This window comes from Oncorhynchus mykiss, chromosome 7, assembly GCF_057628025.1.
Source record: "Oncorhynchus mykiss isolate SJ-2025 chromosome 7, ASM5762802v1, whole genome shotgun sequence".
NCBI lineage: Eukaryota > Metazoa > Chordata > Actinopteri > Salmoniformes > Salmonidae > Oncorhynchus > Oncorhynchus mykiss.
The window spans coordinates 69,762,658-69,906,836 of record NC_143028.1 but is presented as its reverse complement, the minus strand read 5'-3'; the positions used below and the strand labels follow the sequence as shown (position 1 = coordinate 69,906,836).

General features: G+C 42.1%; 2 protein-coding genes and 1 long non-coding RNA gene across 4 annotated transcripts; 2 read left to right on the top strand and 1 right to left on the bottom strand.

The window, feature by feature from the left end:
* Positions 1-27,182: 27,182 nt before the first annotated feature.
* Positions 27,183-33,437, top strand: LOC110528490 (keratin, type II cytoskeletal 8). Of its 2 annotated transcripts, none has more exons than XM_021610593.3 (9): positions 27,183-27,917; positions 30,059-30,267; positions 30,410-30,470; positions 30,551-30,646; positions 30,820-30,984; positions 31,141-31,266; positions 31,451-31,671; positions 31,790-31,839; positions 32,038-33,437. In XM_021610593.3, the coding sequence occupies exons 1-9, from the start codon at positions 27,498-27,500 to the stop codon at positions 32,199-32,201; spliced, it is 1,512 nt and encodes a 503-aa protein (XP_021466268.2). In that variant the 5' UTR covers positions 27,183-27,497; the 3' UTR covers positions 32,202-33,437. The 2 variants fall into 2 exon arrangements, with proteins under 2 accessions (XP_021466268.2, XP_021466267.2); XM_021610592.3 differs by having other exon boundaries at positions 31,790-31,845.
* A 1,676-nt stretch (positions 33,438-35,113) lies between these two features.
* LOC149982659 (uncharacterized) lies at positions 35,114-109,906 on the bottom strand. Its single transcript, XR_016497431.1, has 3 exons — positions 109,814-109,906; positions 103,959-104,061; positions 35,114-35,219 (listed from the first exon to the last, which is right to left on the bottom strand). It is a non-coding gene; the product is annotated as an uncharacterized LOC149982659 (long non-coding RNA).
* Positions 109,907-126,107: 16,201 nt separating this feature from the next.
* On the top strand, positions 126,108-127,029 carry LOC110527148 (uncharacterized). The gene has a single exon (XM_021608291.3). It carries the CDS (start codon positions 126,135-126,137, stop codon positions 126,945-126,947), a length of 813 nt encoding a protein of 270 aa, XP_021463966.1. The 5' UTR covers positions 126,108-126,134; the 3' UTR covers positions 126,948-127,029.
* The last annotated feature ends 17,150 nt before the right edge of the window (positions 127,030-144,179 follow it).

Genomic DNA, 144,179 nt, shown 5'->3' with positions numbered 1-144,179 from the left:
AAAAAGGCTTCTCAACAGTTTCTACCCCAGATAATTTTAACAGGTAATCAAATGGCTACCTGGACTATTTGCATTGTGTGCCAGCCCCTCTTTTTACACTGCTGCTACTCTCTGTTTATCATATATTATGCGTAGTCACTTTAACTATACATTCATGTACATACTACCTCAATTGGGCCGACCAACCAGTGCTCCCACACATTGGCAAACCGGGCTATCTGCATTCTGTCCCACCACCCACCACCCGCCCACCCCTCTTTTACGCTACTGCTACACTCTGTTCATCATCAATGCATAGTCACTTTAACCATATCTACCTGCACAGTCGTGGCCAAAGGTTTTGGAAATGACACAAATATACATTTTCACAAAGTCTGCTGCCTCAGTTTGTATGATGTCAATTTGCATATACTCCAGAATGTTATGAAGAGTGATCAGATGAATTCCAATAAATTGCAAAGTCCCTCTTTGCCATGTAAATGAACTGAATCCTCAAAAAACATTTCCATTACATTTCAACCCTGCCACAAAAGGACCAGCTGACACCATGTCAGTGATTCTCTCGTTAACACAGGTGTGAGTGTTGACGAGGACAAGGCTGGAGATCACGCTGTCATGCTGATTGAGTTTGAATAACAGACTGGAAGCTTCAAAAGGAGGGTGGTGATTGGAATCATTGTTCTTCCTCTGTCAACCATGGTTACCTGCAAGGAAACACGCGCCGTCATCATTGGTTTGCACAAAAAGGGCTTCACAGGCAAGGATATTGCTGCCAGTAAGATTGCACCTAAATCAACCATTTATCGGATCATCAAGAAATTCAAGGATAGCGTTTCAATGTTGTGAAGAAGGCTTCAGGGCGCCCAAGAAAGTCCAGCAAGTGCCAGGACCGTCTCCTAAAGTTGATTCAGCTGTGGTATTGGGCCACCAACAGTACAGAGCTTGCTTAGGAATGGCAGCAGGCAGGTGTGAGTGCATCTGCACGCACTGTGAGGCAAAGACTTTTGGAGGATGGCCTGGTGTCAAGAAGAGCAGCAAAGAAGCCACTTCTCTCCAGGAGAAACATCAGGGACAGACTGATATTCTGCAAAAGGTACAGGGATTGGACTGCTGAGGACTGGGGTATAGTCATTTTCTCTGATGAATCCCCTTTCCGATTGTTTGGGGCATCCGGAAAAAATATTGTCCAGAGAAGACAAGGTGAGCGCTACCATCAGTCCTGTGTCATGCCAACAGTAAAGCATCCTGAGACCATTCATGTGTGGGGTTACTTCTCAGCCAAGGGAGTGGACTCACTCACAATTTTGCCAAAGAAACACAGCCATGAAAAAAGAATGGTACCAACACATCCCCCGAGAGCAACTTCTCCCATTCATCCAGGAACAGTTTGGTGACGAACAATGCCTTTTCCAGCATGATGGAGCACCTTGCCATAAGGAAAAAGTGATGACTAAGTGGCTCGGGGAACAAAACATCGATATTTTGGGTCCAGACCTTAATCCCATTGAGAACTTGTGGTCAATCATCAAGAGGCGGGTGGACAAACAAAACCCCCAAAATTCTGAAAACTCCAAACATTGATTATGCAAGAATGGGCTGCCATCAGTGGCCCAGAAGTTAATTGACAGCATACCAGGGCGGATTCGCAGAGGTCTTGAAAAAGAAGGGTCAACACTGCAAATATTGACTCTTTCATCAACTTCATGTAATATTCAAAAAAAGCCTTTGACACTTATGAAATGCTTATAGTTATACTTCAGTATCCCATAGTAACATCAGACAAAAATATCTAAAGACACTGAGGCAGCAGACTTTGTGAAAATGTATATTTGTGTCATTCTCAATACTTTGGCCACGACTGTACATACTACCTCAATCAGCCTGACTAACCAGTGTCTGTATGTAGCCATCCCTACTTTTATAGCCTCGCTACTGTATATAGCCTGTCTTTTTACTGTTGTTTTTTTTCTTTACTTACCTATTGTTCACCTAATACATTTCTTGCACTGTTGGTTAGAGCCTGTAAGTAAGCATTTCACTGTAAGATCTACACCTGTTGTATTCGGCGCACGTACAAATACATTTTGATTTAGTGATGAGCTTAAAGGGCACTATGTTGTTGAACGCTGAGTTGTAGTCAATGAATAGCATTCTCACATGTTCCTTTTGTCCATGTGGGAAAGGGCAGTGTGGAGTGCAATAGAGATTGCATCGTCTGTGGATCTGTTTGGGCGGTATGCAAATTGGAGTGTGTCTAGGGTTTCTGGGATAATGGTGTTGATGTGAGCCATGACCAGCCTTTCAAAGCATTTCATGGTTACAGACCTGAGTGCTATGGGTCGGTAGTCATTTAGGCAGGGATGAAAATGTCAGTGAAGACACTTGCCAGTTGGTTAGCGCATGCTTGGAGGTCACGTCCTGGTAATCCGTCTGGCCCTGCGACCTTGTGAATGAATTACTCACATAGGCTACGGAGAGCATGATCACACAATCATTCGGAACAGCTGATGCTCTCATTCATGCTTCTGCGTTACTTGCCTCGAAGTGAGCATAGAAGTAATTTAGCTTGTCTGGTAGGCTCGTGTCACTGGGCAGCTCTCGGCTGTGCTTCCCTTTGTAGTCTGTAATAGTTTGCAAGCCATACCACATCCAACGAGCGTCAGAGCCGGTGTAGTACGATTCAATCTTAGTCCTGTATTGACGCTTTGCCTATTTGACTGTTCGTTGGAGGGAATAGTGTGATTTCTTATAAGCTTCCGGGTTAGAGACCTGCTCCTTGAAAGCGGCAGCTCTACCCTTTAGCTCAGTGTGGATGTTGCCCGTAATCCATGGCTTCTGGTTGGGTATGTACGTACAGGCACTGTGGGGACGATGTCATCGATGCACTTATTGATGAAGCCAAATCAAATCAAATCAAATCAAATTTTATTTGTCACATACACATGGTTAGCAGATGTTAATGCGAGTGTAGCGAAATGCTTGTGCTTCTAGTTCCGACAATGCAGTAATAACAAGTAATCTAACTAACAATTCCAAAACTACTGTCTTGTACACAGTGTAAGGGGATAAAGAATATGTACATAAGGATATATGAATGAGTGATGGTACAGAGCAGCATAGGCAAGATACAGTAGATGGTATCGAGTACAGTATGTACAAATGAGATGAGTATGTAAACAAAGTGGCATAGTTTAAAGTGGCTAGTGATACATGTATTACATAAGGATACAGTTGATGATATAGAGTACAGTATATACGTATGCATATGAGATGAATAATGTAGGGTAAGTAACATTATGTAAGGTAGCATTGTTTAAAGTGGCTAGTGATATATTTACATAATTTCCCATCAATTCCCATTATTAAAGTGGCTGGAGTTGAGTCAGTGTCAGTGTGTTGGCAGCAGCCACTCAGTGTTAGTGGTGGCTGTTTAACAGTCTGATGGCCTTGAGATAGAAGCTGTTTTTCAGTCTCTCGGTCCCAGCTTTGATGCACCTGTACTGACCTCGCCTTCTGGATGATAGCGGGGTGAACAGGCAGTGGCTCGGGTGGTTGATGTCCTTGATGATCTTTATGGCCTTCCTGTGACATCGGGTGGTGTAGGTGCCCTGGAGGGCAGGTAGTTTGCCCCCGGTGATGCGTTGTGCAGACCTCACTACCCTCTGGAGAGTCTTACGGTTGAGGGCGGTGCAGTTGCCATACCAGGCGGTGATACAGCCCGCCAGGATGCTCTCGATTGTGCATCTGTAGAAGTTTGTGAGTGCTTTTGGTGACAAGCCGAATTTCTTCAGCCTCCTGAGGTTGAAGAGGCACTGTTGTGCCTTCTTCACTACACTGTCTGTGTTGGTGGACCAATTCTAGTTTGTCTGTGATGTGTACGCCCAGGAACTTAAAACTTGCTACCCTCTCCACTACTGTTCCATCGATGTGGACAGGTGGCTGCTCCCTCTGCTGTTTCCTGAAGTCCATGATCATCTCCTTTGTTTTGTTGATGTTGAGTTAGAGGTTGTTTTCCTGACACCACACTGCCTTCACCTCCTCCCTGTAGGCTGTCTCGTTGTTGTTGGTGATCAAGCCCACTACTGTTGTGTCATCTGCAAACTTGATGATTTAGTTGGAGGCGTTTATGTCTACGCAGTTGTGGGTGAACAGGGAGTACAGAGGAGAGCTGAGCACACACCCTTGTGAGGCACCAGTGTTGAGGGTCAGCGAAGTGGAGATGTTGTTTCCTAACCACCATCTGGGGGAGGCCCGTCAGAAGGTTGAGGACCCAGTTGCACAGGGAGGAGCTGAGACCCAGGGCCTCCAGCTTGATGATCAGCTTGGAGGGTACTATTTTTTTTAAATATTTGTTTTATTTATTTATTTATTTAACCAGGTAGGTTAGTTGAGAACAAGTTCATATTTACAACTGCGACCTGGCCAAGATAAAGCATAGCAGTGTGAACAGACAGCAACACAGAGTTACACATGGAGTAAACAATTAACAAGTCAATAACACAGTATACTTTTTTTTATATAAAAAAATAGTCTATATACATTGTGTGCAAAAGGCATGAAGAGGTAGGCGAATAATTAAAATTTAGCAGATTAACACTGGAGTGATAAATGATCAGATGGTTATGTGCAGGTAGAGATACTGGTGTGCAAAAGAGCAGAAAAGTAAATAAATAAAAACAGTATGGGGATGAGGTAGGTAAATTGGGTGGGCTATTTACCAATGGACTATGTACAGCTGCAGCAATCGGTTAGCTGCTCAGATAGCAGATGTTTAAAGTTGGTGAGGGAGATAAAAGTCTCCAACTTCAACGACTTTTGCAATTCGTTCCAGACACAGGCAGCAGAGAACTGGAAGGAAAGGCGGCCAAATGAGGTGTTGGCTTTAGGGATGAACAGTGAGATACACCTGCTGGAGCGCGTGTTACGGGTGGGTGTTGCCATCGTGACCAGTGTACTGAGATCAGGCGGAGCTTTACCTAGCATGGACTTGTAGATGACCTGGAGCCAGTGGGTCTGACGACGAATATGTAGCGAGGGCCAGCCGACTAGAGCATACAGGTCGCAGTGGTATGTGGTATAAGGTGCTTTAGTAACAAAGCGGATGACACTGTGATATACTGCATCCAGTTTGCTGAGTAGAGTGTTGGAAGCCATTTTGTAGATGACATAGCCAAAGTCAAGGATCGGTAGGATAGTCAGTTTTACTAAGGTAAGTTTGGCGGCGTGAGTGAAGGATGCTTTGTGTGAAATAGAAAGCCGATTCTAGATTTAATTTTGGATTGGATATGTTTGAGAGTTTACAGTCTAGCCAGACACCTAGGTACTTATAGATGTCCACATATTCTAGGTCGGAAACATCCAGGGTGGTGAAGCTAGTCGGGTGTGCGGGTGCAGGCAGCGAACGGTTGAAAAGCATGCATTTGGTTTTACTAGCGTTTAAGAGCAGTTGGAGGCCGCGGAAGGAGTGTTGTATGGCATTGAAGCTCGTTTGGAGGTTAGATAGCACAGTGTCCAAGGAAGGGCCAGAAGTATACAGAATGGTGTCATCTGCGTAGAGGTGGATCAAGGGAATCGCCCGCAGCAAGAGCAACATCATTGATATATACAGAGAAAAGAGTCGGCCCGAGAATTGAACCCTGTGGCACCCCCATAGAGACTGCCAGAGGACCGTAGAACATGCCCTCCGATTTGACACACTGAACTCTGTCAGCAAAGTAGTTGGAGAACCAGGCAAGGCAGTCATTAAAAAACCGAGGGTACTGAGTCTGCCGATAAGAATATGGTGATTGACAGAATCGAAATCCTTGGCCAGGTCGAAGAAGACGGCTGCACAGTACTGTCTTTTATAGATGCCGGTTATGATATCGTTTAGTACCTTTAGCGTGGCTGAGGTGCACCCGTGACTGGCTCGGAAACCAGATTACACGGCGGAGAAGGTACGGTGGGATTTGAGATGGTCAGTGATCTGTTTGTTGACTTGGCTTTTGAAGACCTTAGATAGGCGGGGCAGGATGGATATAGGTCTGTAACAGTTTGGGTACAGGGTGTCTCCCCTTTTGAAGAGGGGGATGACCGCGGCAGCTTTCCAGTCCTTGGGGATCTCAGACGATATGAAAGAGAGGTTGAACAGGCTGGTAATAGGGGTTGCGACAATGGCGGCGGATAGTTTCAGAAATAGAGGGTCCAGATTGTCATGCCCAGCTGATTTGTACGGGTCCAGGTTTTGCAGCTGTTTCAGAACATCTGCTATCTGGATTTGGGTAAAGGAGAAGCTGGGGAGGCTTGGGAGAGTAGCTGCGGGGGGGTGGGGGGGGGGGGATGGAGCTGTTGGCCGAGGTTGGAGTAGCCAGGAGGAAGGCATGGCCAGCCGTTGAGAAATGCCTGTTGAAGTTTTCGATTATCATGGATTTATCAGTGGTGACTGTGTTACCTAGCCTCAATGCAGTGGACAGCTGGGAGGAGGTGCTCTTGTTCTCCATGGACTTTACAGTGTCCCAGAACTTTTTGCAGTTAGAGCTACAGGATGCAAATTTCTGCTTGGAAAAGCTGGCCTTTGCTTTCCTGACTGACTGTGTGAATTGGTTCCTGACTTCCCTGAACAGTTGTATATCGCGGGGACTATTCGATGCTAATGCAGTCCGCCACAGAATATTTTTGTGCTGGTCGAGGGCAGTCAGGTCTGGAGTAAACCAAGGGCTATATCTTTTCTTAGTTCTGCATTTTTTGAACGGAGTATGCTTATCTAAGATGGTGAGGAAGTTACTTTTAAAGAATGATCAGGCATCCTCAACTGACGGGATGAGGTCAATATCCTTCCAGGATACCCGTGGAAAGGGAAAGGCCTGCTCGCAGAAGTGTTTTAGGGAGCGTTTGACAGTGATTAGGGGTGGTCGTTTGACTGCGGACCCGTAGCGGATACAGACAATGAGGCAGTGATCGCTGAGATCCTGATTGAAGACAGGGGAGGTGTATTTGGAGGGCCAGTTGGTCAGGATAACATCTATGAGGGTGCCCTTGTTTACAGATGTAGGGTTGTACCTAGTGGGTTCCTTGATGATTTGTGTGAGATTGAGGCCATCTAGCTTAGATTGTAGGACTGCCGGGGTGTTAAGCATATCCCAGTTTAGGTCACCTAACAGAACAAACTCTGAAGCTAGATGTGGGGCGATCAATTCACAAATGGTGTCCAGGGCACAGCTGGGAGCTGAGGGGGGTCGGTAGCAGGCGGCAAGAGTGAGAGACTTATTTCTGGAGAGATTCATTTTTAAAATTAGAAGTTGTAACTGTTTGGGTATGGACCTGGAAAGTATGACATTACTTTGGAGGCTATCTCTGCAGTAGACTGCAACTCCTCCCCCTTTGGCAGTTCTATCTTGACGGAAAATGTTATAGTTGGGTATGGAAAACTCTGAATTTTTGGTGGCCTTCCTAAGCCAGGATTCAGACACAGCAAGGACATCAGGGTTGGCAGAGTGTGCTAAAGCAGTGAGTATGGTGTTGAATGCTGAGCTGTAGTCAATGAACAGCATTCTTACATACAGTATGTATTCCTTTTGTCCAGATGGGATAGGGCAGTGTGATGGCGATTGCGTCATCTGTGAACCTGTTGTGGCAGTATGCAAACTGAAGTGGGTCTAGGGTTGCCAGTAAGGTGGCCTTGACTTGCCTCTCAAAGCACTTCATGATGACAGAAGTGAGTGCTACGTGTAGGTAGAAATTTAGTTCAGTTATCTTTGCCTTTTTGGGTACAGGAACAATGGTAGCCATCTTTAAGCATATGGGGACAACAGACTGGGATAGGGAGCGATTAAATATGTAAACACACCAGCCAGCTGATCTGAGCATGCTCTGAGGATGCGGCTAGGGATGCCGTCTGGGCCAGCAGCCTTGCGAGGGTTAACATTTTTAAATGTTTTACTCACATCAGCCACGAGAAGGAGGGGGGGGGGGGGTGTAGTCTTTGTTTGCGAGCTGTGATGGTGGCACTGTATTATCCTCAAAGCGGGCAAAGAAGGTGTTTAGTTTGTCTGGAAGCGTGATGTCGGTATCCGTGACGTGACTGTTTTTGTTTTAGTAGTCCGTGATTTCCTGTAGACTCTGCCACATACATCTTGTGTCTGAGCCGTTGAATTGCGACTCCACCTTGTCCCTGTATCGGCATTCTACTTATTTGATTGCCTTGCGGAGGGAATAACTACACTGTTTATATTCAGCCATATTACCAGACCTCTTTCCATGGTTAAATGCGGTGGATCGCGCTTTCAGTTTTTCGCGAACTCCGCCATCTATCCACTGTTTCTGGTTAGGGTAGGTTTTAATAGTCACAGTGGGTACGACATCTCCAATGCACTTATTTATAAATGCACTCACCGAGTCAGCTTATAGATCAATGTCATTCTCAGAGGCTGACCAGAACATATTCCATTCCACGTGATTAAAACAATCTTGGAGCGTGGCTTCCGATTGATCAGACCCGCATTGAATGGTTCTCGTCACTGGTACATCCTGTTTGTGTTTCTGTCTTTAAGCCGGGACGAGCAAGATGGCACCGTGGTTGGATTTGCCGAAGGGAGTGCAGGGGAGGGCTTTGTATGCATCGCGGAAGTTAGAGTGGCAGTGGTCGAGAGTATTAGCCCTACATGTCGTGCAATCAATATGCTGATAAAATGTAGGTAACATTGATCTCAAATTTTCTTTGTTAAAATCCCCAGCTACAATAAATGCACCCTCCGGGTATATAGTTTCCAGTTCACATAGAATCCAGTGAAGTTCCTTGAGGGCCGTCTTGGTGTTCCCTTGAGCTGTGACTATAACTGACGAGAATTCTCTTGGTAGGTAGAATGGCCTGCATTTGATTGTAAGGAATTCTAGGTCGGGTGAGCAGACGGACTTGAATTACTGTGTGTTGTTATGATCACACCATGAGTTGTTAATCATAAAGCATACACCCCCGCCCTTCCTCTTCCCAGAGAGGTGTTTATCTCTGTCTGCGCGATGTATGGAGAAGCCCGGTGGCTGGATCGATTCCGACAACATAGCCCAAGAGAGCTATGTTTCCGTGAAACAGAGAATGTTACAATCTCTGACGTCTCTCTGGAAGGCAACCCTTGCTCGAATTTCATCTAGCTTGTTGTCAAGAGACTGGACATTGGCGAGTAGTATACTCAGGAATGGTGAGCGATGTGCCTGTTTATGAAGCCTGACCAGAACACCGCTCTGTCTGCCCCTTCTGCGTCACCGTTGTTTTCGGTCAGCTGCTGGGATCCAATCCATTGTCCTGGGTGGTGGTCCGAAGAGAGGATCTGCTTCGGGAAAGTCGTATTCCTGGTCATAATGTTGGTAAGTTACCGTTGCTCTTATATTAAATAGTTCTTCCCGGCTATAATAAGACTTAGGATTTCCTGGAGTAGCAATGTAAGAAATAATACATAAAAAACAAAATATTGCATAGTTTCCTAAGAATGCAAAGTGAGGTGACCATCTCTGTTGGCGCCATTCTAGTGAGAGGTCTAATGCTTTAATATTTAATCATTTCTGCCCTCCAAATTCATATTCATTATTGAAATAGGCCCTTTTAATTATGTCTGGCTTGCCATTCCAAATAAAATATAATATTTTTTGTTCATATAGTTTTTTGTTTTTTGGCACGTTAGGACTAAGATCCCCTTGAAGTCAACCCTGGTTGGGCTGGCCTTGGTGGGTTAGGTCGAGTTGCATTTCCACTACCTCCCCATATGAGAAATTATGCCATGTTGCTAGGTAGCCAATATGGAACTGTGCAGCTGGCTTCCCTAATATTGCTAGCTAGCTATAAGAATTGAATTCACTCATTGTAAAACCCTCATTCACCCTCAAGAATTGAATTCACCCTCATTGTGCTGTAACTAATGTTACCTCATACAGTGCCAGCCAGATTCAGAGCCATGAAGGTTAGTGTTGTCGCTAGCATAACAGGCCAGCTAGCTAGCTTAATTCCTACATTTCTTGCCATGGTATTGGCTATTAGCTAGCTAGCTAACCAAGCAAACCAGATTCCAGGTTAGATAGGATGTAGCTAACTAGATTTCAAATCTAACTGGCCAGCTAAAATTCCTGCTAGCTTGCTAGCTTGTTCAACTCTGATTTGCTAACTAACGTTAGGTGGATAGCATTCGAGGGCTAACTGTTCTCATAAAATTTGATTGTGTAGTGCACAAACGTATGAAAGGATCTGGCTATGGTGGTAATTTGTGTCATGTCTGACTACTGCAGTACTGCTTGTCCTAAATGTTGTGTCATCATCCAGCAGAGATCATCCAGCATCCTCCAGCGGTGGTTGCATAGTAACGGCATCACCAGGGCGAATTCTAATTGAGTTTCTCTTGACCCAGCTCCAATTTGAGAATTTCATTAGAGCGAGCTCAAATGTAGCCCCAATTTTAAGTGACAACAGGGCTTTAGTTGACACTCACCCATCATTGCCCTGCCATTCCCAACCAATCAGAGTGCTTGGAAATGTGGATCTGGACACTGCACCCGCCCACTCAGGTCAGAGTGTTATCGCTTTCCGAAAAGAGAAGATGCATGTTTTTCGGAGGACGATTTCACTAATGGATTATTTATTAACCCTAAGGTGATATAATAACTGTGAACTATTTATTGATTTAAGCTAAGGTGATAAAATTACAACAAACTGATTACTGACGAAACATAAGGTGATAAAATTTCAACAAACAAATTACTGATGATGTCACGAGTTCCGCCGAAGTCGGTCACTCTCCTTGTTCGGGCGGCGTTCGGCGGTCGAAGTCACCGACTTTCTAGCCATCGCTGATCCTCTTTTCATTTTCCTTTGGTTTTGTCTTGTCTTGTATCACACCTGGTTCCAATCCCATCAATTACATGTTGTGTATTTAACCCTCTGTTCCCCCTCATGTCCTTGTCGGTGATTGTTTGTTTGTAAGCTATGTGCCAGTTATGTTCTGGTGTGCGACGGGTTTTGTACCCACTTGTATTATTTTGGATATTTTTGTTTTCTGAGTTTTTGAGCACTTATTAAACTGCTCCGTTTATACCAAGTTCGATCTCCTGCGCCTGACTTCCCTGCCACCAGCACGCACCCCCCTTACAGATGAACAATAAATTGATAGAATATACTGTAGATGATCATTGCTGCACATAACCATCTGGTTTGACTCAAGAGTCAAAGACAATGAAGATTTCCTGAAATGCTTTAAAGAAGATTATGGAGAACAAAAGTTAGTCACGTTTTTTGTCACACACACACACACACACACACACTCATGATTCATGCACCATCCACACACACACACACACACACACTCATGATTCATGCACCATCCACACACACACACACACTCATGATTCATGCACCATCCACACACGTATACATCAAGGACCACACACATGCTCGCACACGATGCACGCACACGCACGCATGCACACAGACACAGACTATTACTCCTGCAGATTATTTTAATACAGTATAAAAAACTGGTCCTTTGCACAACACTTGAATTCCATTATTTGATTCCTTGGAAGGCTAAGCCCATCTCTGCCCATCCCATTGCAAGAAGGTTTTGTCACTCCTCTCCATACTTACGATTGATGTCAGGCCTAAAAAAAAATAACGTTTCCATTGTAGATATAATTTGATACATAAATTAATGATATTACCAGTCCTTTGGCTAAAACGTCTTACCAGGTTGCTGTCTGCAGGAATGGGGGCCAGCCTTGTTAACAGTAGATGGCCCCCGTTTCAGCCACAGCCATTCATACTGCAACACAATAGCAAAATGCTCCACAGTAGTCCTGATGGCCTATTCTTACATTAAAATCTCAGTAAATATCTGACAACATATTTCACAACAAAATAACAGCCATTGTGCAATTACTAATTGATTAACTTGCATTGACAAGAACAACCTCTCCCTTGACGTAAGCAAGACAAAGGAGATTATCGTGCACTACAGGAAGGAGGACCGAACACGCCCCATTCACATCGAGGGGGCTGTAGTGGAGCGGGTCAAGAGTTTCAAGTTCCTTGGTGTCCATATCACCAACAAACTATCATGGTCCAAACACACCAAGAAAGTTGTGAAGAGGGCACGACAATTCCTTTTCCCCCTCAGGAGACTGAAATGATTTGACATGGGTCCTCAGATTCTCAAAAAGCTGCACCATTGAGAGCATTCTGACAGGTTGCATCATCGCCTGGTATGGCAACAGAGGGTTGCCATACATCACTGGGGCCAAGCTTCCTGCCATCCAGGACCTATATACTAGGCAGTCTCAGAGGAAGGCCCAAAAAATTGTCAAAGACTCCAGTCATCCAAGTCATAGACTATTCTCTCTGCTATCGCACGGCAAGCACTACCAGAGCGCCAAGTCTAGGTCCAAAAGGCTCCTCAACAGCTTCTTCCACCCAAGCCATAAGCCTGCTGAACAATTAATCAAATGGCCACCCAGACTATTTGCATTGACACCCCCTCCCTTTGTTTTTACACTGCTGCTACTCGCTGTTTATTATCCATGTATAGTCACTTTACCCCTACCTACAAATGACCTCGACAGACCTGTAACCCCGCACATTGACTAAGTCCGGGTACCACCTGTATATAGCTTCATTATTGTTATTTTATTGTGTTACTTTTTTCTTTATTTTTCACTTTAGTTGATTTAGTAAATATTTTCTTAACTCTATTTTCTTAGAACCGCATAGTTAGTCAAGGGCTTGTAAGTAAGCATTTCACGGTAAGGTTTACTACACCTGTTGTATTCTGGCGCATGTGAAAAATAAAAATGGATTTGATTTCCACTATTATATAGTAGGTTTTTATAAGGAAGATATATAGTTATATAGTAACTGATCAAATGTGGTTTCACTTAGAATAATAACTTTAGCCTGAAACTAAATCAAGAGACTATATTTTCTTTGTAGCTCTCTTGGGGTCCTCAAACCTCCCAACCAGGTCCTGGATCATTTCCTGAGGACATATTTAAAAAACACAGATCTTAAAAAAACATATTTTTAGCTTTGCTGTTCCTTAGGGTGCTTTTAGTTGTTTGGTTTGTGCCATTCTTTTATTTTGTCTCTTATGTTTGTATCTAGCAAATATTTCAGCTTTACTTGTTTTTTATTTGTGTTTTTCCCCCCCAGTACAACACATTGTGTTGCATTCCATGTCTGAAATATGCTGTATAAATAAAGATTGATTTGATGTTGGGAATCTTTTAATCCCACTGGTGAGGCAACCCAATCTCCAAATAAAACCTCAACACGTGGCGTAACTGCAGCACCAGAATTACGCCATGGCTTGACGGTTTTATTACGCCATGTGGTGCCGTATTTTAGCTGTCAGATAGTTACGCTATGTCTTGACGTTTTTAATTACACCATATGGTGCAATATCTTAGCTGTCAGTCAAACAAAAAAGTTTAGTCATTAATTCAGAATGTTTAGAGTTAAGGTTAGGGATAGGGTTAAACTTAAGTTTAGGCATTAATTCCCGAGTGGTTCAGGTTAGGGTTCAGGTTAGGAATGACTAACTTAAGAGGTGATTAACTTAAGTTTAGTCACCCCTTAAGGATCGTAACCTTTTTTTTAAAATTTTTGCCTAAAATGAGACCCAAATCTAACTGCCTGTAGCTCAGGACCTGAAGCAAGGATATTCATATTCTTGCTCCCATTTGAAAATAAATTCTTTGAAGATTGCGGAAATGTGAAATTAACGTAGGAGAATATAACACATTAGATATGGTAAAAGATTATTCAAAGAAAAAAATGTGTTTTCCAATTTTAGTTTTTTTCCATCATCTTTGAAATGCAAGAGAAAGGCCATTATATGACTTAGGACTCTGGGCACAATTTCTATTCTGGCAGTGTCTGTGCAAAGTTTTAGACTGATCCAATGAACCATTACATTGCTGTTCAAAATGTTGTATCAAATCTGCCCAAATGTGCCTAATTGGTTTATTGATACATTTTCAAGTACACAATCACATTAGCGCACGTTAGGGGGGGGGGGGGGGCACCGATCTTGTAGCGATCTATGTCCTTCATAAATATTCTACCCTTCTTGTAAATCTAAACCATTGTTTTTTTTTCTCTATCAATATATTTGAGTTTAGTCATATTTGCTGTAATATTAGTAAACTATATTTACCTGAGGGTTGATTTCAGGCTGGCACGGTTGGGATCTACTCAGTGGGCTCTGGTGGTATTAAGAAAATGTTCACACCCTTGACTTTTTCAACATTTTGTTGTGTTAAAGCCTGAATTTAAAATGTAGATTTTATTTTCTCACTGTCTTACACACACTTTCATACACACAGTGGATTTCAAACACAGATTCAACCACGAAGACCAGGGAGGTTTTCCAATGCCTCTCAAAGATGGGCAACGATTGGTGCACCGAACAGACACCTGGATATCCCTTTGAGCATGTTGAAGTTATTAATTACACTTTGGATGATGTATCAATACACTCAGTCACTACAAAGATCAACAGCATTGGAGTTACTCTACAATACTAGCCTAACTGACATAGTGAAAAGAAGGAAACCTGTACAGAATACAAATATTTCAAAACAAGCATCCTGTTTGCAACAAGGCACTAAAGTAATACTGCAAACATTTTGGCAAAGCAATTAACATTTTGTCCTGAATACAAAGTGTTATGTTTGGAGAAATCCAATACAACACATTACTGAGTATCACCCTCCATATTTTCAAGAATTGTGGTGTCTGCATCATGTCATGGGTATGCTTGTAATCATTAAGGACTGGGGAGTTTTTCAAGATAAAAACTAAACGGAATGGAGTTAAGTACAGGCAAAATCCTAGAGGAAAACCTGGTTTAGTCTGCTTTCCACCAGACACTGTGTCACGTCTACTCCTGCTCCCCCTCTCGCCGTTGCTGTTTACTAACCATCGGTCCTGACAACCCATCATGACACACACACCTGGCAACCCTCATTACGCACTCCTGCACCTCATCATGAGGCACACTTGGACTTCATCACTACCCTGGTTACTTCCCCTTTATCTAGCACTCCCTAGCATCACTCATCGGGCAGTATTGGTTCAGTTTTCATGTCCAGATGCTTTGCTTGGCCAAATTTACACTGCAGTTGCTTACCAAGAAAACAATTAATGTTCCTGAGTGGCTGAGTTACAGTTCGGACTTAAATCTACTTGAAAATCTATGGCGAGACCTGAAAATGGTTGTCAAGCAGTGATCAACAACTAATTTGGCAGAGCTTGATGAATTTTGAAAAGAATAATGGGCAAATGTTGCACAATCCAGGTGCGGAAAGCTCTTGGAGACTTACCCAGAAATACTCCAAGCTGTAATCACTGCCAACGGTGCGTCTACAAAGTATTGACTCAGGGGTGTGAATATTTATGTATTTAAGATATTTCTGTATATCAATAAATATTTTTCAATTTGTCATTATGGGGTATTGTGTGTAGAAGGGTGGAAAAAAACTATGTAATCAATTTTGAATTCAGGCTGTTACATGACAAAATGTGCAATATGGTTTACTATACTTTCTGAATCCCACTAAGTAGTGTCCAGGATTTGGTGGAGTCAGTTGCCTTTTTACTGTGTCTGAAGGCCAGCTCCAGATGATGGGCCATGCAGTGGATTGTGATGATGTAAGGTAGTCTTTACTCTTAGCTTGGCCCCAACACTAACAAACGCCACAGGCTTGGTGTGCCAGTCAGCTAGCTCATAAAAAATATATTTATGGATCATATTGATCTGAGAATGATTAAAATCACAACATTATTCAGAGTGTGTTAATAAATAATACCTTTGATGCCCCACTTTTGATGGCACTTGTGGGTAGCATCTGCCTTCTCCACAGGTACTCCAGTATTGCACAATGACTTCCCTTTTTTTGCATATTGAGCATACAAGATCTTCTCTATGACAGCGCTGTCAGTGGACACAGCAGACTAACAAAATTGTGTGATCTGAAGTTCTCCCTCATCTTCTGTCTTTCAACCTTCACTACGTAGCCAACACCTCGACTGCTTCCTGTTGGTGTGTTTTCCCAATCTTAATGCCAATCATCCTGTCCAGGCTGAGAAATGAACACCATTAGTTGGCTAAGCAAATTATAATGAAAGACTTACTTTAGAGGGAATAATATTTCAAGAATCATTAATCTATATTTGACATTACTTTTAGATGGAATAATATTATTTAAATAATCAATCATAATTTAATAGAGATACTACTTGCATGCCCATCGATTCAAAGTCCTGGAAGGGTCTTGCTGCCTTTGCGAGGACATGAACATCCCTGAACAAAATGCAAATGTTTGTTGCCTGGTAAGGCATCATCTCTGTCATCAGCTGTTCACTTACTGATGTGGCTGGGGTGGTTTTGGCCTTCTGGATGACAAGTTGACTTGTGGTAAATGGACTTTTCCTGAAACTGCTTTCAATCTAATAATTATTCCTACCTAGATCAAACAGAACCTTTTTTTCTAGCATTTGATTGACAGGCAGAGCAACAAATAGTTTCCCAAACAATGCAGAGCCAGTCTTTCCTTTCCTCCATACTGTGGATATAGTTACTTTTGTACCTGTTTCCTCCAACATATTCACAAGGTTCTTTGCTGTTCTGTCTGTAAACATTTGTTGGAAAAATTACTTGTGTCATGCAAAAAAAACAAGTTAATGACTCCAACCTAAGTGTATGTGAACTTCCAACTTCAACTGTATCTACATAAATCACATGCTATACATCTTATGGGAACACCAGCCTGCTACACCTGCAAGGACAATTAGACATTGACAGACGCACAGTCATACCTATGCAGGTGTAAAAACGCACGTCCAGAAGGCACACTAACTACGTACCTTGCCTGACTTCACAGGTAAATTCAAAACGTTTTTGGTCATGTACACAAGTTTGCAGATGTTATCGCAGGTGCAGAGAAATGCTAGTGTTTCCATCTCCAACAGTGCAGTAAAACCTAGCAATGCAAAACAGACAAAATGTTTAAAAAGGTTTTCTGTCAAAAGAGAGGAGGACCAAAATACAGCATGGTTATCTTAATACATCTTTAATAAAGATAAACAATACTAACCACACCATGAAAACCAAACCAGCCCTATCTGATAGGAACAATCACCCACAAAACACTCAAAGAATATGGCTGCCTAAATATGGTTCCCAATCAGAGACAACGATAAACACCTGCCTCTGATTGAGAACCACTCCAGGCAACCATAGACTTTTCTAGACAACTATACTACACCACAATCCCATAACCTAAAAAAAAACCTAGACAAAACACACCACATGAATAACCCATGTCACACCCTGGCCCGACCAAAATAATAAAGAAAACACAAAATACTAAGACCAGGGCGTGACACGAGCAATGTCAGAGTCCAGAATGTAAATGTATAAATGCTGTGTATAGATAGTATGGACAGTATTTTAATAGAAAAGGTGTGTACGGCAGTAGTTATAGTTTTGTCTTGTGTGTGTTTTGTCTTGTCCCGTGTAAATATCGTTTTTCCTTGTTTTTTCCCCGTATATATTTTAATATTAATATCACTTTCCATTTACGGACTGAATATACTCTCCTGCAACCCGCCTCACCCAATGTGGTACGGATCTGCTATTTTTTTATACTTAAGAATCGGAACCCCCATCAAAAGCTAGCCAGCTAACTGGCTACAAGCTAGTAGTCAGTTAGCCATTGCTAGGCCTATCTGCTAGGCCCATCTCCCGGCTAGGCGTAGAGGCCCATCAGCCACTCCTTGGGCTACAATACCTGGACCCCCGGCAACCCATCACGACTGGAGGACCGACGTAATTCCGCCAGAGAGGGTTTTTCAACTGATTCCTCCGTCACTACGTCCCCTGTATGCCCACCCGCTAGCCTGCTAGCCGCGGCTCCAGATTTCTACCGCAAGCGCTAAACCTTTTTCTCTCTCTCCTGGATCATCGCAGCTAGCTAGCTGCTCTCCGAGTGGCCACTCCTGGCTAACATCTCTGTCCCGAAGTAAGAACCAATTAGCTTGGAGCTAGCCTTGCCTTGTCCATTGCTGTTTTGGTTAGTAATTATTGCCTTATTTCACTGTAGAGACTCTAGCCCTACTCAATACACCTTAGTTAACACTTTAGTTCCACCTCCCACACATGCGGTGACATCACCTGGTTTAAATGATATCTAGAGACAATATCTCTTTCATCGTCACTCTATGCAAAGATTTACCCCCACTGTATTCACATTCTAACATACCTTTGTCTGTACATTATGACTTGAATCGATTCAGAAATCTGCTCCTTTTACCCTCTGTTCTGAACGTACTAGACGACCAGTTCTTTTAGCCTTTAGCCATACCCTTATCCTACTCCTCTGTTCCCCTGCTGATGTGGAGGTTAATCTAGGCCCTGCAGTGCCCAGCTCCACTCCCATTCCCCAGGCACTCTTATTTGTTGACTTTTGTGACCGTAAAAGCCTTGGTTTCATGCATGTTAACATTGGAAGCCTCCTCCCTATGTTTGTTTTATTCACTGCCAACCCAGATGTCCTAGCCGTGTCTGAATCCTGGCTTAGGAAGACCACCAAAAACCCTGACATTTCCATCCCTAACTATAATATTTTCTGACAAGATAGAACTGCCAAAGGGGGCGGAGTTGCAATCTACTACAGAGTTCTGTCTTACTATCCAGGTCTGTGCCCAAACAATTTGAGCTTCCGCTTTTAAAAATCCTCCTCTCCAGAAACAAGTCTCTAACCGTGGCTGCTTGCTCTAGGCCACCTTCAGCCCCTAGATGTGCCTTGGACACCATATGCGAATTGATTGCCCCCCATCTATCTTCAGAGCTTGTGCTGTTAGGTGACCTAAACTGGGACGTGCTTAACACTCCGGCCATCCCACAATCTAAGCTTGATGCTCTCAATCTCCCAAAAATGATCAATGAACCCACCAGGTACAACCCCAAATCCGTAAACACGGGCACCCTCATAGATATCATCCTAACCATCCTGCCCTCCAAATAGACCTCTGCTGTCTTCAACCAGGATCTCAGTGAACAGTGCCTCATTCTCTGCGTCCTTAACGGGTCTGCTGTCATGCGACCACCCCTCATCACTGTCAAACGCTTCCCAAAACACTTCAGCGAGCAGGCCTTTCTAATCGACCTGGCCCGGGTATTCTGGAATGATATTGACCTCATTCTGTGAGTAGAGGATGCCTGGTTATTCTTTAAAAGTGCTTTCCTCACCATCTTAAATAAGCATGGCCTCATTCAACAAATTTAGAACCAGGAACAGATAAGGCCCTTGGTTCACTCCAGACCTGACTGCCCTTGACCAGCACAAAAACATCCTGTGGCGTACTGCATTAGCATCGAATAGCCCCCGCGATATGCAACTTTTCAGGGAAGTCAGGAACCAATATACACAGGCAGATAGGATAGTAAAGGCTAGGTTTTTCAAACAGAAATTTGCATCTAATAGCACTAATTGCAAAAAGTTCTGGGACACTGTAAAGTCCATGGAGAATAAGAGTACCTCCTCCCAGCTGCCCACTGCACTGAGGCTAGGAAACACTGTCACCAGCGATAAATCCACGATAATTGAGAATTTCAATAAAAGTTTTCTACGGCTGGCCATGCTTTCCTCCTGTCTACCCCGACCCCGGTCAACAGCCCTGCACCCCTCACTGCAACTTGCCCAAGCCTCCCCATTTATCCATCACCCAAATCCAGATAGCTGATGTTCTAAAAGAGCGGCAAAATCTGGACCCCTACAAATCAGCAGGGCTAGACAATCTGGACCCTCTCTTAAAATTATCCGCCAAAATGATTGCAACCCCTATTACTAGCTTGTTCAACCTCTCTCTCATATCATCTGAGATCCCCAAAGATTGGAAAGCTGCTGCGGTCATCCCCAACTTCAAAGGGGGACCTATATCTATCGTACCCTGCCTTTCTAAGGTCTTTGAAAGCCAAGTTAACAAACAGATCACCGACCATTTCGAATCCCACTGTACCTTCTCCGCTATGCAATCTGGTTTCCGAGCTGGTTATGGGTACACCTCAGCCATGCTCAAGGTCCTAAACGACATCATAACCGCCATCGATAAGAGACAATACTGTGCAGCTGTATTCATCGACCTGGCCAACGCGTTCGACTCTGTCAATCACCACATTCTTATTGGCAGACTCAACAGCCTTTGTTTCTCAAATGACCGCCTCGTCTGGTTCACCAACTACTTCTCTGACAGAGTTCAGTGTGTCAAATCGGAGGGCCTGTTGTCCGGACCTCTGGGAGTCTCTATGGGGGTGACACACGGTTCAATCCTCGGGACAAGTATTTTCTCTGTATACATCAATGATGTCGCTCTTGCTGCTGGTGATTCTCTGATCCACTTCTACGCAGACGACACCATTCTGCATACTTCTGGCCCTTCTTTGGACACTGTGTTAACTAGCTAGGTAAAGCCCCGCCTTATCTCAGCTCACGGGTCACCATAGCAGCACCCACCCACAGAACGAGCTCCAGCAGGTATATTTCAAAGGTCACTCCTAAAGCCAATTCCTTCTTCGGCCGCCTTTCCTTCCAATTCTCTGCTGCCAATGACTGGAACGAACTGCAAAAATCACTGAAGCTGGAGACTCATATCTCCCTAACTAGCTTTAAGCACTAGCTGTCAGAGCAGCTCACAGATCACTGCACCTGTACATAGCCAATCTGTAAATAGTCCATCCAACTACCTCATCACCATATTGTTATTTATTTTGCTCCTTTGCACCCCAGTACTGCTACCTGCACACTAATTTTCTGCACATCTATCACCCCAGTGTTTAATTTGCCATACTGTAATAATTTTGCCTCTATGGCCTATTTATTGCCTCACCCCCTCTTATCCTACCTAATTTGCACACACTGTACATAGACCTTCTCTACTGTATTATTGACTGTATGTTTGTTTATTCCATGTGTAACTCTGTGTTGTTTGTGTCGCACTGCTTTGCTTTATCTTGGCCAGGTCGCAGTTGGCATCGTTCTCAGTGTCGCATTAGGGACGAGACACAATAATAACATCGTGATAAGATGTATGAGCACACAAAGCCATTTGCCCTTTATTCCCATCACAAAGGTGCTATGGCATTAGCGGGCACTAGAGTTCACGCACACGCATGCATCCACACACAAACACACACACGCATGCATCCACAAGCATGCATCCACACACACATGCATGCACAAACACGCACGCAATTGCCAGAAGCTTTTTCAAGTTTCCACCTTCTTACATATTGCACGCTTCTACTCTGGATAGCCATGTATTGGAGTGTAGTTCAACAGCATTCCCTCGGGCCTGCTATTGCTTGTGAAACACTCAACACTGTGAAGTGCAAGAGTGTGTACCTCTACATGTGGTGCCAGTATGACTTTCACAGTGAAACCAGTTCACGAACCCCCCCCCCCCCCCCCCCCCAGAAACACACCCACAAACACAGGGGGAAAGCCAAAGTAAGCACAAAGGGGTGTGTTTGAACGTACAAGTGTTCAAACGGTCTTTGTTGGCCTTTAATGCCCATCCTCAATGAATGGTGTGATTTGTTTTCATTCAGATCAAGTGTGTTGGGTGTTAGTTGACTTTATTGTACTATATTGTTGGTTAGGTTGAGCTTTGCAGGCTGAGGGCTCCACTGTACTCCTTACTCCATTGTAATTGTAAACTGTGACATTTGTGAAATGTCCTGATATGAGAAATCACTTTTGCTTAACAGTGAAGGAGTGCTAAAGGCAGTTGTTGTGGCCTTTTTTCTGTAAACCAGAGGACTCAAAATGTATCAACCTTGTCTTCTGAGTATGCTGCTGATTTTCACCATCTTTCCAAGTGCTAATGGGTTAGGAACTTGGACTTGTTTCTGCACAGGGCAAGAGTAAATGAGAAATTTTGGGCCTCTAACTAAGTGTTGGTTAATCTTGGTCCTGGGGACCCACAAGGTGTGTTGCAGCGATGTACAGATGTAAGCAATGTTTCCTCAAATGTTTTTTGACACTGAGCAAATTTCAGATATGCTGAGTGCAAACTTGAACATTGTGAAAAATCTGTGTTTTAACAGTGGCCAAGTAGGCTGCTGTGGATATTTGACCATAATGTAGGCCAATCAGAGTGGCCTACCATCAAAATTATTCCCCATACCATTATTACAGAATAACAGACAAAGTATGCTACCCTCTGCCTATTGGCTACTTAGCTTATTCGAGCATCTCTCAAAATACAATTCCGCCCCTTTAAGACATAAAAAAAAGTTATTTACTTGACTAGCATTTCAAATATGTATTGAAATGAACACATTTTGTTCTCTCGTAGAAAGCCATCACTTCCCTATTGCTGACTACAAATTATCTACATGGCAATGGTCTATTTGCATATAGGCCTACTGCAGCTCTGATTGGTTATGATGCACCAGTCTGTGTAGTGTATGGGCTGAGTCATGCTTGTCAGTGCAATGGAATCCTACTCTGATGCGTTCTGCCTACAACAAAATCTCTTGCATAGTTCCTTTTGTTTCGGTATGTTACATTGAACGTGGCTAATATTGCATTGACTAGTTCACAAATGCCATAGTAAAGGGAAACGTTGATAGTGTAAAGAAGGAAAACTGTAGAATAGTGGTCACCACTGAGTCAAAATGCAATCCGAGATCTACCACTGAGATTTTTTTTTACATTACTTAAAAAACATAAGGCGATGCAACATTAACCAATTAAAAACAGCACTTTAGCAATGAGGTTTATGCAGTAAGCTATAGGCCCAATATATTATCACTGCATATTGGCTTTGCTTGAATTGCCCGGCCAATGCATTGTTGTACAATTCTATTTCAAAATTTGAGGTAGGCTATATGATCACACTGGTAATAGATCCGTTGTTGTATTACTTTTGAGGCACAGCTAAGTGAGCATACATTTAAATAATTTGCTTTTTATTTTACTGGGCTGATGGTGCTTGCATCTGATGGTCAGTCTCTGCGGAGTGAGAGAGCAGCAGACTGCGGGTCCGCCTCTCAACATCCCTCTGCTCTCCCTTTCCTCCACTGACCAAAAAGGGACACCATCTTCCAGCTGAATATAGGTCAAATTAACATCCTACATCTGTACTAACTTATCACCTACTCATAAATCCCTTAATTAGTTGAGTCAGGTGTACTGGGTTGGAGAAAAAAGCTGCATACCCTGGGACTCTCCAGGACTAGGATTCAAGACCACAGCCTGTGATAGATTATCATTGTTGGATGCAGACAACGGTAATTGTAAAAAATTAAGCATAAATTGCAGTGAGAATAAAAAACTGCTAGCTACAGCATACTGGGTAACTTCCCCTGGCTCTTGGAATGAATGAGCAGTTTGACTAGTTGTGCACACTCAGGTTTTGTCTCCAAGCCAATTCCACTTAAGTGAAACACTTAAAAAATACATTTATCGCTTCATGCCTAAAGCAAACTATTAACAACTCCCAAGTATAATGTATGAAGTGTTCTACTCTAGGCAATACAGTCAAAATCCTAAATACTATGGTACTTTCAAAAGTACTTATATGTCAGACTTTTAAAACAAGACTGTCAACTTCTGATATACAGTACCAGTTAAAAGTTTGGACACACCAACTCATTCCAGGGTTTGTCTTAATTTTTTTAATGTTTTACAATGTAGAATAATAGTGAAGACATCAAAACTATGAAATAACTAATATGGAATCATGTAGTAACCAAAAAAGTGTTAAACAAATCAACATTTATTTTAGATTTTAGATTCTTCAAAGTAGCCACCTTGACAGCTTTGCACACACTCTTCACCTGGAATGCTTTCACCTGGAATGCTGAGCACTTGTTGGCTGCTTTTACTCCATCACTCTCCTTTGTTACATAACCCTTACATAGCCTGGAGGTGTGTTGGGTCATTGTCCTGTTGAAAAACAAATTATAGTCCCACTAAGCGCAAACCAGATGGGATGGCGTATTGCTGTGGTAGCCATACTGGTTAAGTGTGCCTTGAATTCTAAATAAATCACACAGTGTCACAAGCAAATCACCCCCACACCATCACACCTCCTCCTCCATGCTTCACAGTGTAAACCACACATGTGGAGATCATCCGTTCACCTACTCCGAGTCTAACAAAGACACGGCAGTTGGAATTAAAAATCTAAAATTTGGACTCATCAGACCATAGAACAGATTTTCACCAGTCTAATGTCCATTGCTCGTCTTTCTTGGCCCAAGCAAGTCTACTTATTATTGGTGTCCTTTAGTAGTGGTTTATTTGCAGCAATTCGACCACGAAGGCCTGATTCACGCAGTCTCCCATGAACAGTTGATGTTGAGATGTCTGTTACTTGAACTCTATGAAACCATTTATTTGGGCTGCAATCTGAAGTGCAGTTAACGCTAATGAACTTATCCTTTGCAGCAGAGGTAACTCTGGGTCTTCCTTTCCTGTGGCGGTCCTCATGAGAGACAGTTTCATCATAGCACTTGATGTTTTTTGCGACTGACTGGAAGAAACTTTCAAAGTTCTTGACATTTTCCGTATTGACTGACCTTCATGTCTTAAAGTAATGGACTGTTTCTCTTTGCTTATTTGAGCTGATCTTGCCATATTGGACTTGGTATTTTACCAAATAGGGCCATCTTCTGTATACCACCCATACCTTGTCACAACACAACTGATTGGTTCAAACGCATTAATTCCACAAATTCACTTTTAACAAGGCACACCTGTTAATTGAAATGCATTCCAGGTGACTACCTAATGAAGCTGGTTGAGAGAATGCAGTGTGCAAAGCTGTCATCAAGGGAAAGAGTGGCTACTTTGAAGAATCTCAAATATAAAATACATTTTCATTTGTTCAATACTTTTTTTGGTTACTACATGACTCCATATGTCTTATTTCATAGTTTTGATGTCTTCAATGTAGGAAATAGTAAAAAAATAAAGAAAAACCCTTGAATGAGTAGGTGTGTCCAAACTTTTGACTGGTACATGGTGTTGAAATCAATAATGAGGTTGTTTTCAGGGTGGAGATTTATTTGCCTATTTTGTCTTAAAGTACTAAAGCAACAGGGATTGAATTAGGGGTAGTTTTACAATGTACTATCTTAATATAGGAAGCAGCATACACATAGAACAGCTTTCTATTCCAAATAATGATGAAAGAGCAACCAATTATTCAGAAAGTAAAATATGCCCAACCAATGTGATAGGATGGCAGCATTTGGTCCTTAAAGATGCTCCCAATTTCATTGCATGCAGCTAGATACTTTTTTGTTTCGATCATTGAAGCCAAGGGTCTTGATTGTCAATGATTATTGTTGATTATTTATTAGTGTGGTATCTCTTGTTCTGTTATTGCATTAAATTGCAAAAGTTGCCACGATTACCTGATGCGGAAATATACGGAAATCCAATATTCCAATAACTCGAGACAGCTATGACACAGCAGTCGATACACGTCAAAACGTTATTACTAAAACATGCTGCTTTCGTCATGGTAACAGCAGGCCAAATCCACTTCATTTTTGTAATGTAATGCTACAACATCCCATTGATACACATTACTAACCCTTCTGATGGGATAATGGACTGCACACCCACTTTTAACCTGTGGTATTTTAACCTAGGGTATTGACATTTGAATCTGCTCAGGATGGTATTACGGCACCATAACTGTTATGCACTGAAGCTAAACACCAACATTCAGAAAAGGTCAGGAAATGCTTGGGGTGACTGACTGTCAGAGAAACAGACAGGCAGAGACTTATGTATCACTCCATGCATGCTCTGTGTGTCAACAGCTGGGCCATGAAGTTTGTACATACCAGGGAGGGGTAAGGGCAGCATTGAGTTACACATTTTGCTTGTTAGATACACCAACATGCATGCCTTCAGTACTGCACATGAACACCAGCTCAGCTCAAAAAAAGCTATTCAGTAGGATTGCCGAGCTAGGATCAAACCCCAGCCCGTCCCCCGTCCCTTTAATGTCAATGTGATTCACTATCAACTAATTTTAATATGAAACACACACTGACTACATGTCCCAGACTAGATTACGCATACTTTTCTGTTTGTGTGTGTGCTAGGCTTACTGTTATTGTTTCGATTATTAGAATTAGATATTAGCACAGCTGGAGCCGGGTTGTTTACATGTCACCCTTATGACAAAAAAGGTGCACATTCTATTACAGATTTAATTTGATTGTATGATATACCTAATATGTGTTTTGGCTTGGGTGTCCCATTGTTTAGGTATTTTCAATTGCGGCATAAAATATCAAATTAAAGAGAACGTAGATTTGGAAGGCCAAGCCCATCTCTGCCTTGGCCTACCCAAACTCATACCCTCTCCCCTGTGTGTGTCACTGGGCTAGAAAGTCCCAGTCACCAGAGCACAGCTCTGACTGGCTGTAGTCACAGGACCGCCACACAGAAACAGCAAACCACACCCAGTCAGATGTTTTTGCGTGACTTGATCTTTCGTTCTTTCTTTTGTTCTTTCTTTTGTTCTTTCTTTCTTTCTTTCTTTCTTTCTTTCTACTGAAATGTCAATACTATAGGTTAAAAGGGCATCAACTCAAATGTCTATGCAATTCTAAACAAGGTGTTGTGAACTGAAGTTGGTCAAATCAGTCAGAGTAAATGAGTATACTACTGCCAAAAATAGTAATATACATTGTTCATTTATGTGTAAGACTGTACTCTAGGATTTGGAACTTGACCACCCTGTAGACATGTATACACTTTATTATTTGCATATGCCCTAAGAAAATCATTTTGTTCAAGCCTCTCTAACTCCCCCTGTTGCACCTGTGTGTGTGTATTGTGTCTATACAATAGGTTTGCCTTTTCTGATAAGCCATGCTTTTTTTAAAGTTCTGTAAACACATAAAGATGTCTCCCACACATAGTGACACTACAATAAAGTATCTCCAAGTTTGTACTGCATTGTACTTCATTCACTTTCTCGTAGCTCTGTGACAGAAAGCTAGACTCCTTCTTGAAGAGACCTCTTGTAAAAGGCAATTGATCCCAACTCCTCGTCTACTCTCTTCTCATCTCTCCAATCTCCCGCACAACTCTCTCTCTCCCCTTTGAACAGAAGCAGGGTGTGTCAGGGCTTACATCCACTCAATCCTTCCCTACCAGTCTGACAGGATGTGCCACTCCTGCCAGCCACAGCCTCAGGGAATCAAGGGAGAAGGAGGAGGAGTGGGCAGTGAGACGGAAAGAGAGTGAAGGTAAAAGTGGGTCACCCTGTTTCAGGTGAATGCTCCTCCCCTTGACTCTAGAGCAGGATAAAACCAGCGAGGTGTCAGCCAGATCGTCACTTGAGGAACTTGACTCTCCTTTTTGAAGCCTCCTTGTCCTTATTCCATTGCTCTCTCTTTTGAGAATTCAGGCTTGTAAAGCAGAGTCAACACTACCCTAAAGTTGCAACCATGAGCTTCAGGACAAGCTACAGAAGCGGCGGCAGCAGCATGGGCGGCGGCATGGGGGGCAGCACCACCATTCGCAAGAGTTTCACCAGCCAGTCCTTGGCTGCTCCCGGATCCACCCGGATGAGCAGCGGGTCTGTCCGCCATTCTGGCGCCGGGTTCGGTGGTGGCATGGGTATGGGTGGAGGCAGCGGCTTCAGCAGCAGCAGCAGCGCAGGTGGCTACGGTGGTGGTCTCGGCGCTGGCTATGGTGGTGGTATGGGTGGCGGATTCCATGGCGCCACCATCACAGCTGTCACAAGCAACCAGAGCCTGCTGGCACCACTGAACCTGGCGATCGACCCCAACATCCAGGTTGTCCGCACCCATGAGAAGGAGCAGATCAAGACCCTCAACAACCGCTTTGCCTCCTTCATCGATAAGGTCAGTTCCTTTCTGTTAACCTGTGCATCTTCACCTTGCCTGTACTTCAAATGCTAAGCATTCACATCAATATCAACTGCACACAATTTTACTGTCTATACTGAAGTGCACAAAATAAGTGCCTGTACACTGTTCTTTTGACTTCATCATGCACTGAAATGAAACATTCTGAACCCTGTGTTCAGAATGCTATCATGGTGCTTCTCCCTTCCAGCTATACTATCTGCAGGCTTCCATGTCAGACTGTTGTCATGTAACCAAATAGATAATTGACATTGACCACCACCATGAAATACTTTAAGTTTGTATTGACGTGCAATGATCACAATCAATAGAGTAAACCAGAAAGATGACAAATACAAGTTAGCGTTGGCTTTCACCTCACATATTAGCTTGCTAATATAACAGCATAGCATTTATTGGCTGTATAGAGCTGAGTAAAGCTGCTCTCCAAATGCAGGCATGTTTATGTTTCTGCTGACAGCCCTTATGTCACATATGTCATATCTCCCACAATTTACACTCTGACATAAGAAATAGATAGTAAGACAAGGGAGCTGTAAATCTTATCTCTACTGCTGAATCTGTCAATTAATGATGACCTTTGGGATTAGAAAATGGTATATACTGTGCAGAGGCTGTTTCTGATTATGCCCATTTGTGTTGGGCTTTCACAAAAGTTGTAAAAGGACCCCACCCAGGAGTAAACAATAATACAATAAAGATAGCCTGAAGCCTTGTCAGGTCCTGTGACTTTAACGGCCTCTTTGGCTGCTATCTAAACAAGGGTGGAGACCCATCTCTCCCTCTGACTCAACCATCGCATGCCTGCAGGGTGTGGTTGTGTGGACAGAGTGCCCACATAGTCCAAACTCTTTGGTTTTTTTAAAAGTCTGGAATGAATGCGTGGCCTTCAGAGTGAAACAGAGCAAAAGAGATGACTCATAGCTATGAGAGATAGGTAAAACACCCACAGTGAGTTAGGGTTAATCCCACATACACACAGTGAGCCACTCCTTGTCAGGGAAAGTTTAGATATGCTTTGGCATGCCAATAAACACTCTCTCACTGGCCCTGTTTTGTTTTGAGGGTGAACAATGAGAGCTACACATCTCAGGGCAGATTATCGATGGGATTAAGATTAATTTGACCTCCCAGGATGTTGGCTTCTCAGACTCTGTGTTTACCCCTAGATTACCATATGTCATCATCACTTATATCAACAAAGTCTTGGACAGGTTGTGGCTGTTCAAACACAAACCTGTGATGCTATCTATGCAGGTACAGATGTGGATTTTACTGCAAGTCTGCTACAAGGTTGACCCAGGAGAAGTTATGTTTTTGCCACACCCTTGGAGCACCATTCTTTCCACTTCCTTTTAAAACATCTACAGAAGTCTACCCAGGAGAAAGACTGACAATTAAATCGTAATGTAGAGTCTATGAAGCCTTATTCATGGATCCATCCATCACACTTTATCATTCATTAATGACCACATTCATCCATTTATTCACTCACTCACTGACCAAATCAAATCAAATCAAATGTATTTATATAGCCCTTCGTACATCAGTTGATATCTCAAAGTGCTGTACATAAACCCAGCCTAAAACCCCAAACAGCCAGCAATGCAGGTGGCTAGGAAAAACTCCCTAGAAAGGCCGAAACGTAGAGAGGAACCAGGCTATGTGGGGTGGCCAGTCCTCTTCTGGCTGTGCCGGGTGGAGATTATAACAGTACATGGCCAAGATGTTCAAATGTTCATAAATGACCAGCATGGTCCAATAATAATCACAGGCAGAACAGTTGAAACTGGAGCAGCAGCACGGCCAGGTGGACTGGGGACAGCAAGGAGTCATCATGTCAGGTAGTCCTGAGGCATGGTCCTAGGGCCTACTGACCATTTCCCTTTTGTCCATGCAGGTTCATGCACATTCATTCATTCATCCACCCATTCATTAATTTGTTTGCTCGTGCTTTTCTTCCTCTTTTCCTTCCTTCCTTCCTTCCTTCCTTCCTTCCTTCCTTCCTTCCTTCCTTCCTTCCTTCCTTCCTTCCTTCCTTCCTTCCTTCCTTCCTTCCTTCCTTCCTTCCTAAGTTTCAGTCAATGGCACTGACCATTTCCCTTTTGTCCCTGCAGGTGCGTTTCTTGGAGCAGCAGAACAAGATGCTGGAGACCAAGTGGAGCCTCCTGCAGGACCAGACCACCACACGCTCCAACATCGACGCCATGTTCGAGGCCTACATCTCCAACCTGCGCAGACAGCTGGACGGCCTGGGCAATGAGAAGATGAAGCTGGAGGGGGAGCTGAAGAACATGCAGGGTCTGGTTGAAGACTTCAAGAACAAGTAAGTTGTCTATATGTCGGATGTGCATGAAAAGTAGACAACTGGCCATATTAGTATAAGCAATAGTTTGTTTAACCTTAGTGTAACTAGCAACCAGACCGATGACTTTGCATGATATATTTCCCTTCGTTTTTTTCACCAGGTATGAAGATGAAATCAACAAGCGCGCCTCAGTAGAGAACGAGTTTGTCCTGCTGAAGAAGGTATGTGAGATAACATATCTCTCCATAACTCATGTCACAGTTATTACATCATCCATTAACTCCTCTCTCTCCTTCTCCAGGATGTTGACGGTGCTTACATGAACAAGGTGGAGCTGGAGGCCAAGGTTGACGCTCTACAGGATGAGATCAACTTCCTCAGGGCCGTCTACGAGGCGGTACGAACCATTAATGAACTTTTCACATTTACCATACAACACATACTGTAGATCTTCAATATCAGAATCTTGGAGAGCTTCAACACTACATCATGATAGCATGAGTGTTAGTCAGTGAATTACATACCGGATGAAATCTAAAGGTTTCTCTTCATCCTCTCTTGGTTCTTCAGGAGCTGCGTGAGCTGCAGGGCCAGATCAAGGACACCTCTGTGGTGGTAGAGATGGACAACAGCCGTAACCTGGACATGGACTCCATTGTCGCTGAAGTGCGCGCCCAGTACGAGGACATCGCCAACCGCAGCAGAGCTGAGGCCGAGACCTGGTACAAGCAGAAGGTAAGCCAAGACCAGCTTTCAATTGCAAGATCAAAATATATTAACATAGTTTACCAGAACACGTTCATGCAAAATAAGCAACATTGCTGTGAGCACTTCATCAATCTTCACCACCCTCCTTTTCATTCTCTTATATTTCCTCCCATATTTTCTCAGTATGAAGAGATGCAGAGCTCTGCTGGACAGTATGGTGAAGACCTCCGCTCAACCAAGACTGAGATCGCTGAGCTGAACCGCATGATCGCTCGTCTCCAGAACGAGATTGAGTCCGTCAAGGGTCAGGTGAGGGTGCAATCTCATTTCAGAACCTCCTTTGAGAGGATTGACCATAAATGCCTGATGTCCAAGCAAGATGGTTCATAGCACTAGCGTATTACCATTAGCCACAATTATATACATGTATTTTGAATGAGAGGCTTGCTAACAGCAAAGGCTAATGCTAATGCGAAATGTTCTCTTACCACAGCGGGCCAACCTTGAGGCTCAGATCGCTGAGGCAGAGGAACGCGGTGAGCTGGCAGTGAAGGACGCCAAGCTCCGAATCAGGGACTTGGAGGATGCTCTCCAGAGAGCCAAGCAGGACATGGCCCGCCAGGTGCGCGAGTACCAGGAGCTGATGAATGTCAAGCTGGCCCTGGACATTGAGATTGCCACTTACAGGAAGCTGCTGGAGGGAGAGGAGAGCAGGTGAGTGAAAGCGGAAGCTGGATAGTTGAGATGTTAACCTCTTAGCTTAGCATGTTAGCAATGTTACTTAGCAACTTTCTATCCAAAGTTCGCTAACATTGCACTTATCTGTTCACAGAATATCCTCGGGTGGTGCATCTGCAACAATCCATGTGCAGCAGAGCTCTGGTGGCAGTAATACCATTTTTGATATAATTTCTCATTGTGTCACCATATAAGACATAGGCATGCTCTTCACACTTCAGCTTTAGAACCTTTTCTGTTATTCTGACTAACACACACCAAGTTTGACATGCATCATTGACACCAGAATATCCTCTAGCTTTACAGCAGATTAAACTGATCCCACTGTCTCTCTGTACCCAGACTACTCCAGCGCAGGCTCAGGTGGATTCGGCTATGGTGGCGGCAGCAGCAGCTACGGCGGCGGCAGCAGCAGCTATGGTGGCGGCAGCAGCAGCTACGGCAGCGGCGGTGGTGCCACAATCACCAAGTCCATGACATCCACCAGCTCCAGCAGGCGTTTCTAGAGACAGTCAACTCTCCACCCAAACCAGACCCATACCAATCCACGGTGCTACGCAGTAATCTTAGACCTACACAGCTGATTTACAGTCGGATTGATGACCTGTATTTACGTTTATTTTTCAATCCCTCCCAAGACAAAAAAAAGAAGAATGGGCAAGTTGAATTACACTGCCTTGGTAGATTCACTGGAAAACAATGAAAGTATCACTGTTATTTCAGGAACAATACCTGTTCTCCCCTGTATTATTCACCATAATTCACAGGTAACCAATAATGTACAAGTGCCAGTTCCTCACAAGGCCAACATTTCTATATTTCTGCACTGATGTTTAAGGAATATAAATGGAAAAAGAAAAAGAAAATGTGTGAAAACGTAAACCAACCTTAAAGAAAGCTAGCTAAGGATCTACTCTGTACCTTTGTCAGCTTGTAGCTTGCATCTACATGTATCAGTGGTTGTAGGACATATTGCTCTAGCTTCATACTCATAGATGGCAGTGTCATGGTCATAATCAATTAACTTTGGGCACTTGCTGATTTGGCAGCTGAATGGAGAAAACCATTGACACTATGTGGTGCTATGAACAAGTGATGCCTTCATATTCCTTTTAGGTGATTTATGTATGCTATGAAAGTGATGATGTGTCACATTATGCTGCTGAGGGGAGAACAGCTCATAATAATGGCTGGAATGGAGTGAATTTAATGCTATCACATGGAAACTATGTGTTTGAGTTCTATACCATTACATTACTATGAGTCCGTCCTTCCCAGTTAAGGTGCCACCAACCTCCTGTGGTGTTGTCATAACAAAAATAGGCCTTTTTTGCTAACACATGACATGTCTCTTTCATAGTGTACTGAAGTAGAAGGAACAGTAGTCAATCTTCAGTCACATAACTCAAAAGGATATACTTGTTTGTCAGAGGTTTACATTTTAGAGAAGTTTCCTGTTAATAGTTTTTTCTTTGCTTGGTTTTGCTTTTATTACCATTAGAAGGAAATAATGTTGTGACCAGATTCTACATAATTTGTGACAATTGACTTAACACCAAAAATAACTAAATTAATTAATTTGAGATCTTAAATCACTGTCTCTAGTGTGTGAAATGTTTGCCTTTTTTCTGAATTTTGTGTACTTCACATGCCTCTCTGGCACCATCTAGCTGTGCCTTCTTTGATCAAACTTCAATGTTGAGCATTCTGGAATTTCAGATAATTAAACTCCATTAAACTGATATTACTTTTTATTTATATTATTAAGAGTCGATCGACACACCCATGCGTCAATCTTAGTAACAACAATTTCCCCCAATTTTTATCTTGTCTCAATGCTGCAACTCCCCAACGGGCTCGGGAGAGGCAAAGGTCAAGTCATTCGTAGTCCGAAACATGAACCGCTAAACCGCGCTTCTTAACACCCGTCTGCTTAACCCGGAAGCCAGCCGCACCAATGTGTCGGAGGAAACACCGTTCACCCGGCGACCGAGATCAGCCTGCAGGCACCCGGCCCGCCATCACTAGAGCGCGATGAAGTAAAGCCCCCCCTGCAAAACAATCCCCTAACTCGGACGACACTTAGCCAATTGTGCACCCGCCCTATGTGACTCCTGATCACAGCCCGGGATCAAACCCGGGTCTGTAGTGATGCCTATAGCACTGCGATGCAGTACCTTAGACCACTGCGCCTCTCGGGGGGCCAAGAGATATGTTTTTGCATGGGCTGCGTCCTAATCCACCGCATCCGCCTATGTCGGCCTTCCGAATCTGCAATGGAAGGTGGCCTAGCTACAGAAGTGTTTGTCAGACCATGAGACATCCTGAAAATTGTTCTTCTCATGATAAATGTGTTATTCAATGCCTTTCTATGGGCTGTAGTAGTAAAGGTCAAATTCAATATTCACTGCTCAAAAAAATAAAAGGGAACACTAAAATAACACATCCTAGATCTGAATTAATGAAATATTCTTATTAAATACTTTTTTCTTTACATAGTTGAATGTGCTGACAACAAAATCACACAAAAATGATCAATTGAAATCAAATTTATCAACCCGTGGAGGTCTGGATTTGGAGTCACACTCAAAATTAAAGTGGAAAACCACACTACAGGCTGATCCAACTTTGATGTAATGTCCTTAAAACAAGTCAAAATGAGGCTCAGTAGTGTGTGTGGCCTCCACGTGCCTGTATGACCTCCCTACAATACTTTGTCATGCTCCTGAGGAGGTGGCGGATGGTCTCCTGAGGGATCTCCTCCCAGATCTGGACTAAAGCATCCGCCAACTCCTGGACAGTCTGTGGTGGATGGAGCGAGACATTATGTCCCAGATGTGCTCAATTGGATTCAGGTCTGGGGAACGGGCGGGCCAGTCCATAGCATCAATGCCTTCCTCTTGCAGGAACTGCTGACACATTCCAGCCACATGAGGTCTAGCATTGTCTTGCATTAGGAGGAACCCAGGGCCAACCGCACCAGCATATGGTCTCACAAGGGGTCTGAGGATTTCATCTCAGTACCTAATGGCAGTCAGGCTACCTCTGGCGAGCACATGGAGGGCTGTGCGGCCCCCCAAAGAAATGCCACCCCACACCATGACTGACCCGACGCCAAACCGGTCATGCTGGAGGATGTTGCAGGCAGCAAAACGTTCTCCACGGTGTCTCCAGACTGTCACGTCTGTCACATGTGCTCAGTGTGAACCTGCTTTCATCTGTGAAGAGCACAGGGCGCCAGTGGTGAATTTGCCAATCTTGGTGTTCTCTGGCAAATGAAAAACGTCCTGCACGGTGTTGGGTTGTAAGCACAACCTCCACCTGTGGACGTAGGGCCCTCATACCATCCTCATGGAGTCTGTTTCTGACCGTTTGAGCAGACACATGCACATTTGTGGGCAAACTGAGGTCACCCGTTTAGAAGTCAAAGCATTTGGTGTCTCCCGCTTCTGGACACGATATGGCAGCTCCAGTTGAGGTTGTGAGGAGAGCCGCGATGAGGCCAACATTCGGTTTGTACCATTCTGTTGAAAGGGGGAGATAAAAAAGGGTTACTGTGAAATCTGAGCATTGGGTATGTAGTGTAAGATAATTCAGGCAGTCATTACTCAAGTGGATTACACTGTATGGAAGTGGGGTAAGTTGAGCCCAAAGGGGTAAATTGAGACACCCTTGTTTCTAGGAAACCATACACAAAATTAATCATTTGATATTTAGGAAGAGGTCATCATTTCATGGAGACTGTGAAGGACAAAACCACATGACAAAAAGTGGTAAGCAAGTTCGGCACATGAAGGGATGTTCACCAAGTCAGTTAATTTATTGTATTAGAGGTTGCCTAGTTAAATAAAGGTAAAATAAAAGAAATGTAAAGGAACAACCCCGCCACCCCAAAAAGAACTGTAAAGGAACAACCCCGCCACCCAAAAAGAACTGCTCATAAAATGCAACTAACTGGATTTATGTCAACTCTGTTAGACACCATAAAAGGCATTTCATTTTTACAATTGTTGTTCATTATAAACTGGGTGGTTTGAGTCCTGAATTCTGATTGGCTGAAAGCCATGGTATATCAGACCGGGTAGTTTGGATACTGGATACTGATGGGCTAAAACAGCAATTAGCCGTGTGTATGTGAGACCGTATACCATGACTATGACATTTAGCCTTTTCACCTTTATATCGTTGTGCCTTTCACCTCGATAAAATGGCTTCATCAACAATAGTTAGACATGCCAAAATAAGCCTTTAGATTAACTTGAGAGAAACCGAAACTAAAAGGACATTGTGAGCTAACAAGCTAACACAGTGGGCACTTACCTGCTACACTGACTGTTGTGCAGAAAAAGGGTGCATTGTGAGTTTGGAAACACAACATAAACGGAGCTGAACATAATTCTACAGGACTTGTATGGTTCAGTGAGAATCAGGAATGCCAAAGAATATAGGATTGTTTAGCAGCTACGCTGGTTTGAACTGACATATAACAACCCCTTTCTCATTTGGCATAGTATACAGAATGACACCAAATTCACAACGTACAACCAATGTGTCTGTCGACGTAAGGTACATGTCAGGTACACAAAAGAGCCAATGAGAGTGAACACCCACCGCAAAAATGCTGAAAAAGATCTGCAAAATAGCTGGCACGTCACAGATTTACACAAACCACTGTCTTCGAAACACCATGATCCAGAAACTGTTGGGTGACAGAGATACGAAAAATAGTGTCTGTTAGAAGACACAGATTTGAAACCTCTCCAAATCTGGAAGTGGTGGAGTGTGATATACGGCCAATATACCATGGCTAAGGGCTGTGTCCAGGCACTCCGTGTTGCATCGTGCATAAGAACAGGCGTGGTATATTGACCATGTACCACATCTCCTCGGCCTTATTGCTTAATTGTACAATGGATGGTTTGGGATTCCCATTGTTAGAGCCTATCCTGCCCATGATATATGAGACAACATACACACACATTCATTAACAGTGCCTTTGTTTATGTCATTACCTAGCAACACACTGTTGCTACTACTACTACTACTACTACTACTACAAATACTACTACTACGACACAGTCTCCTCTGAACAGTTGATGTTGAGATGTGTCTGTTACTTGAACTCTGAAGCATTTATTTGGGCTGCAATTTATGAGGCTGGTAACTCTAAAGAACTTATCCTCTGCAGAAGAGGTAACTGTGTCTTCCATTCCTGTGGTGGTCCTCATGAGAGCCAGTTTCATCATAGCACTTGATGGTTTTTGCGACTGCACTTGGAGAAACTTTAAAAGTTATTGTAATGTTCTGTATTGACTGACCTTCAGGTGGAAAAGTAATGATGGACTGTTGTTTCTCTTTGCTTATTTGAGCTGTTCTTGCCATAATATGGACGTGGTCTTTTACCAAATAGGACTACCTCCCCTACCTTGTCACAGCACAACTAATTGGCTGAAATGCAATGAGGAAAATGTACTTTTAAGAAGGCACACCTGTTAATTGCAATGCATTCCAGGTGACTATCTCATGAAGATGGTTGAGAGAATGCCAAGAGTGTGCAAAGCTGTCATCAAGGTAAAGGGTGGTTATTTGGAGAATCTCAAATATAACATATGTTTTGATTTGTTTAACACTTTTTTGGTTACTACATGATTCCATATGTGTCATTTCATAGTTTGGATGTCTTCACTATTGTTCTACAATGTAGAAAATATAAAAAAATAAAGAAAAACCATTGAATGAATAGGTAATCTTAAACGTATGACCGGTAGTGTACATAAGGTCATTTTTCAGATTGGGATTATTTGAGCCAGACAAGGGCATTTCTGACAAATTAATAATATGGAAAGTATTTAGAAAATTCACCCCCAAAATATTTTCCTTTTAGAAGATGCCCCTGCATGTACATTTTAAGATAAAATAATGCAACAAAATAAAAACAGTTTCCTTACTTTGTCTCAACTTTCAATAATCTTTCAATAATATCTTAGCAAATTTCCTGCTATTCTACACATTTTGCAGTTTGAAAGCAAATGTTCTGTAATTCAAAAATGTATTTCATGGCTTATGATGTGTTCATATGCTATCTGAGGGGCCCGACCTCCAGGGGTGTGTAGGTGTGCTACGCCAGTGCAGACGGCGCTATTATTCCTTATGTCGTTTTTCAACTACTGCTTTAGACTGCCTACTATTTGGTATTACAATCTTAATAGTTATGCTGCCATATCGTAGCCAATGTTTGCAATGATGATGAGAAAAAACAATAAAATGGCCTCCCGAGTGGCACAGCGGTCTAAGGAACTGCATCGCAGTGCTTGAGGCTTCACTACAGATCCGGGTTCGATCCCTGGCTGTGTCGCAGCCAGTCGCGACCGGGAGACCAATGAGGCAAAGCACAATTGGCCCAGCATCGTCCAGGTTAGGGGAAGGTTTGGCCGGCCGGGATGTCCTTGTCCCATCGCACTCTAGTGACTCATGTGGCGGGTCGGGCACATGCACGCTGACACAGTTTCCTCCGACATATTGGTGCGGCTGGCTTCTGGGTTAAGCAAGCAATGTGTCATGAAGCAGTGCGGCTTGGCAGGGTCATGTTTCGACATTCGCCTCTCCAGAGGTGAATGGCTCTTGACCTTCGCCTCTCCCGAGTCCGTACGGGTGTTGCAGAAATGGGAAAAGACCGTTACTACCAATTGGATATCACGAAATTGGGGAGAAAAAAAGGGTAAAAAGTACTCAAGAGTAGGCCTGGCTCACAGTCTGCATTCCAATGAATCCCAATGTTGTTTGATGGGGTTGAGGTCAAGGCTCTGTGCAGGCCAGTCAAGTTCTTCCACACGATCTCGATAAACCATTTCTGTATGGACCTTACTTTGGGCACGGGGGCACTGAAACAGGAAATGCCCTTCCCAAACTGTTTCCACAAAGTTGGAAGCAGATAATGTAATTTCATCCTGTAACATTAAGATTTCCCTTCACTGGAACTAAGGGGCTTAGCCCAAACCATGAAAAACACCCCTAGACCATTATTCCTCTTCCACCAAACATTACAGTTCGCACTATGCATTCAGGCAGGTAGCGTTCTCTTGGCATCTGCCAAATCCAGAGACCAATGGCGGCGAACTTTATATCACTCCAGCCGACACTTGGCATTGCACATGGTGAACTTAGGCTTGTGTGTGGCTGCTCGGCCATTGAAACCCATTTCATGAAACTCCCGACAAACTGTTCTTGTGCTGACGTTACTTCCAGAGGCAGTTTGGAACAAGGTAGAAAATGTTGCAAACGAGAACAGACTGTTTTTACACGATTCGTGCTTCAGCACTCGTCGGTCCCGATCTGTCAGCTTGTGTGGCCTTCTACTTCGTGGCTTAGCCGTTGTTGCTCCTAGATGTTTCCACTTCACAATAACAGCACTTGCAGTTGACCGGGGAAGCTCTAGCAGGGCATCCTATGACGGTGCCTCGTTGAAAGTCCCTGAGCTCTTCAGTAAGGCCATTCTACTGCCAATGTTTGTCTATGGAGATTGCATGGCTATGTGCTCGATTTTACACACCTGTCAGTATTGGGTGTGGCTGAAATAGCCATATCCACTAAATCGAAGGGGTGTCCACTGTAACATCCACAGTTGCTTAGTTTGCTTATGTTTATAATAACCTCTCTGGTACAAGGTGGGACAACAGCCAGTGAAATTGCAGGGCGCCAAATTCAAACCAACAGAAATCCCATAATTAAAATTCCTCAAACATACAAGTATTATACACCATTTTAAAGATAAACGTCTTGTAAATCCAACCACAGTGTCCGATTTCAAATAGGCTTCACGGCGAAAGCACATCAAACGATTATGTTAGGTCAGCGCCTAGTCACAGAAAAAAATTATCCAGCCAAGGAGAGGGCTCACAAAAGTCAGAAATAGCGATTACATTCATCACTTTCCTTTGATGATCTTCATCAGATGGCACTTACAGGACTTCATGTTACACAATAAATGTGAGTTTTGTTCGATAAAATTTATCTTTATGTCCAAAAACCTAATTTGAAATTGGTGTGTTATGTTCAGAAATGCATTGTCTCAAACAAACATCCGGTGAAAGTGTTGAGAGCCACATCAAATAACAGAAATACTCATCATAAACATTGATAAAAGCTACAAGTGTTAAACATACGAATGAAGATAAATTTCTCCTTAATGCAATCGCTGTGTCAGATTTCAAAAAGGCTTTACGGCGAAAGCACACTTTGCGATTATGTTAGGTCAGCGCCTAGCCACAGAAACCCATACAGCCATTTTCCAACCAAGGAGATTGCTCACAAAAGTCAGAAGTAGCATTAAAATTAATCACTCACCTTTGATGATCTTCATCTGGTGGCACTCCCAGGTCTCCATGTTAGACAATAAATGTTTGTTTTGTTCGATAATATCCCTCTTTATGACTAAAAACCTCCTTTTTGTTTGCGCGTTTTGTCCAGTAATCCAAATGCAGAAGGCACTAAGTCCAGACGAAAAGTTTTTAAAAAGTACGATAAAAGTTCGTAGAAACATGCCAAACGATGTTTAAAATCAATCCTCCGGTTGCTTTTGTTATAAATAATCGATCATATTTAAACCGGACAAAAGCTTCGTCAATAGAAAAGGAGAAACAAGAAAGGCGCGTTCCCGATCAGGTGCATGGCTGATGTCTGGAAATTTCCACTGTCCACTGATTGAAGGTGCTGTATCTCCCTCATTTTTCAGAATAAAAGCCTGAAACAATGCCCAAAGACTGGCCACACGTAGAAGAAAACATAGAGCTTGTGAACTGGGTCTAGGTTTGTATGGTGGATAGGCTTTCAATGGAAAAACAGCCTTTCAAAATAATAGTACTTCCTGGTTGGATTTTCCTCTAGTTTTTGCCTGCCATGTCCGTTCTGTTATACTCACAGACATTATTTTAACAGTTTTGGAAACTTTAGAGTGTTTTCTATCCAAATCCACTAATTATATGCACATCCTAGCTTATGGGCCTGAGTAGCAGGCAGGTTAATTTGGACGCTTTTCATCCGGAGGTGAAAATACTGCCCCCTGCCCAAGACAGGATAACTGAGGTTGGGCGTTTGTATACTTTAACTCAACTTTACTCAGAAGTATGCTGGCGCCAGAGAGGATCACTGCCGTTTTATTGGCTCTGAACCAACCACGCTATTTTGTTAGTTTTTTCGCATTGTTAGTTACTTATTTTGTACATAATATTGCTGCTACCATCTCTTATGACCGAAAAGAGCTTCTGGACATCAGGACAGCGATTACTCACCTTGAATTGGATGAAGAATTTTTCTTTTTTAATGAGTCGGACAAGAGAGATTCATTCGCCATTCGCAGGAGAAAGAGACAGAGATTTTGCGGAAGGAGATTGGGGTGTCAGACGACGAGTGGCTAATCTGCCTTTGCCACACGTACTGTTAGCCAACGTACAATCATTGGAAAATAAAATAAGAACTAAAAGCACGTATATACAACCAACGGGACATTAAAAACTCTAATATCACTGAGTCGTGGCTGAACGACGACATTAATAACATACAGCAGGCGGGATATATACGCTATCGACAGGATAGAACAGCAGCCTCTGATAAGACAATGGGTGTCGGTCTATATTTATTTGCAAACAACAGCTGGTGCATGATATCTAAGGAATCTCTAGGTTTTGCTTGCCTGAGGTAGAGTATCTCATGATAAGCTGTAGACCACACTATCTACCTAGAGAGTTTTCATCTGTATTCTTCGTAGTTGTCTACATACCACCAAAGACCGATGCTGGCACTAAGACCACACTCAATGAGCTGTATATCACCATAAACCAAGAGGAATACGTTAATCCAGAGGCGGCGATCCAAGTGGCTGGGGACCTTAATGCAGGGAAACAAATCAGTTTTGCCTAATTTCTATCAGCATGTTAAATGTGCAACCAGAGGGACAAAAAGTCTAGACCACCTTTATTCCAAACACAGAGACGCACGCGTACAAAGCTCTCCCTTGACCTCCATTTGGAAAATCGGACCATAATTCTATCCTCCTGATTCCTGCTTACAAGCAAAAATGAAAGCAGGATAGCACCAGAGACTCGGTCAATAAGAAAGTGGTCAGATGAAGCAGATGCTAAACTACAGGACTGTTATGCTAGCACAGACTGGAATATGTTCCGGGATTCTTTCGATGGCAGTGAGGACTACACAACAGCAGTCACTGGCTTCATCAATAAGTGCATCGATGACATCGTCTCCACTGTGACTGTACGTACATACCCCAACCAGAAGCCATGGACTGCAGGCAACATCCGCACTGAGCTAAAGGGTAGAGCTGCCGCTTTCAAGGAGCGGGACTCTAACCTGGAAGCTTATAAGAAATCCCGCTATGCCCTCAGACGAACCATCAAACAGGCAAAGCATCAATACAGGACTAAGATCGAATCTTACTACACCGGCATCGACACTAGTTGGATGTGGAAGGGCTTGCAAACTATTACAGATTACAAAGGGAAGCACAGCCGAGAGCTGCCCAGTGACACAAGCCTACCAGACGAGCTAAATAACTTTTATGCTCGCTTTGAGGAAAGTAACACTGAAGCATGTATGAGAGCATCAGCTGTTCCGGATGACTGTGTGATCTCGCTCTCCGCAGCCAATGTGAGTAAGACCTTTAAACAGGTCAACATTCACAAGGCCGCAGTGCCTGACTGATTACCAGGACGTGTACTTGGAGCATGCACTGACCAACTGGAAAGTGTCTTCACTGACATTTTCAACCTCTCTGTTATACCAAGATGTTTCAAGCAGACCACCATAGTCCCTGTGCCTAAGAACACTAAAGTAACTTGCCTAAATGACTACTGACCCGTAGCACTCACATCTGTAGCCATGAAGTGCTTTGAAAGGCTGGTCATGGCTCACATCAACACCATTATCCCAGAAATACAAGACCCACTTCAATTTGCATACCGCCCCAACAGATCCACAGATGATGCAATCCCTATTTCACTCCACACTGCCATTTCCCACCTGGACATAACGAACACCCATGTGAGAATGCTATTCATTGACTACAGCTCAGTGTTCAACACCATAGTGCCCTAAATGCTCGTCACTAAGCTAAGGACCCTGGGACTAAACACCTCCCTCTGCAACTGGATCCTGGACTTCTTGATGGGCTGCCCCCAGGTGGTAAGGGTAGGTAACAACACATACACCACACTGATCCTCAACACGGGGGCCCCTCAGGGGTGCGTGCTCAGTCCCATCCTGTACTCCCTGTTCACTCATGACTGCATGGCCATGCACGACTCCAACACCATCATAACATTTGCAGATGACACAACAGTGGTAGGCCTGCTCACCAACAACGACGAGACAGCGTATACGGGAGGAGGTCAGAGACATCGCCGTGTGGTGCCAGGACAACAACCTCTCCCTCAACGTGATCAAGACAAAGCAGATGATTGTGAACTTCAGGAAAGGAGGACCGAGCAAGCCCTCATTCTCATCGACGGAGCTGTAGTGGAGGTTAAATAAAAGAAGCTGATTTGGTTAACACTTTTTGTTTACTACATAATTCCATGTGTTATTTCATAGTTTTGATGTCTTTGGTTTGAAGTTGAATAAAACAAAAAACATCAGAAAAATGTACTAAATGATAACTTACTACACAAAGAAATCCTAAAATGGTCTTTACTTACTTTGGAATTGAATTGGTGTGGTGAGTTGCAGGTGCCTGTAATATAAAAATCACTGATTCACCCCGTTTGAATAGAGAAAATTACTATTTTGTGTCACAGTGTACCCTAATGAGCAAAAAAAAGAAAGAAAAGATAGAAAACCAGAGAATTATCTGAGGAGGCCAGACACAAGATTGTAGCCAAACATGGACAATCTTAAGGATACAAGTCCATCTCCAGAGACCTTGATGTTCCTCTTTCCACCGTACTTAATGTCATCAAAAAGTTTAAGGCCTTGCCACTAGCCAATCTCTCTGGACATGGCTTTAAGAGAAAACTTGATGGAAGATTGCAGCGAAGGATTCTTCGACTGGTGGAGAAAGCACCTCAATCAATTGCCACAAAAATTCCATCTGACCTCAGACATAGGATATGACAGTTTCAGCTCGCACCATCCATCGCCAACTCAATGAAAGAGGGTTATATGATAGGAGACAGTCAAACATTGAGTCAAACATGGAGGTTCAGTGACCTTTTGGGCCTGCCTTGCGGCCTCTGGCACTGGGTGCCTTGAATGTGTGCATGGCATCATGAAATCAGGAGAATACTAAGGCATTTTGGAGCGCAATTTTGGACCCAGTATCAGAAACCTGCATCTCCGTCGAAGGTAATGGGTCTTCCAGCAGGACAATGACCCCAAACACACTTCAAAAAGCACACAGGAATGGTTCAAGACAAAATGCTGGACAGTTCTGAAGTTGCCAGCAATGAATTCAGATCTAAATCCCATTGAAAACTTGTGGAGACATTTGAAAACAGAGGTTGGGAGAAGGCACCCTTCAACTCCGGGAGAACTGGAGCAGTTTGCACAAGAGGAAGGGGCCAAACTGCCAGTACGGAGGTGCAGGAAGCTCATTGATGGCTATAGGAAGCACTTGATTGCAGATTTTTTGACCAAAGTCTGTGCTACCAAATAGTCTAGTGTCAATAATTCTGTCAAAGCCATTTCTGTTAATTTCTTGATTTAAATGAATATATTAAGTTCTGAATCAAAAACAATGGTTCTACAACATTAACAGTGAAATAAAGACTTGTGAAGACCAAATACTTTCAGTCAATTTCAACTTGTTTTTTGGGAAAATTGTGAGTTACTTGAAAAAAGTGCAAGGGTACCAATATGTTAGTCCACAACTGTATATAAAGGGCGTCATTGTCAACATCCTGAAGTATCCGTTTAAGATTCAAGATCACATCAAGTTTGCAGTGCAGAAAAAAATCACCCAATAGGAAACATTGCCTGATTAACTCATGTACTGTAGCTAAATGCATATACACAGTGTACAGTCAGCAGCTTTAATATCATAGTAATGATATGTAAGGCAATATAGTTGTATTAAATGTTTAAAATATTTTTTTGTGATGTGAGCGAACGAAAAACAAATAAAAAGGTAAAACCTTTTGTTTAAAACTACAGCAACCTCAGTTCAACACCTAGCGATGTAATAAAGAGATTTTAGCCTTTTGTGGTGGCTAAAAGAAGCAGTTCAGCCATGATCCGAGAGAATGTTGTGTATCTCTTTACTGGAAGCTGGAGGATTTTGATTGATTTTTTAAAGGCTCTATTTTCGATGGGTGCTAAAGTGGTGCAAGTGTCAACAATTTAGCTGTCTATCACATCAGCTCGCTTGCGCTGCGATGGGACGCGTGCCAATATTTTACTGTAGGTGCGTCCTTAAAAACTAGATCATAAGTGACAATTACAATCAGAGCAAATAGGAAGATGTAAGACTCACCAAAAACAGGTCTTAGCGTTAACGCTGTTGGTAATGGCAAGGATTTTGACAGCAGAAGCGCAGCCTATCCAGCCATGATGCACGGTGATGGAAGATTGCAGCTAGGATTGTTCGACTGGTGGAGAAAGCACCTCGATCAACTGCCACACAGTTTCCAGCTGACTTCAGACATAGGATTTATTTCTGATACGGTCGCAAAGCTAACTAAAAAGCAGCATTCCCCAAGAGAGGATGGCTTTCACTCCAGCAGTGATATATTCATGAACTTCTCTGAGGAAAAGATCATGATCATTAGAAAGCAAATTATGGACTCCTCTTTAAATCTGAGTATTCCTCCAAAGCTCAGTTGTCCTGAGTCTACACAACTCTGCCAGGACCTAGGATCAAGGCAGACACTCAAGTGTTTTAGTAGTATATCTCTTGACACAATGATGAAAATAATCATGGCCTCTAAACCTTCAAACTGCATACTGGACCCTATTCCAACTGAACTACTGAAAGAGCTGATTCCTGTGCTTGGCCCTCCTATGTTGAACATAATAAATGTCTCTCTATCCACCGAATGTGAACCAAACTCACTAAAAGTGGCAGTAATAAAGAACTCTCTTGAAAAAGCCAAACCTTGACCCAGAAAATATAAAAAACTATCGGCCTATATCGAATCTTCCATTCCTCTTCAAAATGTTTAGAAAAAGCTGTTGCACTGCAACTCACTGCTTTCCTGAAGACAAACTATGTATACGAAACGCTTCAGTCTGGTTTTAGACCCCATCATAGCACTGCGACTGCACTTGTAGAGGGGTTAAATTACCTTTTAATGGCGTCAGACCGAGGCTCTGCATCTGTCCTCGTGCTCCTAGACCTTAGTGCTGCTTTTGATACCGTCGATCACCACATTCTTTTGGAGAGATTGGAAACCCAAATTGGTCTACTGGTCTACACGGACAAGTTCTGGCCTGGTTTAGATCTTATCTGTCGGAAAGGTATCCGTTTGTCTCTGTGGATGGTTTGTCCTCTGACTATATATTTTACCTCTTGGTGATGTCATTCGGAAACATAATGTTAACTTTCACTGCTTTGCGGATGACACACAACTGTACATTTCGATGAAACATGGTGAAACCCCAAAATTGCCCTCGCTGGAAGCCTGTGTTCCATGCATAAGGAAGTGGATGGCTGCAAATGTTCTACTTTTAAACTCGGACAAAACAGAGATGCTTGTTCTAGGTCCCAAGAAACAAAGTGATATTCTGTTGAGTCTGACAATTAATCTTGATGGTTGTATAGTCGTCTCGAATAAAACTGTGAAGCACCTCGACGTTACTCTGGACCCTGATCTTTCTTTTGACGAACATACTGTATCAATGACTGTTTCAAGGACATTTCTTCCATCTATGTAACATTGCAAAAATCAGAAACTTTCTGTCCAAAAAATGATAAAGAAAAAGTAATCCATGCTTTTGTCACTTCTAGGTTAGACTACAGCAATGCTCTACTTTCCTTCTACCCGGATAAAGCACTAAATAAACTTGTTAGTGCTAAACACAGCTGCTAGAATCTTGACTAGAACCCCAAAATTTGATCATATTACTCCAGTGCTAGCCTCTCTACACTGGCTTCCTGTTAAGGCAAGGGCTGATTTCAAGGTTTTACTGCTAACCTAAGCATTACATAGGCTTGATCCTACCTATCTTTCCGATTTCTGTCCTGCCGTACATACCTACACGTACGCTACGGTCACAAGACACAGGCCTCCTAACTGTCCCTAGAATTTCTAATTAAACAGCTGGAGGCAGGGCTTTCTCTTATAGAGCTCAATTTTTATGGAATGGTCTGCCTACCCATGTGAGAGACGCAGACTCAGTCTCAACCCTTAAGTCTTTATTGAAGATTCATCTCTTCAGTTGGTCCTATGATATAGTGTAGCCTGGTCCAGGAGTGTGAAGGTGAAAGGAAAGGCACTGGAGCAACAAACCGCCCTTGCTGTCTCTGCCTGGCAGGTTCCCCTCTCTCCACTGGGATTCTCTGCCTCTAACCCTATTACAGGGGCTGAGTCACTGGCTTACTGGTGCTCTTCCATGCCGTCCCTAGGAGGGGTGCATCATTTGAGTGGGTTGAGTCACTGACGTGATCTTCCTGTCTGGTTTGGCGCACCCCCCTTGGGTTGTGCCGTGGCGGCGATCTTTGTGGGCTATACTCGGCCTTGTCTCAGGATGGTAAGTTGCTGGTTGAAGATATCCGTCTAGTGGTGTGGGGGCTGTGCTTTGGCAAAGTGGGTGGGGTTATATCCTGCCTGTTTGGCCCTGCCCAGGGGTATCGTCGGATGGGGCCACAGTGTTTCCTGAGCCCTCCTGTCTCAGCCTCCAGTATTTATGCTGCAGTAGTTTGTGTGTCTGGGGTCTAGGGTCAGTCTGTTATATCTGGAGTATTTCTCTTGTCTTATCTGGTGTCCTCTGTGAATTTCATTTCTATCTCTCTCTCTCTCTCTCTCTCTCTCTCTCTCTCTCTCTCTCTCTCTCAGGACCTGAGGCATGATCCTAGGGCTCAGGTCCTGGGAGAGAGAGAGAGAGAGAGAGAGAGAGAGGCTACCTGGCCTGATGACTCCTTGCTGTCCCCAGTCCACCTGGCCGTGCTGCTGCTCCAGTTTCAACTGTTCTGCCTGCGGCTATGGAACCCTGACCTGTTCACCGGACGTGCTACCTGTCCCAGACCTGCTGTTTTCAACTCTCTAGAGACAGCAGGAGTGGTAGAGATCCCCTGAATGATCGGCTATGAAAAGCCAATTGACATTTACTCCTGAGGTGCTGACCTGTTGCACCCTCGACAACCACTGTGATTATTATTATTTGACCCTGCTGATCATCTATGAACATTTGAACATCTTGGCCATGTTCTGTTTTAATATCCACCCGGCACAGCCAGAAGAGGACTGGCCACCCCTCATAGCCTGGTTCCTCTCTAGGTTTCTTCCTAGGTTTTGGCCTTTCTAGGGAGTTTTTGACATATTTACTGTTGACATATTTAAAATAAATCTTAACACACACCTTTTTAGCTTTGCTTTTCCTTAGGGTGGTTTTTTTAGTCTTTCCGTTTTATTGTTATTCTTTTGTTTTTTTATCCTCATGTTTGTTGTGTAGTAAATATAATTTTCTTGTTTTTTTATTTACAGTGCTGTCAAAAAGTATTTGCCCCCTTCCTGATCTCTTATTTTTTGCACATTTGTCACACTTAAATGTTTCAGAACAACCAAATTTTAATATTACACAAAGATAACCCAAGTAAACACAAAATGTAGTTTAAGTGATTTTTTTTTTATTAAAGGAAAAAAGCTATCCGAACCTTCATGGCCCTATGAGAGAGAGAAGTGCTTTATGTGCACCCTAAACCTAATAACTGGTTGTGCCACCCTCAGCAGAAACAACTGCAATCAAGCGTTTGCGATAACTGGCATTGAGTCTTTCACATCGCTGTGGAGGAATTTTGACCCACTCTTCTTTGCAGAATAGTTTTAAATCATCCACATTGGAGGGTTTTTGAGCTTGACTTGTTTGGAAAAGTTTATTAGTAGCATTTGGGAATAATTTTGTATGCATTTGATGGAGGGAAACTGGATGGATTATTGACTGAAGTGCGCCAGGACATTATCGAACAAAAGGACCATTTGTGATGTAACTGGGACCTTTTGGAGTGCCAACAGAAGAAGATCGTCAAAGGTAAGGTTTTTTTTATATCGCTATTTCTGACTTTCGTGTCGCACCTGCTTCGTTGAAATATGTTTTTTAAGTTTTGGTAAGCGGAGCGCTGTCCTCAGATAATCACATGGTTTGCTTTGCCGTAAAGCCTTTTTGAAATCTGACACGGCGGCTGGATTAACGACAAGTTAAGCTTTATTTTGATGTGTTACACTTGTGATTTTATGAAAGTTAAATATTTGTAGTAATTTCATTTGAATTTGGCGCTCTGCAAATTCACCGGGTGTTGTCGAGGTGTCCCGCTAGCCTTTCCCAAACTGGTTTTAACAAACGCTTGATTTGATTGAATGTTATTTTCCTATCTTGTTTAATTTCATTTGAAACAATGCACAGCCTCCCTTCCACTTTTTTTTGTCCTGCGCAAATGTTACGTTTCACACTGTCTAACATTTACTGGGCACAATATATCACAATGGTATAAATGGCATACCAAATGAACATATTTTGTATTCATTACATCGTCATATCTTATTTCAGTACGGAGTTGTATACTGTTAAATAGAGAGTGTGCACTTTTGACAATTTGCCCCATCTTCGGGGAAATTGTCACACTACGTCGCAAAAGTTGTCACATTGGATTATCAACAAATAAGAACACAACTAATTCATTTCAAATTCAAACCCAAATTCAACTTCATTAAAGAACTCAAAATAAAAACTAGCATGCCTAGAGAATCTGGCAAATCATGCCTTCAGTCAAAACAATAATGCTGGCAAGGCACACATTAATTAAGTGGCACGACCACTTTACTTTGTATAAGGTCACAAGGCGAGACCCAAATGCAGACACAGGAGGCAGATGGTTGATCTCCGATATTTATTATAACAAAAGTGTAGGCAAAAGGCAGGTCGGGGACAGGCAAGAGTTCATAAACCAGGTCAGACTCCAAACAGTACCAGGCGATAGGCAGGCTCAAGGTCAGGACAGGCAGGGATTTAGTGATCAGGTCTGAGTCCAAACAGTACAAGGGGATAGGGAGGCTCGAGATCAGAACAGGAAGAGAGGTCAGGCAAGCGGGTTCGGCGTCAGGATAGGCAAGGGTCAAATCCAGGAGGGTTAGGACAAAATAGGAGCTAGGAAAAATGTTGGTTCACTTGACAAAACAAGACGAACTGGCACAGAGAGACAGGAAACCCAGGGATAAATACCCCAGGGATAATAAGCGAAACCTGGAGGGGGGTGGAGACAAGCACAAGGACAGGTGAAACATTTTGCTACACTCGCTTTAACATCTGCTAACCATGTGTATGTGACAAATAAAATTAGATTTGATTTGAACAGGTCAGGCCGTGACACTTCGAACTTTGAAATCAAACATCCTCTGGCATGCACATAGATCCATGGTAATTGTTGGAATAGGAATGGAATTTAATGCTGCAGATAACTTGCTTAAATGTTTGAAGTCTTAACAAAACAGATGTGGTTTTTAAACACACTAATGCACAAATGAGCCGTTTTGTAACAGCCTATACGACGTACATCCGTATCTGACTAATCAGACTCATCTTCAGAGTCACAGTTCTGGCACACATAAATTGCCTGGCCTGCGGTGCAAGCATCATGGGCCCTTTTGTTGCATCTCACACACTTTACCCAAGTCTCCTTTGGAAGGCTGTTTGAAAATGGCTCCACACAGATGAGGCAGAAGCACTCCTCTTCATCTGATGATGACCCTTCTATGAATTTTCTTTCTTTGCAGATCCAGATTTAGACTCCCCCCTTTGCTTCCCTTTCTTCAGAAACAGCCTTTTGCTAGATTGTGCCTTTTCCATTTCTTGTGCCTTCTTCACTGGTGTGTCAGTTAGCATTGCGGTTTTGCACCGTTTTCTTCCTTTGCAAGCTGGTTTTCGGGGGCCAGCTATTGGATATGGTCGGATGTCCTCTGGAGTTGGTAGTCCACTTTCAGCAATGGCATTGCTGTGCAAGGGTGAGCTGGTGCTAGCATAAGAACTGGGCAGGTCTGTGTCTGAGCTCGTTCGAGGCAGGGTAGGTTGGTGCTGGGGCCTGGCAGGGCTGAAATTGTGCTGGGGCCTGGCAGGGCTGGAATAGTGCTGGGGCCTGGCAGGTTGGTGCTGGGGCCTGGCAGGTTGGTGCTGGGGCCTGTGCAGGGCTGAAATGTTGCTGGGGCCTGGCAGGTTGGTGCTGGGGCCTGGCAGGGCTGGAATGTTGCTGGGGCCTGGCAAGTTGGTGCTGGGGCCTGGCAGGTTGGTGCTGGGGCCTGGCAGGTTGGTGCTGGGGCCTGGAAGGTTGGTGCTGGGGCCTGGCAGGTTGGTGATGGGGCCTGGCAGGTTGGTGCTGGGGCCTGGCAGGGCTGAAATGTTGCTGGGACCTGGCAGGTTGGTGCTGGGGCCTGGCAGGGCTGGAATGTTGCTGGGGCCTGGCAGGTTGGTGCTGGGGCCTGGCAGGGCTGAAATGTTGCTGGGGCCTGGCAGGATAGGGTTGGTGCTGGGACCTGGTAGGGTTGGGTTCTGAATGGGGAGATCTGTAACGTAGGATGGTGCAAACTTTCCAGAAATACATCCATGTTGTAAGGTTGTACCCCAGCCACCCTAAAGCCAGCCTGAATGTTCAAGTGGGTTGCAGCCAGAGGATAGGCGATTGACACAATCCCAGGAATGTCATGAATTGACATTGTCTTCCCGGGATTGTTCCTCATCCAGGCATCACACGTGGTGTTGATGCGCCTCTTTAGCGGCCTGTAGACAGATCTGTCTAAGGGTTGAAGCCGATGAGAGCAATGGGGTGGGAAAGACAGCATAATTATGCCATTTTCTTTGGCATATTTGACAGATGAGATTGGACAGATGAGATTCTGGGTTTTGTCCAAAAGGAGTAAACAGGGCTTCTCCTTTGAGCACTTCGTATGCTCGACGAAATGTTTCAGGAAGTCAACAAAGTGCACATCTTTCATCCACCCAGAGAGATTTGCCCCTCTTTGCTGCCAGGTGGCCCGTTGATCAGGAAATTATTGCGGAAGTTGACATAGGGGAATATAAAATATTGAAGTATACTATTCCCTGTGGCTGAGACAGCACAGGCCAGTGTGACGAGGGTTCCCCTTTCAGTGGTGGTCAGTGACCCTACTTGTTTGAATCCATGTCTGCCCACCACTTTGTCAGGTTTATGTACAGTGGTCACCCCAGTTTCATCGACATTCCATATGTCTCCTGGTCCAAATTGATATCTCTGTAGCACTTCTGCTACATTGTCAAAGAAAGCATTAAAATTTTCTCTGTTGAAGTTACTTGCCCTGGCAAGGCTAGTTGTCTCTGGTTTTCTCAGCAACAGCGTTGGGTTCCGCTTTAAGAAGCTTGTAAACCACTCCAAGCTGGCCTTTTCTCTTTCTTGCCACATTGGCACAAATGTCATCTGGTGTGCCACAGCAAACAGGTAGGCAAGTCTTCTGACCTCACTTGGCTACAGACAAAAATAAATGTCAGCTGACCTAGTGATACACTGAACAAGCTGCATCTCCAAATCAGGTGCAAAAACCTGCCGTGGCTTTGTATAGCCAACCACTGTTGTTGGCATGGCTGTTTGAATTTTAGCTTCTTCTCTGGTAACCTTTTGACAATACCGAGTCAGAGTACCAATCCTTCGCTGTACTCCTGATTGATTTGTTCTGCAACTTCACCTGCCTCACTGCCTTTAACATTATGCCAGGTGGTGTGCTGCCATTCTCTGTCTTTCTTTTATCATTTCTATCCATCTTCCTTCCTCCCTTCCCTTCTTTCCTTCAAAACACATTTCCTCATTGCAATTACATATTCATTACAGGCTTATTACACCCATCTCCCTGTCTACTATCATTGTTGCCACATTGTAATTCACAACATCACACTAAATTCATGACATGAAGTAGTCTGTGGATATACTGTCTCATACATTAGGCATGTATGAGACACACACACACACACACACACACACACACACACACACACACACACACACACACACACACACACACACACACACACACACACACGCCAGAGCCTGTCTTGTGTAGTCCAGGGATATGTCTGCTGCTCTGAACTATATGTATATATAATAATCTATTTACACTAACATTTAATACTATTATCAGAGCTGATTACACAATATCACAATTTTTTTGAGCATGTGCTATATGTCTATGTATACTGGGGCAAGTTGTCACGTGAAGACTTGCCCCAAGGTCATTGAGACAACTTGTGTGCCATGTGTGCTAATGTTGGCTAAATCTCAAGGTTAGCTCAACATAGGACTGCAGTTACAGTATCAAAAGACACTGTATTGTCTCCTCTCTAACTAAAATTATCATTTTGAACATTCATACCTAACAAAGTTTTATTGCATAAAATGTAAAGTGACAATTTTTTACTTTTGAAGAAAAATAAGAAACTTATGCTCACCTCAGATTAGAGTGACCTTGACCACATGTGACTATGTGACCATAGAACATGTAGTCCAACAAAGTAGCTATTTGATTTTTGAGATAGCGCCTCTAGTGTTGGTGGTATGAACTGTTTGACAACTTACCCATGTGACAATTTACCTCGCTCTCCCAAAACCAAGAAGGGTTTGGCACTTGAGACCGCTTTAAAATAAATCACCACCAAAGTTTTATTAAAATAATATTTTTATCTGTACACTGTTTTATCCAGCTGCTGTTATTATTTTGGATGTGCGTAAACCCCACCTCCATGTAGGCTAAAATGTCCATAGGCCCATCGTGGAAAGATGAGATGGCGCCAGTGACCGTCGTATTCAGAAACATATACGTTTTTGCTTGTTTTCCGTTTCATTAGATAAAAACCTAAGCCCACAGTAGGCCACCCTTGCACTACTATAACAAAAGCTGGTTCAACAGCAATGCCTTGGGTGTCTCTTATCCTAGCCATAAATTAGCCAAGTACACCATCCATAAAAGGTTTATACATGGTCTTCTAGTGAGGAAATTGAAATTCGTAAAGTCCTCATCATTGTGATTAATTGGTTAACCCTCCTGCTGTGTTCCGGTCGAATTGGACCGATTTACAAGTTCTCTCTGAAAAGGGTAGTTAATTTAATATGATTGTCATAAGGTGTAAGGGTGTTTAACTGGTGGCAGAGAAGTCAGACGCAAGAGAGAAATAACTGTGTTTCCAACGGCGCAGTTTATTTACAAAAAAAACACAGGAAAACATAATAACAAAAATCAGTGGGTAACAACCTGATGCACACCAGTACAGATGTGCACATACACTTACAATAAACAATCATCGACAAGGACATGAGGGGAAACAGAGGGTTAAATACACAACATGTAATTGATGGGATTGGAACCAGGTGTGATGGAAGACAAGACAAAACCAATGGAAAATGAAAAATGGATCAGCAATGGCTAGAAGGTCAGTGATGTTGACTGCCGAACACCGCCCGAACAAGGAGAGGGAACAACTTCGGCGGAAGTCGTGACATAAGGTTCCATGACTTTGTCCAAACAGGGCATCTGAATACACAAAATACATTTAGATGATTTTCCTTACATTTTGGGTGTACACCTGTGCTGTTACCGGTCAAAAATGACCGGTCATTAGAAATGAATGGATGAGACTACAGTTAGTGTATAAAATTGAGTTCAGGCACATTCCCATTCAGCACATGGATGGGCATGGGCCCTTCTTGGCTTTCATGGCAGCCCCCATGGGAACCTTTTCCCAATAGAATCGTTCCTCCACGGGAACCACACCTGTTGGCATTCTCACAAACAATTGCAACTTTGTTTCAATAATATATAGAACTTTTCTCGCAGTTCTGGTAAATAAAGCTTTTTTGAGGCCTTGTTCACAATTCATTCTGTGGCAGCACAATGACCAAACAATATACTGTATGTGAGGCTCTTGATCATATTTTTGACCATGACATTGGTGTGGAGGAGAGAGACCCTGTTAAACTTTCATACAAAGTAGTCTGTGATAAATAGCACAATATGTTTCATCTGAGTATTTGTTATAGTCAAAATAATCTATACATTATGCTTTTTTTTACTCAAAAACTAGTTGTATGAGCTCAGGTCAATGAGGCCTACAGGCCATCAATAGCAAATATAATTTCGAAACATGTAATGTTCACAAGAACTTAAGTTGATAAAAAGATCTAACACAACATTAGGTGATAATATATGGATTATTATGGATTTCTAATCATATATAATGGGGAGGTCATTTTGGACCGGGAACACAGAATTAATAAACATGAAACAAACACAACAGGAGGGTTAAATAATGCATGTTCGTCCATACTCGACTAAAGAATATAGATAAATTGTCTCGTCTTCCGTCGAAGTCGGTTCTTCTCCTTGTTCGGGCGGCGTTTGTCAGTCTTCTTCATTGAACGCGAAGAATGACAACCGCCAAAACAACCATTCTATAACAAATGAATTAATGTCACTCTGAACTATCCCCTCTAACCAAGACAGAGAGAGAGAGAGAGATGGACAATTCTACAAAATTAACACATTTTTCAACAGCGATCAAGACGACACACTGAGCGTAAATATATATATTGATTGCAATTGTTCCCGAATGAGTGAGCGTTCATGTATAAAGGATTAGCATTCCAATTGTTATAATTATCACTCTGTAGTGACTTCTTAGCTGACCCCCACTCCCCGTTTTGTCCACCAAGCCACGATGCCGGTTTAGCCCACTAGGGCACATTCCCTTATCATTTCTTGTAACCATATTGACTTTGTTTGTTTGTTTGTGCATTTCTGTGAATTACTTAGTTAATATTAATAAATAAATGATTTAAGACAATTGATGTATGGATGACTCATTGTGAAGACTGGGTTCGTGCAGATAAGCAACAATTTACGATGTTTGGAATGAGACTAATGTGAGGTAAAATAAATAATTCATTAATCATTAATATCTGACAAACAGTAGTGTCAGAATGGAGAATTATTATAATTATTATATATATATGAACATTTCGTTTTACGGATATGATCATTTTAGAATTTAATTATTCAATTTACAACCCAATAACCTCTGGATAATAAACCTAAGGGCTGAGTCAAATAGGCTGTCCAATTACACAGGCAGTCCAATTAAGATATATATTTTTATACTAATTGGTATTTTGACCAATCACAACAGATCTTTTCACATCAGATCTTTTTTTAGAGTTGATCTGATCTGTCAAAATACCAAAGAGTGAAAATAAGATCAGAAATGGGCTGCCTGTGTAAAGGCAACCTAGAGCAAGGAGGCAATGTGGATGATTTCATTGCTCATTGTCCACTAGAGGAGAGTGTTGTTCTACTTTTCTTGGATATCTTCTCTCATCCTCTGCTTACATATCACAGCAACTCACATTTGGACTAAAATACTACAACTTACATTTGGCCTATAATACCATAGCAACTCACATTGGGACTATAATACCATAGCAACTCACATTGGGCCTATACTTCCATTGCAACACACATTGGACCTATAATACCATAGCAACATACACTGGGCCAAAAATACCATAGCAACTCACATTGGGCCTACAATACCATAGCAACTAACATTGGGCCTACAATACTATAGCAACTTACATTGGGCCTATAACATACTGTACTTGTTCAACACTACAAATAAGTAAGGAATCAAAACAGTCTACACATAAGTCTGAACAAAACAATCTCCCTATTGCAATATGTAACGCAGTTGAAATGCAGACTGTACAATTCTTTGTTTTTTTAAAGCAACATTAGTATGGATTAAAGTAGGATAAACTGTGGTCCTAGAAATCTCTTAATCCTAGCTAGGAGTCAAAATAAGAAAGAAATATAGCAGGTCTGATATCTGTGGATCGCCATCCCCCTGGATATTGATGTGACTGTCGCTATCATATATGCAAACTCCCTTGCAACTCTTCACAAAAGCAATGAAGTCATTTGAATGCAGAGAGCTTTTGGGTTTTTTGGCATTCAGTCACAGGCATACCGCCAGGTAATCAGAAAAAATGCTTTGACATTTGGCAAATTATTTTCATAAACAATGCATGGCCTTGAGGAGCAATAATTACCAAGGGGACTCATTGGTAGATATCCACAATGGCTTTTTCAGTGGCCAACTGTACATTTGAAAGACTTAAAACAGGTGAAGATGGGTGGGTGGGTGTGTGTATGTGTGTGTGTGTGTTTAGGCTGTCTTTGTGTGTGTGTTTGTGTGTGTGTTATTGTCTACACCAATGTATGTAGGGGGTGTGCCTGGCTGTCTTTGTGTCCATACTGATTATAAATTGCAGAAGAAATACAAATAATACGATGTCACCTCTGCACAAGACCTTTTTAAAGATGTTCTGCACATGTTATGCACTCCAAGGAGACCTGTGGGGGCAGATGAATACCCAGCCCTGGCTTCTCTGTCCATTAATAGACTGCTCAACCCTCTCCCTGACAAGAAGTCTGCAGAGGGCAGCTCCCCATCAGCCTCTTCCCCAGCACAGCAGAGGGGATTTCAGCTGCCTGCCCTCGCCATGGAAATCAATACTGAGAGGGACATGGGGAAGACAGCACGGGGGGGCTTATCCTCAGTTGCTGGTGTTTGTTGTGTGTGTGTGTGTGGTTGATATGTACGGGTGTCTGCTTGTAGATTGTTATTCTGCATGCACATCAGCTAGTTGCAACAGCAAATGAGAATCAGAGGGTGTGTGTGTGTGTGTGTGTGTGTGTGTGTGTGTGTGTGTGTGTGCACATGGACCATCAGAGAAGTGGGACTGGCTCAGGAAATGTATCCCTTCCCTTGGCTTCTAAGGAATAGTTGAGACCGAGAGAGAAGAGGTTTCTCTTTAGATATACAAAGATGCGGTTCACAGATTTCAGTATTTTTCTTTGACAATAAATTTAAGAAAGGCTCTTGAATTTGGTTTGTTAGAAGATTGTGAGTTAGAATGGTATATTTATATAGGGACTGATTCCGACCTGAATGGAACATAATTCCCCTTTTAAGCACTTTCTCTCTAGTGTATACTGACCTTGACCTTAAGGATGAGAATAACATTTTATTTACCTGCTATTCATTTTGGGGGGAGATTGAATAAATGAAGGTGTGGCGGAGGTGTGTCTAGAGATGAGCTGCATTCTGACCTTTACTTATTTCGCTAATAATTCTGGCAACAGACAAACAGAGAACACAGGGGATAATGAGGGGAGATGGGAGACTCCTGGTAGGGGGTGGAGACAAGCACAAAGACAGGTGAAACAGATCAGGATGTGACACCCCGCCTGCAAAGCCTGTTTCACACCTGCATATGGTAAGTCTGAATACCAACTACTGAGAAGTGCGTAGGAAACGCATGCTTTCCTAAGTTGGAATCGGACCATAGTGCCTAACTCAAACTCAAGGACACAAGCCAGAGTGGTCCACAGCCATAAAAACACAATACGCCATTGAATATTAAAAACTATGAAAGACAAACATAGAACAGACAACAAAAACTGATAGAACCACAAGACAGCAAATGGCACAGGGCGAACATGCTATTCATAGTATACACTTAGAAAAAAGGTGCTATCTAGAACTTAAAAGGATTCTTCAGCTGTCACAATAGGAGAACCCATTGAACCCTTCCGGGTAGAACCCTTTAGGGGTCCATGTAGAACCCTTTCCACAGAGTTCTACATGAATCCCAAAAGGGTTCTACAGTACCTGAAACCAAAAAGGGTTCTACCTAGAACCAAAAAGGCTTCTCCTATGGGGACACCCGAAGAACCCTTTTAGAACCCTTTTTTTTTTATAAGAGCTTAAGCCTACCTGCCTTACATACATTTGAGGTAACTATTGAAGTATCCACTGGAAATGTAAGTCTGTCAAGGAAGTCTTAGAAAACACAGAACAATCATGCTCAGACTGGGACAACCCATAAAACATACAGTATGCCTAATGATTGAACAAATATAAGCCGAGGATGACTGTACCAAAAGCCACACAGGTTTATTTGCTCAAATCAAATTTTATTTGTCACATGCTAACTTGCGGGTCCTTTTTCAACAATGCAGAGTAAAAGAGTTAAAGATAAAAACAAACAATATGAATTGTAATACACTGAATAAATACACAGTGAATAACAAATAACAATAATGAGTAACAATAACATGGCTATATAGAGGGAGTACCCTATATAGAGGGAGTACCAGTACTCAGAAAATGTGCAGGGATATGAGCTAATTGAGGTACAGTTGAAGTCGTAAGTTTACATACACTTAGGTTGAAGTAATTAAAACTTGTTTTAAAAACACTCCACAAATTTCTAGTTAACAAACTATAGTTTTGGCAATTCGGTTAGGATATCTACTTCGTGCATGATACAAGTAATTCTTACAACAATTGTTTACAGACAGATTATTTCAATTGTAATTCACTGTATCACAATTCCTTTGGGTCAGAAGTTAACATACACTAAGTTGACTGTGCCTTCAAACAGCTTGGAAAATTCCAGAAAATTATGTCACTGCTTTAGAAGCTTCTGATAGGCTAATTGACATAATTTGAGTCAATTGGAGGTGTACCTGTGGATGTATTTCAAGGCCTACCTTCAAACTCAGTGCCTCTTTGCTTGACATCATGGGAAAATCAAAAGAAATCAGCCAAGACCTCAGAAAAAAAAGTTGTAGACCTCCACAAGTCTGGTTCATCCTTGGGAGCAATTTCCAAATGCCTGAAGGTACCACGTTCATCTGTACAAACAATAGTCCGCAAGTATAAACACCATGGGACCACGTAGCCGTCATACCGCTCAGGAAGGAGACGCGTTCTGTCTCCTAGAAATGAACGAACTTTGGTGCGAAAAGTGCAAATCAATCCCAGAACAACAGCAAAGGACCTTGTGAAGATGCTGGAGGAAACAGGTACAAAAGTATCTACATCCACAGTAAAACTAGTCCTATATCGACATAATCCAGGCCCTGCCTAGCTCCAGTCCCATTCCCCAGGCGCTATCATTTGATGACTTCCGTAACTGTAAAAGCCTTGGTTTCCGAGATGTTAACATTAGAAGCCTCCTCCCTAAATGTGTTTTATTCACTGTCCTAGCACACTCTGCCAACCCAGATGTTCTAGCTGTGTCTGAATACTGGCTCAGGAAGACCACCTAAAACCCAGAAGGCTATGGGGGTGCCACAGGGTTCAATTCTCGGGCCAACTCTCTTCTCTGTATACATCAATGATGTCGCTCTTGCTGCTGGTGATTCTCTGATCCACCTCTACGCAGACGTCACCATTCTGTATACTTCTGGCCCTTCTGTGGACACTTTGTTAACTAACCTCCTGACGAGCTTCAATGCCATACAACTCTCCTTCCGTGGCCTCTAACTGCTCTTAAATGCAAGTAAAACTAAATGCATGCTCTTCAACCGATCACTGCCCACACCTGCCCGCTCGTCCAGCATCACTACTCTGGATGGCTCCGACTTAGAATATGTGGATAACTACAAATACCTAGGTGTCTGGTTAGACTGTAACTCTCCTTCCAGACTCACATTAAGCATCTCCAATCCAAAATTACATCTAGAATTGGTTTCCTATTTCGCAACAAAGCATCCTTCTCTCATGCTGCCAAACATATCCCCGTAAAACTGACCATCCTGCTGATCCTCGACTTCGGCTGTGTCCTTTATAAAATAGCCTCCAACACTCTACTCAACAATTTGGATGCAGTCCATCACAGTGCCATCCGTTTTGTCACCAAAGCCCCATATATTACCCACCACTGTGACCTGTACGCTCTCCTTGGATGGCCCTCGCTTCATATCCGTCGCCAAAGCCACTGGCTCCAGGTCATCTTCAAGTCTCTGGTAGGTAAAAGCCCCACCTTATCTCAGCTCACTGGTCACCATAGCAGCACCCACTCGTAGCATGCGCTCCAGCAGGTATATCTCACTGGTCACCCCCAAAGCTAATTCCTCCTTTGGCTGCTTTTCCTTCCAGTTCTCTTCTGCCAATGACTGGAACGAATAGCAAAAATTGTTAGCTTTAAGCACAAGCTGTCTGAGCAGCTCACAGATCACTGCACCTGTACATAGCACATCTGTGAACAGCCCATCCAACTACCTCATCCCCATACTGTATTTATTTATTTATCTTTGCACTCCAGTATCCCTACTTGCACATTCATCTTCTGCACATCTACCATTCCAGTGTTTAATTGCTATATTGTAATTACTTCGCCACCATGGCCTATTTATTGCCTTACCTCCTCCCTTATCTTACCTCATTTGCACTCACCGTATATAGACTTTTTGTTTTATTTTTTTCTACTGTATTATTGACTGTATTTTTTGTTTATTCCATGTGTACCTGTGTGGTGTTGTGTCATTGCTATATTTTATCTTGGCCAGGTAGCAGTTGGAAATGAGAATTTGTTCTCAACTAGCCTGGTAAAATAAAGGTGAAATAAATAAAATAAAAACTAAAAGGCTGCTCAGCAAGGAGGAAAAACCGCCATAAAAAAAGCCAGACTACGGTTTGCAACTGCACATGGGGAAAAAGATTGTACTTTTTGGACAAATGTCCTCTGGTCTGATGAAACACAAATATAACTGTTTGGCCATAATGACCATTGTTATGTTTGTAGGAAAAAAGGAGAGGCTTGCAAGCCAAAGAACACAATCCCAACCGTGAAGCACGGGTGTGGCAGCATCATGTTGTGGTGGTGCTTTGCTGCAGGAGGGACTGGTGCACTTCACAAAATAGATGGCATCATGAGGGAGGAAAATGTTATGTATATATTGAAGCAACATCTCAAGACATCTTTCAAAAGTTAAAGCTTGGAAGCAAATGCGTCTTCAAAATGGACAATGACCCCAAGTATACTTCCAACGTTGTGGCAAAATGGCTTAAAGACAACAAAGTCAAGATATTGGAGTGGCCATCACAAAGCCCTGACCTCAATCATATAGAAAATTTGTGGGCAGAACTGAAAAAGCGTGTGTGAGCAAGGAGGCCTACAAACCTGACTCAGTTACACCAACTCTGTGAGGAGGAATGGGCCAAAACTCACCCAACTTATTGTGGGAAGCTTGTGGAAGGCTACCCGAAACGTTTGACCCACGTTAAATAATTTAAAGGCAATGCTACCAAATACTAATTGAGTGTATGTAAACTTCTGACCCACCGGGAATGTGATGAAAGAAATAAAACCTGAAATAAATAATTCTCTCTACTATTATTCTGACATTTCACATTCTTAAAATAAAGTGGTGATCCTAACTTCACATTCTTAAAATAAAGTGGTGATCCTAACTGACCTAAGACAGGGAATTTTTACTAGGATTACATGTCAGGAATTGTGAAAAACTGAGTGTAAATGTATTTGGCTAAGGTGTATGTAAACATCAGACTTCAACTTTAGCTATGTACATATAGGTAGGGTTAAAGTGACGAGACAACAGGATAGATAATGGAAAGTAGCAGCCACGTGTAGCCATTTCATGAGCTACTTAGCAGTCATGTTTAGCAGTCTTATGGCTTGGGGGTAGAACATTGGTCATGTGCTGTTGTCACATGACCAATGGGGGGGTCATTGGTCGTGTGGGGGGGGGGGGGGGGGGGGGGCTAAAGTTTATGATATGGTTATGGAAAAGGACCTAATGTTATATTGAGAACGAATATAATAGGGTTTTCATAGCCTAATAAAAATTACATATTTTATTATACAGTATTGGTACCCAAAAACAAAACATTTTTAAGGATAAAATAGCTTATGCTCCTCGAGCCCAGCTTCTCCGGGAAATGATGAGAGAAGACACGTTATGACTACCTGGCCACTGCCCTTTGCTTGTCCTTTCAAACAGGGTGTGCGATTTAATTACAGATACCATTGAGTGACTTTGCTCTTGTGCCATAAAGTGTGTGGTTAGGGCGCGATCTAAGAATGATAAGAGAAAGCGGGCCTATGAAGTCGTTAACATCCACAATGATGTACGCTCACTGTGGAAATTATGTGGACCGTCATGTTGCTCAGCTTTCCCATCTGCCCTTCTTAGAATACAATCCCTGCTCCTCATTTTTACAAGCCTGCTATAATGTGGCATTAAAATGCAAAGGCTTTCATTGAGTCAACTTATTTCAGTCGTATGTTTAATTGGATTAAATGTCAAGTGAAATGCCAATGATGTGAGTTTTAAAGGGGAGGTCATTTTAATGGGAGCAGGGTATCTACGAGATCACGTAAAAAAAAGCAGCTTGTTTATGAATAACATTACTTACTGGGCTGTCTGGCACCTTGCCAACATTGCAGGCACATTTCATATTTGTCACTCCCTGGTGAGTAAACATGTTAATGTAACAGTCGGTCTTGTCCCTGTCCCTACATAAACATAAGCCCGGGACCTTCCGCACAACAGCACTTTGCACTCACCAAGCAGCGTTCTAACCAATCACTCTACCGAAACCATGGTCTTTTCTTTGCAAGTGAGACACCACTTCAAGTCTCAGGCAGTGTGACTTCACCACAAGAAGCTCGCTCTGGCACTCGGCTAACCAGCCAGAGATAAGAAATCTGATTATCACCCCACTTTGACCTTTTAGGCAGTAACCTTAGCAGGATGGGCAGAGTATGATCCGAGTCACGAAAGGATAACACCACAACGACGGTCTGGATGTATCAGAGTATCCATTGTCTGCCGGCATAGTTAGAAAAAATAGAAAACAACAGGCTTTCAGTTCAGTGTCTCAACTGCATCTGCAGAACCATTAATTTGCAAGTAGCAAAAAGGTACCATAACTACATAGTTATAGAAACTGGAAACAATATGCTTTCAGTTTAATGTGTCTCAACTGAATCTGTCAGATAGTGAATCAGTCTAACCCTCCCTGTCTGACCAGTGAGAATTAATGTCTACTCGTTTTACCAATGAGAATCACAGCCTAGCAAGAATGCTAACATGCCAAGCTGCATTGCTAGCAAATGCTAAAAACAACATGGATAGTTAGCAGCTCATGCTCAACACAAAAGATGAACATTCCACTGAGCTTGTGTACAAAGATAACGTTCTTAATAAACAGATTTTTGACTCAAAGTTTAAATTAAGTACACAGGAAATATATTTCACTACTTTTTCTAAATTTAATGAAAGAATAGCAGAGCAGAAAGATACCTAATGTAAACTCACCCCATTCCGTGCAACTATTTCTGTCTTACAATCTCTCTCCACCAGGTGTAGCACTTCTCCCATCCTTTAAAAACAAGAAATGGACAGTGACTGGGGTAAGGGGGGGATACCTAGTCATTTTTTGCATCATCATTGCATGCGATCATCATTCTCAAAGCCGCTGTTTACTTCTGAAGAACACTTTAGCACCGTCCTAAAAACCTGATTCAAATTTGACACAAACCTTCAAATAGGTATGTAATGACACGTTATATAAACTCTTTATCGTGTTGTATTTACATTTTAGAGGCGATAAGGTGTTAAGTTGGACAGATCCAGTGAAAAAAAGCTATTTTCCCACACATCTCTCCTTCTCACTATCACGCATTAGTGTCGCTTCCCCACCCGCCATTTTTAAAAAGAGCCGACGGGGCTCATTGTCTTTTTGAATTATGCAGAAACGGGCAGCGTTTAGGTCATGTCATTTATTTTGTTGGAAAGGGTAGAACGTGTGCTTTACAATGGTATCGACATTACAGTTGATCTGGATGTATTACGTTTTTGGGGCTCTAAAATAAGGTCAATTGTACGGACCAAGGCGATGTACAAAAGTGAGTGAGTTTTCGTTACCTCCACCAATGTGAGCAGAAGGACAGACAAAGTAGAAGCTGGCTATGCAACAGGTTCAAGGTGGAGCAAATCACAGTTGTTACTTACTTTCTAAACTTTCTAAACAGCTGTTTTTGTCTCAATATCAAATCATTTCTGGGTAATAATGAAGTACTTTACTATGTTTGTTTTCAGGGTAAAACTGAAAATGTGCTATTATTGGCAAAGAGGTCTGGAACTTTATTTCCATTGGTGTATTAACTAATTTACCACTTGGTGATGTTACCAGGCAGGCCAAAACTCCATCCCAAAACAGGCTGGAATTTCAAGCGGCCTTCTCAAACAGCTTTTACAATTAAATTACATTATCATCATCTTCACACAGTGTGGAAATATACAGTGCATTTGGATAGTAATTCAGACCCCTTGACTTTTTCCAAATTTTGTTACATTACATCCTTATTCTAAAATGGATTAAATAGTTTTTTCCCTCATCACTCTACACACAATACCCCATAACGAAAAAGCAAAAATAGGCTTTAAGACATTTTTTGCAAATGTATTAAAAATAACATATGACATTAACATAAGTATTCAGACCCTTTGGCTCCCGAGTTGCACATAGGTCTAAGTTTCGCCCATTCCTCTCTGCAGATCCTCTCAAGCTCTGTCAGGTTGGATGAGGAGCGTTGCTGCACAGCTATTTTCAGGTCTCTCCAGAGATGTTCGATTGGGTTCAAGTCTGGGCTCTGGCACGGCCACTGAAAGACATTCAGAGACTTGTCTTGAAGCCACTCCTGCATTGTTTTGGCAGTGTGCTTACAGTTGTTGTCCAGTTGGAAGGTGAACTTTCGCCCCAGTCTGAGGTCCTGAGCGCTCTGGAGCAGGTTTTCTTCAAGGATCTCTCTAGCTGTTCCATTCATCTTTGTTTCGATAATGACTGGTCTCACAGTCCCTGCCGCTGAAAAATATAAGTGGGCTGTCATGTGCCTTTTTAATGAGAAGTGGTTTTCGTCTGGCCACTCCACCATTAAGTCCTGATTGGTAGAGTGCTGCAGAGAAGGTTGTCCTTCTGGGAGGTTGTCCCATCTCCACAGAGGAACTCTAGAGCTCTGTCAGAGTGACCATCGGGTTCTTGGTCACCTACCTGACCAAGGTCCTTCTCCCCAGATTGCTCAGTTTGGCTGGATGGCCAGCTCTCGGAAGAGTCTTGGTGGTTCCAAACTTCTTCAATTTAAGAATGATGGAGGCCACTGTGGTCTTGGGGACCTTCAATTCTGAAGAAATGTTATTTTACCTTTCCTCAGATCTGTGTCGCGATACAATCCAGTCTCTGATTTCTACGGACAATTCCTTCGACCTCATGGCTTGTTTCTTTCCTCTGACATTCACTGTCAACTGTGGGAACTTTTATAGACCGCTGTACGCCTTTCCAAATCATGTCCAATCAATTGAATTTTCCACAGGTGGACTCCAAACAAGTTGTAGAAACATCTCAAGGACGATCAATGGAAACAGGATGCACCTGAACTCAATTTTGAGACTCACAGCAACAGGTCTGAATACTTTCAGTTGAATTCGGAAGTTTACATACACCATAGCCAAATACATTTACCCTCAGTTTTTCTCAATTCCTGACATTTAATCCTTGTAATTATTCCCTGTCTTAGGTCAGTTAAGATCACCACTTTATTTTAAGAATGTGAAATGTCAAAATAATAGTAAAGAGAATGATTTATTTCAGCTTTTATTTCTTTCATCACATTCCCAGTGGGACAGAAGTTTACATACACTCAATTAGTATTTGGTAGCATTGCCTTTAAATTGTTTAACTTTGGTCGAATGTTTTGGGTAGCCTTCCAAAGATTCCCACAATAAGTTGGATGAATTTTGCCACACATTTTCCTCCTGACAAAGCTGGTGTAACTCAGGTTCGTAGGTTTGTAGGCCTCCTTGCTCGCACACACTTTTTCAGTACTGCCCAGCTCAGGGCTTTGTGATGGCCACTTCAATACCTTGACTTTGTTGTCCTTAAGCCATTTTGCCACAACTTTGGAAGTATACTTGGGGTCATTGTCCAATTGGAAGACCCATTTGTGACCAAGCTTTAACTTCCTGACTGATGTCTTGAGATGTTGCTTCAATATATCCACATCATTTTCCATCCTCATGACGCCATCTGTTTTCACTATAATTAGAGGGAGATCTGACATAACGTCACATCCGGTCACAACTTGCAGATTTGTTTACATGCTGCTGTGCGTTTTGTTGCAAACCTTACTTTAAGGTTTTTAGTTTTTAATTACCGTTTATATTTTTAGTTTTTCCCTCACTCAACTTTTTCATTAAACTTTTCACCCCGGACGTTTTATCTCGACATGGTTCATCAGGACTTCCAACAGCCGAATCTAAGGAGTAACATTAACATGATGCCTTCTAATTGCAGTCGCTGTACTAATAATATACAGGAGAACGATCGCCTTGCGGTGAGGATAGCTGTGCTGCAAGCCCAGCTTCAGACGCAATCGTTAGGTAGGGTAATTTCAGTGTAGGAAAGGATGAAACAGCGTCTGTGCCACCAGTAAGTACAGACAGTAACGTTAGTATAAGTCCCCTCGCACGGTCCCCGCACGTTAGTATAAGTCCCCTCGCAGGTCCCCGACAACTTTCTCATGGCTCCTGGAGGGAAATGCTGTAGGAATGTTCTCCCCATTTAAGCAGCGAGTCAGAGGCCGAGCCTTCTCTGGCCTCTACTCCTCCCGTTACGGGGTCTGAGACGCCGAAGGCTCCCACCATTAGCTCTGACAAATTGAAAACCCTAGTCATTGGCGACTCCATAACCCACAGTATTAGACTTAAAACGAATCATCCAGCGATCATACACTGTTTTTCTGTGGGCAGGGCTACCGACGATAAGGCTAATCTGAAGATGGTGCGTGTGCTGAGTGTAGAGAGTATAGAGATATTGTTATCCACGTCGGCACCAACGATGTTAGGATGAAACAGTCAGAGGTCACCAAGTGCAACATAGCTTCAGCGTGTAAATCAGCTAGAAGGATGTGTCGGCATCGAATAATTGTCTCTGGACCCCTCCCAGTTAGGGGGAGTGATGAGCTCTACAGCAGAGTCTCACAACTCAATCGCTGGTTGAAAACTGTTTTCTGCCCCTCCCAAAAGATAGAATTTGTAGATAATTGGCCCTCTTTCTGGGACTCACCCACAAACAGGACCAAGCCTGGCCTGTTGAGGAGTGACGAACTCCATCCTAGCTGGAGGGGTGCTCTCATATTATCTACGAGCATAGACAGGGCTCTAACTCCCCTAGCTCCACAATGAAATAGGGTGCAGGCCAGGCAGCAGGCTGTTAGCCAGCCTGCCAGCTTAGTGGAGTCTGCCACTAGCACAGTCAGTGAAGTCAGCTCAGCTATCCCCATTGAGACAGTGTCTGTGACTCGACCGAGGTTGGGCAAAACTTAACATGGCAGTGTACGCCTTAGCAATCTCACTAGAATAAAGACCTCCCCCTCCTGCCATTATTGAAAGAGCTTGTGATACCTCACATCTCAAAATAGGGCTTCTTAATGTTAGATCCCTCACTTCAAAGGCAGTTATAGTCAATGAACTAATCACTGATCATAATCTTGATGTGAACTTGATGTGATTGGCCTGACTGAAACATGGCTTAAGCCTGATGAATTTACTCAAATGTCAAATGAGGCCTCACCTCCTGGTTACACTAGTGACCATGTCCCGCGTGCATCCCGCAACGGCGGAGGTGTTGCTAACATTTACGATAGCAAATTTTAATTTACAAAAAAAACCCGACATTTTCATCTTGAGCTTCTAGTCATGAAATCTATGCAGCCTACTCAATCACTTTTTATAGCTACTGTTTACAGGCCTACTGGGCCATGTACATAGTTCCTCACTGTGTTCCCTGAATTCCAATCGGACCTTGTTGTCATAGCAGATCATTTTCACATTTTTGGTGACTTTAATATTCACAAGGAAAAGTCCACAGACCCACTCCAAAAGGCTTTCGGAGCCATCATCGACTCAGTGGGTTTTTTCCAACATGTCTCTGGACCAACTCACTGCCACAGTCATACTCTGTACCTAGTTTTGTCCCATGGAATAAATGTTGTTTAACTTAATGTTTTTCCCCATAATCCTGGACTATCGGACCACCATTTTATTACGTTTGCAACAAATAATCTGCTCAGATCCCAACCAAAGAGCATCAAAAGTCGTGCTATAAGTTCTCAGACAACCCAAAGATTCCTTGATGCCCTTCCAGACTCCCTCTGCCTACCCAAGGAGGTCAGAGGAACTCAATTTAACCTTGCGCAATACCCTAGATGCAGTTGCACCCCTAAAAACTAAAAACATTTGCCATAAGAAACGAGCTCCCTTGTATACAGAAAATACCCGAGCTCTGAAGCAAGCTTCCAGAAAATTGGAACGGAAATGGCGCCACACCAAACTGGAGGTCTTCCGACTAGCTTGGAAAGACAGTACCGTGCAGTATCGAAGAGCCCTCACTGCTGCTCGATCATCCTATTTTTCCAACTTAATTGAGGAAAATAAGAACAAACTGAAATGTCTTTTTGGTACTGTCGCAAAGCTAACAAAAAGCAGCATTCCCCAAGAGGATGGCTTTCACTTAAACTTAATAAATTCATGAACTTCTTTGAGGAAAAGATCATGATCATTAGAAAGCAAATTACGGACTACTCTTTAAATCTGCGTATTCCTCCAAAGCTCAGTTGTCCTGAGTCTGCACAACTCTGCCAGGACCTAGGATCAAGAGAGACACTCAAGTGTTTTAGTAGTATATCTCTTGACACAATGATGAAAATAATCATGGCCTCTAAACTATCAAACTGCATACTGGACCCTATTCCAACTAAACTACTGAAAGATCTGCTTCCTGTGCTTGGCCCTCCTATGTTGAACATAATAAACGGCTCTCTATCCACCGGATGTGTATCAAACTCACTAAAAGTGGCAGTAATAAAGCCTCTCTTGAAAAAGCCAAACCTTGACCCAGAAAATATTTTTAAAAACTAGGCCTATATCGAATCTCCTATTCCCCTCGAAAAATGCTGAAAAAGCCGTTGCGCACCAACTCACTGCCTTCCTGAAGACAAACAATGTATACGAAATGCTTCAGTCTGGTTTTAGACCCCATCATAGCACTGAGACTGCACCTGTGAAGGTAGTAAATTACCTTTGAAAGGCGTCAGACTAAGGGTCTACATCTGTCCTCGTGCTGCTTTTGATACCATCGATCACCATATTCTTTTGGAGAGACCCAAATTGGTCTACACGGACAAGTTCTGGCCTAGTTTAGATCTTATCTGTCGGAAAGATATCAGTTTGTGGTTGTCCTCTGACAAATCAACTGTAAATTTCGTTGTTCCTCAAGGTTCCTGTCACGTTCTGACCTTGATTTCCGTTGTTTTGTATTTATTTAGTACGGTCAGGGCGTGAGTTGGGTGGGCAGTCTATGTTTGTTTTTCTATGTTTTGGGGCATTTCTATGTTTTCGGCCTAGTATGGTTCTCAATCAGAGGCAGGTGTCATTAGTTGTCTCTGATTGAGAATCATACTTAGGGGTTTCACTGTGTGTTTGGGGGTGATTGTTCCTGTCACTGTGTTTGTTGTCACAGGATAGGCTCCTTGGGCCGGCTTACATGGCACCAGTCTACATGGCACCAGCCTTGCGCACGGTGTCCCCGGTTCGCCTGCATAGCCCAGTGCGGGCTATTCCACCTCGCCGCACTGGCAGGGCGACCGGGACCATTCAACCGGGTAAGGTTGGGCAGGCTCGGTGCTCAAGAGCTCCAGTGCGCCTGCACGGCCCGGTCTATCCGTCACCACCTCCACGCACCAGCCCTCCGGTGGCAGCCCCCCGTACCAGGCTGTCTCTCCGGCCCATCCTTACAGGGGCTTCCTCCTCTCCAGCGCTGCCGGAGTCTCCCGCCTGTTCGGCGCTACGAGAGCTACTCAGTCCGGCGCTTCCAGAGCCTTCCTCCTCTCCAGCGCCGCCAGTGCCGCCCGTCTGCCCAGCGCCGCCAGTGCCGCCCGTCTGCCCAGCGCCGCCAGTGCCGCCCGTCTGCCCAGCGCCGCCAGTGCCGCCCGTCTGCCCAGCGCCGCCCGTCTGCCCAGCGCCGCCAGTGCCGCCCCTCTGCCCAGCGCCGCCAGTGCCGCCCGTCTGCCCAGCGCCGCCAGTGCCGCCCGTCTGCCAGGAGCCGCCAGTGCCGCCCGTCTGCCAGGGGCCGCCAGTGCCGCCAGTCAGCCAGGGGCCGCCAGTGCCGCCAGTCAGCCAGGGGCCGCCAGTGCCGCCAGTCAGCCAGGGGCCGCCAGTGCCGCCTGTCAGCCAGGAGCCGCCAGTGCCGCCAGTCAGCCAGGGGCCGCCAGTGCCGCCAGTTAGCCAGGGGCCGCCAGTAAGCCAGGGGCCGCCAGTGCCGCCAGTCAGCCAGGGGCCGCCAGTCAGCCAGGGGCCGCCAGTGCCGCCAGTAAGCCAGGGGCCGCCAGTGCCGCCAGTCAGCCAGGGGCCGCCCGAGCAGCTGCCCCTCTGTCCCGAGCAGCTGCCGCCCCTCTGTCCCGAGCAGCTGCCGCCCCTCTGTCCCGAGCAGCTGCCGCCCCTCTGTCCCGAGCAGCTGCCGCCCCTCTGTCCCGAGCAGCTGCGCCGCTCTGTCCCGAGCTGCTATCGCCCCTCTGTCCCGAGCTGCTGCCGCCCCTCTGTCCCGAGCTGCTGCCGCCCCTCTGTCCCGAGCAGCTGCCCCTCTGTCCCGAGCAGTTGTCCCTCTGTCCCGAGCAGCTGTTTCACCTCTGTCCCGAGCTGCCCCTCTGTCCCAAGCAGCCCCTCTGTCCAGTGGGGTCATTGAGAGGGGTGGCCATGGTGAGAAAGCCACGGAGGCGGACAATAAGGCGGACTAAGACAATGATGAAGTGGAGTCCGCGTCCCGCACCAGAGCCGCCACCGCGGACAGACGCCCACCCAGACCCTCCCCTATAGGTCAAGGTTTTGCTGCCGGAGTTTTCCTATGTTTTGGGGCATTTCTATGTTTTTGGCCTAGTATGGTTCTCAATCAGAGGCAGGTGTCATTAGTTGTCTCTGATTGAGAATCATACTTGGGTTTCACTGTGTGTTTGTCGGTGATTGTTCCTGTCACTGTGTTTGTTGTCACAGGATAGGCTGTATAGGTTTTTCACGTTCCGTTTGTTGTTTTGTAGATTTAAGTTATTTCATGTATCGTTCATTTTCCATTAAAGAACATGAGTAACCACCACGCTGCTTTTTGGTCCGCTTCTCCTTCTACAGACGAACGTCATTACAGTTCCGTTTTAGGACCACTATTGTTTTCACTATATATTTTACCTCTTGGGAATGTCATTTGAAAACATAATGTTAACTTTCACTGCTATGCGGATGACACACAGCTGTACATTTCAATGAAACATGGTGAAGCCCCAAAATTGCCTTCGCTAGAAGCCTGTGTTTCAGACATAAGGAAGTGGATGGCTGCAAAATTTCTACTTTTGAACTCGGACAAAACAGAGATGCTTGTTCTAGGTCCCAAGAATCAAAGAGATATTCTGTTGAATCTGACAATTAATCTTGATGGTTGGTTGTACAGTCGTCTCAAATAAAACTGAAGGACCTCGGCATTACTCTGGACCCTGATCTCTCTTTTGACGAACATATCAAGACTGTTTCAAGGACAGCTTTTTTCCATCTATGTAACATTGCAAAAATTAGAAACTTTCTGTCCAAAAATGATGCAGAGAAATGTATTCATGCTTTTGTTACTTCTAGGTTAGACTACTGCAATGCTCTACTTTCCGGCTACCCGGATAAAGCACTAAATAAACTTTGGTTAGTGCTAAATACGGCTGCTAGAATCCAACTAGAACCAACAAATTTGATTATATTACTCCAGTGCTAGCCTCCCTCCTGTTAAGGCAAGGGCTGATTTCAAGGTTTTACTGCTAACCTACAAAGCATTACATGGGCTTGCTCCTACCTAGTATTTATGCTGCAGTAGTTTGTGTCGCGGGCTAGGGTCAGTTTGTTATATCTGGACTACTACTCCTGTCTTTTCCAGTGTCCTGTGTGAATTGAAGTATGCTCTCTAATTCTCTCTTTCTCTCTTTCTTTGTCTCTCGGAGGACCTGAGCCCTAGGACCATGCCTCAGGACAACCTGGCATGAGGACTCCGTGCTGTCCCCAGTCCACCTGGCCGTGCTGCTGCTCCAGTTTCAACTGTTCTGCCTGCGGCTATGGAATCCTGACCTGTTCACCAGACGAGCTACCTGTCCCAGACATGCTGTTTTCAAATCTCTAGAGACAGCAGGAGTGGTAGAGATACTCGTAGTGATCGGCTATGAAAAGCCAACTGACATTTACTCCTGAGGTGCTGACTTGCTGCACCCACGACAACTACTGTGATTATTATTATTTGACCATGCTGGTCATTTATGAACATTTGAACATCTTGGCCATGTTCTGTTATAATCTCCACCCGGCACAGCCAGAAGAGGACTGGCCACCCCTCATAGCCTGGTTCCTCTCTAGGTTTCTTCCTAGGTTGTGGCCTTTCTAGGGAGTTTTTCCTAGCCACCGCACTTCTACACCTGCATTGCTTGCTGTTTGGGGGTTTAGGCTGGGTTTCTGTACAGCACTTTGATATATCAGCTGATGTAAGAAGGGCTATATAAATACATTTGGTGAAGTGCACTTGTCACTCCTGCAGCAAAGCACCTCCACAACATGATGCTGCCACACCCGTGCTTCACGGTTGGGATGGTATTCTTCGGCTTGCAAGCCTCTCCTTTCTTCCTCCAAACATAACGATGGTCATTATGGCCAAACAGTTCTATTGTTGTTTCATGAGACCAGATGACATTTCTCCAAAAAGTACAATATTTTTCCTCATGTGCAGTTGCAAACCGTATTCTGGTTTTCTTATGGTGGTTTTGGAGCAGTGGCTTCTTCCTTGCTGAACAGAGTTTCAGTTTATGTCAATATAGGACACTTTTTTTCTGTGGATTTAAATACTTTTGTACCTGTTTCCTCCAGCATCTTCACAAGGTCTTTTGCTGATGTTCTGCGATTTTTTTTGCTCTTTTCGCACCAAAGTATGTTGAGACAGAACCCGTCTCCTTCCTGAGCAGTGTATGACGGCTGTGTAGTCCCATGGGGTTTATACTTGTGTACTATTGTTTGTACGTGGTACCTTCAGGCGTTTGGACATTTCTCCCAAGGATGAATCAGACTTGTGGAGGTCTACAATTCTTTTTCTAAGGTCTTGGCTGATTTCTTTTGATTTTCCCATGATGTCAAGCAAAGAGGCACTGAGTGTGAAGGTAGGCCTTGAAATACATCTGCAGGTACCTCCAATTGACTCAAATAATGTCAATTAGCCTTTGAGAAGCTTCTAAAGCCATGACCTAATTTTCTGGAATTTTCCAAGCTGTTTAAAGGCACAGTCAACTTAGTGTATGTAAACTTCTGACCCACTGGAATTGTGATACAGTGAAATAATCTGTCTGTAAACAATTGTTGAAAAAATTACGTGTGTTATGCACACAGTAAATGTCCTAACCGACTTGCCAAAACTATAGTTTGTTAACAAGACATTTGTGGAATGTTTGAAAAACAAGTTTTAATGACTCCAACCTAAGTGTATGTAAACTTCTGACTTCAACTGAATGTAAATAAGGTATTTCAGACTAATAACCTGTTTTTGCTTTGTCATTATGGGGTATTGTGTGTAGTTTGCTGAGAATTTGTATTTATTTAATCCACTTTAGAATAGGGCTGCAACATAAAAAAATATTTAGAGTCAAGGGGTGTGAATATTTTACAAAGGCACTGTATATAAAACACAGGGAATCAAGTTTTTGACTGCACTGGGCCTTTCACTCACATTACAGATAGAGATTTAGATTGAACTTGTCATGGTAAAATAACAAGGCAATACCACAACAGAGAATTAATTAGGCCTAATTCAGAAACAAAACCCCCTAAAATGCCTAATTGGCCCAGTCCACTCTGCTGAATCAAATTTTTTTTTGGGGGGGGGGAATATTTAAATTATTTAAACCTCTGGTATTTCAAAACACAACCTGCGATATTTAGTTCATAACTTAGGTAAAGATTACCTCGCTATAACTGTTAATTAATTTTAGTGGGCTGTCATTTGTTATCTTTCTATGAGGATTAGACTATTAAAGGAATTATTGCCTTGTGCCTTGTATATACAAATATTCATGGTTAGGTTTTCTTCACATATACAAGCACAGTAAATGTGCACTAGTGGCCTTGAACAGAAGCTAGTTCCATATTTTCAAATGTTCACACAAACTAGATTTTTCATGATTTTGTTCCAAAATAATACCAATCTACAATGGTAGCTTTGTAGTTCAATAGAAATATTACATTTACATCTATGTTCATTTGTCTTTTGTTTACTCACATGAGTAGCCTATTGGGACCATGGTCATGGAATAGAATTTACATGAGTAGCCTATTGGGACCATGGCCAGGGAATATAACTTACATGAGTAGCCTATTGGGACCATGGTCATGGAGTATAACTTACATGAGTAGCCTATTGGGACCATGGTCATGGAATATAACTTACATGAGTAGCCTATTGGGACCATGGTCGTGGAATATAACTTACATGAGTAGCCTATTGGGACCATGGTCAGGGAATATAACTTACATGAGCAGCCTATTGGGAACATGGTCAGGGAATATAACTTACATGAGTAGCCTATTGGGAACATGGATAGGGAATATAACTTACATGAGTAGCCTATTGGGACCATGGTCATGGAGTATAACTTACATGAGTAGCCTATTGGGAACATGGTCATGGAGTATAACTTACATGAGTAGCCTATTGGGACCATGGTCGTGGAGTATAACTTACATGAGTAGCCTATTGGGACCATGGTCAGGGAATATAACTTACATGAGTAGCCTATTGGGAACATGGATAGGGAATATAACTTACATGAGTAATCTATTGGGAACATGGTCAGCGAATATAACTTACATGAGTAGCCTATTGGGAACATGGTCATGGAATATAACTTACATGAGTAATCTATTGGGACCATGGATAGGGAATATAAATGAACACATTAAACATGGTGACTTTCATACAAAGCCAGTTCCCTAACCTGCTCTAGCCTATATATTGTCTTAAGTCAGGTCTTTTCTATAGAACTTGTCTCTCCCGTGTACCTACCCATTAGAGACTGTGTCCTGTGGCCTCACTGCGACTTGGGAGGCCACAGCTAGAAATTGGCTTTTTATTACACCCATACATCACAGGCCTATAGTTCAGAGTCGTCAAGACAACAAAGGTGATTTCCCCCTTTGCTCTCCTCCAAAGATGAAAGAGGGGGAATCTTATTTTTGCTGGAATATCTGTCGGCTATGGTAGAAAATATAAACAAGAGACCTACCCTTGGATAATAGGAAAATAAAACACATACATACTGTATTATTTTGCGCTTAGATGAATTCACGGTAACATATTTAGTTTAATGTGATAATACTTGTTTTTTTAAATGAAAACAAACACTTATACAAACACACTGGGCTGCACCCAAACAAAAGATTGAGGGTAAACCTCATTGAACGCCACAGGACGATACCCGTAATACACACTGTATATATGTCGCACGCAGCACAACAGCTGCACCAACGCATCGGTACTCACACCACCAACGGACATGGGAACAATAACCGACGGGAACAGAGGGCACATATATAACATACTAATCAGGGGAAATGGGAACCAGGTGTGTGTAATCAGACAAGACAGTCCGGGGTTGATGATAATGAATCCCGTTCAGTGAAGCCTAGAAAGCCGGTGACGTAGACCTCCAGAACTGGTGAACAGAATGAGCAGCAGTACCGGGGGGATCCGTGACAGTATAAATGAATTAGAGAAACTTGGTCTTCAGTAGCTTGCCTGTTTGTACCCTATAGCTCCATCTGGCTACAGTGCCATCTAACCTAATCAAAGGAAAATGTGTGTGTGGGGAATAATAGCACAATCTTCATCATGTCTGATAGATAGGTTACTGTGGGCCTTGTTGCATTAGTAATTTTTTTTATTAGTCAGTTTAAGAACAAATTCTTATTTACAATGACGGGCTAGCCCAGCCAAACCCTAACCCAGACGACGCTGGGCCAATTGTGCGCCGCCCTATGGTACTCCAATTCACGGCCGGTTGTGATACAGCCTGGAATTTAACAAGGGTTTGTAGTGATGCTTCTAGCACTGAAATGCAGTGCCTTAGACCGCTGCATCACTCGGGAGGTTTAAAAGACAGGCTTCAGAATGCCATGACAACAGAGCACTTTGTGGCCTAACATCAGTCCATTATAAACTAACATAATGTTCATGTTTTCATCTGCCTGGGTTCATGGCATGTGGTTTACCTTTGTGCATTCTTTCAACCGTCTTTGTAATGGTATTGTAATGGAATTCCATCACGGTCTCAAGCTGGGCCTCATGGGCACTCTCTCTTTGTTAGATATTCTGTACTACATTCTTTGAAAGGAACAATTAGTTGCTCTGGCGAGTCCAGGGTAGCTTTTGTGAAATGCTGAGTTTTTATAAAATAGCATTGAACATGAAGAGACAATAATGGCTTGTTTTGCTGCAAGCTTGGCACAGAAATGTATTTTTTCCTTAAAAAGCAGAGCGCTTGCTTGATTTAAAGCTGACCTGCTTCTTCTTTTCTTCTTTTGACTGTTGCTGTGGTGAGGCCTCTGTTCCCGGGCAGCTGGAGGCAGCTGCTCTAAACTCAATGCAAAATGACCAGTGTTTTCATTACCCTTACAGTAGTGTGAGGAAGAGCCAGAGTAATGAGCTGCAGATTCCCCGGGCCTGTGAGAAAATCCTTGGGTAATTGAAAAGACTGACTTTAGTGCCCGTCTTAGATGGTAATGAGGAACACTCCATTTAGGTTGAATGGAGAGAAAGAGGTAGCCTCATCTCAACGGATAGAAGGTTTGATCCTGTGTTGCTCGTTACTGATCATGACAAGCATGCTACATGAAATTACAAATGTCAGAATCTTGGATATTGACTATTATGGGTCTCATAACAGGGTTACATGTAAACTCAGCAAAAAAAGAAATGTCCTCTCACTGTCAATTGCGTTTATTTTCAGCAAACTTAACATGTAAACATTTGTATGAACATAACAATATTCAACAACTGAGACATGAACTGAACAAGTTCCACAGACATGTGACTAACAGAAATGGACTGTGTCCTTGAATGAAGGGGGGGGGGGGGTCAACGCTGCAGTGCATCTCCACCTCATGGACTGCACCAGATTTTTCAGTTCTTGCTGTGAGATGTTACCCCACTCTTCCACCAAGGCACCTGCAAGTTCCCGGACATTTCTGGGGGGAATGGCCCTAGCCCTCACCCTCCAATCCAACAGGTCCCAGATGTGCTCAATGAGATTGAGATCCGGGCTTTTCGCTGTCCATGGCAGAACACTGACATTCCTGACTTGCAGGAAATCACGCACAGAATGATCAGTATGGCTGGTGGCATTGTCATCCTGGAGGATCATGTCAGGATGAGCCTGCAGGAAGGGTACCACATGAGGGAGGAGGATGTCTCTGGTGAGACAAAACTGCGACTCGTCAGTGAAGAGCACTTTTTGCCAGTCCTGTCTGCTACAGCGACGGTGGGTTTGTGCCCATAGGCATCGTTGTTGCCGGTGATGTCTGGTGAGGACCTGCCTTACAACATGCCTACAAGCCCTCAGTCCAGCCTCTCTCAGCCTATTGCGGACAGTCTGAGCACTGAGGGAGGGATTGTGTGTTCCTGTTGTAACTTGGGCAGTTGTTGTTGCCATCCTGTACCTGTCCCGCAGGTGTGATGTTCGGATGTACCGATCCTGTGCAGGTTTTGTTACACGTGGTCTGCCACTGCGAGGACGATCAGCTGTCCGCCCTGTCTCCCTGTAGCGCTGTCTTAGGTGTCTCACAGTACGGACATTGCAATGTATTGCCCTGGCCACATCTGCAGTCCTCATGCCTTCTTGCAGCATGCCTAAGGCACGTTCACGCAGATGAGCAGGGACCCTGGCCATCTTTCTTTCGGTGTTTTTCAGAGTCAGTAGAAAGGCCTCTTCATAACTGTGACCTTAATTGCCTACCTTCTGTAAGCTGTTAGTGTCTTAACGACCGTTCCACAGGTGCATGTGCATTAATTGTTTATGGTTCATTGAACAAGCATGGGAAACAGTGTTAAAACCATTTACAATGAAGATCTGGTGAAGTTATTTGGATTTTTACAAATTATCTTTGAAAGACAGGGTCCTGGAAAAGTGACGTTGCTATTTTTGCTGAGTTTATTTCAGTTGGCGTTGGGTTATGTCTGTCGGGCTTGAAGTGAGATGTTTCCAAATTTAGCAGGCCTCGTTATTAGGCCCTGAATTAATCTTGACTGGCCCTACTTGGGAAATGATAAATGATAAACTTAATGATAAACATTATACATGACAAAAAGCGATGCAGTGTACAGTATATGAACTTGTGTGATATAAATAATATAAATGCAATACAATCAATGTTTGAATAGTTTACACACATCCTTATGAGTGTGCTGGTCCTGTTCCAAACAGGCATCGTCCTAGATGCCTACGGAGTCCCTAAGTTGACAGCATGACGGATTAATCCCCCCACCAGTATGGGTCCTCACAGACAGGTCTGATGAAAACAAGGGAGGGCACAATTAAAGGGTTATCACACAGGTGTCTGTCTTGTTGCCTTATCGCGACAGGTGACAGAGTAGGGTTGAGTAGGGTTGATCACAGGGATGTTTGCTTTCATCCTCGTACATTGGATTTTAGGAAGTTAAGCTTGTTAAGGTTTTATCCAGGTGTTGGATTGTTTTTCTAGGCTTATTAGGTTGATAACATTGTGAAAAACAGGATTTTTTTTTAGACCTGTGCCTACTATTAATTTCGATACTTTCGGCAACATATTTTTCTTGAATGTAATGTTACGTATGTAAGATTAACATATTGTTTGTGCAGAATATTGAATAACTATTTGGTAACACTTGACTACTTAACTACTTGACACCCAGCATCATAACACGTTATGACACTATCATAACCATGCCATAATGTGTCATAATAGTAGACATAACCTATTATAATATGGTCATAACACTGTCATGACACATATATTTTGACCTGTTGTGACATATTTAAGTGATAGTGCCAGAGAAGCCAGTGTTTGGAGAATGTTGGTATGGGTGTTGTTAGGCCCGAGACTTTGATGGCATTTTAAACAACGGGTTACCAACATATTCAAATAATGATTTACATATTTGCGTTAAAACATTATTTTGATGAATTTATTCATACTATTTCATCCTTCCAGACATAGTCCTGACACAAATCCAGAGTTGCTACCCAAGCTGGCTGATTGTTCGTTCTATCGGATTGGTTGCCAGAGATGCGGCCCAGCCATTCAGGCTTTTGGTTCTGTATCTATAGACGCGACCCGGTCATTCGCTCATATCCCTTGCTTGCTAGCTAGCCAACTTTGGCTAACTTATAGTCATGTCAAAAGGTGCAGCCAGAATAATAGCAAAGTAGCCACATTTGCATTTGTTTTAGCTGTTTTCTGGATACATCAATAACAATGAGTTAATGAGGCGTGATTTCAACAGGCATAGAAAATGTGCTCACTCGTCAGGACACTGTTGTTAAGAGGAGCTAGCCAACAACACAGCTGCCGTTTTATGGGCTCTTAGCCAACTGTGTTATTTTGTTAGTTTTTTCAAATTGTTTGTAACTGATTTTGTACATAATGTTGCTGCTCCCGTTTCTTATGACTAAAAATAGCTTCTGGACATCAGAACAGTGATTACTCACCTGGAAGTGGACAAAGATTATTTCTTTAATGAGTATTACGCGAAGCATAGCCTGCTTTCCCGAGACCGGGCCCAAATCCCGCCATTCATGTGAAGTAAAGACAGAGATACTAGGGGCGGTGGTCGGGGTAGCTTGTGAGAATTTGTCGGCGAGTGGGTAAACGCCACAACCCTCTGTCCTATTAGCCTGAGCTAAACGACTACCGCCCCGTAGCACTCACTTCCGTCATCATTAAGTGCTTTGAGAGACTAGTCAAGGACCATATCACCTCCACCCTACCTGACACCCTAGACCCACTTCAATTTGCTTACCGCCCAAATAGGTCCACAGACGATGCAATCTCAAACACACTGCACACTGCCCTAACCCATCTAGACAAGAGGAATACCTATGTGAGAATGCTGTTCATCGACTACAGCTCAGCATTTAACACCATAGTACCCTCCAAACTCATCATCAAGCTCGAGACCCTGGGTCTCGACCTCTCCCTGTGCAACTGGGTACTGGACTTCCTGACGGGCCGCCCCCAGGTGGTGAGGGTAGGTAACAACACCTCCACCCCGCTGATCCTCAACACTGGGGCAACACAAGGGTGCGTTCTGAGCCCTCTCCTGTACTCCCTGTTCACCCACGACTGCGTGGCCACGCACGCCTCCAACTCAATCATCAAGTTTGCGGACGACACTACAGTGGTAGGCTTGATTACCAACAACGACGAGACGGCCTACAGGGAGGAGGTGAGGGCCCTCGGAGTGTGGTGTCAGGAAAAATAACCTCACACTCAACGTCAACAAAACTAAGGAGATGAATGTGGACTTCAGGAAACAGCAGAGGGAGCACCGCCCTATCCACATCGATGGGACAGCAGTGGAAAGGGTAGTAAGTTCTAAGTTCCTCGGCGTACACATCACAGACAAACTGAATTGGTCCACCCACACAGACAGCATCGTGAAGAAGGCGCAGCAGCGCCTCTTCAACCTCAGGAGGCTGAAGAAATTCAGTCGCCTGGTACGGCAACTGTTCCACCCACAACCGTAAGGCTCTCCAGAGGGTAGTGAGGTCTGCACAACGCATCACCGGGGGCAAACTACCTGCCCTCCAGGACACCTACACCACCCAATGTCACAGGAAGGCCATAAAGATCATCAAGGACAACAACCACCAGAGCCACTGCCTGTTCACCCCGCTATCATCCAGAAGGCGAGGTCAGTACAGGTGCCTCAAAGCTGGGACCGAGAGACTGAAAAACAGCTTCTATCTCAAGGCCATCAGACTATTAAACAGCCACCACTAACATTGAGTGGCTGCTGCCATCACACTGACTCAACTCCAGCCACTTTATTAATGGGAATTGATGGAAATTGATGGAAAATATATCACTAGCCACTTTAAACAATGCTACTTAATATAATGTTTACACACCCTACATTATTCATCTCATTTGTATGTGTATATACTGTACTCTATCATCTACTGCATCTTTATGTAATACATGTATCACTAGCCACTTTAAACTATGCCACTTTGTTTACATACCCTACATTACTCCTCTCATATGTATATACTGTACTCGATACCATCTACTGCATCTTGCCTATGACGTTCTGTACCATCCCTCATTCATATATCTTTATGTACATATTCCTATCCCTTTACACTTGTGTGTATAAGGTAGTAGTTTTGGAATTGTTAGGTTAGATTACTCGTTGGTTATTACTGCATTGTCGGAACTAGAAGCACAAGCATTTCGCTACACTCACATTAACATCTGCTAACCATGTGTATGTGACAAATACATTTGATTTGATTTGATTTTAGCCAACGTGCAATCCCTGGAAAATAAACTGGATGATCTACGATCAAGACTATCCTACCAACGGGACATTAAAAACTGTAATATTTTATGTTTAACCAAGTCGTGGCTGAATGACAACACGGATAGTATAGAGCTGGCTGGGTTTTCCATGCATTGGCAGGACAGAGTAGCTACACCTGGTGTGTGTCTAACAGCTGGTGCGCGATGTCTAATATTAAAGAAGTCTCAAGGTATTGCTCACCTGAGGTAGAGTACCTCATGATAAACTGTAGACCACGCTGTCTACCGAAAAAGTTCTCATCTATATTATTCGTAGCCGTCTATTTACCACCACAAACCGATGCTGGCACTAGAACCGCACTCAACGAGCTGTATAAAGCCATAAGCAAACAAGAAAATGGCAATCCAGAAGTGGCGTTCCTAGTGGTCGGGGACTGCAGGCAAACTTAAATCCATTTTACCTAATTTCTACCAGCATGTCACATGTGCAACCACAGGGAAAAAACTCTAGACCACCTTTACTCCACACACAGTGACAAATACAATGCTCTCCTTTGCACTACATCTGACCATAAATCTATCCTCCTGCTTATAAGCAAAAACTAAAGCAGGAAGTACCAGTGTCTCGCTCAATACGGAAGTGGTCAGATGACATGGATGGTACGCTACAGGACTGTTTTGCTCGCACAGATTGGAATATGTTCTGGGATCCAATACCATTGAGAAATATACCACCTCAGTCACTGGCTTCATCAATAAGTGCAACCAGAAGCCATGGATTACATGCAACATCCACAAAAAAAGGCTAGAGCTGCTGCTTTCAAGGAGTGGGACACTAATCTGGACGCTTATAGGAAATCCTGCTATGCCCTCCGACGAACCATCAAACAGGCAAAGTGTCAATACAGAACTAAGATTGAATCCTAATTCACCAGCTCTGATGCTCGTCGGATGTGGCAGGGCATGAAAACTATTACAGACTACAAAGGGAAACCCAGCCGTGAGCTGCCCAGTGACGCAAGTCTGCCAGATGAGCTAAATGCCTGAAGTATGCATGAGAGCACCAGATGTTTCGGACGACTGTGTGATCACGCTCTCCGTAGCCAATGTGAGCAAGACCTTTAAACAGGTCAACATTCACAATGCCACAGGGCCAGATGGATTACCAGGACTTGTATTCAGAGCATTCATGGACCAACTGGCAAGTGTCTTCACTATTATTTTCAACCTCTTCAACCCTGGGACTAAACACCTCTCTCTGCAACTGGATCCTGGACTTCCTGATGGGCCGCCACCAGGTGGTAAGGGTAGGCAACAACACATCTGCCAAGCTGATCCTCAACACTTGCTTAGTCCCCTCCTGAATTCCCTGTTTACCTACAACTGCGTGGCCAAGCACGACTCCAACACCATCATTAAGTGTGCTGACTACACACAGTGGTAGGCCTGATCACCGACAACGATGAAACAGCCTATAGGGAGGAGGTCAGAGACCTGGCAGTATGGTGCCAGGACAACAAGCTCTCCCTCAACGTGATCAAGACAAAAAAGTTGAGTGTGGACCACATCAACAGGGCTATAGCGGAGCGGGGCGAGAGTTTCAAGTTCTTTGGCCTCCACATCACCAACTATCAACTATCATGGTCCAAACACACCAAGAAAGTCATGAAGAGGACACAACAACACCTTTTCCCCCTCAGGAGACTGAAAATATTTGGCATGGGTCCCTAGATCCTTAAAAAGTTTTACAGCTGCACCATCGAGAGTATCTTGACTGGTTGCATCACCGCCTGGTATGGAAACTGCTCGGCATCCGACAGTAAGGCGCTACAGAGGAAGGCCCAATTAATAGACTGTTCTCTCTGCTACTGCATGGGAAGCGGTACCGGAGCGCCAAGTCTAGGTCCAAAAGGGTCCTTTACAGCTTCTACCCCCAAACCATAAGACTGCTGATCAATTATTCAAATGGCCACCAGGACCACCAGGACTATTTAAATTGACCCCCTCCCCCTCCTTCGTTTTTACACTGCTGCTACTCACTGTTTTATCTATGCATAGTCACTTTACCCCTACCTTCATGTACAAATTATATTTGAGTAACCTGTATCCCCGCACTGGTACCCCATGTATATAGCCTCGTTATTGTTATTTTATTGTGTTACTTTTATAATTTTTTTTACTTTAGTTTATTTAGTAAATATTTAGTAAATATTTCTTGAACTGCATTGCTGGTTAAGGGTAAGTATATGTTATACTCGCCGGATGTGACAAATAACATTTGATTTGAAATGTCAGAGACAGATAGCAAGGTTTATACAAATCTCCACTTTTGAAATATAAATGTTAGTCTTAAAAAATGTTAGTCTTAAAGAAATGTGAGATAATGTCAAGATGCTTTTAGTGGATATTACGTTTATAAATTGCTTGGCTGGGCTGATGAGACAGTGGATTGTGCAGTCAGATGGAACAGAGAAATAGGCATTTTAACATCATAGATTTAGCTGGTGGTAACTTGTGGAATAGACACTAGCTGGAACGCGGTTTGACCATGTTACAGTAAATGATCATTGTAATTGCGCACTTGTCAGATAACTGATGTCATTTTGTCATTTTATTTTTATTACGTTCCCCATTAGTTAGCGCCGTAATGCTAGCTAATCTTCCTGGGGTCCAACACCAATTAACAAGACATTACAAACAACCACAAACATTCAACAAGCAGACAGTACAGACAATTAAAATACCTGACAGGAAAAACATTAAACATGCAGTTGTTTCTTCTATTTCCTGTCCAGTCATACTCTTGAGTGGTGCAGCTGTCTAAGGCACTGCATCTCAGTGCAAGTGGTGTTACTACAGTCCCTGGTTCAAATCCAGTCTGTTTCACATCTGGCTGTGTTGGGAGTCCTGTGATTGGGAGGGCGGTGCACAATTTGCCCAGGTTTGGCTGGGGTAGGCCATCATTTTATAAAATTATTTGTACCTAATTAAATTAATGGTAAATAAAAAAAATCTAATATGGTCTGTCATGTTAGATGTTATTTTTCTTGCCTGAGAAATATGGATTGGTAAAGAGTTCTCTTCTGCTATGGCTCTATATAAAACTGTAGATTTATAGATTTAAGGTGATTTGTCCTCGCCTTGAGTTGTCATAGCTGCCCTGAATTTGACTGTCTGGTTTGTTGGTTATGCATGTTGCTAGTGTGTCCTAACTGGTCTGAAAAATATATATATATATATTTTTTAAATATAAGATTCTTCAAGATAATCAGAAGACTGGATAGTAATTTGTTTTCAACGTGACGCCGTGAGAGATTCTGATGCATTTGGATAATATTCATATGATTTTGAATTACTCAGTCAAGCAGTGAATTTCAAACACAGATTGAACCACAAAGACTTGGGAGGTTTTCCAAGAACGGCACCTATTTGTAAATTGTGAAAAAAAAAAAAAAGCAGACATTGAATATCCCTTTGAACATGGTAAAGTTATTAATTACACTTTGCATTGGTTTATCAAAGGTGGAGGCGTCCGTCCTAACTCAGTTGCCAGAGAGAAAGGAAAGCACTCAAGAATTTCATAATGAGGCCGATAGTGTCTTTAAAACAGTTAAGGAGTTTAATGGCTGTGTTAGGAGAAAACTGAGGATCAATCAACAACATTGTAGTTACTCCACAAAACGAACCTAATTGACAGAGTGAAAAGAAAAACCTTGTACAGAATAAAAAATATTCCAAAACATTCATCCTGTTTGCAATAAGGCACCAAAGTAATACTGCAAAAAAATTATATTTTATATGTATATATATATATACAGTACCAGTCAAAAGTTTGGAAACACCTACTCATCGAAGCGTTTTTCTTTATTTTTACTATTTTCTACCTTGTAGATTAGTAATGACGACATCAAAACTATGAAATAACATATATGGAATCATGTGGGTAACCAAAAAAGTGTTAAACAGATCAACACACATTTTATATTTGAGATTCTTCAAAGTAGCCACCCTTTGCCTTGATGACAGCTTTGCACAACCTTGGCATACTCTCAACCAGCTTCATTGGGAATGCATTTCACTGGAATGAATTTCAAATAACAGGTGTGCCTTGCTAAAAGTACATTTGTGGAATTTCTTTCCCTCTTAATGCATTTGAGCAAGTTTGAATCACATAATCGTTTAGAATGTCATACAAAGTAATTCTAGACAATTCTGGTATTCTATCTTTGTGGCAACAGTTTGGGGAATGGCCTTTCCTGTTTCAGCATGACAATGCACAAAGTGAGGTCCATACAGAAATGGTTTGTCGGGATCGATGGCATCCTAGTGTTAAGATTTCCCTCACTGGAAGCTAGCCAAAGGGCCTAGCCTGAACCATGTAAAACAGCCCCAGACCCTTATTCCTCCTCCACCAAACTTTACAGTTGGCACTATGCATGGAGGCAGGTAGCGTTCTCCTGGCATCTGCCAAATTAGGATTTTCTGTCAGACTGCCAGATGGTGAATTATGATTCATCACTCCAGCAAACACGTTTCCACTGCTCCAGATTTCAATGGCGGCGAGCTTTACACCACTCCAGCTGACACTTGTGCGGTTACTTGGCCATGGAAACCCATTTCATGAAGCTGCCGACGAACAGTTATTGTGCTGACGTTCCTTCTAGAGGCAGTTTGGAACTTGATAGTGAGTGTTGTTCACTCAGTTTGGAACTCGGTCCCGTTCTGTGAGCTTGTGTGGCTTACCACTTCCTAGACATTTCCGCTTCACAATAGCAGCACTTACATTTGACCGGAGCAGCTCTGGCAGATAGATAGACTTTTTTGAAAGGTGGCATTCCTATGACGGTGCCATGTTAAAAGTCACTGAGCTCTTCAGTAAGGCCATTCTACTGCCAATGTTTGTCTATGGCGATTGCATGGCTGTGTGCTCAATTGTATACACCTTTCAGCAATGGGTGTGGCTGAAATAGCTGAATCAACTCATTTGAAGGGGAGTCCTCATACTTTTGTATTTATACTGTATCTCTATTAAATGTCAAACATGAACAGTGCGAAAGAGGTGAAAGTATTTTTACTGCGTGGACAACTTATGATATAATATTCCATTTGTAAGTGTGAATATTGAAATCTATCATAACTTACTTGTGACTGGTTATGCAATGAAACAAAAATGTATTGTTGAGTTCTGGTCATCTTTATTAGGTCAAAGTGGACTACTAAGGGGTTACAGTTTCTGAAGCTACATCTGCTAAATAATAGCCTTGTCTGCCAGTTGTGCTCCTGTTCTGCAGCGCTGCAGCGATAATGCTGTGCTTTAGCTCTTCTCCTCCTCTCAGACCTTGACCCTGTAAATATAATGATTTATGGAGATGTTAGAGCTGCTTCTTGGCTTCAAAACCTCTTAGATGTTAAGTCCCTTATTTAGGGAACTGAGTGGTTCTGGGCTGGTTTCCGACTGACATATGGGTGTATATTGAGTGACTGAGCCTAGGCTTGGAAACAGCCTATTAAAGGGGACAGACTAGCGATTGCAGCAATCGTGGTTTAATCTCGCTGTGATATTCTCAGACGTATTTCTCAACATTAACAAATATTAAATAATTTTGTAGAATTGAAACACAACCACTTTCTCTTGGTAACAGAGGGATGAAATGCAAAAAGCTGAAGTTGTAACAAGTCTGCAGGCATTTGAATGGTCTCTCTTTGCAGAAAATGCTCTGTATGAAATGGGGTCAAATTTGTATTGTCACTAAAAATGATTGAAAGGTGAAATATTATAGTAAGTCGTTAATAATTTGATTGTTAATATATTTAGAAAGGATTTCAGTCATTTCAAGTCCTATTCCCCCACTTTTGTTAAATATGAGACAAATCATAGGGGAGAGTGGGGTAAATTGAGCCAATGGTTTAGCCAATGACAAGTTGAGAAAATTGAAGTGTTTTCTTCCCTGGTGTAAATCAAGGCATTATTGCTGGGATATGAGGTCAAGGCCTGACCTATGTTAAAAGTGTTGAAAAAAGTACAAAATGTTTGTTAGGCGTTAAGCCTGTGTTAAAAGATGTTTCAAATCATTAAAAGAGAAAAAAACAATTGTGATTGTGTTGAATTGTGTTTGGGAAATAAAGATTGACATGATTTGAAAAAGGTAGTGTTCCATTTTTCCTAGGCCGTCATTGAAATTAAGAATTTGTTCTTAACTGACTTGCCTAGTTAAATAAAGGTAAAATAAAAATAAATAAAAAATCCTTTCCTGTGGGTCAACTTACCCCAAGTTGTGCTAAGAGACCACTTTTTTTGGGACAAGCTATGTTTAAAAAAAAATTATGTTTGCATGAATTCTGATTATTTCAAGGGATACACAACATCCTGAATTATACAGTATGTAGATATCTTTGTTTGAAATAATTATATATTTTACTTGACAGAGGGATGCTGGATGGCTCAATTTATCCCACTCAAAAACGAGTACACCTCAGCAATTTATAACTTGTTTTTTTTTAACCAGAAAGGTGAGTTACTGGAACCATGAATTATTAGTTATTGTTTATGGCCATCTCTTGAAAAAGTCTTACTTTTGGGAATGTCTACTTAGGCAGAACATATTTTCCACAACATTCAAGATTTGACCTGCAATTTGAACCATTGTAAACAGAAAATAGGCAATAACAACTTTGATTTTATGATTTTTGTCAAAACAAAATACAACACGAAATAAGAAAGACAGCCCCTATAACTCACCATGCCGGCATTTTGACTGAGAAAATTGCTTGACAAATTAATTTGGATTATTTAAACAATAATTGATTTAATGCTAGATTACTTTTATCATTGGCCACAGTTGTTGTACGTGAAGTCAACAAATATAATGTTCTCTTGGCCCTCACGTCCTTTCTGTTTAGGGACACCTCTGACAAAATAATAATTCTTAAAGAATTTATCCACCGATCTGGCTGAAATAATTCATCCCCCAAACATTCTTAGAGAATTCGTCCTCTAATCATTCTTAAATAATTACTATAGAAAGAGAGAGAGAGAGAGAGAGAGAGACAAAGACTGAGTCAATCAGTCCAAGTGCAGTGACTCTTGTGTTTTTATTGTTGTTTATTCTCTCCATTTCCCCACTGAGCGTGTGCGGATGTAACTCCTGGAGCGCTTGGGGTGTGTGTCCCGCAGCAATATTTCTCCCCCCGCGGGTGCTCTCTTTGTCCCGGTGACAGAAGGCGTGCTTGACTGATGGCACATTGAGGCGGGACAGACAGACGCGTGTTGACAAATTGCCTGTGCCTGACACAAACCCATTCAGCCGGCGGAAATGATAGATGCTGAAGCTAATTTTAAACACCATGAACTAAATTCTTGCCTTCGGAGGCTCCGTTCGCTAACTGGGACACAGCTGGTGGGTTTAGATAGAGCCTGCGGTCACCTGTGTCTTACATCCTACCCCAATACATTAAATAATCTAACTATACCATGATGGGATATCAATGATTAAGCATATGTACTGTAAGGGGACAGAGGGCAAGGACAGATAGTGTTCCGTTAAAGGTGTTTAGGAGGCATCAGGACATACAGTGCCTTCGGAAAGTATTCAGACCTCTTGAATTTTTCACCTTTTGTTACGTTACAGCCTTTTGATAAAATTGATTAAATATTATTTTTTTCTCAGCAATCTACACACAATACACCATAATAACAAAGCAACATGTTTTTTTTTTTTTTTGCAAATGTATTAAAACCAGAAATACCTTATTTACATAAGCTCAGGTGCATCCTGTTTCCATTGATCATCCTTAAGATGAATCCACAACTTTATTGGAGTCCACCTGTAGTAAATTAAATTGATTGAACATGATTTGGAAAGGCACACACCTGTCTATATAAGGTCCCACAGTTGACAGTGCATGTCAGATCAAAAACCAAGCCATGAGGTCGAAGGAATTGTTCATTGAGCTCTGAGACAAAATGTATCGAGGCACAGTTCTGGAGAAGAGTACCAAAAAAGTTCTGCAGCATTCAAGGTCCCCAAGAACACATTGGCCTATATCATTCTTAAATGGAAGAAGTTTGGAAAAACCAAGACTCTTCCTAGAGCTGCCTGCCCGGGCCAAATTGAGCAATTGGGGGGGGAATGCCTTGGTCAGGGAGATGACCAAGAACCCGATAGTCACCCTGACAGAGCTCTTCTGTGGAGATGGGAGAAACTTCCAGAAGGACAACCATCTCTGCACCACTCCACCAATCAGGCCTTTATGGTAGAGTGGCCAGATGGAAGACACTCCTCTGTAAAAGGCACATGACAGCCCGTTTGGAGCACCTAAAGACTCTCAGACCATGAGAAAAATATGCTCTGGTCTGATGAAACCAAGATTGAACTCTTTGGTCTGAATCCAAAGCGTCACGTCTGGAGGAAATCTGGCACCTTCCATACGGTGAATCATTGTGGTGGCAGCATCATGCTGTGGAGATGTTTTTCAGCGGCAGGGACTTTTTTCTTTGTCACTATGGGGTATTGTGTGTATATTGATGAGGAAAACATATATTGAATACATTTCAGAATAAGGCTGTAACGTAACAAAATGTGGAAAAAGTCTAGGGGTCTGAGCACTTTCCGAAGGCACTGTAGTAGTTTTGGTGTTGTCGACAAAGACACTCTCTTTGACTTTCTCCAGCCCAAATACTACTACACAGTAAAGCAGGTGTTTTTCCTGGGGGAGAGGTCAGCCTAAAGATCTTCCATTTACTTAAATGGCAAGTCCTTAAAATCTAAAATTCTCCATCCTTTCTCTCACCACTAATTTAGGTTGGAAAGAGTAAAAATTGTTTTGACTCAGCAAAAAAAGAAACGTCCCTTTTTCAGGACTCTGTCATTCAAAGATCATTTGTAAAAATCCTAACAACTTCACAGATCTTCATTGTAAAGATTTAAACACTGTTTCCCATGCTTGTTCAATGAACCATAAACAATTAATGAACATGCACCTGTGGAATGGTCGTTGAGACACTAACAGCTTACAGAAGGTAGCCAATTAAGGTCACAGTTTTGAAAACGTAGGACACTAAAGAGGCCTTTCTACTGACTCTGAAAAACACCAAAAGAAAGATTCCCAGGGTCCCTGCTCATCTGCGTAAACATGCCTTAGGCATGCTGCAAGGAGGCATGAGGACTGCAGATGTGGCCAGGGCAATAAACTGCAATGTCCGTACTGTGAGACGCCTAAGCGCTACAGGGAGACAGGGTGGACAGCTGATCGTCCTCGCAGTGGAAGACCACGTGTAACAACACCTTCACAGGATCGCTACATGCGAACATCACACCTGCGGGACAGGTACAGGATGGCAACAACAACTGCCCGAGTAACAACAGGAATGCACAATCCCTCCATCAGTTCTCAGACTGTCCGCAATAGGCTGAGAGAGGCTGGACTGGGGGCTTGTAGGCCTGTTGTAAGGCAGGTCCTCACCAGACATCACCGCAAACAACGTTGCCTTTGGGCACAAACCCACCGTCGCTGTAGCAGACAGGACTGGCAAAAAGTGCTCTTCACTGACGAGTCGCGGTTTTGTCTCACCAGGAGTGATTGTCGAATTTGCATTTATTGTCGAAGGAATGAGCGTTACACCGAGGACTGTACTCTGGAGAGGGATTGATTTGGAGGTGGAGGGTTTGTCATGGTCTCGGGTGATGTGTCACAGCATCATCGGACTGAGGTTGCTGTCATTGCGGGCAAACATAAACTCTGTGTGTTACAGGGAAGACATCCTCCTCCCTCATGTGGTACCCATCCTGCAGGCTCATCCTGACATGACCCTCCAGCATGACAATGCCACCAGCCATACTGCTCGTTCTGTGCGTGATATCTTGCAAGACAGGAATGTCAGTATTCTGCCATGGCCAGCAAAGAGCCCGGGTCTCAATCCCATTGAGCATGTCTGGGACCTGTTGGATCGGAGGGTGAGGGCTAGGGCCATTCCCCCCAGAAATGTCTGGGAACTTGCAAGTGCATTGGTGGAAGAGTGGGGTAACATCTCACAGCAAGAACTGGTAAATCTGGCGCAGTCCATGAGGAGGAGATGCACTGCAGTACTTAATGCAGCTGGTGGCCACAGCCTTTTTATTTTGACCCCCCTTTGATCAGGGGCACATTATTCAATTTTTGTTCATCACATGTCTGTGGAACTTGTTCAGTTTATGTCTCAGGTATTGAATCTTGTTATGTTCATACAAATATTTACACATGTTAAGTTTGCTGAGAAAAACGCAATTGACAGTGAGAGGACATTTCTTTTTTTGCTGAGGTTATATCTATTAAATATGTATATATACAGTGCCAGTCAAAAGTTTGGACACACCTACTCATTCAAGGGTTTTTCTTTCTTTATACTATTTTCTACATTGTAGAATAATAGCGTATGGAATCATGTAGTAACCAAAAAAGTGTTAAACAAATCAAAATATGTTTTATATTTGAGATTATTCAAAGTAACCACCCTTTTCCTTGATGACAGCTTTGCACACTTTTGGCATTCTCTCAACCAGCTTACTGAGGTAGTCACTATACTTTTCAATTAACAAGTGTGCCTTGTTTGAAGTTAATTTGTGGAATTTCTTTCCTTCTTAATGCGTTTGAGCCAATCAGTTGTGTTGTGACAAGGTAGGGGTGGTACACAGAAGATAGCCCTATTTGGTAAAAGACCAAGACCATATTATGACAAGAACAGCTCAAATAAGCAAAGAGAAATGACAGTCCATCATTTCTTTAAGACAAAAATTCAAGAACTTTGAAAGTTTCTTCAAGTGCAGTCGCAAAAATCATCAAGCACTATGATGAAACTGGCTCTCATGAGGACCGCCACAGGAAAGGAAGACACAGAGTTGCCTCTGCTGCAGAGGATAAGTTCATTAGAGTTACCGGCCTCAGAAATGGGCAATTAACTGCACCTCAGATTGCAGCACAAATACATGCTTCACAGAGTTCAAGTTACAGACACATCTCAACATCAAATGTTCAGAGATTGCATGAATCAGGCTTTCATGGTCGAATTGTTGCAAAGAAACCACTACCAAAGGACAATAAGAAGATACTTGCCTGGGCCAAGAGACATGAGCAACGGACATTAGACCATTGGAAATCTGTCCTTTAGTATGAGTCCAAATGTGAGATTTTTGGTTTCAACTGCAATTGTCTTTGTGAGACACAGGGTAGGTGAACGGATGATCTCCGCATGTGTGGTTCCCACCTTGAAGCATGGAGGAGGAGGTGTTATGGTGTGAGGGTGCTTTGCTGGTGACACTGTCAGTGATTTATTTAGAATTCAAGGCACACTTTATCAGCATGGCTACCACAGCATTCTGCAGCGATACGCCATCCTATCTGGTTTGCGCTTAGTGGGACTATCATATGTTTTCCAACAGGACAATGACCCAAAACACACCTCCAGGCAGTGTAAGGGATATTTCACCAAGAAGGAGAATGCTAGAGTGCTGCATCAGATGACCTGGCCTCCACAGTCACCCGACCTCCCCAATTGAGATGGTTTGGGATGAATTGCACCTCAAAGTCAAGTAAAAGCAGCCAACAAGTGCGGGAACTCCTTCAAGAATGTTGGAAAAGCATTCCAGGTGACTACTTCATGAAGCTGGTTGAGAGAATGCCAAGAGTGTGCAATGGTGTCATGAAGGCAAATGGTGGTTACTTTGAATAATCTCAAATATAAAACATATTTTGATATGTTTAACACTTTTTTGGTTACTACATGATTCCATACGCTATTATGCTACAATGTAGAAAATAGTATAAAGAAAGAAAAACCCTTGAATGAGTAGGTGTGTCCAAACTTTTGACTGGCACTGTATATATACATATTTAATAGATATAACCCCTACAAATACCTAGGTGTCTGGCTAAGCTGTAAACTCTACTTCCAGACTCATATTAAGCATCTTCAATCCAAAATTAAATCTAGAATCGGCTTCCTATTTCGCAACAAAGCCTCCTTCACTCATGCTGCCAAACTTACCCTCGTAGAACTGATTATCCTGCCGATCCTTTACTTTGGCGATGTCATTTACAAAATAGCCTCCAACACTCTACTCAACAAATTGGATGTAGTCTATCACAGTGCCATCCGTTTTGTCACCAAAGCCCCATATACTACCCACCACTGCGACCTGTATGCTCTCGTTAGCTGGCCCTCGCTTCATATTCGTCGCCAAACCCACTGGCTCCAGGTCATCTGTCTTTGCTAGGTAAAGTCCCACCTTATCTCAGCTCACTGGTCACCATAGCAGCACCCACCCGTAGCACGCACTCCAGCAGGTATATTTAAAAGAGCCAACTCCTTTGGCCAACTCCTTTGGCCTCCTTTCCTTCCAGTTCTCTGCTGCCAATGACTCGAACAAATTCCAAAAATCACTGAAGTTGGAGACTTCTGTTCCCCTTCACTAACTTTAAGCTCTTAGCAGCTCACCGATCGCTGCAGCTGTACACAGTCCATCTGTAAATAGCCCATCCACCTACCTACCTCATCCCCATATTGTTTTAATTTACTTGTTTTTCTCCTTTGCACACCAGCATTTCTACTTGCACATCTGCACATCTACCACGCGAGTGTTAATTTGCTGAATTGTAATTACCTCGCTACTATGGCCTATTTATTGCCTTACCTCCTTACTCCTTACTTGCACACACTGTATATAGATTTTTTTCTATTGTTATTGACTGTACTTTTGTTTATTCCATGTGTAACTCTGTGTTGTTGTTTTTTTGTCGCACTGCTTTATCTTGGCCAGGTCCTGGTTAAATAAAGGTGAAATAAAACGTTTAAAAAATCAAAAGAGGTCTGATGGGCTACATCAGAGATTGAGACAGAGTGGGGAAGATAATAATCTCTCTGACTCTTTCATCAGATTATATCACACCATGGATAATATAGTTTTAACCTTTTCACCCTACTGAGCAGAGCTAAACCAAACCAGGCTGAGCTGAGCGGATTCGAGCTGAGCTGTGCTGGTAGCCTGGTTTGATTTGACTATAGGCAGAATGTAAAACAATGAAATACTTATGACAAATTAATTAAAGTACCATTGATTTCTTGAGTTTGTTTGCTTGCTTTTACAAAACTTTTATCCAGGGCCTCATTATCCCACATATCAATATGCTCTCAGATTTTGATTGGTGTCTGTGACTTTGTTATCCATTGCATTAAAATCCCTGTTGGCTACTTCGGTTGGTCCTTGATCAGTTAATCAACAGCATAATAAAGTCCTTACAGAGTACTTGTAGTCCATGATCAGTTAATCAACAGCATAATAAAGTCCTTACAGAGTACTTGTAGTCCATGATCAGTTAATCAACAGCATAATAAAGTCCTTACAGAGTACTTGTAGTCCATGATCAGTTAATCAACAGCATAATAAAGTCCTTACAGAGTACTTGTAGTCCATGATCAGTTAATCAACAGCATAATAAAGTCTTTACAGAGTACTATTAGTCCATGATCAGTTAATCAACAGCATAATAAAGTCCTTACAGAGTACTTGTAGTCCATGATCAGTTAATCAACAGCATAATAAAGTCCTTACAGAGTACTTGTAGTCCATGATCAGTTAATAAACAGCATAATAAAGTCCTTACAGAGTACTTGTAGTCCATGATCAGTTAATCAACAGCATAATAAAGTCCTTACAGAGTACTTGTAGTCCATGATCAGTTAATCAACAGCATAATAAAGTCCTTACAGAGTACTTGTAGTCCATGATCAGTTAATCAACAGCATAATAAAGTCCTTACAGAGTACTTGTAGTCCATGATCAGTTAATTAACAGCATAATAAAGTCTTTACAGAGTACTATTAGTCCATGATCAGTTAATAAACAGCACAATAAAGTCCTTACAGAGTACTTGTAGTCCATGATCAGTTAATCAACAGCATAATAAAGTCCTTACAGAGTACTTGTAGTCCATGATCAGTTAATCAACAGCATAATAAAGTCCTTACAGAGTACTTGTAGTCCATGATCAGTTAATCAACAGCATAATAAAGTCCTTACAGAGTACTTGTAGTCCATGATCAGTTAATTAACAGCATAATAAAGTCCTTACAGAGTACTTGTAGTCCATGATCAGTTAATCAACAGCATAATAAAGTCATTACAGAGTACTTGTAGTCCATGATCAGTTAATCAACAGCATAATAAAGTCATTACAGAGTACTTGTAGTCCATGATCAGTTAATCAACAGCATAATAAAGTCCTTACAGAGTACTTGTAGTCCATGATCAGTTAATCAACAGCATAATAAAGTCCTTACAGAGTACTTGTAGTCCATGATCAGTTAATCAACAGCATAATAAAGTCCTTACAGAGTACTTGTAGTCCATGATCAGTTAATCAACAGCATAATAAAGTCCTTACAGAGTACTTGTAGTCCATGATCAGTTAATCAACAGCATAATAAAGTCCATACAGAGTACTTGTAGTCCATGATCAGTTAATCAACAGCATAATAAAGTCCTTACAGAGTACTTGTAGTCCATGATCAGTTAATCAACAGCATAATAAAGTCCATACAGAGTACTTGTAGTCCATGATCAGTTAATCAACAGCATAATAAAGTCCTTACAGAGTACTTGTAGTCCATGATCAGTTAATCAACAGCATAATAAAGTCCATACAGAGTACTTGTAGTCCATGATCAGTTAATCAACAGCATAATAAAGTCCTTACAGAGTACTTGTAGTCCATGATCAGTTAATCAACAGCATAATAAAGTCCTTACAGAGTACTTGTAGTCCATGATCAGTTAATCAACAGCATAATAAAGTCATTACAGAGTACTTGTAGTCCATGATCAGTTAATCAACAGCATAATAATGTCCTTACAGAGTACTTGTAGTCCATGATCAGTTAATCAACAGCATAATAAAGTCCTTACAGAGTACTTGTAGTCCATGATCAGTTAATCAACAGCATAATAAAGTCCTTACAGAGTACTTGTAGTCCATGATCAGTTAATCAACAGCATAATAAAGTCCATACAGAGTACTTGTAGTCCATGATCAGTTAATTAACAGCATAATAAAGTCCTTACAGAGTACTTGTAGTCCATGATCAGTTAATCAACAGCATAATAAAGTCCTTACAGAGTACTTGTAGTCCATGATCAGTTAATCAACAGCATAATGAAGTCATTACAGAGTACTTGTAGTCCATGATCAGTTAATCAACAGCATAATAAAGTCCTTACAGAGTACTTGTAGTCCATGATCAGTTAATCAACAGCATAATAAAGTCCTTACAGAGTACTTGTAGTCCATGATCAGTTAATCAACAGCATAATAAAGTCCTTACAGAGTACTTGTAGTCCATGATCAGTTAATCAACAGCATAATAAAGTCCTTACAGAGTACTTGTAGTCCATGATCAGTTAATCAACAGCATAATAAAGTCCTTACAGAGTACTTGTAGTCCATGATCAGTTAATCAACAGCATAATAAAGTCCTTACAGAGTACTTGTAGTCCATGATCAGTTAATCAACAGCATAATAAAGTCCTTACAGAGTACTTGTAGTCCATGATCAGTTAATTAACAGCATAATAAAGTCTTTACAGAGTACTTGTAGTCCATGATCAGTTAATCAACAGCATAATAAAGTCCTTACAGAGTACTTGTAGTCCATGATCAGTTAATCAACAGCATAATAAAGTCCTTACAGAGTACTTGTAGTCCATGATCAGTTAATCAACAGCATAATAAAGTCCTTACAGAGTACTTGTAGTCCATGATCAGTTAATCAACAGCATAATAAAGTCCTTACAGAGTACTTGTAGTCCATGATCAGTTAATCAACAGCATAATAAAGTCCTTACAGAGTACTTGTAGTCCATGATCAGTTAATCAACAGCATAATAAAGTCCATACAGAGTACTTGTAGTCCATGATCAGTTAATCAACAGCATAATAAAGTCCTTACAGAGTACTTGTAGTCCATGATCAGTTAATCAACAGCATAATAAAGTCCTTACAGAGTACTTGTAGTCCATGATCAGTTAATTAACAGCATAATAAAGTCCTTACAGAGTACTTGTAGTCCATGATCAGTTAATCAACAGCATAATAAAGTCCTTACAGAGTACTTGTAGTCCATGATCAGTTAATTAACAGCATAATAAAGTCTTTACAGAGTACTATTAGTCCATGATCAGTTAATAAACAGCACAATAAAGTCCTTACAGAGTACTTGTAGTCCATGATCAGTTAATCAACAGCATAATAAAGTCCTTACAGAGTACTTGTAGTCCATGATCAGTTAATCAACAGCATAATAAAGTCCTTACAGAGTACTTGTAGTCCATGATCAGTTAATCAACAGCATAATAAAGTCCTTACAGAGTACTTGTAGTCCATGATCAGTTAATTAACAGCATAATAAAGTCCTTACAGAGTACTTGTAGTCCATGATCAGTTAATCAACAGCATAATAAAGTCATTACAGAGTACTTGTAGTCCATGATCAGTTAATCAACAGCATAATAAAGTCCATACAGAGTACTTGTAGTCCATGATCAGTTAATCAACAGCATAATAAAGTCCTTACAGAGTACTTGTAGTCCATGATCAGTTAATCAACAGCATAATAAAGTCCATACAGAGTACTTGTAGTCCATGATCAGTTAATCAACAGCATAATAAAGTCCTTACAGAGTACTTGTAGTCCATGATCAGTTAATCAACAGCATAATAAAGTCCATACAGAGTACTTGTAGTCCATGATCAGTTAATCAACAGCATAATAAAGTCCTTACAGAGTACTTGTAGTCCATGATCAGTTAATCAACAGCATAATAAAGTCCTTACAGAGTACTTGTAGTCCATGATCAGTTAATCAACAGCATAATAAAGTCATTACAGGGTACTTGTAGTCCATGATCAGTTAATCAACAGCATAATAAAGTCCATACAGAGTACTTGTAGTCCATGATCAGTTAATTAACAGCATAATAAAGTCCTTACAGAGTACTTGTAGTCCATGATCAGTTAATCAACAGCATAATAAAGTCCTTACAGAGTACTTGTAGTCCATGATCAGTTAATCAACAGCATAATGAAGTCCTTAGAGAGTACTTGTAGTCCATGATCAGTTAATCAACAGCATAATAAAGTCCTTACAGAGTACTTGTAGTCCATGATCAGTTAATCAACAGCATAATAAAGTCCTTACAGAGTACTTGTAGTCCATGATCAGTTAATCAACAGCATAATAAAGTCCTTACAGAGTACTTGTAGTCCATGATCAGTTAATCAACAGCATAATAAAGTCCTTACAGAGTACTTGTAGTCCATGATCAGTTAATCAACAGCATAATAAAGTCCTTACAGAGTACTTGTAGTCCATGATCAGTTAATCAACAGCATAATAAAGTCCTTACAGAGTACTTGTAGTCCATGATCAGTTAATCAACAGCATAATAAAGTCCTTACAGAGTACTTGTAGTCCATGATCAGTTAATTAACAGCATAATAAAGTCTTTACAGAGTACTTGTAGTCCATGATCAGTTAATCAACAGCATAATAAAGTCCTTACAGAGTACTTGTAGTCCATGATCAGTTAATCAACAGCATAATAAAGTCCTTACAGAGTACTTGTAGTCCATGATCAGTTAATCAACAGCATAATAAAGTCCTTACAGAGTACTTGTAGTCCATGATCAGTTAATCAACAGCATAATAAAGTCCTTACAGAGTACTTGTAGTCCATGATCAGTTAATCAACAGCATAATAAAGTCCTTACAGAGTACTTGTAGTCCATGATCAGTTAATCAACAGCATAATAAAGTCCATACAGAGTACTTGTAGTCCATGATCAGTTAATCAACAGCATAATAAAGTCCTTACAGAGTACTTGTAGTCCATGATCAGTTAATCAACAGCATAATAAAGTCCTTACAGAGTACTTGTAGTCCATGATCAGTTAATTAACAGCATAATAAAGTCCTTACAGAGTACTTGTAGTCCATGATCAGTTAATCAACAGCATAATAAAGTCCTTACAGAGTACTTGTAGTCCATGATCAGTTAATTAACAGCATAATAAAGTCTTTACAGAGTACTATTAGTCCATGATCAGTTAATAAACAGCACAATAAAGTCCTTACAGAGTACTTGTAGTCCATGATCAGTTAATCAACAGCATAATAAAGTCCTTACAGAGTACTTGTAGTCCATGATCAGTTAATTAACAGCACAATAAAGTCCATACAGAGTACTTGTAGTCCATGATCAGTTAATCAACAGCATAATAAAGTCCTTACAGAGTACTTGTAGTCCATGATCAGTTAATCAACAGCATAACCTGCATACATTGACCTGGAGAAGTAACTAGTGTACATGCAACATTGTTTTAAGGTTACGCCCAGGGTTTTCTGCTGCTGATGTTTATTGATGTTGCTCATTTAGTTTCCGTGATGAAGGGACAAATCAAATGAAGGTTTATTTGTCACGTGCGCTTAATAGTGAACAGTGAAATGCTAATTTACAGGCTCTAAACAGTAGTGCAAAAAAGGTGTTAGGTGAACAATAGGTAAGTAAAGAAATAAAACAACAGTAAAAAGACAGGCTATATACAGTAGCGAGGCCATAAAAGTAGCGAGGCTACATACAGACACTGGTTAGTCAGGCTGATTGAGGTAGTATGACATGTAGATATGGTTAAGGTGACTTTTCATATATGATGAACACAGAGTAGCAGTAGCGTAAAAGAGGGGTTGGCGGGTGGTGGGTGGCGGGACACAATACAGATAGCCCGGTTAGCCAATGTGCGGGAGCACTGGTTGGTCGGTCCAATTGAGGTAGTATGTACATGGATGTATAGTTAGTTAGTGACTATGCATATATGACAAACAGAGAGTAGCAGCAGCGTAAAAAGAGGGGTTGGGCGGGGGCACACAATGCAAATAGTCCGGGTAGCCATTTGATTACCTGTTCAGGAGTCTTATGGCTTGGGGGTAAAAACTGTTGAGAAGCCTTTTTGTCCTAGACTTGGGACTCCGGTACTGCTTGCCATGCGGTAGTAGAGAGAACAGTCTATAACTGGGGTGGCTGGGATCTTTGACCATTTTTAGGGTCTTCCTCTGACACTGCCTGGTTTAGAGGTCCTGGAGGGCCGGTAGCTTAGCCCCAGTAATGTACTGGGCCTTACGCACTACCCTCTTTAGTGCCTTGCGGTCAGAGGCCGAGCAATTGTCGTACCAGGCAGTAATGCAACCAGTGCTCTCGATGTTGCAGCTTTTGAGGAACCTTTTGAGGATCTCAGGACCCATGCCAACCTCCTGTGCTCTGTCGGCAGCTGACAGAAGGGTGGCTCCGCATGACAAATGGCAGACACAAAACGGCTGCCACCTCTGTAATTACGCTAATTTCTGCTGATTGAAAACTAATATGGTTACTTGAAAAATTATAATTGGGGGATTGTTTTACGCATACATTTTAGTGTCACGTCCTGACCTTAGTTCCTTTTTTATGTCTCTATTTTGGTTTGGTCAGGGTGTGAGTTGGGATGGGCACTCTGTTTTGTTCTATGTTTTGTAGTTCTGTGTTTGGCCTGGTATGTTTCCCAATCAGAGGCAGCTGTCTATCGTTGTCTCTGATTGAGAACCATACTTAGGTAGCCTGTTCCCTCCTGTGTTTGTGGGTAGTTGTTTTCTGTTTTTCTATTCTGTACCAGACAGAACTGCCTCGGTTTTGTTCATTCTCTTTTGTTGTTTTTCCATTCAGTGTTCAATTCATAAATAAAGATGAACCCGTACCACGCTGCACCTTGGTCCTCACCTTCTTCAACCCACGACAGCCGTTACATTTAGTGAATATTATTACAACCCCGGGCAACGTATGTAATGATAAGAACACGAAGCCTTGTGTTCCAAATGGCACCCTATTCCCTATATAGTGTGCTAGTTTTGGGACGCAGAGGTTGCTGTGTCAGTCTTAAATGGATCAAGAAATAATATACAATCACCAGAAATTGATAATTGATTTAGAAGTGCTACTGAGGCGCTAACACCTACATGAGTATGCCCTTGTATTTGCATGCGTTAACAATCTTATGTACATGATTTTGAGGGAGGTCACCGAACAATAACATGGAGAAATGCATTCAGGAAATCAATAGCTCCATTGACACCGGCAGTATTATGCTACTGTGAATCTGTGGCATTTTATGAAACACCTCAATCTATCACGCTGTCTCAAAATAGTGGTAGGTGTGTGTTGAAAGAGCTCTCACTTCCTCCAAAACCAATAAATATTGTTCTGCAAAACAACACCTTCAGTGTATTTGTCTAAACAATGTTTATATAGCCGTGGGAGAAAAAAATGATTGATGATTGAATGCAAAATTTCATCCTTATACATTTTGACCATATATAGCCCAGAGGTATCAAGTGCTTTGCTATTTGTGTATCCACAGTCCCACTTTCATTTGCAAAACATCTGCAGTACCAACTGCCTGAGAAATATTTACAAAGGGCAAATTCCTGAGATGAAATCAATGGCGACACTCTACGTGACTTCTATAAAAGACAAAACAAATCTGTTAGAAGCCCCTGAAGTTAGAGAATGGAAAATGCAATGTGTGGTGGCTTGAATGGAGAGTGGAGCCAGGCTTCATTTGCTGTCTGCCAAACAAATCACTTTGTATTCAATGTTTGGCCTGGTCAGGACAGTGTTTTCAGCCATCAACCACCCCCAGATCGGTCTAGTTTCAGTTCTGATATGGTAGGAGAATACAGGCAAATATATTGATACAAGTCACCTCATCCTAGAGAGTTACACGGTTAGAAACACGTCACGCCAGGGTAAGCCTACACGAAACACAGCCCTTATTTGAAGTGACTCTAAAATGTTTGACCGCTAGGTTTTTTAATGGGTGTTGTGACTCATACTGTGGTACTCAATACCTTGTTCAAAGGCACGTAAATCTTTTGTCTTGACCATTCACCCCCTGAATTGCACACATAAAATGTCTCAATTGTATCAAGGCTTAAAAATCCTTCTTTTATCCTGTGTCCTCTACACTGATTGGCTTTAACAAGTGACATCAATAAGGATCATAGCATTCACCTGGATTCACCCGGTCAGTCTATGTCATGGAAAGAGCAGGTGTTCCTAACGTTTTGTACACTCCGTGTATTCCATTTAGCAGATGCTTCAATCCAAAGAGATTTACAGTTATGCATGCATACATTTTATGTATGGGTGGTCCCGGGAATCAAACCCACTATCGTGGCATTGCAATCACAATGCTCTATCAACTGAGCTCCAGATGAACACCACATATGGTACTTCTGATGTATAATTACACTCATGTTAGCTAATGATATCCTGGTATTGAAACACTGCTAAAGCAAAACTAATCGAAGGGCAAATCACTTGCTTGATTCCGGAATGTCCTTAGTGTTTGCTGCCTGTTGCTGCTAGGACTAGAAACAGTATACAAATACCAGTGTTTACCTACATCTACAATACATCTATGACCGGAAGGTAAAAAATCATACCGTAAGTCCTGTTGTCCAGGCCTGCCAAGTGATGATCCAAACAGTCCACAGTTTAAGGAGCAGTTCAGGATTTGAGCCAGTTTGCTACAGCAGGACAATAATCCTGCAACAACAGGAAATGTGAAATATTATGTGGATTATAATTCATTTAAATTTTTGTAGGGGTTGATACATTTTTTTGTCAGGGAAAATCAAGATACACACTTCAGAAGCCTTTTGAAACCTCAAACACACTACACATTTGAAAGTTCTGCAACAGATTGATCAAATTAAGATCCTACGTATTTCTGTATGCTGTTCATAACAAGTGGGAAGCTGGAGAATTACTATTTGTAAACTGTGAGCAACGCGTTGTGTGCGTTCAAGCGCTTTGTACACATTGAGAATGCTGATTAGCTAATGGCAAACAAGCTGCATCAACCATAAACTAAAAGTACAGCTATAATGCTCACAGAAAAATGTGTTAAAAAAACTGAACAGATTGTTTTTTTTATCATGTTTTGCTGTTGCATTTAACTGCCGAAAATGCTGTTTCTTTAGCATGTCACATCAGAGTTCAGCATAGCTCAGAGATTATAGACAAGTTTCCCACTAGAAATGATCTGTTGAAGGGGCATTCAAGTGGATTTTTCCCAGTGGCGTGCTGGTATTTGCGAATTTATTAGATGTTGCGAATGCAGCACTGATCCCCTAGGGCTCGTCCTGTGTCAGCCTCTCAGCTCCCTCTCCGACAACTGAAGGTAAAAGATATCCCGTGGAGGAAGTGTGGGTTATTGTGCTGGGCTTTCATTTTGACCCTCTTTGCCGTAGCTTTTACAGTGGTGCCTGAAATATTGTTCTGTGGTCATCACTTCAGCCCTGTCCTTGGAAAAAAAACAACTCCTCACAGTATTTTCAAGCGGCCCCTATTCCTATGTCCCAAAGACTTGGAGAGGAAACAGAAGATTTAAAGCAGTATCTCATTCTCAAGCACTCCAAAGACTTTCGATTGCCTAGCTTTCATATACTGAATAAAAATATCAACACAACATGTACAGTGTTGGTCCCATGTTTCATGAGCTGAAATAAAACATAAAAGATCTCAGAAATGTTCCATACACACAAAAAACTTGAGTTGCAGTATATTGTGCAGTTTTGTCACACAACACAACACCACAGATGTCTCTAGTTTTGAGGGAGTGGTCGCACCAGATAGTTTTCTGATCCAGAGACATACCTTTATTTTAAGGTACAGTTGAAGTCGGAAGTTTACATACACCTTAGCCAAATACATTTAAAATCAGTTTTTCACAATTCCTGACATTTAATCCTAGTAAAAATTCCCTGTTTTACGTCAGTTAAGATCACCACTTAATTTTAAGAATGTGAAATGTCAGAATAATAGTAGAGAGAATGATTTATTTCAGCTTTTTTTTCATTCATCACATTCCCAGTGGGTCAGAAATTTACATACACTCAATTAGTATTTGGTAGCATTGCCTTTAAATTGTTTAACTTGGTTCAAATGTTTCGGGAAACCTTCCACAAGCTTCCCTCAATAAGTTGGGTGAATTTTGGTCCATTCCTCCTGACAGAGCTGGTGTAACTGAGTCAGGTTTGTAGGCATCCTTGCTTGCACACACTTTTTCAGTTCTGCCCAGATATTTTCTATAGGATTGTCCTTAAGCCATTTTGCCACAAAGTTGGAAGTATGCTTGGGGTTATTGTCCATTTGAAGACCCATTTGCAAACAAGCTTTAACTTTAACTGCTTTAACTTTAACTGTTGTCTTGAGATGTTGCTTCAATATATCCACAACATTTTTTCTACCTGATGATGCCATCTATTTTGCGAAGTGCACCAGTCCCTCCTGCAGCAAAGCCCCCCCATAACATGATGCTGCCACCCCCGTGCTTCACGGTTGGGATGGTGTTCTTTGTCTTGCAAGCGTCCCCCTTTTTCCTCCAAACATAACGATGGTCATTATGGCCAAACAGTTATATGTGTGTTTCATCAGACCAGAGGACATTTCTCCAAAAGTACGATCTTTGTCCCCATGTGCAGTTGAAAACCATAGTCTGGATTTTTTTATGGAGGTTTTGGAGCAGTGGCTTCTTCCTTGCTGAGCGGTTTTTCAGGTTATGTCGATATAGGACTCGTTTTACTATGGAAATAGATACCTTTGTACCTGTTTCCCCCCAGCAACTTCACAAGATCCTTTGCTGTAGTTCTGGGATTGATTCGCACTTTTCGCACCAAAGTACATTAATCTCTAGGAGACAGAACGCGTCTCCTTCCTGAGCGGTATGATGGCTGCATAGTCCCATGGAGTTTATACTTGCGTACTATTGTTTGTACAGATGAATGTGGTACCTTCAGGCGTTTGGAAATTGCTCCCAAGGATGAACCAGACTTGTGCAGATCTACCTTTTTTGGGGGGGCTGATTTCTTTTGATTTTCCCATGATGTCAAGCAAAGAGGCACTGCTTTTGAAGGTAGGCCTTGAAATACATCCACAGGTACACCTCCAATTGACTCAAATTAGGTCAATTAGCCTATCAGAAGCTTCTGAAGCCCAACATAATTTTCTTGAATTTTCCATGCTGTTTAAAGGCACAGACAACCTAGTGTATGTAAACTTCTGACCCACTGGAATTGTGATACAGTGAATTATAAGTGAAATAATCTGTCTGTAAACAGTTGTTGAAAAAATTACTTGTGTCATGCACACTATAGTTTGTTAACAAGAAATTTGTGGAGTGGTTGAAAAACGAGTTTTAATGACTCCAATCTGTATTCCCCGTCATGTGAAATTCATAGATTAGGGCCTAATTTATTTATTTAAATTGATTGATTTCTGTAACTGTAACTCAGTAAAATCTTTGAAATTGTTGCATGTTGCGTTCATATCTTTATTCGGGGTGCATGAGATATTCCAAATATGCCACAGTATTGTTCAGTAGTAACAAATATATTTTCAAGAAGCATTATTCACCTGGATTTAAACTAATAATATCAAAATGTATGGTCTAATGTACATGCACACTTTGAACAAAAGGGTTCCAAAAGGGTTCTTCTGTTGTTCTCATACAATGGGAGCACCCTTTTGGGTTCAAGGTAGGACCCTTTTTAGTTCCAGGTAAAACTCTTTTAGGTTCAATGTAGAACCCTCTGGGGAAACAGTTCTACATGGAACCCAATAGGGTTCCTCAAAGGGTTCCCCTATGGGGACCCTTTTAAGTTCATGATACGTTTAAGTTACTAAGAGTGTAGTTGAGATGAATGCTTTCAGGATCATTGCCTTGAATAGACGTCGCTTATTCAAATTCACCTTCATCAGAGCAAAAATAATGTCTCATTCCAGATTAGCATCTTGATCACATTAGCTAAAGGTCAAAATGCGTCTGTTGTGGAATGTATGGTGGCAACCAGTCAGCTGATCACCTGACCTATTCACATTCAAGTCTTATTCCTCAGTGAGTTTACCTTTTGTTCTATGAATAGTGATTATTAGCATTTAGCCTTAAAAGTGCTACCTCTGTAGCACGACATTACTCCTTTCCAAAGGATTATGAAATTAACCTTTGGAAGTGATAGTAATTATATTCAAAGGGTAACTGATATATGGCACAAAATGGGCCTGCATTTATACACATGGGAAAAAGTATTAACTGTGTCATTATATTTACATGGGTAGGCAATAGTATACAGCACTTCTTCATGGCTTGATGCTTGAATATTAGTATGTGTAGGTCTCATTTGAACCACAGCTTATTATCGTTGTTAATTAAATGTAAATTACTTTAGCTCGCTAGTTAACCATTAGGCTAACTGTGGGGCAAAACAATACACTTACATAGTTTTTTATTGAATTATGCGGCTGCTAGGCTATATTGCCACATTTCTTCTCACAATACCTCAGCTGTTCAACTTTAGTGGGTAAATCTAGGCTAAGCTCCTTTACTAGCCTTTAAAGGTAACATATTAAAATTGTGGGTGATAGAACTCTGTTTTCCCCCGATTCCCTACCTCCACGGACACTTAGTGCCTTTGTGCTTTTATGTTAGGTTTCTCCATCTCTGTTCATTTCAGGCCACGGAACTGCAACTCACTTTAGGCCTCGGAACTGCCACTAATTTTAGGCCATGGAACTGCCACTAATTTTAGGCCATGGAACTGCAACTAATTTTAGGCCTCGGAACTGCCACTAATTTTAGGCCTCGGAACTGCAACTCATTTTAGGCCATGGAACTGCCACTCATTTTAGGCCATGGAACTGCAACTCACTTTAGGCCATGGAACTGCCACTAATTTTAGGCCATGGAACTGCCACTAATTTTAGGCCTCGGAACTGCCACTAATTTTAGGCCATGGAACTGCCACTAATTTTAGGCCATGGAACTGCAACTCACTTTAGGCCTCGGAACTGCCACTAATTTTAGGCCATGGAACTGCCACTAATTTTAGGCCATGGAACTGCCACTAATTTTAGGCCATGGAACTGCCACTAATTTTAGGCCTCGGAACTGCCACTAATTTTAGGCCATGGAACTGCAACTCACTTTAGGCCTCGGAACTGCCACTAATTTTAGGCCATGGAACTGCCACTAATTTTAGGCCATGGAACTGCCACTAATTTTAGGCCATGGAACTGCCACTAATTTTAGGCCTCGGAACTGCCACTAATTTTAGGCCATGGAACTGCAACTCACTTTAGGCCTCGGAACTGCCACTAATTTTAGGCCATGGAACTGCCACTAATTTTAGGCCTCGGAACTGCCACTCATTTTAGGCCATGGAACTGCAACTCATTTTAGGCCATGGAACTGCAACTAATTTTAGGCCATGGAACTGCAACTCATTTTAGGCCATGGAACTGCCACTAATTTTAGGCCATGGAACTGCAACTCATTGTAGGCCATGGAACTGCAACTCATTTTAGGCCATGGAACTGCAACTCATTTTAGGCCATGGAACTGCAACTCATTTTAGGCCATGGAACTGCCACTAATTTTAGGCCTCGGAACTGCCACTAATTTTAGGCCATGGAACTGCAACTCATTTTAGGCCATGGAACTGCAACTCATTTTAGGCCATGGAACTGCCACTAATTTTAGGCCATGGAACTGCAACTCATTTTAGGCCATGGAACTGCCACTAATTTTAGGCCATGGAACTGCCACTAATTTTAGGCCATGGAACTGCAACTCATTTTAGGCCATGGAACTGCAACTCCTCCAGGCGGCTTTGCAATGAATCAAAGCTATTTGCTTAGCAAATGCCTCTTTCAATCGAAGTTAGAAAATGAAAATCACCCGAAAGAAAGCAGCAGGTCAGACACCATTTCCTTGGCCACATTTTTCAATTATACACCGTCAATAAAAGTAGTGTGTGATCACATTTGTGTAAGGTGATATGAATGTTGGGATGTGTATTTATGGTAGAAGGCTCTATTACTGGAGGGTTTTTACAGTTCCATTTGTTATTTAGCTCGTCGACGATTAAGACGTTCATATCTTTAAATACAAATAGGGAGAGCAAGACTAAGGCCATATCTGGAAACAGCTTCTTTATACCATTATGATGAGAGATTCATTGGGAGAAGCGACAACGTGAAAACAATGACTATGCCACTGTTGACATCACCTCCATATTCGTCGATGTAGATGCTGTCGAAGTCATTGATAGATTACTGTTCTCAAAATATTGGTTATTAATTTAACTTAATATCCCCAAATATTATATTTGCTTGTAGGTTAAAGAAAGGTTGCAACGGTTGAATAAAGAACTAACAAGGAAATTGAAAAAACCATTGACATTCAAAAGTCTACGGTAACAACTGTCACCCCTGTCCACACAACGGGTCTGACACCCACCTGAGTTCAGATCAGATTGAAAAAGGCGCGGGCCCATAAGGTTCCACACTGTCCGTGACTTCACAGCTGTCCTCAGATTTACTTCCCAGCGTGCTAAAAAAAGAACACACTAGTTTTTACAATCTAAATTGAAAACTGCTGGAGGGGAAAATAGTGTGGCGGCAGCCAGCGGGGGAGGTGTCGATGGTGGAGGGGTCATAAAGCGGAGCGTGGCGGGACGCTGTGTCGACACTCATCAGGGAGAAATTATTACCTCTATTAAATGAGAACATTGAAGAGAGGGGAGGTGAGGTTAACATCCCATTCCCCCCCACACCTCTTCACCATAACATACAAGCACACAGCATCAACCTTTCACCCCAACACACATGCATACAGCATTAACCTTTCACTCCAACACACATGCATACAGCATTAACCTTTCACTCCAACAAACGGCATCAACCTTTCACCCCAATACATACACACACTGTTTCAACTTTTCACCCAAACACACACACACACACACACACACACACACACACACACACACACACACACACACACACACACACACACACACACACACACACACACACGTCATCAATATTTCACCACAACACACACACACACACGTCATCAATATTTCACCACAACACACACACAGCATACATGTTTCACCCAAACACAGGCATTTCACCCCAAAACATATGCACACAGCATCAACCTTTCACACACACACACACACACAGTAAGGATAAAGGGACGTAGCCTTTGTCTATAATGTTTTATGAGAATGGAGAAAACATTGAGAGGTGTCCCCAGTACAAAGTTAAACAGCTTCATATTATCAAAGATTCACCACCATATTTTACAGTAGGTATGAGGTTATTTTCTGCGTATACAGTGCCTTTGGAAAGTATTCAGACTCCTTGACATTTTCCACATTTTGTTACGTTACAGCCTTATTCTAAAATATATATTTTTTCTCTCATCATTTTACACACAATACCCCATAATGACAAAGCAAAAACAGGTTTTTAGATATTTTTGGTAATTTATTATAAACAAAAAACTGAAATACCACATATACTGTACATAAGTATTCAGACTCTTTACTCAGTACTTTGTTGAAGCACCTTTGGCAGCGATTGCAGCCTCGAGTCTTCTTGGGTATGACGCTACAAGCTTGGCACCACTGTATTTGGGGAGTTTCTCCCAGTCTTCTCTGCAGATCTTCTCAAGCTCTGTCAGGTTGGATGGGGAGCGTCGCTGCACAGCTATTTTAAGGTCTCTACGGAGAAGTCAAATCAATGTTTATATGTCACATACACATGGTTAGCAGATGTTAATGCGAGTGTAGCGAAATGCTTGTGCTTCTAGTTCCGACCATGCAATAATATCTAGCAAGTACTCTAACCTAACAATTTCACAACAACTACATTATACACACAAATGTAAAGGAATGTACATGAGAATATGAGAATATGTACATAAAAATATATGAACAAGCGATGGCCGAACGGCATAGGCAAGATGCAGTAGATGGTATAGAGTACAGCATATAAATATGAGATGAGTAATGTAGGGGATATAAACATTATATAAAGTGGCTAGTGATACATTTATTACATCAATATTTCCATTATTAAAGTGGCTAGAGATGAGTCAGTATGTTGGCAGCAGCCACTCAATGTTAGTGATGGCTGTTTAACAGTCTGATGGCCTTGAGATAGAAGCTGTTTTTCAGTCTCTCAGTCCCTGCATTGATGCACCTGTACTGATCTCGCCTTCTGGATGATAGCGAGGTTAACAGGCAGTGGCTCGGGTGGTTGTTGTCCTTGATGATCTTTTTGGCCTTCCAGTGACATCGGGTGGTGTATGTGTCCTGGAGAGCAGGTAGTTTGCCCCCGGAGATGCATTGTGCAGACCGCACTACCTCTTGACACACTGCTCGCTTACGCCGGAAGCCAGCTGCACCAACGTGTTGGAGGAAACACTGTCCAGCTGGCGACCAAAGTCAGCATGCAGGTGCCCGGCCCACAACAAGGAGTCGCTAGAGTGCAATAAGACAAGAAAATCCCTTCCGGCCAAACCCTCCCCTAACGCAGAAGACGCTGGGCCATTTGTGCGCCGCCTCATGGGTCTCCCAGTCACTGCCAGTGTGACAGCCTGTGATTGAACTTGGGTCTGTAGTGACTCCTCAAACACTGCGATGCAGTGTCTCATACCACTGCGCAACACGGGAGGCCCCTGTTTACATAATTTTAATATCAAGACACTGTAAAGTCCATTATCCCTCCGAAGAGTATGAATTAAGGTTTGAATCCTAAGCAACCTGCCTACACATAGTTTGAAGTACAATATCAACATAGCTAAGTCATCGCTGTGTGCTGGAAAACCATGGTACAGCATAGGTGGAATAGGCATTGTGGTGCTCATGCGAATTTCCTTTATTTTTCATCCACCTTGGTGGGAATTACTTTGGACACGCAAAGGGGACAGCACTGGTGCGTCAGATGCGAGCTAATTTGGTGGTAGTCATCCAATGTCTACTCTGACATCACAAAGTGAAGGAATTGGATGTTCCAGTGGGAAGAGAACATAAACAAGGGCAATAGAGATGGTCCGGCACTCTGTCAACCAGCTGGTGCATTTCTCTGTGACAGGTGCATGCCCACAATCTGCCACTCTGCCGTAAATCACTGTATGGTTGGACAGTACTGGGGCCCACCCTGGGTGTACGTTTTGGTTTTTGCCCAAGCACTACACAGCTGATTCAAATAATCAAAGCTTGATGACAAGTTGGTTATTTGAATCAGCTCAGCATTGATGGCACGTTTCTTTCTCTTGCTTGGTTAAAATACAATGGTCTAAAACAGTTGATTTGTTGAAATCAGACTCATTTAATTAATCATGTAGTTAACAAGCATTTCATTTTCTTTTGACTGCACGCTGCTGCAGGCTGGCTGCAACCTGATCTCATAGCATTTTGTATTATTCTTTATGTAAATCTGTACACTCCATTTGATGTGATATGTTATGTTTCATATGGTATGTAATACTTTTTGGATGTTCATCATCTATTTTGCATGATATGTTATGAATTGCAATTTGTATTGCAATTTGTATTATCGTATGATAATGTTACAAATTTCAATACGTACAATATATTTTACAAATTCCAATTTGATGTTGCTAACATTAATGTTACTTAGGGCTGCAATCCCGTTAACGGGATCGATATGACAACAGCCAGTGAAAGTGCAGGGCGCCAAATTCAAAACAACAGAAATCTCATAATTAAAATTCCTCAAACATACATGTATCCTATACCGTTTTAAATGTAATCTTGTTATTAATCCCACCACAGTGTCCGATTTCAAATAGGCTTTACAGCAAAAGCACCACAAACGATTATGTTCGGTCACCATCAACTCACAGAATAATTCAGCCATTTTTCCAGCCAAAAAGAGGAGTCACAAATACCACAACTAGAGATACAATTAACCACTAACCTTTGATGATCTTCATCAGATGACACTCATAGGACTTCATGTTACACAATACATATATGTTTTGTTTGATAAATTTCATATTTATAAAAAAAAAATCTCAGTATACATTGGCGCGCTCCAAAAACATCCATTGATATTGCAGAGAGCCACATCATTTTACAGAAATACTCATTACAAATGTCGATAAATACAATTGTTAGACATGGAAATATAGATGTACCTCTCCTTAATGCAACCGCTATGTCAGATTTAAAAAAAACTTTACGGAAAAAGCAAACTATGCAATAATCTGAGACGGCGCTCAGAAAATAAATACAATTATCCGCCATGTTGGAGTCAACAGAAATCAGAAATCACATTATAAACATTCCCTTACCTTTGACAATCTTCATCAGAATGCACTCCCAGGAATTCTAGTTCCACAATAAATGCTAGATTTGTTCTATAATGTCCATAAGTTATGTCCAAGTAGCTACTTTTGTTAGCGCGTTTAGTACACAAATCCAAACGCTCGTGCAGGTCCAGCCGAACGTTGGACGAAAACTTCAAAAAGTTATATTACAGGTTGAAGAAACTTGTCAAACTAATTATAGAATCAATCTTTAGGATGTTGTTATCATAAATCTTCAATAAAGTTCCAACCAGAGAATTCCTATGTCTGTAGAGAAGCCATGAAACATAGGTCACTATCATGTGAAATGCGTGTGACCAGGATCTGGCTCTCTGCCAGACCACTGATTCGAAGAGCTCCCATCTGGTTCCACAATACAGTAGAAGCCTCATTCAAATTTCTAAAGACGGTTGACGTCTAGTGGAAGCCCTAGGAAGTGCAACTTTATCCATATCCCACTGTGTATTCAATAGGGGCTGGGTTGAAAATCGACCAACCTCAGATTTCCCACTTCCTGTTTGGATTTCTTCTCAGGTTTTGGCCTGCCATATGAGTTCTGTTATACTCAAAGACATCATTCTATCCAATACTAATAATAATATGCATATATTAGCAACTGGGACTGAGGAGCAGGCCGTTGACTCTGGGCACCTTTCATCCAAGCTACTCAATACTGCCCCTGCAGCCATAATAAGTTTTAACTAGGTGGCTAACGTTAACTAGGCTAGGGGTTAGGGCTAAGGTTAGTATTCAGGTTAAAGTGTTTAAGGTTAGGAGTATCCACAGGCAAAACAACAAAGCAAGTACACATGAGTACAAGACAAGAGACCTGAGCAACCGGCCCTGGTCCATAGAGGAACCTAAATAGCCCTAAACCAGGTGAAACCAATAATCCCAATCAGGCTCACCTGGACACTATAAACATAAGGATGCCCTCCAGTGGCACCCTCAGGGATAACACTCCATGATGACCTCTAACCTGTGAAAAAATGTGTTTACATCCCTGTTAGGGAGCATTTCTCCTTTGCAAAGATAATCCCTCCACCTAACAGGTGTGGCATTTAAAGAAGCTGATTAAACAGCATGATCATAACACAGGTGCACCTTGTGCTGCAGACAGTAAAGGCCACTAAAATGTGCAGTTTTGTCACAACAAAATGCCACAGATGTCTCAGGTTTTCAGGGAGCGTGCAATTGGCATGCTGACTGCAGGACCGTCCAGCAGAGCTGTTCCCAGATAATTTAATGTTTATTTCTTTACAATAAGCCACCTCCATCGCCATTTTAGAGAATTTGGCAGTACATCCAACCGGTCTCACAACCGCAGAGTGGTATGGCGTCGTGTGGGAGAGCGGTTTACTGAGTACCTCATGGTGGCGGTGGGGATTTGGTATGGTCAGGCATAAGCTAAGGACAACGAACACAATTGCATTTTTATTGAGGGCGATTTGAATGCACAAAAATACTGTGAGGCCCATTTTTTTTAAAGGCATCTGTGACCAACAGATGCATATCCTTATTCCCAGTCATGTGAAATCCATAGATTAGCACCTAATGAATTTATTTCAATTGACCGATTTCCTCATATGAACTGTAACTCAGTCAAATCAATGAAATTGTTGCATAATGCATTTATATTTTTTTTCAGTATAGTTGCTAAGTAGCAAAAAAAGTAGTAAGTAGTTGCAAAGTAATTAGCTAAAATTCTAAATTTGTCCATGATAGGATTTGAATGCTCAACCTTTGGGTTGATAGACATTCACGTTATATGCCCATCCTTCCAAACTGACCAACCACCCCCATTTTGCCTTAAGTAACTTTCTGTATTATGTAACCATACAAAACATATCATACTTTCCCGGGTTTGCCGGGTCTGCATTTACTATGTTACATCTAGTCTATGAGACGAGGCCGGCACACAGCAAGTACCTTAAGTAAACAATGATTCTGATGTTGTTTCACCTCTCCGAGCCGGGAGAGACATAGCGATGAGATAAGATAGTAACTACTAGCAATTGGATACCACGAAAAAGGGGGTAGAATTCAAATTTAAAAATTCACTCTATCTCAATTCCAGTGGGTCAGAAGTTTACATATACTATGTTGACTGCGCCTTTAAACAGCTTGGCAAATTCCTGAAAATGATGTAATGGCTTTAGAAGCTTCTGATAGGCTAATTGACATAATTTGAGTCAATTGGAGGTGTACCTGTGGATGTATTTCAAGGCCTAACTTCAAAAGCAGTGCCTATTTGCTTGAAATCATGGGAAAATCAAAAGAAATCAGCCCCCCCAAAAAAAGTAGATCTGCACAAGCCTGGTTCATCCTTGGGAGCAATTTCCAAACGCCTGAAGGTACTACATTCATCTGTACAAACAATAGGACGCAAGTATAAACTCCATGGGACTATGCAGCCATCATACCGCTCAGGAAGGAGACGCGTTCTGTCTCCTAGAGATTAATGTACTTTGGTGCGAAAAGTGCGAATCAATCCCAGAACTACAGCAAAGGATCTTGTGAAGTTGCTGGGGGAAACAGGTACAAAGGTATCTGTTTCCATACTAAAACGAGTCCTATATCGACATAACCTGAAAAACCGCTCAGCAAGGAAGAAGCCACTGCTCCAAAACCTCCATAAAAAAATCCAGACTATGGTTTTCAACTGCACATGGGGACAAAGATCGTACTTTTGGAGAAATGTCCTCTGGTCTGATGAAACACACATATAACTGTTTGGCCATAATGACCATCGTTATGTTTGGAGGAAAAAGGGGGAAGCTTGCAAGCCAAAGAACACCATCCCAACCGTGAAGCACGGGGGTGGCAGCATCATGTTATGGGGGTGCTTTGCTGCAGTAGGGACTGGTGCACTTCACAAAATAGATAGCATCATGAGGTAGGAAAATGTTCTGGATATTTTGAAGCAACATCTCAAGACAAAAGTTTGGTCACAAATGGGTCTTGAAATGGACAATGACCCCAAGCATACTTCCAAAACTGTGGCAAAATGGCTTCAAGACAACAAAGTCAAGGTATTGGAGTGGCCATCACAAAGCCCTGAGCTCAATCCTATAGAAAATTTGTGGGCAGAACTGAAAAAGGTTGTGCGAGCAAGGAGGCCTACAAACCTGACTCAGTTACACCAGCTCTGTCAGGAGGAATGGGCCAAAATTCACCTAACTTATTGTGGGAAGCTTGTAGAAGGCTACCCGACACGTTTGACCCAAGTTAAACCATTTAAAGGCAATGCTTCCAAATACGAATTGAGTGTATGTAAACTTCTGACCCACTGGGAAATGTGATGAAAGAAGTAAAAGCTGAAATAAATAATTCTCTCTACTATTATTCTGACGTGTCACATTCTAAATATATAATGTGGTGATCCTACTTTGCCTAAAACAGGGAATTTTTACTAGGATTAAATGTCAGGAATTGTGAAAAACTAATTTTAAATGTATTTGGCTAAGGTGTATGTAAACTTCCGACTTCAACTGTATGTACTAACTGTTCTGAAAAATACTGTGGTTTTCAAAAATATTTAACATTCCTAAAGAAAATCAGACTGGATAGTAATTTGTTTTCAACGTGAAGCCATGATGCATTTGGATAACATACATAAGGATAGAGCAATGAAGAGCTAATCTGGCAGCCCTGTTTTGAGCTATTTGGAACATTCTTTGCTGCGGAATATCATATAACTGGACAGTACTTTAAGTGTGATAGGACCAGGGATTGAATCAAGGTGCTAGGTGCTAGATGCTACATACTCTGAATATTTTCTTGTAACAGCAATTGCCATACCCATCTTAAATACAACATTATCTATGTGTTCTGACCATGATAAAGCTGCGTCACAACATGACGCCTAGTAGTTTCGTTTTTTCATTTTCTCTACATGCGTTCTATTCATCAACAAATTAAATTAGTGATCATCAGCAAGCATATATCTTGAACCAAATACAATACATTTCATTGTAGAAATGTTCAACACCAATTTGTTCATATCAACCCACTCAGACACCATTCTTAGTTCACTAGTCAGTAAATCTGTTAGCTCATTACATTCTGATGCTGCACTGTAAATTGTAAAGTCATCAGCATACATGACCACTCTTGCTTTGTTCCTTACTGAAGGTAAAACATTAGTAAAGATATAGTAGAGAAATGGGCCTAGGCAGCTTCCTTGAGGAACCCCACAGTGTATATCTTTACTGTTTGAAAAGCTACACATTAAACGCAAAAATTCCTTCTCCTGTTAAAACCATCGTCTTTGAGTTTACCAAGTAACAGTTCATGATCAATTACATCGAAAGCAGCACTGAAATCTAGCAGCACTGCACCAACTATCTTCTTGTCATCCATACTCTTTAACCAATCATCAGTCATTTGTGCTAAGGCCGTACTCATAGAATGCGCTTCTTTGCATGCATGCTGGAAACCCATTATCAGACCATTACATGAGAAATTAGCCTTGATTTGTACAGATAAATGTTTTTCCAATAATTTACTTAACACATGCAGAAAGCTTATGGGAGGACTATTAGGACCAGAGAATGCAAATTTTTTATCCTTAAGTAGTGGAATAAGCTTTGACTCTTTCCAGACTTCTGGGCATGCCCCATATATCAAGCACTTATTAAAAAATATGAGAGAATGGGGTAGATATTTGGTTAGCTGTAACTCTGAGCAATTTGGATGGAGATCATCTGTACCAGGTGACTTGTCATCTGATACCTCCTCCCTTTTTACTTCGTGAAATTTGAACATGCATTTCCTCTCCTTCATGATACAATATTTTATAAGGGTATATGACATGAAGTCATCAGTTGTAATCATAACATTCCTCAACTTGTCCACATTGCCCCTAAAGTATCAATTCATAAAATAGTTTGCGATGTCATGTGGTTTTGTAATAAATATACCCGGTGATTCAACGAAAGAGGAATTCCTACCCATAATAGCGTTCAACGTTCAAGACCTGTGCCAATTGCGCCTCTGATCCATTCAACATTAAGTCCTTACGTTGTTTTGCTGGAATATGACTCTGAATGTAATCTGCAACTCCACCCCCATATCTATTTCTGTCCCTCCTGAACAGAAATAGATAAGTCTGCAAGTTGGTGCAGCATGTGCAGCCCCCTGAAAACGTTTTACTTGTGGATGGTGACTGTAGATTTTCTGTGAACACACTGAAAAGTAATTTGACACTGTTTTGATCACACACAGCACACATTTGGATTATAATAATGTCAAGACAGCAGGAATGGGAGTTAATGCCGGAGTTAGAATTTATTCGAAACAGCGATAATTACAGTCTGGTAAGTTGATGCTAGCATGCACAACTGAGGTTCTGTTTCCATGTGCGTTTGGGGTTCAACCATTTACTCTATGCGGTTCAACATAGCTGACTTACTGTTTCTTAACAAAGCAATTTATTTTCTCGGCTATGATTTGTGTTGTGGTCTTGGTTGTTCTTAGTCGAAAGAAAGGCAGCGTAGGTCACTGCAGTGTTTGTCCTGTCTGAAATCTGGCTACCTCGTCTTAACGTTACCTTAGTTTGATCTGTGCAGTTTCCCAAAATGTTTGGTTTTAAATGTAACATTAGCTAGCTAGTTATGTCTTGCGTAAGAAAGTATGATATACTGACTGTCCTAATTATTTTATAAAAAAATTATTTCACCTTTATTTAACCAGGTAGGCAAGTTGAGAACAAGTTCTCATTTACAATTGCGAGCTCGCCAAGATAAAGCAAAGCAGTTCGACACATACAACAACACAGAGTTACACATGGAGTAAAACAATCATAGTCAATAATACAGTAGAAAAGTAAGTCTATATACAATGTGAGCAAGTGAGGTGAGATAAGGGAGGTAAAGGCAAAAAAGGCCATGGTGGCGAAGTAAATACAATATAGCAAGTAAAACACTGGAGTGGTTGATTTGCAGTGGAAGAATGTGCAAAGTAGAGATAGAAATAATGGGGTGCAAAGGAGCAAAAATAAATAAATACAGTAGGGAAAGAGGTAGTTGTTTTGGCTAAATTATAGATGGGCTATGTACAGGTGCAGTAATCTGTAAGCTGCTCTGACAGCTGGTGCTTAAAGCTAGTGATTCTGTACAAAGTATTATATTGCCCTATGTTGTCATCTAGTGGCGAATATGGGTACTGTAGCTTTTAATTAGCTCATTTTTGGTTCAGAGCTATTTCCTGTCAGAACAATCCGAGAGACCAGCCCTACTTTTACGTCTTACTAGGCCTTGGTTAAAGATAAGTCTGTTAGTAGTTTTGAGTTATTAGAACATGCTTTCGCTAATTCAAATTGTGTTTCCAGAATATGTATTTTTTTACATGTTTATTCTAGTTTTTTAGAATAACTGTTGAATGTGAACAGGGGTGGCAGGTAGCCTAGTGGTTAGAGTGTTGGGCCAGTAACTTGAAAGGTTGCTGGCTTGAATCCCTGAGCTGACAAGGTAAAAATCTGTCGTTCTGCACCTGAACAAGGCATTTAACCCACTGTTCCCCGGTAGACTGTCATTGTAAATAAGAATGTGTTCTTAACTGACTTGCCTAGTTAAATAAATAAAAATAAAGTGTAAGTTGAGGATGCTAAGCTAGTTGTGCTCATTCACTTAACATTATGTGTTTGCATGCTAGCTATCATTTCGTGACGGAATTCAGCTTATTTTGTTTTTGGATGTATCAAGCTATTTTAAGTGTTCAGATATCTCCTGTGACAGAGCTAAAACATATTTATTAAGATATATGGACACTTAGATTGTGTGAATGTAAATAGTGATTTTTTTCTCATACATTTTCCCCTTTCTGTATCTGTTACAGTTTTACAAACAAAATATATTTGACTAAAGATTCTTAACTGTACCAATGCCTCCTGATTCTTTATTGGAAGCTTGTAAACTGTCTGCCACGCTATGTAGCTTACACTTTGTGAGGGCAGAATCCTGGGCACACCCATTAGCTAACGTTACAGTCTTACGTTAGCTCAGGTTACCTAGCTAGCTAAGCTTAATTGGCTCTCATAGCAGCCAAGGCTGTTCGCTAATTTAGGTTTGTGCATATTTGTTTGTCCTCTGATTACACGCAAGTGTCTAGATCAACAGTTTACACATGATCACTTCAGCCTTATGTGAAAAACCTTACTTGGCAAAATCTAGCTAGCTAGCTAGATTTCGTCACTTGTTGGTTAGCTACCTAGCTAACTTTAGCTGGTATAATTTTACATTAGCTAGCTAGCTACTTAGCTAATCAAAATAAAACCACATTAATTGGCTAGCTAACTTCTTTCGGCCTGTTGCTTAGCTAGCTACCATTCAGCTGACTGGTGTTAGCTAGCTACAGAGGCTTTGCTGCTGGACTTTGTACAAGCAAGCTAATGTAAGCTAGGTAATATTAGCTAGTTAGCTACCTAGCTAATCAAAATATATGCTTTCATTTATTGATTAACCTCAGCTTGCATACAGTGTCCTAGGTTTGTTTGCATACACTTCTGACTGGCAGCGTGGTGCAAGCAGCTGTATTGCTTTGTCTAGAAAATATGTTAGCACCGTTGTTATTTAGTCAATGGAAATGTGCATGTGAGAGCAATAAATTATAAATGCAATAAAAATTGTTGCACCTACACATTTTGTCAATCCGGCATTTTTTAAGTCCAATGGTCACTTGCTGCCATGTTGTATTGCTACCATGTTGTTGTCATGTGGTGTTGCTCCCATGCTGTGTTGCTCATATGCTATGTTGTTGTCTTAGGTCTATCTTTATGTCGTGTTGTCTCTCTTGTCATGATGTGTGTTTTGTCCTATATATTTTCTTTATCCCAACCCAAGTCCCCACAGGAGGCCTTTTGCCTTTTGCCTATTTCTTTTATGAGAGACCATGCTCTTACAATGGAAAGTATTGGGGCATACTGAATTCTAGCTACCAGGATGCAATTCCTATGGCTTCCACGGGGTGTCAGCAGTCTATGTTCAATGTCTCAGGCTTGTAACTTCCAAAATGAATGAGAAATATCAGTGTTAGTACAGGGACACAGTCTTGGAAATTTGTGTGTGGGTGAGAGATGAAGACAAGCTTCACCTGCTTAAATCGTTTTCCTATTGAGCATACTTCTTTCCGTAAGAAATATTATAGTGTGATTACATTTTAGGGTATCTGAGGAGTCAATAGAAATGTATTTTGACTTGTTGAAACCAAGTTTTTGGGTAGACTTTCGGATTCCTTTCTCTGCATGAATGAGTGGATTACTGAAATCAATGGCGCCAACTAAACTTTTTGCGATATAAAGAAGGATGTTATCTAACAATATGACACTACATGTTATAACTGGGACCCTTTGAATGACAATTCAGAGGAAGATTTTCAAAAAGTAAGTGAATATTTAAATCGCAATTTGTGAATTTATGAAACCTGTGCTGGTGAAAAAAATATTTTGATGTGGGGTGCTGTCCTCAAACAATGGCATGCTTCGATGTAATGGCTACTGTAAATCGGGCAGTGCAGTTAGATTAACAAGAATTTAAGCTTTCAACTGATATAAGACACTTGTATGTACCTAAATGTTTAATATCCATAATTTTTATGATTATTTATTTGAATAGCGTGCCCTCCAGTTTCACCGGAAGTTGTCCCGCAAACTGGAAGTCTATCCCTGAGAGGTTTTAAAACTCAATGACACAGTTAAAAAATCTGGTATGTGGTTCAACCAATGAGCTTTAACTAACTATTGTTGGGTCTATAATTATGTTCCAGCCCCTTGACCATCCGCTCAAGAAAAAACATCTGCCCATGGCTGAATCTAGTTGATTATCTCTAACCTAGGATATACCTGACATGTGTTTGTATGGTTCATGTAATTGAAATGCATGTTAATGTTTTTCACACTGTTCACATTCAACAGTGTAACACTGGTCTATAACACAGTCATTTGCTGTTAATGCATAATTTTTAAATAGCCTCCTAGTGCGGTGTGTTGCAATAAAAGGGCCACTGTTGAATTAGAGCTGTCTAATGAATCTGCATAGGTGGCAATATAACTAAGTATCACTATTTCTAATGAAACTATGTAATAAAGTAGTAATAAACCACCTCCCTTCAGCACAAGAACTAATAAAACAGCAAGAGAAGATGCGAAGATCTAGCTCAGGGTCAGAAAGAGAAGTGGGATCTCTGTCAATGTCATGAAGTCTCTGTGCATGACATGCCAATAGCTTAGCCTAGCCACTAGGCTGCTTTCCCATTGTCTCGTATACCTGGGAGACAGAGAACAGTTTTGGTTCCTGCAACAAATATAGAAAGTTAATTTGTTCTTCTTCAACTACAGAGCATCAATCATATGGGCAGCCTAAGCCTCTGGTCCAACTCTCTGGGAGGTCTCCACTGTAGTGTAAAAATAATTGCTCTCCTCTCCTCTGTGTGTGTGTGTGTGTGTGTGTGTGTGTGTGTGTGTGTGTGTGTGTGTGTGTGTGTGTGTGTGTGTGTGTGTGTGTGTGTGTTCAAGCACAATGTTAACCTTAGTGGAGAAGCAGCAGAAACCTGTGTGTTTCTCCCCTCAAGACACAGCTCAATTTCAAATCATACCTGAATAGAGTTTTTTTTTAGCTTGATTTCATGCGTCTCTTTGGTAAATCTTTCAAATCAACAGAGAATAGCTGTTGAACATATACAGTGTATTCACAAATAGACATCAAGATGATACAGCAAACATTACAGAAGATGGGCGGCAGGGTAGCCTAGTGGTTAGAGTGTTGGACTAGTAACTGGAAGGTTGCAAGTTCAAATCCCTGAGCTGACCTTTCCATAACCATTTACACATTTTAATAATTAGCAGACACACTTATCCAGAGCGACTTACAGGAGCAATTAGGGTAAAGTGCCTTGCTCAAGCGCACATGGACAGATTTTTCACCTAATCGGCTAGGGGATTCAAACCAGCGACCTTTTGGTTACTGGCACATTGTTCTTAACAGCTAGGTTACCTGCCAATCTTTCCATAACTACACTATCTCTCATCTATTCACTCTCTCATTTCATATTAGCGTTTTGATCTCATCCCATCCATCTCAGGCCTGCTGAAGGCCACGTTCGTTTCACAGGTCAATTCATTTTAATTACCGAGCATATCAATAGCCTATCATTGGGGTGGAGTGTGTGTTGTGAAGGAGAACTTAATTAAACTTAAAGATTTCAGACACCCACTCACTCAGGCCACGAGACATTTTAAATGTGACTTGCCGAAGACACGTCAAATATCTGGGGTTTGAGATGATAGACGATAGTAACAGCACTTGTATCTGAAGATTTACATGACTCCTTAACTTTTAGTCAAGCCTATCTGTACCTTTGTCGACAACGGCAATAAATTGCAGCACTACATTTTTACTATGCGTGCTACTATACATGTCTGTATCTGTATCTCATCCCTTATCTGTAACCAGTTCTCTTGAACGTAGTGGTTTTGCTCACTGCGGTAAAGCTAATTTGGCACAAACTGATTTAGATGAATACAGAGCCCCGTGTACAACAGCTGCAGCCAGCCAACAACTGTTTTAGCTGCTCCAGAGCAGTAGTAGCCAGCTACCCTGCATTTCAATGAAGGCCCTGGTACTTACTCAACATTCAACGTGCAACACTGTGATTGTTATGGCTGATGAAGGACTCATCTCCGGAACTTTTTAATAGGGACAACAGTGAATGCCCAAAGCATACCATCACCATCGGATGAATGGATTTTAATTGAGAAGAGTAATGTTTTAATTACAACCGGCTGGTTTGGAGGCCCTCTCGATTTTTCCAATTTCCCCATTTACAGAACTTAAAATAAGTGTCAGATATACAATTAAAACAAGCACTCTCACATCTGAGTTATCTTGTTACAGGTGCAACAATGCCAAACCCGCAGACTGCTCTTGCTAGTATATGTTTTTTTTATTTAAGCTTACTTGTTAGCTTTTTGGTCTTCGTCAGAGCTTTTTCACATATCAAATACGCTGATGATAGTTAATACCTCTTGGGGCTAGGGGGCAACAGTTTCACTTTTGGATAAATAGCGTGCCCAATTTAAACTTCCTGCTACTCATGCCAAGTATTTAAGATATGCATATTATTAGTAGATTTGGAGAGAAAACACTGAAGTTTCTAAAACTGTTTGAATCATGTCTGTGAGTATAACAGAACTTATGTAGCAGGCAAAACCTCGAGGACTAACCGTTCAGATTTTTTTTTTTTAGGTCTCTGTCTGTTCAGTGGGTTCTCGTTGGCAAACAATATTTCTTAGGAACTGGTTTTCAGTTCCTACCGCTTCCACTCGATGTCACCAGTCTTTGGAATTTGGTTGAGGTTATTTCTTTGTGCAATAAAGAAGTAGGCCAACTAGGAACAGGGTAACACTGTTGAGAGTTGCGCAAGACGTGAAAAGTAGCGCTGGTTTGTTGTCTTCCTGTATTGAACAACAAATAGACCCGTCTACAATTTGATGAATTATTAACGTTTAAAAATACCTAAAGTTGTATTACAAAAGTAGTTTGAAATATTTTGGCAAAGTTATAGGCCACTTTTGAAATATTTTGTAGTGACGTTGCGTTTTTTGGAAGCTGTTTTTTTCTGGATCAAACGCGCTTTATAAATTGACATTTGGATATATATGGACGGAATTAATCGAACAAAAGGACAAATTGTGATGTTTATGGGACATATTGGAGTGCCAACAAAAGAAGCTTGTCAAAGGTAATGCATGTTTTATATTTTATTTCTGCGTTTTGTGTAGCGCCTGCAGGGTTGAAATATGCTACCCTCTTTGTTTACTGGTTGTGCTATCATCAGATAATAGCTTCTTATGCTTTCGCCGAAAAGCCTTCTTTTTTTAATTTGCCACGCTGCATTTTCACTGTTTTTTGCCCAAGTGGGACGCGACTGTCCCGCCTATCCGTAAGAAGTTAAAGTAGATAAAGTGATATCAACAACTGAAATATAAACTAGATCAATGGCAAATACTGTTATAGAGACAACTGACTTGGCCCACTGTCAGTTATTTTGAAGCTTAGAAATAACTATGGAGGGAGCAAGGCAATCATACAGCAATGAATTACAAAAGCACATTCATTGACAACATCTCAGTCCATTACTATAACAGAATAACATTTCTTAATTTCAAATGAAGTGTTACAAAAGCACATGCATTGACAACATCTCAGTCCATTACTACAACAGAATACAGGAATCAGACATTAAAAGACAACAGAGAAGTCACACAAGACATCTGAAGAAAGTCACACTTTTGTTTGACTGCACAAACATTGCTATTTATAGTCTTCCTGATATGACACTTTCCTGTCCATATGTTAAGTCTCAGATGCACTGTACAGCTTGAAACTAGAGCACAGTCTGTCAGGTATAATCCCAGAAACTGTTATTAACAATTGTGATGTCTAATGAAATCTATGCCAACGTAGAGTTTGATAATGACAATGTTGAGGATATTTATACCAATAAAGAGACCATCAATTCTCATGACTCCAGAAGCAAGACAAAGGACGTCTCCACAAAGAGTAGACCACAGGCTACAACCCAAGGTACAGAGAGCTCAGAGAGGAGATCCACCAGAGATGCTGCAATGTGTCTGGGGCTTCTGTGTGTTCTCCTACTGGCTGGGATCATAGGCCTGTTTTTATATTATAATGGAGAGATGGGCAGTTTTGAAGAGAACACCTTAGTTTATAAAACCAACTGCTCAGCTGAACAAGACCAGTTGCAGACCAAGTACAATACCATGACTAAAGATAGGGACCAGCTCCAGGTTGAAAGAGACAATCTTCAAGAAAAGTTCTCTGTGGTAGAGCAACACACACAAAAGGGATGGAGCTATTACAAGTCCACTTTTTACTTTACCTCTACTGAGAAGAAAACCTGGGAGGTGAGCCGAGAGGACTGTCAGAGGAGAGGAGCAGATCTGGTGGTAATAAACAGCAAAGAGGAATATGTATTTATCCATGGATTGAACAAGGAGACGTTCTGGATTGGTCTGACTGACCGAGTTGAAGAGGGGATCTGGAAGTGGGTGGACAGGACAGCACTGACCACAGCGTACTGGGGCAGAGAACAGCCTAATAATCAGAACGGAATGGAGGAGGATTGTGCTGCGCGATGGTCCGATCTTTCTAACACAGACAACGGCTGGCATGATGCACCTTGCAACGAATGTCACTTTTGGATATGTGAGAAAATTGCCTTCCTGTAACTGAACTTTAACTAAAATAATCCAAAAGGAAAGTTATGGCTCTGTCACATTGATTTCCATTACAAAATACCAGTGCTTATGTTTTTTCCATTAATCAACAATGATTTAAAATTTTATGTATTTGGTTTTATTGTATCTCTTGGAGAGACATCTTAATCATTTTATTCTTTCAATTAAAAAATATACAAAAATTGAGTCTGGACACTTTTCTTATCTAAACAAATATGTCTGATGTCAACTTTTTAATCCTTTAGTACATCTACAACAATCGTCAGATCCTTGATTTTCATGTAATAATAATAATTTCAGGGTGTCACGTTCGTTGAATGGAGGAGACCAAGGCACAGCGTGATTTGAATACATGTTATATATTTAATGAAGACGGACACTAAACAAACTACAAAAACAATAAAACGAATGTGAAGCTATACTACAAATGTGCAGACACAGGCAACTAGACATAGACAATAACCCACGAAATACCCAAAGAAGATGGCTGCCTAAGTATGGTTCCCAATCAGAGACAATGATAAACAGCTGCCTCTAATTGAGAACCAATCTAGGCAACCATAGACATACATAAACACCTAGATGGTAAACAACCCCATAAACTTACAAAACCCCTAGACAGTGAACAAATACATACAGTACATCACCCATGTCACACCCTGACCTAACCAAAATATATAAAGAAAACAAAGAATACTCAGGTCAGGGTGTGACACAGGGGTGATTATTTTTTTCCAGTTACACACTTGTACAAGTATTTCTTGCATATCCCAACTCCCCCTAATACACCAGCAGGGAATGGGTTAACCTCTTTGGAGTATCTCCCCCTTCTTCTCAATTTCCGGCTAAAGACATAACCTAATCAAACTGCCTAAAGCTCAGGCCCAGAGGCAAAGCTATGCATATTCTTGGTATCATTTGAAAGGAAACACTCTGAATTTTGTGGAAATGTGAATTGAATGTAGGAGAATATAACACAATAGATCTGGTAGAAGAAAATACAAGGAAATAAACAAGTTTTCTGTTTTTTATTGTTGCTGCATCATCTTTCAAATGACCAAGAACAGCCAAACATACAGATAGGATGCTGAGGATGATTTGAATGGAGAACATACGGTGGCAACAATAGCTGAGCAAAGTTTTGGACAAATAACTTCAAAAATGAGCGAGCAACATGACATTGAGCATGAAGTCACCCAGGTGTCCCACACAAATGTACCCAAATGTACCCAAGTGGCCGAATTGGTACAGTAATACATTTTGAAGGAAAGAACTATATACAAAATACATAAATGCTATTCTAACACAAAAAAAATAATATATATATATATATATATATATATATATATATATATATATATAAATAATAATAATATAAACAATTAACAAGGGTAACTATTTACATATTTTCTATTCACAATATTGTGAAGACCCTCAGTCCTCTAGACAATATTGTGCTGCTGGTGCCATGGCCCATAGCAGTCTCTTTCTGCTGTGAAGAAAAGTCTTACTGAACAGGTGGTGCAGGTGATGGGGCATTTCCTGTGACAAAGGGCACAACGACGTCTCCCTACTGTGCCCTTTTTGCCCTGAGGCACATTCAAATCAAATCAAATCAAATCAAATTTTATTTGTCACATACACATGGTTAGCAGATGTTAATGCGAGTGTAGCGAAATGCTTGTGCTTCTAGTTCCGACAATGCAGTAATAACAAGTAATCTAACTAACAATTCCAAAACTACTGTCTTGTACACAGTGTAAGGGGATAAAGAATATGTACATAAGGATATATGAATGAGTGATGGTACAGAGCAGCATAGGCAAGATACAGTAGATGGTATCGGGTACAGTATGTACAATGAGATGAGTATGTAAACAAAGTGGCATAGTATAGTATAAAGTGGCTAGTGATACATGTATTACATAAGGATACCGTCGATGATATAGAGTACAGTATATACGTATGCGTATGAGATGAATAATGTAGGGTAAGTAACATTTATATAAGGTAGCATTGTTTAAAGTGGCTAGTGATATATTTACATCATTTCCCATCAATTCCCATTATTAAAGTGGCTGGAGTTGAGTCAGTGTCAGTGTGTTGGCAGCAGCCACTCAGTGTTAGTGGTGGCTGTTTAACAGTCTGATGGCCTTGAGATAGAAGCTGTTTTTCAGTCTCTCGGTCCCAGCTTTGATGCACCTGTACTGACCTCGCCTTCTGGATGATAGCGGGGTGAACAGGCAGTGGCTCGGGTGGTTGATGTCCTTGATGATCTTTATGGCCTTCCTGTGACATCGGGTGGTGTAGGTGTCCTGGAGGGCAGGTAGTTTGCCCCCGGTGATGCGTTGTGCAGACCTCACTACCCTCTGGAGAGCCTTACGGTTGAGGGCGGTGCAGTTGCCATACCAGGCGGTGATACAGCCCGCCAGGATGCTCTCGATTGTGCATCTGTAGAAGTTTGTGAGTGCTTTTGGTGACAAGCCGAATTTCTTCAGCCTCCTGAGGTTGAAGAGGCGCTGCTGCGCCTTCTTCACGATGCTGTCTGTGTGAGTGGACCAATTCAGTTTGTCTGTGATGTGTATGCCGAGGAACTTAAAACTTGCTACCCTCTCCACTACTGTTCCATCGATGTGGATAGGGGGGTGTTCCCTCTGCTGTTTCCTGAAGTCCACAATCATCTCCTTAGTTTTGTTGACGTTGAGTGTGAGGTTGTTTTCCTGACACCACACTCCGAGGGCCCTCACCTCCTCCCTGTAGGCCGTCTCATCGTTGTTGGTAATCAAGCCTACCACTGTTGTGTCGTCCGCAAACTTGATGATTGAGTTGGAGGCGTGCGTGGCCACGCAGTCGTGGGTGAACAGGGAGTACAGGAGAGGGCTCAGAACGCAACCTTGTGGGGCCCCAGTGTTGAGGATCAGCGGGGAGGAGATGTTGTTGCCTACCCTCACCACCTGGGGGCGGCCCGTCAGGAAGTCCAGTACCCAGTTGCACAGGGCGGGGTCGAGACCCAGGGTCTCGAGCTTGATGACGAGCTTGGAGGGTACTATGGTGTTGAATGCCGAGCTGTAGTCGATGAACAGCATTCTCACATAGGTATTCCTCTTGTCCAGATGGGTTAGGGCAGTGCCTGCAGAGATGAATCTGGGCAGGTGAAGCAGAAGGGACAGAGGTAGAGGGGACAGAAGGTGCTACAGTGGACTTGCTGTAGCTAGCAAGATCCTGGATGAGCAGCTCCCTGAAGGCTAGCTGTGAAATGGGGGGCGGTCCACAGCTCTAAGCCATTTCCTTCTGGAGGATGAAGGCCTTCACCACAGCAATGTCAATGAAATGATAGAAAAATGTCTTGTACCATGTCATGGTCTTGTGGAGAACATTGTAGTATCCTATCAGCGCATATGACATGTCCACACCTCCCATGCTCTTGTTGTAGTCCTTCACAGCAGCTGGAATGGGGCAATTTTTTGTGGTCCATGCCCCGGCACCGTCCTTCACGCGCCTGACGACGTATCTATCTATTTCCTCTATAATTTGGGTTAAATCTGTATACCTAGACTTTGTTTAACTTTTCCTGGTTTATTCGGCATATTTTAAATAAATAAACTTGTTGAAAATGCTATTGACGATGTAATGCTATGCGTAACACCCGTGGCTCCGTCAAGTAGGATTTGCAATGGTGAATGAACCTCTTTTACGTCAGAGTTTATGACAAAGGCTGGTCTTCAAACGTATAACCATTACATATTGCCGTTTACCTCAGCTCATTGGCTATCATCCAAGCTAGATTTCAAGATGATCAGTGGTCATTGGGCCAAAATACAGTCGATCAATCCTACCATTGGTGCACAATGATGTCATTGATTGGTGTCTTCAAATCGGTATATGTGTCCCGGGAAAATAACCGTCAAGTATGGTTGTGTTAGTAACAACCAGAGGATTGCAATCAAACCAACCATGACTGGATAAACGTTTGTTTAGTGTGTGTAATTACCACAAAAGCATCTTCCAAAGTTGAATGAGACGGAAATCATGACGCAAGCGGTTTACAAATGTTTCGTGTTAGGCTATGAAAATTGATTTTATCAAACAAAATGAACATTCATTGTGTAGTTAGGACACTTGGCATTGCCACCAGAGGAAGATCTTCAATGGTAAGCGATTTATTTTATTGTTATTTCTGACTTTCATGACGCTAATGCTTGGTTGGAAAATGCGAGTAATACTTGTGTGTGTTTACTTTCACAGTAACGGCTTTTTGAAATCTGACACAGTGGCTGGATTAAGATCTTTTAAATGATGTAAGATACATGTATTTGCATGTATTTACAAGAATGTTTAAAACAACGAATGGTGTATTTAAAATGTTAGCTCTCTGCAGTTTCACCGCATGTTGGCCTGGTGGGACGTGAACGTCTCACCTACCCTAGAGAGGTTAAGTGCTTTGCTCAAGGGCACAGCGACAGATTTTTCACCTTGTCGGCCATGGGATTCAAACCAGCGACTTTTTGGTTACTGACCGAACGCTCTAACTTCAAGGTTATCTGCCACCCCCACTGAAGCTAAAGTTGTGTAAGTCAAACTTAAGGATAATTTATGATAATTAAAGTGGATGAAGTGATATCAACAACAAATATGGCAAATACTGCAAATACTGCAATGGCAAATACTGTTATAGAGACAACTGACTTGCTCTACTGTCAGTTATTTTGAAGCTTAAAAATAACTATGGAGGGAGCAAGGCAATCATACAGCACTGAATTACAAGCGCACATGCATTGACAACATCTCAGTCCATTACTATAACAGAATAACATTTCTTAATTTCAAATGAAGTGTTACAAAAGCACATGCATTGACAACATCTCAGTCCATTACTACAACAGAATACAGGAATCAGACATTAAAAGACAACAGAGAAGTCACACAAGACATCTGAAGAAAGTCACACTTTTGTTTGACTGCACAAACATTGCTATTTATAGTCTTCCTGATATGACACTTTCCTGTCCATATGTTAAGTCTCAGATACACTGTACAGCTTGAAACTAGAGCACAAAGTCTGTCAGGTACATTCCCAGAAACTGTTATTGACAATTGTGATGTCTAATGAAATCTATGCCAACGTAGAGTTTGATAATGACAACGTTGAGGATATTTATACCAATAAAGAGACCATCAATTCTCATGACTCCAGAAGGTAGACAAAGGGCGTCTCCACAAAGAGTAGACCACAGGCTACAAACCAAGGTACAGAGAGCTCAGAGAGGAGATCCACCAGAGATGCTGCAATGTGTCTGGGGCTTCTGTGTGTTCTCCTACTGGCTGGGATCATAGGCCTGTTTTTATATTATAATGGAGAGATGGGCAGTTTTGAAGAGAACACCTTAGTTTATTAAACCAACTGCTCAGCTGAACAAGACCAGTTGCAGACCAAGTACAATACCATGACTAAAGATAGGGACCAGCTCCAGGTTGAAAGAGACGCTCTTCAAGCAAAGGTCTCTGTGGTAGAACAACACACACAACAGGGATGGAGGTATTACAAGTCCACTTTTTACTTTACCTCTACTGAGAAGAAAACCTGGGAGGGGAGCTGCCTGTCACCAAGGGAGTACCCCAAGGCTCAACCCTAGGCCCCACACTCTTCTCAATTTACATCAACAACATAGCTCAGGCAGTAGGAAGCTCTTTCATACACTTATATGCAGATGATACAGTCTTATACTCAGCTGGCCCCTCCCCAGATTTTGTGTTAAATGCTCTACAACGAAGCTTTCTTAGTTTCCAACAAGCTTTCTCTACCCTTAAAACGTGTTCTGAACACCTCAAAACAAAGGTCATGGGGTTTGGTAAGATGAATGCCCCTCTCCCTACAGGTGTGATTACTACTTCTGAGGGTTTAGAGCTTGAGGTAGTCACCTCATAAAAGTTCTTGAGAGTTTGGCTAGACGGTACACTGTCCTTCTCTCAGCACATATCAAAGTTATATCTAGACTTGGTTTCCTTTATCGTAATCATTCCTCTTTCACCCCAGCTGCCAAACTAACCCTGATTCAGATGACCATCCTACCCATGCTAGATTACGGAGATGTAATTTAAAGATTGGCAGGTAAGGGTGCTCTTTATCATTTGGCCATCAGATTCGCCACCAGCATTGGTCCAGTAACCGAAAGGTTGCTAGATCAAATCCCTGAATGAACGAGGTAAAAATCTGTCGTTCTGTCCCTGAACAAGGCAGTTAACCCATTGTTCCTACGCCGTCATTGTAATTACGAATTTGTTCTGAACTGACTTGCCTATTTAACTAAAGGTAAAATAAAAAATAGGATACATCACTGCAATCTATACTCCTCTGTAAACATGTCATCTTTGTATACCTGTTGCAAGACCCACAGGTTGATGCTTATAAAACCCTCTTGGGCCTCACTCCCCCCTATCTGAGATATCTACTGCAGCCTTCATCCTCCACATACAACCCTCGTTCTGCCAGTCACATTCTGTTAAAGGTCCCCAGAGCACACACATCCCTAGGTAGCTCCTCTTTTCAGTTTTCTGCAGCTAGCGACTGGAACGAGCTTTAACAAACACTCAAACTGGACAGTTTTATCTCAATCTCTTCATTCAAAGACTCAATCATGGACACTTTTACTGGCAGTTGTGGGTGCTTTGCTTGATGTATTGTTGTCACTACCTTCTTGCCCTTTGTGTTGTTGTCTGTGCCCAATAATGTTTGTATCATGTTTTGTGCTGCTACCATGTTGTGTTGCTACCATGTTGTTGTCATGTTTTGTTGTTACCATGCTGTGTTGTCATGTGTTGCTGCCTTGCTATGTTGTTGTCTAAGATCTCTCTTTATGTAGTGTTGTGTCTCTCTTGTCGTGATGTGTGTTTTGTCCTATGTTTTATACAGTGCCTTGCGAAAGTATTCGGCCCCCTTGAACTTTGCAACCTTTTGCCACATTTCAGGCTTCAAACATAAAGATATAAAACTGTATTTTTTGTGAAGAATCAACAACAAGTGGGACACAATCATGAAGTGTAACGACATTTATTCGATATTTCAAACTTGTTTAACAAATCAAAAACTGAAAAATTGGGCGTGCGAAATTATTCAGCCCCCTTAAGTTAATACTTTGTAGCGCCACCTTTTGCTGCGATTACAGCTGTAAGTCGCTTGGGGTATGTCTCTATCAGTTTTGCACATCGAGAGACTGACATTTTTTCCCATTCCTCCTTGCAAAACAGCTCGAGCTCAGTGAGGTTGGATGGAGAGCATTTGTGAACAGCAGTTTTCAGTTCTTTCCACAGATTCTCGATTGGATTCAGGTCTGGACTTTGACTTGGCCATTCTAACACCTGGATATGTTTATTTTTGAACCATTCCATTGTAGATTTTGCTTTATGTTTTGGATCATTGTCTTGTTGGAAGACCAATCTCCGTCCCAGTCTCAGGTCTTTTGCAGACTCCATCAGGTTTTCTTCCAGAATGGTCCTGTATTTGGCTCCATCCATCTTCCCATCAATTTTAACCATCTTCCCTGTCCCTGCTGAAGAAAAGCAGGCCCAAACCATGATGCTGCCACCACCATGTTTGACAGTGGGGATGGTGTGTTCAGCTGTGTTGCTTTTACGCCAAACATAACGTTTTGCATTGTTGCCAAAAAGTTCAATTTTGGTTTCATCTGACCAGAGCACCTTCTTCCACATGTTTGGTGTGTCTCCCAGGTGGCTTGTGGCAAACTTTAAACGACACATTTTATGGATATCTTTAAGAAATGGCTTTCTTCTTGCCACTCTTCCATAAAGGCCAGATTTGTGCAATATACGACTGATTGTTGTCCTATGGACAGAGTCTCCCACCTCAGCTGTAGATCTCTGCAGTTCATCCAGAGTGATCATGGGCCTCTTGGCTGCATCTCTGATCAGTCTTCTCCTTGTATGAGCTGAAAGTTTAGAGGGACGGCCAGGTCTTGGTAGATTTGCAGTGGTCTGATACTCCTTCCATTTCAATATTATCGCTTGCACAGTGCTCCTTGGGATGTTTAAAGCTTGGGACATCTTTTTGTATCCAAATCCGGCTTTAAACTTCTTCACAACAGTATCTCGGACCCGCCTGGTGTGTTCCTTGTTCTTCATGACGCTCTCTGCGCTTTTAACGGACCTCTGAGACTATCACAGTGCAGGTGCATTTATACGAAGACTTGATTACACACAGGTGGATTGTATTTATCATCATTAGTCATTTAGGTCAACATTGGATCATTCAGAGATCCTCACTGAACTTCTGGAGCGAGTTTGCTGCACTGAAAGTAAAGGGGCTGAATAATTTTGCACGCCCAATTTTTCAGTTTTTGATTTGTTAAAAAAGTTTGAAATATGCAATAAATGTCGTTACACTTCATGATTGTGTCCCACTTGTTGTTGATTCTTCACATATATATATATTTTTTTTATCCCAGCACCCATCCCCGCAGGAGGCATTATGCCTTTTGGTAGACCGTTATGGTAAACAAGAATTTGTTCTTACCTAGTTAAATAAAGGCTAAATACATTTTATTTGATAAAGATGTATTACTGGGCTGCACAACTGTGTTCTGTTAAATAATGGATAGCAGACTATCCTTGTTCATGGAGGAGTATCAAAGTCATAAACGGAATACCTCATGATCTAAAATATATTCACTACTTCGTGTCCATGCGGTTGAAGAAAAAAACAGACAATACAATGATTCTCAATTCCATCTGTATTTGGGAAAATGTACATCAATTGATGAGGCGAAAATAAACAATATCGTCATAAACCCCTATTTGGAATAACCCCACCTTACCTCCAGTGTTTAATGTCAACACCTTTAAGTCCTGGTTCCAAAGTGGCATCATACATTTTGAACATGTGCATTATGATGGATCTCTACTGTCAATCAATCAATTCCAAGAAAGATTTTGATTATTCAAGGCCAATTTTTGTATATCCTCACAACTCAGAAATCTTAGTCAATCGCTTCAACAAAATGTGGATGAACCTAAGGCATCTAGCATAGATCGAATACTGAAAGAAGCTGCTAAGCCAAAGAATATGATTGCCAAGTTATGTCAAGGGATGACTGAAAGCCAGATGGTTCAGAACCTGTAAAGCACTGTTTCCCAATCTCGGCCCTGGGGACCCCAATGGATGCACATTTTGGGTTTTGCCCTAGCACTACACAGCTGATTCAAATAATCAGCTAATTTTTAAGCTTTGATTATTTGAATCAGCTGTGAAGCTCTTGAGCAAGAACCAAAACGTGCACCCATTGGGGTCCCCAGGACCAAGTTTGGGAAACACTGCTCCAAGGTAAAAATGGGAAACGATTTAAAGGAAGAACTTGAGGGGAACCATGGACACAGATCTGTGAAAATGCTCATACCTGCACCTACAATCTAAAACATAAAATACTGTTATTTAAGATAATCCATATGAGTTACTCCACTCCCTTCAGAATGCATGTAATGCACCCAGAAATGTTACATCTCTGTTGGAGAAAAAGCACCATAAGCTGTGGTCCTGTGACAAACTGACAACATTTTGGGATAACGTATGTGCTATCATTTCATTATGTAGGAATTTGGAGGACATACTGTATGTTGATCACCTTGGAGTATGTTTTGTACAGTGAGTGTCTTGTTTTTGTGTTATGTTGTGTGTGAAGTAGAAAAACAAAACAAATTGAAAAAAAAGAGAGGGGACAGCTGAGGGTTGATAGGTGCCAGCTCCTGGTTGAGAGGGGCCAGCTGAGGGTTCATAGTTGCTAGCTCCTGGTTGAGAGGGGCCAGCTGAGGGTTGATAGTTGCTAGCTCCTGGTTGAGAGGGGCCAGCTGAGGGTTGATAGGGGCCAGCTCCTGGTTGAGAGGGGCCAGCTGGGGGTTGATAGTTGCTGGCTCTGGGTTGAGAGAGGCCAGCTGAGAGTTGATAGGGTCCAGCTCCTGGTTGAGAGGGGCCAGCTGAGGGTTGATAGGGACCAGCTCCTGGTTGAGAGGGGCCAGCTGAGGTTTGAGAGGGCCCAGCTCCTGGTTGAGAGGGGCCAGCTGAGGGTTGATAGGGACAAGCTTCTGGTTGAGAGGGATCACCTCTGGTTTGAGATAGACCAGCTCCAGTTTGAAAACAGGCCAGCTCCGGGTTGAGAGGGACCAGCTGAGGGTTGAGAGAGACCAGCCCCGGGTTACGAGGAACCACCTCCGGTTTGAGAGAGATCAGCCCCAGGTTGAGAGAGAGCAGCTCCAGGTTGAGAGGGACCAACTCCGGGTTAAGAGACACAATCTCTAAGCAAAGTTCTCGGTGGTAGAACAACATGTACAACAGGGATGGAGGTATTACAAGTCATGCTTGTACACAGATTGAAAAAGGAGACATTCTGAATCGGTCTGACTGACAAGAGTTGAAGAGAAGGTCTGGAAATGGGTGGTGGATGGCACAGCACTGACCACAGGGTACTGGTGGAAGGCACAGACTGACAGTTATAATGACATGGAGGATGATTGTTCTGTACAATTATGTTCAAGGATTCTACCCCAGACCAGAGTTGGCATGATGCACAGTGCAACAAATTGACATTTTGGATATGCGAGAAAATGGGCTACCTGTAACATCAAATCAAATAAATTTATATAGCCCTTCTTACATCAGCTGATATATCAAAGTGCTGTACAGAAACCCAGCCTAAAACCCCAAACAGCAAGCAATGCAGGTGTAGAAACACGGTGGCTAGGAAAAACTCCCTAGAAAGGCCAAAACCTAGGAAGAAATCTATAGAGGAACCAGGCTATGAGGGGTGGCCAGTCCTCTTCTGGCTGTGCCGGGAGGAGATTATAACAGAACATGGCCAAGATGTTCAAATGTTCATAAATGACAAGCATGGTCAAATAATAGTAATCACAGTGAACAGGTCAGGGTTCCATAGCCGCAGGCAGAACAGTTGAAACTGGAGCAGCAGCACGGCCAGGTGGACTGTGGACAACAAGGAGTCATCATGCCAGGTAGTCCTGAGGCATGGTTCTAGGGCTCAGGTCCTCCAAGAGAGAGAAAGAAAGAAAGAGAGAATTAGAGAGAGCATACTTAAATTCACACAGGACACTGGATAAGACAGGACAAATACTCCAGATATAACAGACTGACCCTATCCCCCCGACACATGAACTACTGCAACATAAATACTGGAGGCTAAGACAGGAGGGATAAGGAGACACTGTGGCCCCATCTGATGATACCCCTGGACAGGGCCAAACAGGCAGGATATAACCTCACCCACTTTGCCAAAGTACAGCCCCCACACCACTAGAGGGATCTTCAACCACCAACTTACCATACTGAGACAAGGCTGAGTGTAGCCCACAAGGATCTCTGCCACGGCACAACCCAAGGGGGGCGCCAACCCAGACATGAAGACCACCGGCGGTTCGTTGCTCCCGAGCCTTTCCGTTCATCTTCACACTCCTGGGCCAGACTACATTCAATCATAGGACTTACTGAAGAGATGAGTATTCAATAAAGACTGAAAGGTTGAGACCGAGTTTGCATCTCTCAAATGGGTAGGCAGACCATTGCATTAAAATGGAGCTCTATAGGAGAAAGCCCTGCCTCCAGCTGTTTGCTTAGAAATTCTAGGGACAATTAGGAGGCCTGCATTTTGTGACGTGTAGGTATGTATGGCAGGACCAAATCGGAAAGACAGGTAGGAGCAAGCCTATGTAATGCTTTGTAGGTTAGCAGTAAAACCTTGAAATCAGCCCTTGCCTTAACAGGAAGACAGTGTAGGGAGGCTAGCACTGGAGTAATATGATCAATTTTTTGGGTTCTAGTCAGGATTCTAGCAGCCGTATTTAGCACTAACTGAAGTTTATTTAGTGCTTTATCCGGAAAGTAGAGCATTGCAGTAATCTAACCTAGAAGTAACAAAAGCATGGATACATTTTTCTACATCATTTTTGGACAGAACATTTCTGATTTTTGCAATGTTACGTAGATGGAAAAAAGCTGTCCCTGAAACAGTCTTGATATGTTCGTCAAAAGAGAGATCAGGGTCCAGAGTAACGCCGAGGTCCTTCACAGTTTTATTTGAGACAACTGTACAACCATCAAGATTCATTGTCAGATTCAACAGAATATCTCTTTGTTTCTTGGGACCTAGAACAAGCATCTCTGTTTTGTCCGAGTTTAAAAGTAAAAAAGTTTGCAGCCATCCACTTCCTTATGTCTGAAACACAGGCTTCTAGCGAGGGCAATTTTGGGGCTTCACCATGTTTCATTGAAATGTACAGCTGTGTGTCATCCGCATAGCAGTGAAAGTTAACATTATGTTTTCAAATGACATCCCCAAGAGGTAAAATATATAGTGAAAACAATAGTGGTCCTAAAACGGAACCTTGAGGAACACCGAAATTTACAGTTGATTTGTCAGAGGACAAACCATTCACAGAGACAAACTGATATCTTTCCGACAGATAAGATCTAAACCAGGCCAGAACTTGTCCGTGTAGACCAATTTGGGTTTCCAATCTCTCCAAAAGAATGTGGTGATCGATGGTATCAAAAGCAGCACGAGGACAAATGCAGACCCTTGGTCTGACGCCATTAAAAGGTAATTTACCACCTTCACAAGTGCATACTCAGTGCTATGATGGGGTCTAAAACCAGACTGAAGCATTTCGTATACATTGTTTGTCTTCAGGGGGGCAGTGAGTTGCTGCGCAACAGCTTTTTATAAAAAATTTCAGGGGAATGGAAGATTCGATATAGGCCGATAGATTTTATATTTTCTTGGTCAAGGTTTGGCTTTTTCAAGAAAGACTTTATTACTGCCACTTTTAGTGAGTTTGGTACACATCCGGTGGATAGAGAGCCGTTTATTATGTTCAACATAGGAGGGTCAAGCACAGAAAGCAGCTCTTTCAGTAGTTTAGTTGGAATAGGGTCCAGTGTGAAGCTTGAAGGTTTAGAGGCCATGATTATTTTCATCATTGTGTAAAAAGATATAGTACTAAAACACTTGAGTGTCTCCCTTGATCCTAGGTCCTGGCAGTTGGTCAATAACAAAAGTTTATCTCAATACTTTGTTATATACCCTTTGTTGGCAATGACAGAGGTCAAACGTTTTCTGTAAGTCTTCACAAGGTTTTCACACACTGTTGCTGGTATTTTGGCCCATTCCTCCATGTTGATCTCCTCTAGAGCAGGGACTTTCAATGGGGTTGAGATCTGGAGACTGGCTAGGCCACTCCAGGACCTTGAAATGCTTCTTACGAAGCCACTCCTTCGTTGCCCGGGCGATGTGTTTGGGATCATTGTCATGCTGAAAGACCCAGCCACGTTTCATCTTCAATGCCCTTGCTGATGGAAGGAGGTTTTCACTCAAAATCTCACGATACATGGCCCCATTCATTCTTTCCTTAACACGGATCAGTCGTCCTGGTCCCTTTGCAGAAAAACAGCCCCAAAGCATGATGTTTCCACCCCCCATGCTTCACAGTAGGTATGGTGTTCTTTGGATGCAACTCAGCATTCTTTGTCCTCCAAACACGACAAGTTGAGTTTTTACCAAAAGTTATATTTTGGTTTCATCTGACCATATTACATTCTCCCAATCTTCTTCTGGATCATCCAAATGCTCTAGCTCTAGCAAACTTCAGAGGAAGAAGCCACTGCTCCAAAACTTCCATAAAAAAGCTAGACTATGGGTTGCAACTGAACATGGGGACAAAGATCGTACTTTTTGGAGAAATTTCCTCTGGTCTGATGAAACTAAAAATACAACTGTTTGGCCATAATGACCATCATTACGTTTGGAGGAAAAAGGGGGAGGATTGCAAGCCGAAGAACACCATCCCAACCATGAAGCACGGGGGTTGTAGCATGGACATGTACTGGCTTAAGCAGGTGGACACGTCTGGCACTTCAGGATTTGAGTCCCAGGCGGCGTAGTGTCTTACTTATGGCTTTGTTACTTTGGTCCCAGCTCTCTGCAGGTCATTCACTAGGTCCCACCATTCTGGGAATTTTGCTCACCGTTCTTGTGATTATTTTGACTCCACGGGGTGAGATCTTGCGTGGAGCCCCAGATCTAGGGAGATTATCAGTGGTCTTGTATGTCTTCCATTTCCTAATAATTGCTCCCACAGTTGATTTCTTCAAACCAAGCTGCTTACCTATTGCAGATTCAGTCTTCCCAGCCTGGTGCAGATCTACAATTTTGTTTCTGGTGTCCTTTGACAGCTCTTTGGTCTTGGCCATAGTGGAGTTTGGAGTGTGACTGTTTGAGGTTGTGGACAGGTGTCTTTTATACTGATAACAAGTTCAAACAGGTGCCATTAATACAGGTAACGAGTGGAGGACAGAGGAGCCTCTTAAAGAAGAAGTTACAGGTCTGTGAGAGCCAGAAATCTTGCTTGTTTGTAGGTGACTAAATATTTATTTTCCACCATAATTTGCAAATAAATAAATTAAAAATCCTACAATTTGATTTTCTGGATTTTCTTTTCTGGGGACAAAGTACGTGTGGACAAGTACCCACTTTGTCCCCATGTGTAGTTGCAAACCGTAGTCTGGCTTTTTTATGCCCGTTGTGGAGCAGTGGCTTCCTGCTTGCTGAGCGACCTTTCAGGTTGTATTTTTGATTTTCCCATGATGTCAAGCAAAGAGGCACTGAGTTTGAAGGTAGGCCTTGAAATACATCCACAGGTACAATTGACTCAAATTATGTCAATTAGCCTATCGGAAGCTTCTAAAGCCATGACATCATTTTCTGGAATTTTCCAAGCTGTTTAAAGGCACAGTCAACTTAGTGTGTGTAAACCTCTGACCCACTGGAATTGTGATACAGTGAATTGTAAGTGAAATAATCTGTCAGTAAACAAATGTTGGAAAAATTACTTGTGTCATGCACAGAGTAGATGTCCTAACCGACTTGCCAAAACTATAGTTTGTTAACAAGAAATTTGTGGAGTGGTAGCATTGGTAGCACAGTATTTGGTAGCATTGCCTTTAAATAGTTTAACTTCTGTCAAACTTTTTGGGTAGCCTACCACAAGCTTTCCACAATAAGCTGGGTGAATTTTGGCCCATTCCTGCTGACAGAGCTGGTGTAACTGAGTCAGGTTTGTAGGCCTCCTTGCTTGCATACACTTTTTCAATTCTGCCCAGAAATTTTCTATAGGATTGAGGTCATGGCTTTGTGATGGCCACTCCAATACCTTGACTTTGTTGTCCTTAAGCCATTTTGCCACAACTTTGGAAGTATGCTTGGGGTCATTGTCCATTTGGAAGACCCATTTGCGGCCAAGCTTCAACTTCCTGACTGATGATTTGAGATGTTGCTTCAAAATATCCACATAATTTTCCTCCCTCATGATGCCATATATTTTGTGAAGTGCACCAGTCCCATCTGCAGCAAAGCACCCCACAACATGATGCTACAACCCCCGTGCTTCATGGTTGGGATGGTGTTCTTCGGCTTGCAATCCTCCCCCTTTTTCCTCCAAACGTAATGATGGTCATTATGGCCAAACAGTTGTATTTTTAGTTTAATCAGACCAGAGGACATTTCTCCAAAAAGTACGATCTTTGTCCCCATGTTCAGTTGCAACCCATAGTCTAGCTTTTTTATGGCGGTTTTGGAGCAGTGGCTTCTTCCTTGCTGAGCAGCCTTTCAGGTTATGTCGATATAGGACTCGTTTTACTGTGGATATAGATACTTTTGTACCTGTTTCCTCCAGCATCTTCACAAGGTCCTTTGCTGTCGTTCTGGGATTGATTTGCACTTTTTGCACCAAAGTATGTTCATCTCTATTAGACCGAACACATCTCCGTCCTGAGTGGTATGATGACTGCGTGGTCCCATGGTGTTTATACTTGCGTACTACTGTTTGTACAGATGAACGTGGTACCTTCAGGCGTTTGGAAATTGCTCCCAAGGATAAACCAGACTTGTGGAGGTCTACAGATTTTTTTCTGGGGTCTTGGCTTATTTCTTTTGATTTTCCCATGATGTCAAGAAAAGAGGCAGTTTGAAGGAATGCCTTGAAATACATCCACAGTTACACCTCCAATTGACTCCAATTATGTCAATTAGCCTATCAGAAGCTCTAAAGCCATGACATAATTTTCTGGAATTTTCCAAGCTGTTTAAAGGCACAGTCAACTTAGTGTATGTAAACTTCTGACCCACTGGAATTGTGATACAGTGAAATAATCTGTCTGTAAACAATTGATGGAAAAATTACTTGCACACAGTAAATGTCCTAACCGACTTGCCAAAACTATAGTTGTTAACTAGAAATTTGTGGAATGGTTGAAAAACATTTTTTAATGACTCCAACCTAAGTCTAAACTTCTGACTTCAACTGAATGTAAGTAAGGTATTTCTGACTAATAACCTGTTTTTGCTTTGTCATTATGTGGTATTGTGTGTAGTTTGCTAAGAATTTCTATTTATTTAATCCATTTTAGAATAGGGCGGAAATAATCTCTCTGTAAACAGTTGTTGGAAAAATGACTTGTGTCTTGCACAAAGTAGATGTCCTAACCGACTTGCCAAAACTATAGTTTGTTAACCTCTCTGCGCACTGAACCCATTAGCGGGATTAAATTTCACAACATACGGTGATCGCTACATAAATTGTCAAATTAAACATTCATGAACATACAAGTGTCTCACATGTTTTGAAAGCCTAGAATCTTGCTAATCCAACTGCGTTGTCAGATTTAATAAAGGATTTACTGCGAAAGAATACGATGCGATTATCTGAGGACAGAGCCCCATAACTTTTTTTTATTTCAACCAGCACAGGCGTAACAAAATCACAAATTGCAATAAAATAAATAGTTTACTTTTGACGATCTTCCTCTATTTGCAATCCCAATGCTCATTGTTACACAATGAATGGTCTTTTGTTTGATAAAATCCAATTTTATAGCCTAACACGAAACATTCTGTGAACCGGTTGTGTCGTGAATTCCGTCTCATTCAATTTTCGACGACACATTCGATGTAAATACACACACTAAACGTGACTTTTCCAGTCATGTTTGGTTCATTGCAATCAACTGGTTGTTTGTAACACAACCAAATGTGATGGGTCATTTCGCGGGACGTATTGACTGAAAGAAACCGATTTGAAGACAACAAGTAATGACATCATTGTGCACCAATGATATGGCTGCTGTTTCGTTGATTGACTGTATTTTAACCCAAT

Coding starts and splice junctions, on each gene's coding strand:
- LOC110528490 (XM_021610592.3), top strand. CDS start 27,498: ATGAGCTTCAGGACAAGCTACAGAAGCGGCGGCAGCAGCATGGGCGGC. Junction 30,471..30,550: donor AGTTTGTCCTGCTGAAGAAG/GTATGTGAGATA, acceptor CTCCTTCTCCAG/GATGTTGACGGTGCTTACAT. Junction 30,985..31,140: donor AGACCTGGTACAAGCAGAAG/GTAAGCCAAGAC, acceptor ATATTTTCTCAG/TATGAAGAGATGCAGAGCTC.
- LOC110527148 (XM_021608291.3), top strand. CDS start 126,135: ATGTCTAATGAAATCTATGCCAACGTAGAGTTTGATAATGACAATGTT.